The sequence below is a fragment of the Peromyscus leucopus genome, chromosome 13, assembly GCF_004664715.2.
Source record: "Peromyscus leucopus breed LL Stock chromosome 13, UCI_PerLeu_2.1, whole genome shotgun sequence".
NCBI classification, from domain to species: domain Eukaryota; kingdom Metazoa; phylum Chordata; class Mammalia; order Rodentia; family Cricetidae; genus Peromyscus; species Peromyscus leucopus.
Window position 1 is genome coordinate 13444480 of NC_051074.1, and position 144179 is coordinate 13588658.

General features: G+C 37.6%; 1 protein-coding gene, 1 long non-coding RNA gene and 1 pseudogene across 2 annotated transcripts in view; 2 read left to right on the forward strand and 1 right to left on the reverse strand.

Moving 5' to 3' along the window:
- Positions 1 to 11685: 11685 nt before the first annotated feature.
- LOC114699789 (solute carrier organic anion transporter family member 6A1-like) lies at positions 11686 to 107613 on the reverse strand. Its single transcript, XM_028879078.2, has 14 exons — positions 107150 to 107613; positions 105271 to 105531; positions 100337 to 100528; positions 98885 to 98981; positions 82021 to 82133; positions 81125 to 81234; positions 63543 to 63687; positions 54279 to 54474; positions 51279 to 51432; positions 34153 to 34340; positions 25494 to 25558; positions 23108 to 23245; positions 19504 to 19651; positions 11686 to 11846 (listed from the first exon to the last, which is right to left on the reverse strand). The coding sequence occupies exons 1-13, from the start codon at positions 107463 to 107465 to the stop codon at positions 19527 to 19529; spliced, it is 2100 nt and encodes a 699-aa protein (XP_028734911.1). The 5' UTR covers positions 107466 to 107613; the 3' UTR covers positions 11686 to 11846; positions 19504 to 19526.
- LOC114699799 lies at positions 15112 to 15941 on the forward strand (annotated as a pseudogene).
- Positions 107614 to 141608: 33995 nt separating the features above from the next.
- The window catches only part of LOC119088892, a 5872-nt gene continuing 3301 nt past the window's right edge, over positions 141609 to 144179 (forward strand). Inside the window, exon 1 of the long non-coding RNA XR_005092637.1 lies at positions 141609 to 141701. This is a non-coding gene — a long non-coding RNA (uncharacterized LOC119088892). The remainder of the gene's footprint in view (positions 141702 to 144179) is intronic.

Sequence of the window (144179 nt, forward strand, 5' to 3'; positions counted from 1 at the left end):
CTAAAAAACTACAACAATGATTAAGTATTATGAGGACTAGCTGTAACATTTGTAGCCAGTCTCAGAGTAATGGGTAAGACTTATCTGAACTTCTGGCTAGTGATGTGAAAGGGTGGACCATCTCAGCTAGCCAACTTGGAATTGTCCTGAATATTTTGTAGTCCAAACTGATCTTTGAATGGTGTTGGTCAGCTTAATGGCATTATTATGGACCAAGTAGAATAACTGTGGGGCCCCATCATCCTTCTGGAGATTTCAGAGATTGCTGTTAGGAAGATTTATTATTCACCATGGAAAAAATTAAGCATTATTAATATCAAAATGGAAAGTATAAGTTTTAAGATAGTACTATATCTAAATAAAGGTTCCAAAGAGTCAAAAATAAGTATGAGGAGAAAGAGAATTATGACTACAACAGTTTTTTTTTCTGTCTCACGCCAGGTGGCTCTTCTGTTATGAGACAGAGACACTGAATTTTTCTTTTAACAACATGCTTGTATTTAGAGAAGGAGAGAGCCACACTCCAACTCCAAAGCCAGCTCTAATTTTTAATTGAGTCGAGACTTCAACTATTTTGAGAAATAAAGAGATATTGATGTTTAGATAATGAGATTTTACCCTGTAGAGAACATTGATATGATTAGGTCAGATTTTTCTTTGTTGCTAATTTTTTCCAGATAGCTTTCCCTTCTTCTTCAGATGTCTAGATATCCAAGGTCTTTTGAGTTCTTGAAGGTGGGTATTTCTATTTTCTTATAAAGACAAAATCAGTTTTTTTCTATTGTCCAATATCTCTCTACACAGTGGCTGTTACTTTCTCATTAGCATTTAGAAAATTTAAAGTGAATAAGGCATTATGCAATCTTTCTCTCCGGGTATTTATCACCCCCTCTATGTTTATTAAGCATTTCTTTTAAAGTGAAATTAGATCTTTGTAAAACTGTTTGTCCTGTAGGATTGTGTGGTATTCCTAGAACATGCTTCATATTATAATATGCAAAGAATTTAATATCTGGCATAATTTTTTTTTCACCAGAACCATTTCTCTCTCAGCTTCAGCTTTTAATTCTTTTGGACTGTTGAATTTTTTATAAAACTATTTTATAACGTAAGAAGTTATTAGAATCTCCTCTTTGTATTTTTTCAGGAGTAATTTGTAAACCCCAGTGAGGCAAAATTTTCTTTACGTCTTTAAACATTTTTAGAAGTATCTATATTTGAATTGGGTAATAAGATATCATCCATATAATGGTAATTATAGATTGTGGAAACTACACAAATTAGTTCCAATATTTTTTAACAAAATATTGGCACAGGGTAGGGCTATTTAACATTCCCTGTGGGAGAGCCTTCCATTGATATCTCTTAGCTGGTTAAGAATTATTATAAGTAGGCACCATGAAGGCAAAATTTTCCTTGTCCTTTACTTGTAGAGGTATAGTGAAAAAACAGTCTTTCAAGTCAATAACTATAATAGGCTATCTTTTGAGTAACAAAGAAGGCAAAGGTATTCCAGGCTGTAGAGAGCCCATAGGCTGAATTACTTTATTAATGGCTCTCTGATTTGTCAGCATTCTCCATTTTCCAAATTTCTTTTTAATAACAAGTACATGAGAATTCTAAGGACGGGTTGATACTTCAATATGTTGAGCATTTAACTGCTCCTGAACCAGCTGTTCTAAGGCCTGTAGTTTCTCTGATGTCATAGGCCATTGCCCAACCCAGACAGGTTTATCAGTTAACCATTTTAAGGGTAGGGCCATTGGTAACTCTGTGACATCAACAGCATTGTGCCCTGTTTTTGTTAAGCCTGATGGTTGGTGTCTGCTTTTTACAGTGCTCTATAATATTCTTTCCAGAAACATAAGTTGGTTTATGGTCTGTTTCTGAGATTGGAGGAATATGAATCTGGGTATTCCATTGTTGTAACAGTTCATGACCCCGTAGATTCACTGCAACATTAGCCCCATATGGCCTCCATTTTTCTCTCTATCCTTCTGGCCCTATACATTCCACCCACCTCATGTTTTGTTTTACCTGAGATAGGGTTCCAGTCCCTAAGTACTGAGCATCTACCTCCTGAAGAGGCCAATGATTTTGGTGTAATTATATTCACATCTGCCCCTGTCTCCAATAGACCTTTAATTACAATGCCATTTATAGGTACCCTAAGCTTTGGTCTTTGATCATTTATAGAAGTCTCTCAAAACATCTATTTTATGGTTTCTCCTGGAAACCAGAGTAGTATGGTTTTTTACAATAGGCACTGGATCCTCTAGTTGTTCTGGGGAGTTTCCTCCACAGTGCCTAGGAATGAATGGACCATGTTTGACATGGGGGGCTGCAAGAGGCCCTCACCAGGGTGTTTCCCAATGGTAAACATTGACTTGTTTGTCTCTTATTGATCTGCATTCATTGGGCCAATGTTGGCATTTACTACATCTTCTGCATCCCTAGAGGAAGCATTGTTTCTAGGAATACCCTGTCTACAATTTCTTCTTAGATGGCCTGGTCTGCCTCCTGAACAATGAGTTCTTCCAAAACCTTCATTAAATCAGTTTCTTGTTCTCTTCATTTGTATATAATTCTAAATTTGTATATAATTCTAAAGCTTTTATCTCATCTATGAAGGCTGCATTGTCTTCCTTAGTGACTATCTGTATGGCTTGCAAATTGCTTCCAAAAGTTAGTGTTCTTTTGTAAAGTTTAAAGTTATCAAGTCATTTTCCTCAGTTAAAATCCTCAGAATATTGTCATAGGTGTAATAATCTTGATTAATTCACAGATAGATCCAATATACAGATGGTTGGTGCATGCAAAGATTTAGGATGTAATAAGATGTTTGGGCAGTAGGTCAGCTTAGGCTATCTTAGGCTCCTGGAGTTCACTCTCCTGTGAATTAAGGTCCTACCCAGGCTAGCAACTTGGTAGCAGATTATTTTACACTGAACAAATTTGGTTGCAGAGAGCAGAACCTGTATTAGAGGGTAAGAAGGACACACCACATGAAAATGGCTGATGAGGAGCAAACCACTGGACCACTGATGGAGCACTGGCACACTCAATCATACAGGGCTCAGATGCTGCCCGGAATGGGAAGAAGGACACCTGAGGCTGCTAGGAGCCAGGCATGCTTGCATCATTCCAAGTTAGGAGCGAGAATTTTAAAAACCTGAATTTGGACACATTAAACTGCATAGAGTTAGGTGCCCTGATCAGGAAACACAGGCACAGGCCAGGAGGGGCACACAGCTGCATGTCTCTGGTAGAGTAGGAATTTCTAAAGGTGGAGTTTGGGTGTGCTGGCCTCCATGGTCAGGCGAGGGAGGAAGGCCTAAATGCTGCATGGATTAGACCACATGGGCACCAGATTTTTGTTTGTTTATTTATTTCTTATCTAGTTCAGTCAGGAGAGCATGAGCCTCTTAATCTCAGGGTTTTAGGTTCATGCCCCACATTGGGTAACAGATAATGCAAGAAATCCACTGAAGTCTGGGAAGAAGAGTTATTTATTAAGGAATAAAATGGGGATCACACTCACTCATACAGAACAAATAGACATACCGCTCCTGATCCAGCTGCTGTTCTGCCCAAGGGCAATGGGGACTCCATCTCTCCGCCACAAGCCACTCTCCACCATCAGGCTCCGACCACACAAGAGAGCTTGTGACCCCTCTCCCTCAGCTCTTAAGTGGTCACATTCACAGACAACACCATGCCCTAAGACTTGTTAGCCCAAAGCCATTGGCTGAACGGAGAATTCCCACAACAGGTGTGTGTCAGTATTCCCAGCCTAAAGTACATTATATTGGCAACTGCCAGTAATAATAGTGTGTAAGGCCTTATTACTAGATGCTCATTAGCAAATCTTTAAATTAGTTAAACATTTTATTATATTTACTTACTGATTTTGTGTTGAGGGAGGAGTAGCATGCCCCACACATCCTGTGGAGGGTCAGAATTAGTTTTTTCTCCATATTGGGGTGTGGGGAGAGAAGTGAACTCAGAGCCTTAGGCTTGTCAGCAAGCACCTTTACCTGCTGAGCCAGCTCTCCAGCCCTAAACAACTTTATATCTATTATTTCCCAGATAATTTGAAAGTACAAATTTGAGTTTCTTTTGTCATTTTAACAATGATTATCCTAATAGGGTTCTCTGTTTAATGGTCATAAATTTACATTATATGTTTGGGTGATAATAACGTGCAAACTCTAGAAAGGAATGTTTGGTTGATCTAGTACTAAGCACAGTAGGCTTAATTCAGGACAAAGTCACCTTCACTGCTTAACATTCTTATTGGGACCATAAGATAATTATCTTGAGCATCTTTCTTTATTTTTAAAGGCAGAGTTTCTCTCTGCAGTCCTGGCTGTCCTGGAACTTGCTCTGTAGATCAGACTGGCCTTGAAATGAGAGATCCACCTTCCTCTGCTCCCTGAGTGCTGGGACTAAAGGCAGAACAGAGAGTTATGTTCCTGTGCTTTTGATAGTTAACCACACCTCTTTTCCTTTTCTCTCTGTTCATCATACTGTCTTTTTCAGAACCTGATGCCAGGAGAGTTCAGTGATTCTGACATAATTCAAAAAAAGATGCTGCAAATGTAGCATTGTTGTGAGTCCTATGAGACAATGATAGGCTGGCATTTTTTTTTCAATTATTTTTAACAAGACTACATATAGTCTCAGGAGAATGATGGTCCATGATGACATCTCAGTAAAGAGCACAATATGCAGTAGACACTCTCTGTAACCTCATTATCCATCATTCTAGTTTTTTCCCAATTAGCCTATGTTTAAATGTCTACACAGTGATGAGAATTCATCTTTATCACATGAGAAGCTCCCATCATAGATCAGGTGCCTGAATACAATAAATTTAGGATTACGTGTATGTGTGTGTGCATGCATTTTTGTATCTTATTGGTTCCATGCCTTAGAAAATTTTTATTTATTTATTTATTTATTTATTTATTTATTTATTTATTTATTTATTTATTTTACAACACCATTCAGTTCCACATAATAGCCACAGATTCCCCTGCTCTTCCCCCCACCTCTTCCCCCCTCCCCCCAGCCCACCCCCCATTCCCACCTCCTCCAGATCAAGAGGGAAAGAGAGCAGGAGATCCTAGCTGGATCAAGAAAAGAGAGGGAGAACAAGGAATAGGAGACCATGGTAAATGAAGACCACATGAGAAGGGGAAGAAGCAGAGAGCTAGGGAGGCCCACGGAGATACACAAAGATACCCCCGCAAAAGACTGCTGGCAATGGTCGAGAGATGGCTGGGACTGACCTACTCTGGTGATGATATGGCCAAACACCCTGATAGTTGTGCCATAAACCCCATCCAAGGACTGAGGAATCTGGATGCAGACATCCACGGCTAGGCCCCTGGTGGAGCGCTGGGAGTCTAATTAGTGAGAAAGAGGAGGGTTTATATGAGCGAGAATTGTTGAAGCCAAGGTTGGATAAAGCACAGGGACAAGTAACCAAATGAATGGAAGCACATGAACTATGAACCAAAGGCTGAGGGGCCCCCAACTGGATCAGGCCCTCTGAATGGGTGAGACAGTCATTTGGCTTGATCTGTTTGGGAGGCAGCTGGGCGGTGGTGCCGGGTCCTGGGCTCGTTGCATGAGTTGGCTGTTTGAATCCTGGGACTTATTCAGGGATGCTTGGCTCAGTCTGGGAGGGGGGGCCTGGACCTGCCTGGACTGAGTCTATCAGGTCGATCCTGCCCTTAGAAAATTTTGAAGGTAAGTAAGATTGTGAAGGGTAGAATGAATATTTCCCATTACTTGAGTGAGATCCCAGTCATATGTTGTGTATTGGGGTCTAATAATCCTTGACTTTCCACCTATTACCTCAGTAGTCCCAGGCTCTTTGGATAAAACCATGCATGATGGTTTAAGTATTTCTGCTCTGCACAAGTCTGGTCCACCTAAGCTTGCACATAGATTAAGCTAAGACTATGGGTTTTCAATCAGAATTACAGCTTCATGTACTGGTTCAATGGATGGGGAAAGGCAAGATTCTGCTTTCCCTCCCTTATTATACCTTTTGTCATATAATAGTATTTTTCCTCCTTTTTAACAAGATGGACTTAAGTTTCTTCAGCTGATTCTGTGAGAGGGAGAATGTTTATAGGAACACAGAAAAAAAGAACAGAGAGATGCCAATCTGTAGTGGGTAGCCATTCCAACTTGGTTCTGGAAGTTCCAACCCCCATTGAGACTCTGGCAACTGTCACGCCTACGAGGCGGGGCGAGGGGAGGCGCCTGGGGACCCGAGAGCTGGATGGGCCAGCGCTCGCTCTGGGCGCTCTCTCATGCCGGGACGCTGACCAGTGCAGATTGACTGTGTAGAGCTCCGGAGAACACCGTTGGACTGCATTACACCTTCCCCAGACCCTGCGACCTACCCATTACTTAATTTGTGAGTTTCGCCATTAAATAAATATCCTTTTAACTACGTGGAGTGGCCAAAATAATTACTCCAATACCAATCCAGAAGTGCTACAACAGAAAGCATGTTTCTTGTCTCTCACTCATTTTTTCCTTATAACCAAAGTCATGAAAATATGGAATAGAGCCAGCCCCACCTATACCTCTGCCAGTGGGGCTGGCTCTACAAATAGGGGTAGGTGTCTGTCTAAGAAGTTTTTAGACCCAAAATTGAAATTATCAAAAAATATGAGGTTGGAAAAGATGGGTTGTTTTTTGCTTAATGTGGTTTTCTCAGATTTTATTCAGGTATATATAGTAAAAATAGAACGATTTTTAATAGTTAACATTAGGAAAACATCAATTATTCATACCAAATGATATTGTTAACCTTATGCTAGCAAACTCTCAAGAAAGCTGAAGCTGATTATGCACTCCTGAAGTCACAGCAACTTAGGAATATGAGAAAAAAAATGCTCTGTTTTGTTTTGTTTGTTTTTATTAAAAAATTTCATACACTACATTTTGATCATATTTTCCCATCCCCCAATGCCTCCCAGATCCCCCTCACCTCCTTATCCATCCAACTTCATTTTCTCTTTGTTCCCTCCTTATTTATTTATTTATTTATTTATTTATTTATTTATTTATTTATTTATGGCTTTCACATCATGTGTCTCCATCCCATTCATTTCCCTGCCCCTTCCTACCTGCCTTCTGCCCTTGCAACCTCTCTCTCTAACATAAAATAAAATGAAATTTAAGAGAAAAAAGAGAGAGAAGGAAAAAAATCAGTCTCATCATGGAAGTGTAGTGTGACACGCTGAGTCACACAGTAAATCCTTTTATCTATATATTTTTATTTGCAAGTGCTGATTGCAGAGAGGCATTGGTGTGGTTCGAGGCCTCTGGTTTCTACTGTACTATCAATGCTGGGCCCTCATTGGAACTCCTCTGGAGTATCCTGCTGTTACCTTGTGTTGTGGAAATTCTGCAGCTTTTTGTCTGTAGGACCCATCCCTCATGTGTTCCAGCAGATCACTAAACCCTGGTTCTCAGCCTGGGTTGTGGCAAGTTGGTCAGCCTGCCAGCTCTCTCTTGTTGCCATCAATAGGGTGTGCTCTCTCTCCTGCATCGTCCTGGTGAATTCACCCTTTGAACCTACGAGCAAAGGGTGGGGTCGGTTCTCCTGCTTTAATGTCCTCAGGGTCAGATCACCTACCCCTACACCTTCAGGGTCAGCTCTACTGTGTGGCCCTGGCATGGCTTAGAGGCCACTTTCCTGAATGCTATAGCTGATGAGGAGCAGGACCATCTCTCCCTCTCTTATAACCTCAGGGCCAGCTCTCCCACCCACCTCAGGTATTGATGGGAAGAGGGGGAGGCCTCTCTCCCCTGACCATGCTGCTACATGACAGATGAGTATGAGAACAGTTCTCCCATGCTCTCAACTATGGGGCTGGCTCATCCACACCTCCACCAACAGGATTGGCCGTATGGTGCTGTACAGGTGAGGTGCTGGACCTACTTTCTTAAGTGTTGCATCTGGTGGTGGGTAGGGTCAGCTCTCCTGTTCTGATGACCTCAAGGCCAGTGCTCTCACTTGCCACAGGCATTGATGGGTGGGGGAAGGGAGAGCATCTCTCTCTGGTCCATGCTGCCACATGACAGGTGAGTAATGGGGACAGCTCTCCCTAGTTCACAACCTTTACAACATCTGGGCTGGCTTACCCATACCTCTGCCAGTGGGGCTGGCTCTATTTTTCTGCCCAGGCAAGGTGCATGGCCTGCTCTCCCAAGTTTTTCAGCTGATGGCAGACAGGGGCAGCTCCAACTTCCTGTTTCTTTCTCAAAAATTAAAGCAAAACAAAAAACTCAAACAAATAACAAAACAACACAAAGAAAACAAAAATACCAAAATGAAGCAAAAAGTCCACAAAATGAAAAACTACATAAAGTCCATTTTGTGTTGGTCAACTACTCCTGAGCATGGGTCAACCTTGTGGAGTGGTTAATATACCCAGTACTCCCTTGGAGAATACTGTTGTTCCTTTCCCCAACAGGTATTAATTGCAAATAACTTCTTAGAGATGAGATTGTATGTCCACTTTCCCTTTCCTTTGCTGGGATTTTGCCTGGTTCAAACCGTGTAGGTGTTACATGAGCTGTGACGGTCTCTTCACATATGTATCAGTCCAGGTGTGTCTGGAAGACCCGATTTCTTTGGAGTCATTCACTGCTTCGGACCCTCGCAGTCTTTCTTTCTGTCTCCTCTTCTATATACATCCCTGTACCTTAAGGGGAGGGTTCTGATAAAAAATACCCCATTGTGGATTGAGTGCTCTTGTTCTCTGTCCATTGCCTAGGTGTGGGTCTCTGTGTGAGTTGCCATCTACTGCAAGAAGAAGCTTTTCTGATGTATTCTGAGCAATGCACTGATCTATGGGGATAGCAATATGCATGTACCTTGTATCCATCTTACCAAAGGACTTTTCTGTGTATAAAGATACGATATTGTAGTTTTGCATTTCAACTTGTTCATGTGGTTGATTACAATTTCACATATTGAACCATCCCTGCTTCTCTCAGATGAAGTCAAAAAAATGATCATGGTGAGCAATATTTTTGATGTGTTCTTGGATTCATTTAGCCAATATTTTAAAAAAAATTATCTTATCCATGTTTAATTATTTAATTTTTATATTACAATTATATTATTTTTCCCTTCCCTTTACTTCTTTAAACATGCACATACTTGCTCTCTTTCAAAATTATGGCCTCTTTTTAGTTAGTTGTTAAATCCACATATGTATATATTTTATACATATATATATATTCTAAATATATATAGTCTAAAATATAACCTGTTCTATCTGATTAATGCTTCTTATACATGTTTACTTATATATACACATAAATATGTATATGAATATATACTAAACATATATATGGCTAAAATATAACTTATTCAGCCTGTATAATGCTTCTCATACATGTGTTTTCAGGACTGACCGTCTGGTATTGCATAACCCCTTGGTGTACTCGTCTCTGTATAAGACTATTTTTCCCACACTCAACATTCCTTAGTTGCTTGTAGTTCTTTGAGTATTGTTGAGGCATTATAGGCCTTCCCCATCTACTTTAGCATGTCTATTGTTGGTGTCTTTGTTCAGCCCATGTTTAGATAATCATGCTGATAAGACTTTATGGATATAGCTTCAGACATTACTAGAAGACACAGTCATTTTAGATAATTTATTTTTATTTTATTTACATTAGTGTTTTGCCTGCAGGTTTGTCTGTGTGAGAATGTCAGATCTTGGAGTTAAGACAATTATTAAGTATCACTGGGTCCTGGGAATTGAACTCAGGTCCCCTGGAAGATCAGTCAGTGCTCTTAATAGTCTGAGACTTCTCTCCAGCCAAGGAGACACAGTCTTACAACAAAATTTCTGGTTATCAACAATAAAAGTTTATTTCAGATATAATAGATATCATCCTTTTAAAACTCCACATCTAGCTACTCTACATGAAATATAGATGAAAGATTCCAGATAGTATGTTCAAAGGAAATTATTTATAAATACTGAGGCATAACAATAATATTAGAACTATATTTATTATTGACCTCCAAGTACTGATTTACTTTTTTTTTTTTTTTTTTTTTTTTTTTTGGTTTTTCGAGACGGGGTTTCTCTGTGTAGCTTTGCGCCTTTCCTGGGACTCACTTGGTAGCCCAGGCTGGCCTCGAACTCACAGAGATCCGCCTGGCTCTGCCTCCCGAGTGCTGGACTGATTTACTTTTATCTGACATACAAGAAATATGTAACATACATATGCATGTGTATGCTTATGCACATATTATATCTTGGGATGCTCTTCAGTCTAGTAACAATACTTTTTTGTTCTTTAGTATTTAATAATAAAGTAATATTCACCTGAATACAAAAAAAAGAGACAGTATCTATTTATGCTCCACTCAATCTTGGCCAAGAGCAAGGAAGTAAGAAAACTGTCCTATTATAAAATAACAAGATGTGTGGATAGTTGATTTGTACATGTCACCATATTATTTCACAGACTTTGTCTGAGCCATTCTCTGTGAAAACAAATACTATCCCTGGCACATTCATGTAACTGAGCCTCTCACATGTGTATAATTTTATTGGAAAAACTTATTAATCGACATCCTTAAAATATGACAAGACAAAAAGCAAATTTCTGCATATTGGCTTAGTTTAATATTAAAACATTCAATATGGAGCAATCAAAGTCTTTTTAGATGTGTAATTAATTACTTCACAGAAATGGACTGTGTTTGTTTGCTATCTATTGCTAGTATAAAACACCACTCCAAAAAGCAATTTGAGGAAGAACTATATTTGGCTTTTATATTACAGAACCTCTTCAGGGAAGTCAGGAGAGGGACTCAAATTAGGGACCCGAAGGCAGGAACTGAAGCAGAAGCCATGGAGGATTTGTTTGCTGCTCATAGCTTACTCAGTTTGCTTTCTTTAGTACCCAGAACCACCTGTCCAGGGCTGAAACTCTCCCTTCCCACCAAGTGTGGTCCTCCTACATTAATTATTAAGAAAAGGCTCTACTGACTTGCATCTAGGCAATATGAGCATTTTCTCAACTGATGTCTCTTTTCTAAGATAACCCATGCTGGTATAGACTAGCCAGGATGTACAGCTGTTTTCATGCTCTGTTTAGTATGGTCATCCCAAATGGTTGGAAAGCCTCATGTTTTTGTGTCTTAGCAGTACCTGTCCCAAAAGACCAGTACCAGCCAAGATCATGATGTTATTCCCACTGTGGCCATGAGTATTAAAGGGCTAAATTGTTTCTCATCTAGTTTAAATATGTAGTGTTTGAAATATTGGATATAGTGTTTATATTTACTATTATTGGGTTATCTCAAGTATTCATAGCACAATAACAAAATTTTCTTGATTTTTAATTTTTATGTTGCTTCTTTTCTATAGTATGATATTTACATAACAAATAGTTTATAGTATAGCTTGATTAAAGACTTAAATATTTAAAAATAAAAGGATATAACTCTAACCTCTTTAAGAAACACTTCCTGTACTGTACTGATAGAAAAAAACCTCCATATATTCCAAGCATTCTTAGCTATAAATTGCAGGAGATCTTAACCATAACTATGGCAGGAACACATGCTTTTCCCACAATAAAACTAAGAAAAAAATTCCTAATCCATAAAACACAGTCAAAAATGTTTCAAACAGCATTCTTTATTGTGAAAATGAAAATCCACATAGATACTTTTCTGCTATATTTTCTCCTCTGAATTATACCCTGGCCACAAATCTTATGGAATCTTCAGAGGATAGACTGCTGTCCTTAGAACTCAGATCCTCACAGGTTCTCCAGGCCTGTGGGTTAAAACCAAAAAGAGTCAGCAAATTTTCACATAAAACTAGTTTATAGATTTTCATATTGCATCTTCATTTTGAGGAATGTGAGTACAGTGATTTTTTTTTTCCTGCTTCATACTCTCCTCTGCCTGCCATGGTCATGGATGGAGCAATTCTTCCATGCAGGGTCACATTAATGTAGTGCCTTCTCCCATAGAAACAGCAGAGAAAACTGGCTTATGTGTTTTTACTAGAAAAAAAATCATTTTTATCTTGTATTTGGAAAATATAAGGAAATACTGTAATATATGAAAAAAATAAAATTTCTTTAGAACATTTTAACGAGAAAAATTCCATTATGTTGATATCCACATATTCTATATTCAAATGCAAATGTTTCTTCAAAAGAAATAGTTGTAATTAAATATAAACTGAAGAATAAAGCAAAAGCAGGCAATTGATTCAGGTTATCAGGCACTGTTAATAAAATTCAGGTTAAGGTAAAATGTAGAGGTATGTGATGATATTAAGTTTTATGTCTTCTAAAATAAAAAACAGCAGAAAATATACACTGCAAATTTTCTGGAGTTATCTATGTCAAATCATCAATGAATGCAATATTGACTCTTAAAAGGCTAAAATAATCCATTTTGGAAATTTAACCAGATTTGAATTTTTAAAAATTCATGATGTGATCTACAGTGAAAGACCAATTTAATTTATAGGATTATTGGAAGCAATTATTGATACTCCAAATAAAAAGTAGCAAAATATACAGGGATTGGAGAGAAGGTTCAACAGGTAAAGGCTCTAGCTACCAAGATGGGTGAGCATAGTTCAGTTCTACTCCACATACATGCCATGCCACATACATGCAATTTCATACACACACACACACACACACACACACACACACACACACACACACAGAGAGAGAGAGAGAGAGAGAGAGAGAGAGAGAGAGAGAGAGAGAAAATAATAAATAAAAGAAAAAAATAAGAATAGATTAAGTCCCATGCTCAAGTGTATGACCTACTACCCATGTATACATGGGCAGCACTAACTACACTTGTTGGATACACACACACACACACACACACACACATACACTCAAATGAAGTTGAGAATGGTATATGCTGAGGGGACATGACAGGAGTTGGGAGAATGAAGGGTCGATATGATAATATTTTATTTTATACATATGTGTGAAATTCTCAAAAATGAAGTAGAACATTTTAAATAGACTCCTGAATTTCCTATGTCCCATAACTAATAAGGAAATCTTGCAAGGTTAAACTGTGTATATTTTCACATTTTCATCTCAACCTCTTCTTTCAAGTGTATCTTCATATTAAAAGCATTAAGTGTACACTTTGTTCCCCCAGATCCAATCCCCCAGTCTCATCCTCAGCTCTGCAGCAGAACCTGTTTCCCTTCCCGGCTCCCTATGCTTCCATCTACTGTGGATCCCACAGATTTTCCTCTAGTAACCTCTTTCCTCCCGATCCTTGCTTTATACTAGCCTCCAAACTGCCACAGCCATCCCCAACTAATCCAGAGGCCACTTCTTTAATAAAATGAGGTAGGACTTCTCTTCTCTTACCCCAGCCCAAATCCCCAATTCTCATCCCTAGATCTGCAGCAGAACATCTGTGGCAGCTTTCCCTGCCCCCCTCCATTCTCCCATCTCTTGCAGATCCCCCATCTTTCCCGTTCTAACCTCCTTCTCCCACTTGGTGCTCTCACCCAGCTCCCAAGCCAAGAAGGCATCACCTGCAAACCAAAAGGCTGCTTTCTTCAGGGCAGCAAGTAGACAGGAGATGGAGCCTTACTTCTGTCTTCTCCAGAACAAGTCAGTTAGGTTCATCCCAGCTCCTAAACAGAAAACCTGCTGCAGTCTCCCTTTCCTTTCTGACTCCATCCACAACAGATCACCATAATCACCATCACCATCATCACCAATAAGAAAATTAATCACCAATAAGAAAATTAAAATAACTCCTTGCATCTTATTAGATCCAAACAGATTAATGCTGGATATTAACAACAATAGTAGCAACAGAAAACTTAAAAACACATGGAAACTGAACTATTCTCTAAGTAATGAAGAATGGGTAAAGAAAGAAATAAAGATATTAAATACTCTCTAGAATTCAATGAAAATTATTATACACCATGTGAAACTTATGAAACACAATGAAAGTTGTTATAAGAGGCAAGTTCATATAGTATTCAGCACCTACATAAAAATAAAAACTGGAGAATGCTCATACTAGTATCTTAACAGCACATCAGAAAGCTCTAGAACAAAAAGAAGAGATCACAGCTAAGAGGAGTAGATAGCAAGAAATGATCAAGCTCTGGTATGAAACCAATAAAATAGAAACAAAGACAATACAAAGAATCAATGAATCAAAGAGATGGTGTTTGGAACAAATCAACAAAATAGACAAACCCTTATCAAAATGAACAAAATAGAAGAAAGAGAATATCCAAACTAACAAAATCAGAAGCAAAAGAAGAATCCTAACAACAGACACCAAGGAAATCCATTGAATAACTAAGACATACTTTGAAAAACCTATACTCCACCAAACTTAGAAATATAAAAGAAATGGATAATTTTCTAGACAGGTACGACTTACCAAAGTTAAATCAGGAACAAATAATCCATTAGAACAGACTATAACCCCTTGTGAAACAGAAGCAGTCATTAATATCTCCCAATAAAAAACCCAAGTACAACATGGTTTCAGTGCAAAATTTTAAGAGACCCTCAAATGAAAAGTTAATCCTAATACTCCTCAAATTATTCCACAAAGAAGAAACAGAATTAGCACTTGCCCACTTCATTTTATGAAGCCACATCTACCCTGACACCCAAACTACTTAAAGTCCCAACAAAGAAAATTACAAACTTCCCTTATGAGCATAGATGCAAAAGTACCCAATAAAATACTTGCAAATCAAATCCAAGAACATATCAAAAAGATCATCCACAATGATCAAATAGGCTTCCTCCCAGAGATGAAGAATGGTTCAATATATGAAGATGAATACATGCAATCCACCATATAAACAAACTGAAAGGAAAAAAAAATCTATGTTATCATCTCATTAGATACAGAACAGGCCTTTTACAAAATCCAATACCATTCATACACAAGTCCTGGAGAGAGTAGGGATACAATAGACATGGCTAAACACAAGAAAGGTCAATTATAATAAGACTACAGTGGGGGAATTCATGTGGAGGCCCGAGTGGAAGCAGGTGTGAGTGCGTGCAACAGAAGGAATCATGGCTGCCAACGTGTTTGAGTCCATCCGAAAGTTCGGCTTTACGCTAGCAGTCGCAGGAGGCGTGGTGAACTCTGCCTTATATAATGTGGATGCTGGGGACAGAGCTGTCATCTTTGACCGATTCCGTGGAGTGCAGGACGTTGTGGTAGGGGAAGGGACTCACTTTTTCATCCCTTGGGTACAGAAACCTATTATCTTTGACTGCCGCTCGCGACCCCGGAATGAACCAGTCATCACTGGTAGCAAAGATTTGCAGAATGTCAACATCACACTACGCATCCTCTTCCAGCCGGTGGCCAGCCACCTTCCTCGTATCTATACCAGCATCGGTGAGGACTATGATGAGTGGGTGCTGCCATCCGTCATCACAGAGATCCTCAAGTCAGTAGTGGCTCGCTTTGATGCTGGAGAATTGATCACCCAGCGAGAGCTGGTCTCGAGGCAGGTGAGCGATGACCTTACAGAGAGAGCAGCAACGTTTGGGCTCATCCTGATGACGTGTCCCTGACACATCTGACCTTCAGGAAGGAGTTCACAGAGGCAGTGGAAGCCAAACAGGTGGCTGAGCAGGAAGCAGAGAGGGCCAGATTTGTGGTGGAAAAGGCTGAGCAGCAGCAGAAGGCAGCCATCTTCTCTGCTGAGGGTGACTCCAAGGCAGCTGAGCTGATCGGGCAACTCACTGGCCACCGCAGATGGCCTGATTGAGCTCGCAGGCTGGAGGCTGCAGAGGATATTGCTTACCAGCTCTCTGGCTCTCGGAATATCACCTACCTGCCATCCGGGCAGTCGGTGTTCCTCCAGCTTCCCGAGTGAGGCCTCCCCTGCTCGCACTTTCTCGGTCCAACCAGGCCATGGCCTCCATCATTCTGAATACACTTTCCTTCTGCCCCACCCCAGAAATCACTGTGAAATTTCATGATTGGCTTAACATGAAGGAAATAAAAGCAAAATCTCTCAAAAAAAAAAAAAAAAAAAAAAAAAAAAAAAGACTACGGCGAACATCAAGCTAAATGGACTCAAAGCAATTCCACTGAAATCAGCAACAATATAAGTATGTACTTATTCAGTCTTAGCTAGAGCAATAAGACAACTGAAAAAAGATCAAAGGGATATAAATTGAAAAGAAAGAAGTAAAAGAATCTTTATTTGCAGATGATATGATAGTACACATAAGTGAACCTAAAAATTCAACTGGGTAACTCCTGCAGCTGATAAACATTTTCAGAGAAGTAGCTGGATACAAACTTAACTAAAAAAAAAAAATCAGTAGCCCTCCTACATAGAAATGACAAAGAGACTGAGAGAGAAACTAGAAAATAACTCCTTTCACAATAGCCTCAAATAATATAAAATACCTTGGGGTACTCTAACCAAGAAAATGAAAGACATATATGATAAAACTTCAAGTCTCACAAGAAAGAAATTAAAGACGATATCAAAAGACCAAAAGATCTCCCATGACCGTGGATTAGTAGAATTAATATAGCAAAAATGGCCATCCTATCAGAAGCAGTCTACAGATTCAAGTCAATCCCAATCACAATGCCAACACAATTCTTCACACTTATTGAACTACATATAGAAGAACAAAAAAAAAAAAAAAACAAGAATAGCTAAAACAAATCTGAACAATAAAAGATCTGCTGGAGATTTCACCATTTCCAATTTAAACTTGTAGTACAAAGATACAGCAATAAAATCAAAATGTCATTGACATAAAAGCAGACATATTGATCAATGGAATCAAATTGAAGACCCAGTCATAAATCCACACACCTATACACATCTGATTTTTGATAAAGAAACAAGAAACAGTCACTGGAAAAAAAATGACAGCATCTTCAGAACACGGTGGTGCTCAAACTGGATGTCTACATATAGAAGAGTGCAAATAGAACCAAGACAGCAGGATCTCTATGACACAGGACAACAGGATATCCAAGATTGAGCCCTAGCGAAAGCACTTTATTTGTGGTGTATCAGAAACAAGATGCCTCAAGTCAGGCCAATGACTCACAGCAAATGAACACTTGCAAGGAAAGATGAATGGACTAAAGTGTAAACTGTGTGACTCAACAGGTCACACTACAACATCCACAACAAGATCCTTCTGTTTTTCTGCTTTTGATTTTGTTTTGTCATTTTTTCTTTGATTTGTTTGGGTCTTTTGGGGGTCGATTTGGGGGAAGGTTGCAGGGACAGAGGGCAGAAACAAGAAGACAGGGACATAAGTAGGATCGAATGTATGATAGGAAATTCAAAAGAATCAATAAAAGGAGAAAAAAAAGATCCTACTAAAAAATGGGTAAATATATAAATAGAATTCTCTAAAAAAGAAACTCAAATGGATGAGGAACACATAATGAAAACTTCAAAAATCCTTAGGCCTCAGGAAATTCTAAATCAAATCCACTTTGATACTTGATCTTAAACCTGTCAGAATGGTTAAGATCAATAACACTAGTGAAGGCTCATGCAGGCAGGGATGTGGAATAAGGAAAATACTCATCCACTTCTGGTGGGAATGAAAATTTCTTCAGAAACTATGGAAACTAACATGGCAATTCCTTAGAAGTTTGGGAATCAATCTGTCTCAAGATTTGGATATATCTATACCACCTTAGCATATATATCTAAGAGATGCTTCATCCTACCACAAGGACACTTATTCAACCATGTCCATTGTGGCTTTATTCATAATAGCTAGAAACTGGAAATAACCTGGACATCTCTCAACTGAAGAATCAATAAAGAAAATGTGGTATATTTACACAATGGAGTATAAATCAGCTGTTAAAAAATGACAGCATGAAATTTGTGGGCAAATGGATGGAGCTAAAGGAAATCATCCTGAGTGTGATAATCCAGACCTAGAAAGATAAATATGGCATGTTTTCACATATATGTGGATATTAGCCATTGAATAAATGTTAACCACCCTACAATCTGTAGACCCAGAGAGGTTGTCTTTGTTAGGATTTCTATTGTTGTGAAGAGACCATGGCAACTCCCACACAGAAAATCATTTAATTGGGGCTGGCTTACAGTTAAGAGGTCTAGTCCATTATCCCCACGGCAGGAAGCATGATGATATGTAGGCAAACATGGTCCTGGAGAGATAGCTGAGATTTCTACATCCTGATCAGCAGGATCAGTAAGAGAGTGACACTAGACCGGGAATGAGCATCTGAAACCACAAACCCTACCCCCAGTGACACACTTCCTCTAACAACGCCACAATGAATCCAACAATGCCACAGCTCCTAATAGTACCACTTTTCTATGAACCAAATGGGGTGGTTTTCATTCAAACCACCACAGAGGTTATGTATAGAGGAAGGATCTGGGTTCTTGGTACACATGGGTCTCTCTGTGAAGGGGAAATAGAACAGATTTCGTCCGGTGGACTGAGGATATCGTAATTGTAATTATTACTTGATAACTGTTTTTGTTGTATATAACCTTACTATGTTAAAACTAAAATCTTTCTTTTTAATTAGACCAAAAGGGGAAATTCTGTGGAATAACCCTAGTGTATGCTGTAAAGATTTTTCACTTGGATTGGTTTAATAAAACATTGATTGGCCGGTATCCAGGAAGGAAGAATGATGGGAAGGAGGGCAAAGTTAGGAATCGCCAGCCAGATGCAAAGGGATCAGAAGATGAATGTGCCATCTAATAAAGGTACTGCCACATGGCAGAGCATACATAAGGAATATGGGCTAACTTAAAATGTAAGAGCTAGTTAGTAATAATCTGAGTTACTGGCCGAGAATTTAGAAGTAATATTCAGCTTCTGAGTCGGGTATTTGGATCGGTTGGTCAAGACAGGAAACACCTATCTGTATTTCAGCTTAATATATTTATGGGACCTCCGAGTGTCTGAAGGAATGGATCTCTAATTCTTGTGCCTGCTCTTGGGGGTCTTTCCCTACTTTTGGGTTGCCTTGCCCAGCATTGATGTGATGGCTTTTCTTTTAACTTATTACATTTTGTTTTGTCATGTTTGGTTGTTATCTCATAGAAGCCTGCTCTTTTCTAATGAGAGACAAAAATAGAGTTCATGTAGACGGGAGGAGAGGTGGAAGGAACTAGGAAGAATGGAGGGAGGGGAAACTATAGTCAGGATAGATTACATAGAAAATAATCTATTTTCAAGAAAGGGGAGGTAAAGAAGACCTACAACATCTTTTAAGAGTTATAAAAGTGCATGTTTCATAATATCTTCAATAATTTTAACACATTATATTATTATGTTCATAATAAAAATGGTGGGGTTATAGGAAACATTTTTAAATGTAACTATTCACTGTTATTGTTTTAAAAGTTATCAATATCATATTCCATTAAAAATGGGAAAATGTACAATTCTTACCCAATGAAAAAAACAGTTAGAAATTAAACTTTTTCTTCTTCTTTCTTTACAGGCTGGACTAGATTCTCAGTGCTTTTCATTACCACACTATCATATTTGCAAAGTGCAATGAGACCAAAAAAGGCTAAGGCTGCTTGGAAAACAAGACCTGAATGAAAAAGAAATTAATAGTCAGAGTGTAACTGTATCTTTAATAGAAGTTTTTGAAAAAAAACTTCTATTTATCTGAAGAAAAGATATAGTTTATTGGTATAAGCATTAATTTTCCAATTACAAGTTTAAATAATATTATGAACTTTTGCCAAATTAAGTATTTAAAATGCTTACAATTTTTTTCATATTCATCAGATAGCTTCCTAACAAAGAGTAATGTTTAACAAATTTATGAAGTGTGATAATATACAAATACATAAATGAATTACATTTTCAAAATTTAACTCTCTGCAGGAGGTACAACTTGCTTAGACCTTTATGTAGATTTGTTATTAAAATATTAATCATTTTCTACACATAAAAACTAATTTATAGAAAATATAATTACTTTTACAGTTTTTATTTTTGTCTCAAATTTCTGAAAATTATATTACATAAAAGTAATTAAACTCCAAAGCAAATAACCTGTTAATTAGAGTCAAAGTGTTGTAGCAAAACCATACCAGTTATCTAATAGCCATGTTATAAGGCAAGAAACATTAATGACTCATTTCCATTTATGAAATACTTCATCTGTCTTAAGGGATATCGTCTGAAAATTATAGTTACTTGTGAAATAGATGTAATATTATCATGAAAATTATATATAGTGAATGACTGCAATGTTCCTCTGGAAGCACAGAGTATGAGAAAGGAATGAGAAATTATGAAAAATACATCCAGTAGAGCCTCAAAGAAGAGTGTAGTGCTAGTAACAATCTCATCTGACATCAGCACAAACTCTCCAGACAACACATTACACTTTTCTATGTTTACTAGCTAAATAAATAAAAATGAACACCCAGTGTGGAGGAGAACATCAGGGTAGTGGCATGGAGTCTGCTTTGAGTACATTTTTCATAGCAGATGGGATCAAGAGGGGCAGAACCACACGTTTATCACAGAATAATCTGTGACTGAACACTGTAATCTTACAAAGACTGAAATGGAATGATTGTGTTGAACCAAGAGTGCAAAGAAATATGAAGATATGTGCTTAATGCTCAGAGGGCATAAGTTTAAACAATAAAACAGTAAGACTATGCTGTGGGTAGTATTGACTGTTTTTATTCAGAATCACAGTTGAACAAAAGGAACCACAATGGAAAGAGCTGGTGAGTTCATAGCCTGGTCAGGAAAGAGCAAGACCAAATGTTTGGAAGGAGAAACTGTAAGTGTGGCCCAGTAAGCACTTGCTAGTGAGATTAGTGTGAATAAACAAGAGTGGATCATTGTGCATCAGAACAATGAAAAAAAAGCCTTCAGAATATTTCAGAAGGCTCTGGAGAGAAGTCTCCTCCTTCCAGGGAAGGATTCTTCAATGGCTAACCTTCAAAACTCAGAACAGGTTTGCTGCTTAGTGGAACTTTCCTTGCTTCCAAGTGAGTACCACTAAGTAGCCTTGGCTCAGACTTAAGTACCAATGCTCATGTTGAAAGCAGATCTTACTAAGTGGTCCTGGTTGTCCAGGGGAGCAGAGTGCAAGTGTATTAGGATCCTGAGAGTTTCAACAAAATTCTCAAAAGAAATCCAGGGAGACCAGCCCAAAATCTTGGCAAGGTTGTAGCCCACAATGAACGGGCCTAATAAGGCAATTCCAAGTTTAGCTTTGGAGGTGGACCTCTGGAGTCGACAACAGACAGCCAGAACACTTAGATATTTTAAGCAATTTACCCAATTATGGACTATATAAACCTCTATTCTTTATAAAGTAACAGGATTCAACTATTTTATGGAAATGGAAAATGGAATAATAATATATATGATTTCTATCTGGTTTATCCATATAATCAGACAAACAATTTTTTCCTTCTTTTTCAGGGCAGAATAGTGTCTTTGGCATGTAATGTCATATTGTCCTTATCCATTCATCAATTGTTTAGATTGCTGCCTGTTCTCTATGACATTTCTAGACTTACAAGATGGTGATCCAAAATTCTTAAAGCTTTTCTTCACTATTTCATCTTCTCTTTTGCTTTGTGTTTCTTTGACCTGATAATCTGAAATGACTTTTTTTTCAGCTTACTTGTTTCTTTTTGTGTTTGACTAAACCTGCCACTGAAGTTATAAAATTTTCCCTTCTTTACCTGTACTCATTAGCCTCAAATTTCTATTTGGTTATTTGTTTATTGTTTCTTTTTATTTCTGCTGAACTTATATTCTTTTTAATATACTATTTTCTGATTGTATTCTGTTGCTCATGTCTCTAGAACAGTCTTCCTTTATCCCAAGGAAATATATTCCACAATTCTGGAGTGGTTGTGTGAAAGTGTACATAGCACTAAACCTTACACACGCACAAACATGCACCCACAGAGACATAACTTCCTGGTTCAATAGGCTGCTATCAACTAAATTAAACATGTTTCCTACTCATGTATTTTACCTACAAATACTTTTCTAGAATGTAAACATTTGTCTTGTTCTGGGCTCATCATTATTGACCTTTTAGGTAAAATATCTAAATCAGCATAGATTTCTTTTTTCCTTTGTTGTAGTTTCATGGGTAGATATATCCTCATTGTTGATTGTTAGCGCATGATCTGATCATATTTTCTGATAAAGCACTGATGTTTATTCCTATTTCACTGTAAAGAGTCACTCAGTGATTCTTTTCCACTATATCCATGCATCATTTCTCACACTTTCAGGGCAGTTGTCATGTAAATTAAAAGGCTACCTGAACACAAGCCTTGGGGTACCACAGCAGTTGACATTAAAACCAAGATGGTGGCTGACTAGTTAGCAGATAGATGAGATACTGGGATAAAGAGATGATTTGCATTTTGGGAGGAACAAAAGAGGATTGCATTTTTCCTCATGCTATTGAGAACTCATATCTTTGTCCCACATCTGATCACTCCCTCTTCTTTGTATTTATTTGACAGACACCAACTCTGTATACATTGCAATGGCATGTGGAAATACATTTGAAAGAAAGATACTAATTTTGTGAGACTTTTAGTAACTGAAAAAGAAAATAATATATGTCTAGTATCACCATGAAAGGAGAAATTATGAAGTTTAGCCTTCAAAGAGATTTTGATGATGCTATTTACAACTACAATTTTTACTCAAAATTATCTAACATTTAATATTGTTAAATTGAAAATTTCATAAGAGAAATAAATATGGCTGTATAAATGTGTAACCAAAATTTGTTAACAAATTGAAATTATACCATTGTTACCCTTTCTTAAACAATAACACAGAACTTTAGTGTATTTAGCACAAAACTACAAGTATTTACATAAATACTGTAGGACAAGTTTATATAATACTTCCTATACAATTGTATAAGCCTTTAATTAACAAAATATTTATTCATGAATAGTTATTACCCTGTTATAAAGAATTACAAATTCTAACAACAATTTTATTTACTTGACTTTATACACTTCACATCACTTACATAGTCCCATCAATATGTAGACCATTTTTGACTTATTGTAGATCCAACAACGTCCTTTCTTTCCACATTTATTAACGTTCCAGTAAATGCAAGACTCTTGTATTGATATGTGAAAAATTAGTGGTCCAGGGATGGATCCTATGAAATAGTCAGTGATTATAAATTCTTTATAAGAACACTATTGGCTAGGATTAGAATGATTTCTTTTTAAAACAAACACAAACACACACACACACACACACACACACACACACACACACACACTCCTCTAAACACATTATTTAAAATTCTGTAATAGTCTTTTATAGATTGGCTCATTAACCCTGGCAATCTATATCCTGAAGACTGCATGTATACAAAGGTCAGTAGTTTGAAATTATTTTGGAATTCTGTATATGTGGTTGTTTACAAGGTATCTTAAAGCAGTTGTTGAATTTACTTGGAATATTTAGGAGAACATATTTAGAACAAAGGAACTAAACTACATGATGCTGTTGTATCTTTAAAATACACAGCTATGAGATTTTTAACGACTGAAAATGACTTAATGTTTTCTGACTGCATTCTGATGTTTATATCTCTACAGTATTCTTCCCTTATTCCTGGGGAATATATTACAAGATTCTCTAGTAGATGTGTGAAACTCTACATGGCACTAAACTCTGCGCAATCACGCAAACATGCACACACTCACATTGCTTTCTGGTACAGCATGCTGCTGTCAATTAAATTAAAACAAATTATCTATTCCTGTGTTTTATTTCCATTTAGCTTAGTAACTGGTGAGATTTCATAAATCTTCAGTAATTCTTCACTTTGGATCCATCCCATACCTCTCCTCTTTTCCATCTCATCTTCATCCTCACAAAACCTAAGCATCCTCCTCTGTTCTTTCATATCACATGAGTTTTATTCTTCCCTTTTATTATGCTTTTACTTAGATCGAAAGATCGCTGTTGCCCATGTAACTTCTTCACGAAGATTTCATTTTGTCTAAGGCTTCCCCTGGCTTTTCTTTTGGCTGCTCCATTATTTCACTTCCTGTCTGAACCCTTCCATTCCCTATATTCTCACCTTCTACTTTCATCTCAGCTATGTTCTACCATCTCTCCTCCACGAATGCATCCCATCAAGCAATGGACCATTTCTAGTTTCCACATGTACTTTAGGTTAACATCCAAATGATTGGAAGCTAGGATCCACATATGAGAGGGAACATTCAGAATGTGTCTTAGGACCTGGATGAACTCATTCAGTATTATTTCTTTCAGTTATATCCATTTGCCTGAAAGTTTCTCAGTGCCACTTTTTATTTTCATATATATTATATAATACATATATAATGCATATGTATATATATGCATTCTCATTGTTCTTTCATTAGCTGATAACCATCTAAATTGACTTCATTCCAAGCTATAATGTGTATAAAATCAATAAGCATAAGTGTGCAAGTATCTTTGGAATTACATGTAAGTCCCTTTGGTTATATGCCCAGTAGTGGTTTATCTGTCATGTGGTAAATCTATTTCAGAGTGTGAACAGAGTTATGCCACATTAGTAAACAATACTGCTCCATGAAGACATGTATTGTTAAGTGAAAAATCTCAGTGACAAACATAGTTTTCCTCTTCTTTGGTTATTGGTAAGGAGGACTTAGAGACACCTGAAACAATACAGTCTAATGCCAGTGATTATAGCAGCACCATAACTCAATAAGTCCCTATTTCTGAAGACACCACATACTTTGGATACAGGACACAGAGAAAACAACCCTGAGCTCCCAGCTAGCTAGTTTTGTATTGCTAAAAGTCATTGTGCAGTCTGATGGAAAAGAAAAAGTAGATCTTATCTAGCACCAGACCCTGCTACAATACCAACCTACCAATCTGGTAGTGCCTATGGAGCAGAAGTTGCAAGAATTTTTATAGAGACAACAAACCACTCTCTTGATTGAATCTGAGGCTTCTGTGAAGAAGGGAATTCACAACTAGTGCTGTAAACAAGATTAAAAACCATGACTAGAGAAAACATTTTAAAGACCTCATTTCCTTTTGGGACTTCAGAAACATACAAGAAGTGTGAAATTACTGTGAGTATGTGAATGTTGTTTATGATCTTTCAGAGTTACTTGTATGAAATAATGAAGAAACTTGGGGTCCCAATGCATGGCTCAAACTGATGCAATAAAATTGGTGTATAGTTTTACTTTTTTTAAACAGGATGGCTTTTATTTCATATAATTTCTCTCTGTATTTAACTGGATCCTAATTTTTTCAAAGCAATCTCCTATTATTTTACATTATTGTTTACTTTTAGGCTAAAAACAAACATAGGTAAATTTATATATAAAAACTGAACAATTTGTTACATTGAAAATACTTACCACTTATTCTCCAAATTGTATAAACCACACCCAAACTCAGTGAATTTAAATTGGGAGGTGAATTTCTGAAAGCAAATAACAATGGTATTACTTATGGGTGACATAAGCTAGGTTCAATATATATATATATTACAAATTTTCAGCTGGTTGACAAAAGTTCAATTTGACCTAAAAACATGGTATAAATATTTCTGTTTTGCCACTTCTTCATGTTTCCCAGATCTTCATTTTTCCAAAGAGAAAGACTTCCTTTTTTTTTAAATTAAGGAATTTTTTCATTCATTTTACATACCAACTACAGGAGAAAGACTTTCATAGATCAAACTCCCCTGAGCCTCCTGAAATGACTTAGCTCTCTGTCTTTCAATTTATCTTTCCCCACAATGTCAGGGACAGTATTGTTTAGAATCCATTTCACCTTTGTGACATGCACTCCACATTTTTCTAGTTTGCTGTTTGTTATGGATTCTGCACTCTAGAAATTATATCAGTAATGGTACCTTGAATGAAGAAGAAAGGTGAAGTCAAGTCTGTGTCTTCAGACTCCTTCCTACTCTGGGGACTGAGTGCCACAGAAAGGTAGCTTCCTTACAGGTGCTTCTTTCTCAGTCCCTTGAGTATGAGGTGGCTGCATGTCACACTGTGCAATGACATTCCCTACATCCAACCTACATTTAGTTGAAATTTTATTCAACTTTACTTAGACAGTCCTAATTTCTGAGTGTTTGCTCTTTTCTGTGGTACCCTTATTATATTGCTACTCAATATTTAAATAAATGACCAGGAACTTTACATCGTTTTAAATAGGGGGAGTTCATCCACAATGATGCAAACAACTCTGATTAGTTTAGCAAGTCACAAAAAGAAGCTAAAGAAGTGGTTTGTTGGGAAGAAGAAAAGAACAGATTAAATGGTAAAAAACAGCTAAAATTTATTTTATATATTTTAAAATGAAAGTGCTCAATAGTAAACAGGAAGATCTATTCCAATTTTTTCTGTCTGTTGAGATTGGCTTCATGACCTAGTGTGTGGTGATTTTTAGAGACAATTCCTTGAAGTTCAGAGAAAAAAGGATATTCTTTTGTGTTTGGGGGGTATATTCTGTACATGTTGAATGCATTTGAATCATAATACCTGCTAGTTCCCTTATTTCTCTCTTAAATTTCTGCCTAGCAAACCTGCCCATTGGTGAGAATGGGATGTTGAAGTCTCCTACTATTAATGTGTGCCGTTTGATGTGTGATTTAAACTTTAGTAATTTTTTTTAATGGTGGGTGTTCTTGTAATTGGGTCATCGATGCTCAGAGTTGAGACTCAATCCTGATGGATTTCTCTTTTGATAAATATGAAATGTCCTTTTCCATCTCTTTTGATTAATTTTAGTTTGAAATCTATTTTGTTAGATGTTAGGATAACTACACCAGCTTACTTCTCGGCTCTGTTTGATTAGAAAATCTTTTCCGGGCCAGGCGGTGGTGGCAGATGCCTTTAATCCCAGCACTCAGGAGGCAGAGCCAGGTGGATCTCTGTGAGTTTGAGGCCACCTTGGGCTACCAAGTGAGTTCCAGGAAAGGTGCAAAGCTACACAGAGAATCCTTGTCTCAAAAAAAAAAGACAAAGAAAGAAAGAAAGAAAGGAAGGAAGGAAGGAAGGAAGGAAGGAAGGAAGGAAGGAAGGAAGGAAGGAAGAAAGAAAAGAAAATTTTTTCCCAACCCTTCACTCTGAAATAATGTCTGTCTTTGAAACTGTGATGTGTTTCTTGTGTTCATCAGAAGAATGGATCCTCTTTTCATATCCATTCTGTTAGCCTGTGGCTTTTTAAAAGGTAAACCAAGTCCATTGATATTAAGAGATATTAATGACCAGTGATTGTCAATACCTGTTATTTTTTATAGCAGTGGTGGCAGTGTGTGTGTATGTGTGTGTGTGTGTGTGTGTGTGTGTGTGTGTGTGTGTGTGTGTTTCCCTTCTTTGAGTTTTGTTGGTGTGAGATTATCTATTGCCCATGTTTTCCTGGGTGTAGCTAACTTCCTTGGGTTGGAGTTTTCCTTCTAGTACTTTCTGTAGGACTGGATTTGTGGATAGGTATTGTTTAAATCTGGTTTTGTCATGAAATATCTTGTTTTTTTCAATTTATGGTGATTGAAAGTTTTCTGGGTATAATAGTCTGGGCTGGTAGCCATGATCTCTTAGTGTCTGCAAATCATCTGTCTAGGACTTTTGGCTTTTAGAGCCTCTTTGGAGAGGTCCAGCATTATTCTGATATGTCTGCCTTTATATGTCACTTGACCTTTTTCCTTTGCAGCTCTTAATATTCTTTCTTTATTCTGTATGTTTAGTGCTTTGATTATTACATGGTAAGGGGACATGTTGGCCCAGCTTATTTGGTGTTCTGTAATCTTCTTTTACCTTTATAGGCATTTCCTTCTTTAGGTTGGGAAAGTTTTCTTCTATGATTTTGTTAAAATTTTTTTTTATACTTTTGAGCTGGGATTCTTCTTCTTTGTCTCTCCTTATTATTCTTATGTTTGGTCTTTTCATGGCATCCCAGGTTTCCTGGATATTTTGTGTTAAGAATTTTTTGGATTTAACATTTTCTTTGACCAATGAGTCTACTTTCTCTATTGGATCTCCAATGCCTGAGATTCTCTCTTCCATCTATTACATTCTGTTTGTGATGCTTGCATCTGTAGTTCCTGTTTGCTTACCCAGATTTTCCATTTCCAGAATTCCTTCAGATTGTGTTTCCTTTATTGCTTCTATTTTAATTTCCAAGTTTTGAACCATTTCCTTCACCTGTTTGATTGTTGTTTCTTGGTTTTCTTTAAGGGATTTATTGATTTCTTCTAATTTTTTTAATCTATTTCTTTGAAGGAATTTTTCATCTTATTTAAGGGCCTCTATCATCTTCGTCAAGTTATTTTTGAGCTTATTTTCTTGTGCTTCAGCTGCATTGGAATGTTCAGGTCTTCCTATTGTATGATCACTGGGTTCTGGTGGTACCATACTGTCCTTTCTGTCATTTAATATATTCTTATACTGGTGTTACTGCATCTGGGTTTGGGATGATTATAGGTATGGGTGTGGATTCTTATTTTGTCTTATTGGATGAGTGATTTATTCATTTGTTTTCTGTTTCCTTTATTGTCGTTTGGCCAGAATGACCAAGGTTTCTGGTGTTTAGCAATTCTTCTGGTCCTGTAGGGTTGTCTCAGCCAAGGTTCATGGCCATTCAGTTCCCATGATTCAGCATATTCTCCTGTCCTTCTGATTGATGTGGGAATCTACCAGTGCCTGTGGAGTCTGTTCTACCAACTGGTGTGGGTTGTGCCTGTGCCTATGTAATCTGCTGGAGTTGCAGGGAGGGCTGCCCACAAAGAGAGGTTGACAGCAAGGCCCAGCTGTTTTGCTGGGGCTGAGAATGGAAGGGGAGGAGCATGGGCTGTGTCCTGTGGTTTAGAGTCTGGAAGGTGGGGCAGTTTAGCTTGGAAGCCAGTCAATCACCTGTTCTTTTTGTGAGTTGTGCCTGTGCCTATGTAGTCTGCTAAAGTTGTGGGTGAGGGCTGGTTATAGGAAGGATAATGAGGTGGGTGGGGTAGGTTGGTAAAGTGGGTCTTAGGGGAACAGAATACATTGTAAACATTGTTCAGTGAACATGGTATTCAGGTACTGTCACTACTTTGTGTTTTGATTATTTAAATATGTACCCTACAGTGATATAAATGAATAATATAATAATTATATTTTCAATCTTCTTGTAGAACTTCAATACTGATTTTTCATGGTGCGTATATGAAGCTATATTTCCATCAGCTGAAGAGGATGTCTTTCCATCATCCTCACCAGACATTATTTTTGTTTTACTTAAATGTGGCCATTCTACTGGGTAATACAAAATGTGAATGGGTTTCTGATTTTCATTCACCTTATGATTAAAATGCTTGATAACTTTAGTTTTTATTGGATAGCTCTACTTTTTATTTATTGGATATTTGTACTTCTTTTTTTAAACTGTCTGTGCATTATATTTCTCCATTTGTCCCCTGAATTACTTGTGCTTCATTTTTCCGAGTTCTTCATATATTCTGCGTATCAATCTACTGCCAGGTATATAGCTGGAAACAATTTTCTCCTACTCTGTTGACTGCCTCTTTCTCTTTAATTATTTTCTTGACTGACAGGTGTGTTTTTTTTTTTTAATGTGGTCAATACCACTTGCCAAATTCTTCCTGGTTCCTGAACTCTTGGAGGCCTTTTCAGAAAGACATTGCTTATGTTTATATCTTGGGGTGCCTTTAAAAATATTTCAGTTATTTTTTTACCTTATAATGTCATTATTTATTGGCTTGCCATCTCATATAAAGATCTTTGATTCATTTCACATTTATTTTTGTTTTTTTAACCAGTTTCATTCTTCTGCATGTGGACTTCCAGTTTTCCAGCACCATTTGTTGAAGAGGCTGTATTCAACAGAAACATCTATTTCTACAACTTATATTTGGAATGCCTTTGTTAAAATCAGAGGACTGTTGCTAGGCAGGTTTGTTCCTGGTCTTGTATTCTCTTTCATCGTTATCAATATTAATTTTTGTGCTAGTGCCACAGTGTTTGTGTGTCTATGGCTTGGTTATATAGTTTGAAGTTATATATAGTTCAAGCATTTGCTTTTGTGTTTATTCCTGTTTTGGCTATTCAGAATCATTTATATTTACATGTGAACTTTAGGATTTTCACTTGTCTTATGAAGAATGCCAGTAGAACACATTGATAGAGATTGTAAGAATTTGTATTTTGAATTTGGTAGTATGTTCATGTAGCCAATATCGATTCTACTGATCTGTAATCATGAAATATCTTCTAATGTCTTCTTTGGTTTCTTTCTTTTTCTATAATTACCATTGGAAAGACATTTCATCTTTTTGTTTAGGTTTATCCATTGATAGCTCACTAATTTTGAAGCTACTATGAATGAGATACATTCCTAGGTATTTATCTCATTCATTAACAATCTGCCCAAACTCACTGGTTTTGTGTATTTTTGTATATTACTGCTTTTTTATTCAGATGTAATACTGAGGGTCATTTGCTTATTTATTATTTTGTCACTACAATTTTCTTCATCTAATGGATGATCATGATTTTTATCCTTGATTCTGTTTTTATATTATGTTTATGGATTCCCATATACAAAATCTTCCTTGTATCTTATGAATGAAACTGGCCTGAAATGGTCTATTGTATTTTTAAATGGGGAAATCTCATTGCTTATCAATAATCTATCTAGATTCTTTAAAATATTCCTAATCTTTATAAGTAGTATATACCTTGAAATTTATTAATATCATCTGTATTTCCCTCATGTTTTGAGTATTCTGTGTCCCCTAATGATCCTCTGCATTTTGGTGTATGTTTTGCAGTATTTCCTTTTTGTCTCTTACTTAGGCATTTTACCCATCTCAAATGCTGTTATTTTGAATGAGAGCTCATCAATCTTGTCTATGCAGCTTTTTGTTTGTTTGTTAGTTTTTACATCACAACCAAAATTTCCCCTCCTTCTCTTCAGCCCAATTCTTCCTGCTACCTTACCTTCCTCCCCCATCCCATCCACTCCTCCCCCATTGTTTCTCTTCAGAAAAGGGCAGGCCTCCCATGGATATCAGCCAACCACAACATATCAAGTTGCAGTAATACTAGGCATCTCCTCTTCTATTAAGGCTGGATAAGGCAATCTGGTTGTACAACTCTGTTCATAGAAGCTTTATTCATAACAGTCTGTTTTTTAAGCCAACACTGTTTTATTGATCTTTTGAATTATTCTGTCTCTCTTTCATTAATTTCAACTCAGAACTATTTATTTGTTTCTTTCTTTACTATACTTCTCTTTTTCCTTCCATCCTCCCTCTTTCCATTGTTCTTTCTCTTTTTCTCTCCTTCTTGTTTGATTTTGTTTGTTTTAGGCTATCTTCTAACTCTCTTTATGGCTGACCTTGAACTTCTGATCTGCCTGTATCCACCTTGCATATGCTGGTAGTAGAGGCATATAACAACACTCCTGGTTTATGTGGTGCTGGGAATCAAGCCCTAGGTTTTGTGACTACTCATTAAGTACTCTCCAAATGGCACTGTATCCTCATCCTCCATTTCTTTCTACTTGTTTCATATTAGTTTTGTTTTGTTTTCCTAGAACCTTAAAATGCATCATTAATTCATTTATTGAGATTGCTTTGATATTTTAATGCATGTGCTCTTAATTGTAAACCTCCTTTCCTGAACTGGCTTTTGCTATATCTAAAATCTTCTGAGAAGTAGATTCAAAACCAAGATACTCTCTTCCCTATTGATGTAGAAAACTACAGTTAGTTCCCAGTGTATGATGATAAAAACTTCTTCTCCAACTCTGCTACTTTCAATGAACTCCCACAGCCATCTGAAAGTTTCTGAGACTTCATGAAATGTCATGCTTTCAAAGATTAGGCATTCATTTGTTGAACATTTAATTTTCTTTCACATTCAGAAATTTGTTACATCATGGACATCCTGGGCATTTTCTGTTTTCTGACATCATTTTCAAGAGCCTCTGCCTTGTCTAATGCATTCAGCTCTGCTTCCAAAACATTTATCAAGGTAAAGTCCTCACATTCTTAACAGAATTATATGCAGAAAATACATGGCATCTGTGAATTCTTAGTTTTCTTCACAATTCATTTTTTTTAAACTTTTGAACAGGTATCACTGAATAACCACGGATGTTTGCAAACTTGTGATGCTCCAGCTTCAGTACCCAGAAGGCTGAGGTCAGCACAGTCATGCCACGTTTGTAGTTCCTTATGAACATCATTGTGAATGTATTAGCTGAAATTCCAGTATTGCTTCAGTTTTGTATATGCTATTTAATTTATCTGCTTTGTTTATCTCATAATTTATAGAAGTGCATGTGTGGGGGAGTGTGCTGTTTTATTCTTTTTAGTGACAATAAGAATGAGAAGGTTGAAAATCATATTTCAGGAATATTATAATCATGTCTCTCTGAAGAGGACACTTGGATGGGATATTTCATATAAACTTTAAAGAAGTCATATTCATTATTTACTAATCATTGTGTGTGTGTGTGTGTGAGAGAGAGAGAGAGAGAGAGAGAGAGAGAGAGAGAGAGAGAGAGAGAGAGAAGGAGAGAAGGGAGAGAGAGGGGCCGCTGTAGAAGTCAGAGGAAAACTTTTAAGAAGTGATCATTTATTTCTGCCATGTGAGTTCAGAGGATTGAGTACAGGTCCTCAGACCTGGTAAAAGTGTCTTTAATCACTGAGGAATTTCATCCATTCAAATAAGTGTTCTTTTGCATTTTTCCTCTAATTTTATATTTTAGTTTCCAGAATTATCATTCTTTTAGTTGCACAAATGGGAAGTGTGAACATCATCCTATGTTTCTGCATATTCTATCAAAGTTATAACTCTCAACCTTTTCACAAAGCTAGGTACTTTCTAAATATGCTCTACCATATTATCTCTAAATATCACTATTATACTCTCCCTTTCTTTTCTCCAGATTCCTCTTTTAGCTCCATTTTCTTTACTCTCTTCAAACTACCCTATCAAGATGCCCATCTGATTGTAATCCCAGTACTGGAATGGTAGAAGCAAAAGGATCACATATTTGAGGCAAGCTTGGGTTATATAGGAAGACCTTGTCTACCAAAACCAAAACAAAATGCTTGACTACAACAATATAAAAAAAATGCATCTCATCAATTTTGCTTGTCTATTGTAGAGAATTTCATTATAGATACAATGCATTTAACCAAACCCACCTCTATTTTCCCTCCCCTATATTTCCTTCTTATTCTCCATCATGCTTTTTCTCCACATCAGAACCACATACTTGTGATATGCCACCCATTTCTGTCTCTATTTTCACTTCACAGCTAATTGAGATCATGCCAGAAATAAGCTATTGTTTCTTTCATTTTATTGTTCAGATTTTACAGGATAGTTAGGATGCAAATATACTTGTTAACCTCTTGAAAAACAATGTTTAGAATAGTTTTTGTTCTGTTCCTAGAGTAAAAATGAATGTTAGGTAGACTTAAAATATTCTGGAAGGACACAAGAATGACATATGTTGGTTCAGTTTAGAATAATAAATTGAAATTGCAAAGTTACTGCATTCTTTTGTGAATGACACTGTTTTCTCATAGCTGAGTTTTTAATGTAGAACTAGAGTTCAATATCCATACCAGTGAATCAACTTTACAGTCATATCTATGTTACAATTAAAAATCTTCCTGTTTATTGATTTTTGTATGTGTTATACATAATAAATGTAATCTAAGTTTTCTATTAAGTTTATTTTGTTATTAGTGAATAAATATCTACATTTTCTACAAAATTAGAAAATATTATGTGAAAATTCCAAAATTGTGTATACTTATTTTTAAATTAAAGTGAAACGAAATGTAACATCTACACATGTCATGAAAATAATGAACAAGTAAAAGGAAAAAAATTATACTTACACAGGAATTTCATCAATATAAGTAATTTCTCTTTATATTTACAGGTACAAAACATAAGAAATCATTTACTGTAATAATCTGAACTATTTCTAAATGTATCCTTCTTATGTATGTATTAGTAATAATAATTAGGAAAATTATATACTTACTGGAGGATAATCAAGGTGACAGGTATGCTAGACAAATTAGAAAAAATTATTGAACAAAAGAAAAAAGCAAAAAACAAAGGTAACGTGTGACACTTCATGTTGCATTTTCCAGAAATGGCGTCAACAAAATCACCCTCGGTGTCTACAGTTGTCAATCCTTCTTTGATGCAAGAACAGTTGTAGTATGTCTATGAATATTGAACACAAAAACTAGTATTTCATAAACAGACAGGAGAAAATAAGTTCATTATTACAAACATAAAAATTAAATCAATATCCACAGAGAGACTGCACAGTGTTTTCATTGTTTTTGTGTTAAAACATTTTTAATTTGAGATATTAAAATATAATCATGTCATTTTCTTCTTCCTCTCCCCCTTCCAAATCCTTCCATGTGTCCCCCTTTCAAATTCATAGCCCCTTTTCTAGGTAGCTGTGGCTTGTTCTGTATCTCTGATCTTCCAGCTTCACCCCAATACCTGGCTCACAGGTTTGATTTTATTAATAAGAATCTCTAAGATTCCTGCTACATCTGGCACCCAACATTTGTGGTACAAATTCATGAAAAAGCTGCTTGCCTGTGGCCTGAGCTACATTTGGCCGGTTGTGGTGGAGCACACTGGTAGGATTTGCTAAAGGAGGCAGAGGCAGGAGGATCCCGAGTTTGAGGCCGGCCTAGGAGGCTTGCTAAGGAGAAGCTTCGGCTGGGACCTAGCCACAAACAGTGGTGGGACCAAGGAAGGAGCAGCAGCTGCTCCAAGTTGCTGGCTCCTTCTCCTCATGTTGGTGACTGTGGTGATACTGCTACCTGAGACAAAGGGTTTACTACTGTTTGTTCAGAGAATTGCCTGGACCGTCATGTTACAAGAAAGCATCGACAAAGTTCAGTTTGGAAAAGTTTGGCAAGACAAATGGTGGGGAGAAACTGCTGTGAAGATATTCCCTTCTAGGGAAGAATGTTCATGGTGCCGAGAGCCAGACGTTTATCAGACTGTGGTTGCTCCAAACCACAAAAAAAAAAAAAGTCTTCAGGGAACCATGACCATGCCTAACAGCGATTCCACATGGACTATGGTAAAGCCATTAAACTGATTAACACCACGGAAATATCTGCTTTGGATTACAAACTGCTCAGGACAATTTTGAGCTGACTAGCTGAGATGATCCAGCCTGACAGACTACTCGAGCAAGGACTTGAAACAAGCCCTGCACTTTCTCATTATGCAGTGACTGGACAAATGATACAGGACTTGACAATTAACCCAAACATTTTCTTTTCAGGATTCCCTAAAGATATCTTCACCCCTAGAAAGCAGAAAGGAAAAGAGAAAATAGATATGAGATAGATCATCGAATCTACTCTGAGAAAAAAGATAAAGTAATAATAGGATAAATAGGTAGATCACTGAATCTTCGCTGAAAAGAAAAAGGGGAAGATATAAAAATGACAAAAGGTAGACTACTGAATCTATTATGAAAAGAAAAAAGAGAGAATATTGTTATGATAAGATAAAAAGGGAGATTATGGAATCTACTTTTAAAAAGGAATTAATTGTTTTAAATAAGATAAGTAATGAAAATTTTTTGTCTGAATTTGTCAAATGTTACTGGACTGGACATTGTTATATATTAATGGAGTTTTTTATCTGAATCTGTCAAATGTTAATGGACTAGACATCATTAATATAATTTTTGGCTGTATATATTTTATATACTTATTGGATAGTTTTTCTTGTATTAGTTATAAGCTTTTTTAATTTTAAACAAAAAGAGAGGAAATGTGGTGGTACTGTGTTCCCAAAAACATTGTGTACCTTAATAAACTTATCTGGGGTCAGAGAACAGAAAAGCCACTAGATACTTAAGATAGGCAGTGATAGCACACACCTTTAATCCTAGCATTCCAGAGGCAGAAATCCATCTGTTCAAGGATACAGCCAAGCATGGTGACTCAAGCCTTTGATCTCAAAAAGTGAGCCTTTAATCCCAAGGAGTGGTGTTAGAAAGCAGAAAGGTATATAAGGCGTGAGGACCAGAAACTAGAAGCATTTGGCTGGTTAAGCTTTTAGCTGGTTAAGCTTTAGGTTTTTGAGCATCAGTTCAGCTGAGACCCATTCTGGATGAGGACTCAGAGGCCTCCAGTCTGAGGAAACAAGACCAGCTGAGGATCTGGCGAGGTGAGGTAGCTGTGGCTTGTTCTGTCTCTCTGATCTTCCAGCTTCATCGCAATACCTGGCTCACAGGTTTGATTTTATTAATTACTCTCTAAGATTCCTGCTACACTTTTCCTTAATGCAATTTGATCAGTCTGTATAAGATTATTTGTATGTATATTTTGGGGGTTGACGATTGGGTACTGGATAACCAGTTAGTAGGTGTTGCCCTGGAGAAGACTATTTCTCCTGCTCTCAGCATTCCACAGACAAGGGTCTCGCTATGTAGCCCCGGCAGCCTGGAACTCACAGAGATCTAGTTGCCTCTGCTTCAAGAGTAATGAAGTCGCCAGGCAGTGGTGGCGCACGCCTTTAATCCCAGCACTCGGGAGGCAGAAACAGGTGTATCTTTGTGAGTTCGAGGCCAGCCTGGTCTACAGAGCGCGATCCAGGAAAGGCGCAAAGCTACACAGAGAAACCCTGTCTCAAAAAAAAAAAAAAAAAAAAAAAAAAAAAAAAGAGTAATGAGGTCAAAAGCATTTGCAATCACATTCAGCTTAGACTGCCTAGTTTTAATGAATATGCTCATGTTAGACTTGCCATACCTTATTTAGAAATGCAATATTAGTTGAAAAATCTGAAGTATTTGACCTGTCAATGAATTACTATATGTGTAGGTGTTTGTGGGTGTATAATTGTTGTAAAGGAGGAAGAGTTCTACCAATTTAAGAAATAATAGTCATATTATGCTAGTTTTATCATTGGATAGGTTTATAAACTAAGAGCAAATAAAAGTATGTAATGAATAAAATTAAATTTTAACTCAGATTTGAAATATGGACAATACCCCAATGATGAAAGATTGCACAACTATGTTAATACTTTGTTTTGTGTATAATCATGACAGAGTTGATTTTTGTTAAGCACAGTAGATATATTGTTTCTGAGATCAAATGTTTTCAAGAACACACAGAACAACAACTGTAATCCCAGTACTAGGTAGGCAGAAGCAGAGAGAGAGAGAGAGAGAGAGAGAGAGAGAGAGAGAGAGAGAGAGAGAGAGAGAGAGAGTAAAAATACTTACATAGTGTTTGGAGATTGTCTTAGTTAGGATTTTATTACTGTGGAGAGACACGATGACCATTAGTCCATTGTCATCATGGGGAGACATGGCAGCATGCAGCAGACATGGTGCTAAAAAAGGAGCTAAGAGTTCTACATCTTGATCCTCAGGCAATGGAAAGTGAATTGAGTCCCACCCAAGGGCAGCTTGATTATATGAGAGACCAAAGCTCACCCCCACAGTGACATAGTTCCTCCAACAAGGTCATACTTACTCCAGCAAGGCCACATTTCCTAATACTGCAACTCCCTACTAACCTATGGAGGTCAATTACATTCAAACCACCACTGAGATGAAGAGATCATATATGAATTTATTGGGTTATTTAAAATATCCTGAGCTACAAAACAATACTTGTAACAGAAACAACAAAGTAAGTATACTTCTAATAGGAAGTTTAAAGATGGCCTGGGCCTGAGTGGTTAAGAAAATAAAAGTATAAAATCATATCAACCTAGTTGATGAATTAGCAGATAAGTTAAATAACATAAATATACAAATACCCAAGCTTAAAATGTCTTTATACCAAAGTTTTTAAATGTGTGCCAAACAACAGTTTAATTGGAGGAAATATATTGTAAACAATACAACAGATATCTGTTTGCCATTTACAGAACATTCTACTTAAGAAGAAAAGCAATTAGACAACAGAAAAGCAACAGTTTTATATAATGCATATGTGGTTACTATGAAGAAAAAAAGACAAGGCAGAATTGCAAGCAATATCTGTGGAAATGTTCTTATACTTAGCAGGATCAGAGAATGCATAAATGATAGAGTAGTATTTGAGAAAAAAATTGAGAAACATATAGGAGAAAGTTCCACATAAAAACAATATGTTACAAATATGAGAAGAAAAGCAGTCAGTCATAAGCAGCAAGCCAGAACATGCTTAACATGTTCAGTGACCAAGCACAGTGAGGGCTAGAGCAGAACACATATGAAAGAATCAAACAAGACACCAGGATGGAGCCAGGTGGTGGCAGCACACACCTTTGATCCCAGTACTCAGGAAGCAAACTCATGGTTCTACGTGAGTTTGGGGTCAGCCTGGTCTACAGAGTGAGTTTCAGGACAGCCAGGGCTACACAGAGTAATCCTGTACTGAAAAACCAAAAACAGCAACAAAAACCAAGATGCGATAAGAAATTAAGTTGTGCAGAATTTGGTAATTGCAAAAGTAGTTTTAGGAACTTTGATGTTTATTCTTAGAAGGCACTCTTGCTGTGGGATGGTGGTCTTTTTGTTCACTGTTAATACGTGTTGCTACCATTGGTTAGTAAATAAGCTGCTTTGGCCTAAGGCAAATCAGTTTAGAGGCAGGCCAGGAATCCAAGCAGAGATACTAGGAGGAGAAAGGCGGGGTCAGGGGAAATGCTGAGAGCCCTGGGGGAAGCAAGATGTAAAGCAACACACAGGTAAAGCCACAAGACACATGGAGATACATAGATTAATAGAAATAGACTAATTTAAGATGTGGGACGTAGCTAGCAAGAAGCCTGAGTCATAGACCAAACAGCTTGTAATTAATATATAAGCCTCTGATTAAGTATTTTATAAGCAGCTGTGGGACTGCAGGTGGGAGAGATTTGTCTGGACCAGTGGGCCAGGGCTGGGCTGAGAAACTTCCACTACACACTTTGGTTGCTGAGATTACTGAACTACCAAGACAAGGATAAAAGCTGATATACAGCTTAAAAGATAATAAAATAAAGCACAACAAAATTCAGTGCTGATGAAATGAGTTATATAAGGGAAAATAATGAAAATAATCCTATAGGCCATTATATAGAAAGTAGATATAAAAGGTTTTATGTTGTTGTTGATGTTTCAAGACAGGGTTTCTCTGTGTACCTTTGGTAACTGTCCCAGAATTTGCTCTGCAGACCAGGCTGAACTTAAACTCAAAGAGAATTGTGTGCCTCTGCGTCCCGAGTGCTTTGATTAAAGTCATGCACCTCCACCGCCCAGAGAAAGACTTTTCTGGAAGCTCTGTGTAATTAATTGGAAACAAAACAAGAAAATCACAGAGGAAGTTTTTCTAAGAGAAATGAAGATCCAGTCCAGAGCGGCAGCAGAAGAAAATAGCATATTGATTTCATTTCTCTTTTTCTATCATCCTGATATGCTCAAAGGATTGTATTATAGGCCCTTAGTATTATGATTGACTTCTGAAACAGAACACATTAAAGAAGTGTGCTGAGCCAATTGAAGGACCATGATGCAGTGCAGTAATTGTCTATAAAGCACAGAAACTAAGGTGACTAAGAGCAAGACTGAAAATAAAGTTTAATTGTCACTTGCTAAGATTTCAGAATATTACACTCTATAAGATTAAAAAAATAGAGAAGTACATGTTTTAGCAACAGCTGGAAGAAATGGATTTACTTTTGTGTGAGAAAATTCATACTGAAATAATGGACAGAGTAGATTCTGATGAGAAATTACCTAGGGTTTATTAAATAGAAGCACAAAATTATGTCAAATGGAGTGGGATTCGTGCACTATTATTGTGAAAGAAGGAGTAAAGGAAATATAAAAGTAGCAAATTAGGCCCTCAAGAGGAATTTCAAAATTTTCAGACATATTAGACAGAGCATCAGTGACCCAAGCTCTAAACACTCTGCCAGGAATGAGAGGAAATATCTTTAAGCTGAACTGGAATAAAATAAGGAGACACAATAGAAATATATCCTACTGAGAAAAGTCTCAATGGGAGGGACTTGGGAGAAGAAGAGGAGAACGCTCCCTGAATCATCAGAGGAACAAGAAGATATTTACCACTTCTGTGGTCTCTTAATGGGAAGTAAGAGGTGGGTGGTGGGAGTAGGTGCATAGACATTGGTCGGAGGATAAAATCAAAAGGAAGTAGTGCTTGGAAAGATCTCCAGCTCCATTCAGGTTTGGCTGCAACATACTTCTTTCCTTTGGGCTGGATCCACTCCCTGTTAGTAGCTCTCCCCAGCATGCATTCCACAACTCTGGTATCTCTGCCATCTTGGGCTCTCCAAGGCAGTCCAGGCTTCAACTTCACAGATTCACACAAGGGTCCCTCTACCAGGGCTCCATTGAGGGACACCCCTGACACATGCCTAGCCATGGCAGCTGTTCTTATGTAAAGAAGCAAATTCTGTAACCCATTTCTTCCAGTATTGACTCTAAAGCCAAACCACATGGCCAAAGCTGCCAAGTTCTGCTGCATACAGGGACTGGAACATGGCCCCTTGTTTAATGGCATTTTCATGAGTTTTCTGTTTTTCTTTACTGCCTATGCTTGGATGTCCTTGACTTGATCTTTAGACCAAGCTGACCCCAAACTCAGAGATCTGCCAGCCTCTGCCTTCCCAGTGCTGGGATTAAGCACTAACACATCTGACTCTGAACTTTTCTTTAATTCCATCCCACAAGTTGGAAACTTATCTGCTGTGGGGTCTTTCACTGAGGTCATACCTCTCTTTATTGGAAATCTTAATCTATTTATCTCCTTGAACATAGGATTAAGCTCCGTTTCACTTCCTGGTGCTCTTTTTTCCTTCAAATTTTACATTTTGTAATTTATCCTGCTTAACTTGTTATTTTTCATTATAAACTTTCATTCGAATTACCACTAAAAATCACAAGACAGCCAGGTGGTGGTGGTGCATGCCTTTAATCCAGTATTTGGGAGGCAGAAGCAAATGAATCTCTTGTGAGTCTGAGGCCAGACTGGTCCACAAATCTAGTTCCAGGACATCTAGGACTATTACACAGAGGAATATGGTCTTGAAAAATTAAAAAAATAATAATTTTTTAAATCACAAGACAGAGTCTATACCAGGTTATTTTGAAATTTCTTCTGCCATGAGAATTAATCCCAAACTCTTCACTTTAGCCTCAGGCAGACTCTTCAGAAAAGGGCAAAAGGCAGCAATGCTCTTCACCAAAATCTCACAAGGATGATTTCTAGGCAACTTAATAAAATTCTTCTCTGAAACCTCTTGAGCCAACTCCCAACACTTCAAATCATTACCATGACCATTGTCTTCCATGTTCTTCCTAGTATGCTCCATTAAACAGTGCTTAAAACATTCCATTGCTTTCCAAACCCAAAGTACCAAAGCCCAAATCCCTCCAGACAAATGCATGGGCAGGCCTATTATTCTTGGTACTAACTTCTGTCTTAGAGTTTTCATTCCTGTGAAAAGATGCCATGGCAACTATTATAAAGAAATCATTTAACTGAGGGCTTATTTAATTTACAGTTTCAGAGGTTCAGCCCATAATCATAAAGAAGAACATGGCAGCATGCAGGCAAACATGGTACTAGAGCTGGGAGTGCTACTTCTTGCTGGCTACAGGAAGTTGACTATCACACTGAGTGAAGCTTGAGAAAGAGACCTCAAATCCTATCCTCACAGGAACACACTTCCTCCAACAAGACCACACATACTCCAACAAGGCCAAAAGTCCTAATAGTGCCATTCCCTTTGAGGACAATTTTCTTTCAAATTACTACACACAGATTAACAGAATGGATGTTAAAAGCATAATCCATCCTTCTGTTTCATTGAAGAAACTCACCTCAACATGAAGGATAGAGATTATCTTAGGGTAAAGGGTTGGAAAAAGATATTACAAGCAAATGGACCTAAGAAGCATACTGGTATAGCCCTTTTAATATCTGAAAAAAAAAAAGACTTCAAACCAAAATTAATCAAAAACGATGGAAAAATATACTACATGTTCATCAAAGGAAAAAAATGAAAAAATGACATTTTAATTATATATATATATATATATATATATATATATATATATATATATATACACACACACACCTAGGGGAATTCGCTTTTTTAAAAGAAACACTACTACAGCATAAAAAAATAAAAACATAATGATCCTCACACACTGATAGTGAGAGAGAGAGAGACTTCAATACCTCACTGTCACCAATGGACTGTTCATCCAGACAAAAGTTAAACAGAGAAATACTGGAGCTAACATACCTTATAGATCAAATGAACCTAATAGGTAATAACAGAATATTTTATTCAAGCACAATGAATATGTCTTCTTCTCAGTATCTCATGGAACTTTATTCAAAACTGACCACATACTCAGACACAAAGCAAGTCTTAAAAGATACAAAAATCCTATCGGACCACCATGGAATAAAGCTGAGTATTAACAATAGAAAGAAGGAAAAGATTAGAAACTCATGCACACTGAACAACTCTCGACTAAATGAAGAATGAGTCAAAATCGAAATGTAGAATCTAAAGACTTTTAGAATTCAGTGAAAATGACTACACAACATACCCAAACTTACAGGACACAATGATGGTGGTGTTAAGAGGAAAGTTCATACCACTAAGTGCCTACATAAAAAAAAAATTGTAAAGATCTCATACTAACAACTTAAGAGCACACCAGAGAGTTCTAGAATAAAAATTAAACATACCCAAGAAGAGTAGGTGGCAAGAAATTGTCAAACCAGGGATTGGAATCAATGAAATAGAAACAAAGAGAATAATACAAAGAATCAATGAAAAAAATAGTTGGTTCTTTGAGAAAATCAACAAGATAGACAAACTCTTATCCAAACTAAATAAAAGAAGAAGAGAGAATATCCAAATTAATAAAATCAGATATAGCAACAGACACCAAGGAAACCCTGAAAATCATAAGGACAGAGTTTAAAAACCTGTATGCCACCAAACTGGAAAATCTAAAAGAAATGGATGATTTTCATGATAGGCACCACTTATCAAAGTTAAATCAAGATCACATAAAACATTTAAACTTATTTATAACCTCTAGTGAAATAGAAGTAATCATTAAAAGTCTCCCAACCCAAAAAGAAAAAACAGGATCCGGCGGCACAGTCTCTTATTCCTCTCTCCTTTCTGAATGCAGCAAGGGAAATGTTCCATATTAGTGATCCTCCACAGACTCAAAACTAATGCAGCAAGCGACAATGACAATGGACTAACACTTTGAAAGCATGAGGAAAAATAAATTTTTCTTCAAATTATTTCTCTCTGGTATTTGTCACAGTATAGAAAGTTTAAAACTCTGTTGTTTTTGTTGTTTGTTTGTTTGGTTGGTTGGTTGGTTGGTTTTGGTTTTTTTGAGACAAGGTTTCTCTGTGTAGTTTTGGTGCCTGTCCTGGATCTCAATCTGTATACCAGGCTGGCCTCAAACTCACAGAGATCTGCCTGGGTCTGCCTCCACCACCACTGCCCAGCTAAAACTGTGTTCTTCCCCCACCCCTTTGGTTTTTCGAGACATGGTTTCTCTGTATAGCTTTGCTAAAACTGTGTTCTTTAAATGTTTAGGTGAAGAAGATATCCAACCTGACATCCCACGCCCAATGAAAAGTTTTCAGAGATGATGGAGAATTTCTTCAGGTAGAAAGAAATAATACCATCAGAAAACATAAAAATATAAGATAATGTGCAAGCCTTGACTGTAAATAATACACAACTGGTAATAGTGTGTCCCATTAAAAGTATATGAACAGGTAGATGTGCCAACTTGTACAGTCACTGTGGAAATCAGTGTGGCAGATCCTCATGAAGCTGGAATAGATCTACCACAAGATCCAGTTATACCACTCTTGGGCCTATACCCAAAGGTCTCTACATCCTGCCACAAAACATGTGCTCAAACATATTCATTGCTGATCCATTGATAATAGCCAGAGTTAGAAAACAGCCTAGATGTCCATCAACAGATGAAAGGTTAAGAAAAACATGGTACATTTAAACAATGGAATATTACTCAGTGATAAAAAAATTCACAAAATTTGCAACTAAAAGGATAAAAGTATATTTAAAAAAGTCACCCTGAGTGAGTTAATCCTAACCTCAAAAGACAAATATGTTATGTTATATGTGGTTATTGGCTGTTAATACAGTGACAAGCAGGCTACAGTCTATAGATTCACAGAGGTTAGATACAGAGTCAGGGACTACGAGAAGAGATGCATCTCCCTAGGATGGGGAAACATAGTTATGAATGGACAAGGGTAGGAGGGTCAAATGGGGAGGTGGAGTCAAGAGAGAGTAAAGGGAGGGATACTGGGAAGGACAGATAATACTTAGGGAATTTTGAAATGTCATGCAGAAACATAATATACATTTCTTAAAATATAAACATGTATAAAAGAAATCTCAATGTAATCAACAAATCGCAAGGGAGAAAAAGCCCTGCCTATATATTTTTCAGCACCTAATGAAACTTCCAGTTGAGGGAATTGGTTACACAAGGAAATTTTGACCAAAGAGGCCCCATGAAAACTCTCAAACAACTCAGGCTGTTTCCAAGGTGATAACTTGCTCTCCACAAACTACTGACAAGGTTCTCTTGCTGAAGACAACACTTCTGTAATTCACGAAATATAGAGAATTGTGCTGGTGCCTATCTAGGGCCCTCACCCCTACAGACTAGGATTAGTGTTCATGGTACTATATGGTACTCTACCAAAGGAGAAAGGTAAACACAAATCCACCTGTAATTCCTGTGATCTACAATAGTGAATTTCCTGCAAGTTATGTTGATGCAACAGTGGCATAAATTTTGTGGGAGTAACCAACCAATATCTGACTTGATTTAAGGCCCATTCTATGAGATGTAACCCATTCCCCACACTTCCTAGTGGCCAAGAGTATGTGCCCACATAGGTCACAGACCCAGGAGAAAACTGTAGCTAGAGTTTTCCTGCCTTGCCCACAGTCAGGACAAATCTTTGTCATCCGCCAGTCCCACAGCCACTCAGACCCAACCAAGTAAACACAGAGACTTATATTGCTTACAAACTGTATGGCTGTGGCAGGCTTCTTGCTAACTGTGCTTATAGCTTAAGTTAGTCCATTTCCATAAATCTGTACCTTGCCACGTGGCTGGTGGCTTGCTGGCGTCTTCACATGCTGCTGGTCATGGCGGCGGCTGCAGTGTCTCTCTGCGTCAGCCTTCCACTTCCCAGAATTCCCCTCTCTCCTTGTCCCACCTACTTCCTGCCTGGCCACTGGCCAACCAGTGTTTTATTTATTGACCAATCAGAGCAATTTGACATACAGACCGTCCCACAGCACTTCCCCTTTCTTTTTTTTAAAAGGAAGGTTTTAACTTTTACACATCTCCAAAGTAAGCTTGGTATATTTGGGAATTTGGGCGTAGCTTCTCTTACTACTTCCTGCTGGAGGGGGGCGCTGTATCTTATGGGGACGCAAAGAAAATTTTAGGATCATGGAGTAGTCCGTGACTTGAAACGATTCTGGATGTTGGATCATCTGGGCCATGGTGTCATCGGAGACCTTTCAGGTGGTCTTGGCTGGTCAAACCTGATGTATCTTAATCTGGAGCAAATCCATAGCCTCTGGCTTTCTGTAGAAACAAAAGCAGAGCCTCCTTTCCAAAGCAACATATCCTTACATCCACATTTTGAAGTCAAGGTACCTTTAAAATATACATTTTGGCATAACTCAACAGCTTTTGTAATCAAATGTTTTTCTTCAGCTACAAATATCAAAGAGAACATAATCCAGATTCTCTGTGTGATAGCCATCTTTTTGTGGCTTATTTTTTATATTACCTTGAGCCTATTGCTTTAAACAGCAGCCTTCTAAGCCTGAAACGGCGCTGTGGCTGCTGGCTCCGCCCACTTCAGCTTCCCAACATGGCAGTGGTACGTTTTCCGCCAGCTCTGGGAGCCATCGTGGGTCTATGCTTTTATCCAAGCAGCGTGTAGCCCAGAAACCTCTTTTTTTGTTTTGTACTAGCAAAGGCTAAATCCACCACGCAGCTTAATATGCCACTTGCAGAGGCCTCATTCCTGCCATACTGCAGACCGAGCTCTCACGCTAGGAACCCGCCAGTAACTCAAACCGGCAGCTGCTGCTCATTTGAGAGAGACAATTAGGAAGCTGTTTTTCCGCTCCGTTTTAGAATCTTTTCTCAGGTTTTAGGTGGAAATTCTTGCCAACACGTTGGGCGCCATTTGTAGCTAGAGTTTTCCTGCCTTGCCCACAGTCAGGACAAATCTTTGTCATCCGCCAGTCCCACAGCCACTCAGACCCAACCAAGTAAACACAGAGACTTATATTGCTTACAAACTGTATGGCTGTGGCAGGCTTCTTGCTAACTGTGCTTATAGCTTAAATTAGTCCATTTCCATAAATCTGTACCTTGCCACGTGGCTGGTGGCTTGCTGGCGTCTTCACATGCTGCTGGTCATGGCGGCGGCTGCAGTGTCTCTCTGCGTCAGCCTTCCACTTCCCAGAATTCTCCTCTCTCCTTGTCCCACCTACTTCCTGCCTGGCCACTGGCCAACCAGTGTTTTATTTATTGACCAATCAGAGCAATTTGACATACAGACCGTCCCACAGCAGAAAACCTAATATTACTCTTCAGTTAAAGGAACATAGCCACTAAATGACTCCTAATGAAAATCCACTAATCAATATAAGTGTCTTGCACAGGCCTTATCATGGAAGCTTCTTCCTGCAGTAGATAGGGACAAATGCAGAGACCCAAGTGTATGCAGAAAGTGAGAACCCTCAGAATATATACTGCTAACAGGGATGTCTACATCAAGTCCCTCCTCTAAGGATTCAGGGCACTCTGTATAAGAAGAGGAAAATTTTAAGAGCCAGAGAGAATGGAGTACACTCAGAAAACAAGGTCTTTTAGACAAAACAGAACGGGTATACAAATGAACTCATAAAGAGAGTAAAAGCATGCACAGGGCTAGACCAGCCAGTGTGACCAGCTCTAAAATCAGATGTAGACACTCACCCTCATACTCAAAAGTTAAGGCAGAGAGCAACAGAGGAGGACATTCAGTGCTAGCTTCTAGCACACACACACACACACACACACACACACACACACACACACACACACACACACAAACCCTGACTCTATAAATGAATAAATAAGATGTATGTAAAAAATACACATAGAATAGTTGAAGGATATTTCTGATGAAGGAGACCCTAAGGGCTCCCCTCTGCTTCTATAAACACTTACTCACCTGGGGCCACTTAAGAGAAAAATCAGAATTCATTTCAAACTATCTATTACGTTTACATGCCAATAAATGTTTTGGTGAATGAGATACTTACTAAGAGCTTCTTACTTCTATGGTACCTCCCTCATTGGGATTCTTTATCAGATGCTTTATGTTTGTATGACTCAAAATATCACATTCTTACGTAGTTTTATGTTACATATTGAGATGTAAAAGAAAAAGAAGTCCATTTGTTTACTGTTGTATGCTGTCCTATCTGTACTGGCTGGTTTTATGTGTCAACTTGACACAAGCTGGCATTATCAGAGAGGAAGGAGCCTCGGCTAAGAAAATGCCTCTATGAGATCCAGCTGTAAGGCATTCTCAATTAGTGATCAATGGGGAAGGGACCAGGCCAGGGTGGGTGGTGCCATCCCTGGGCTATTCGTCCTGGATTCTATAAGAAGGTGGACTTTGCAAGCTATGGGAAGCAACCCAGTAAGCAGCTCTGCTCTATGGCTTCTGCCTCGGCTCCTGCCTCTGGGATCCTGCCTTGTTTGAGTTCCTGTCCTGACTTCCTTCTGTGATGAACAGTAATGCTGAAGTGAAAGCCAAATAAACCCTTCCTTCCCCAACTTACTTTTTGGTCATGTTTTTTTCATCGTAGCAATTGAAACCCTAACAGAGACACCTATCTGAGACACATTTTTGCTTTGATTTGCCTTGATTTTCCATCAGAGCATGAACTCTGACAGAAAGTCTTTACTGTCCTTTGGCACCAAAGAGATTCCTTAATGCTTTGACTGAGATGTGGACTGGCTCCTCCACTGATAATAAGAATGAGGTCTCTGTTGAACTAAGAAGCTACTGATGGACATTCTCAGCCTGGCTGTCTTATAACAAGAGCTACAGAAGAGAGCAAAAACAACCAGCCAAAGATAAAAGTTCATAAAGAAATGTCCAAGTGGTTTTATGATATGAATAATTAAAAACAAAAAGAGTGAGCATCTTTTAGGAGCATAAGGTGTGGCCTAAAAGAGCCCTCACTGTCTAGATTATTAATATGAAGAAAAAACTTCTGTTTTAATGAAAGCAGTGTTTTCCCTCAGTTTTATCAAAATTAGTCTGGGTGTTATTTCAGTTCTTTCCTACGTGACACTAATGCTGACTCTGCACAGTCTTCACTTCCATTCATATCAAATTTGTCTAACCACACAGTCTTTGTTTTTGTCAGTTTTGCATTCAGAGCAATTATTCCCATCAAAGATTATTGTCTTTCTAAACAACAGTTGGCAGTCATACTCTCCACTGGAAATGCTCTATTGTTCCCATTTCTTTTTTTTTTTTTTCAAAGATTTATTTATTTATTATGTATACAGTGTTCTGCCTGCACATATCCCTGCAGGCCAGAAGAGGGCACTAGATCTCATTACAGATGTTTGTGAGCCACCATGTGGTTGCTGGGAATTGAACTCAGGACCTTTGGAAGAACAAGTACCGCTCTTAACCTCTGAGCCATCTCTCCAGCCCTATTGTTCCCATTTCTAAGTATCAAATGTTTCCGTACACTGTGGGTGGCTATTTTGTGGAATCTGTCTATATTTGCTGTGCATTATGAATTAATTGTGACCTGTAGAAATATAAGAAACTTTTAAAGAATTCCTTGAGATGAATGTTCCGAAGCAGGATTTCCTGCAAAGGAGAGTAGCTCAATAGTGATACTGTGTTTAGCCTCTCAGTGAATTTTCATTTGCTGTGTGGTGGCGTGGTGGGCATTTGCAGCTGCATTTACATATTTTCACACAGTAAGAAGAAGAAATGGATACACATATAAAGCAAGAACTTACAGTAACTTAGTCAGTGTTTGAAGATGGAAAACTTTATATGAGAGTTCTTTATACCTTTCTATTTCTTTTATATTTCCCTTATATTTAAAGACTTAAATACTATTTTAACATAGAGCACTTTAGAAGAATGATTGTTATAAATGGCAAAAATCTTTTTTATAGTCATGTTTGTATACTAATGCTTGTTAAAAAACCTTGTTATGATACTAAATCATAAATGCTACTAAAGATATTGATCTAATATATAGGTGTATATATATGAATCAGTAAATATGCCTATTTACTGCTCTCTTCCCTTCAAAAACTAGGAAACTGAGGAGGGAAAGGCACAGGATTTTTAGTACCTAGATCCATATTTTTTTTACTATTTAAAAGATAGAAACTGAAGAAAACATAATTAGCAACTATAAAATGTTCATGGGCAGATAATTGAGTCATTGAAGTACCAAGAATCAGGACTTAGGTTTGATCACCAGAATCCACATAAAAATCCCAGGTTGGTGGTGTACATGTAACTTCATTGCTGTAAAAGCAGAAAGGTGTGGATCCCTGGGTCCTTCTTTGGAAAGCTCCAATCTGTGAAAGACTGCCTCAAAAACCAAGGTGGACCTCTCTTAAGGAATGACATCAGAATTGTCTTCTGACCATTACTTTATTCACATATTTTGAGACTGAATACTTTTTCCATTTTTAAGTATCAAATGTTATCATAGTTGTTCATATGTGCTTCATGTTCACACACATGCACACATTCATCAAAATGTGCATACACAGAAAGTCAAAAAAGGAGAACCCCACAAACTCAGACAAGTGATAGACTAGTCAATTTCTCTTTATAACAGAACAAAGACTATGAAAAAACTTAACCAGTTGTAGGCTTTATCAGCAAGCAAAGAAATAAGAAATTTCATGGACATGCCATGAGATATGTAACTAGAGGTTTTTTTAATTAAGAAATTTTTTTATTCATTTTACATACCAACCACAGATCCCCCTCTCTTCTCTCCTCCTGACCCCAAGCCTTCCTCCCTCCCAATCCCGGCCCCCATTCAGAACATTCAATTCAGTTAAGCTATACTTCTCTCATTCGTGTGATTTCTGTATGGCTCTCCATTTTCCAGAATGTCTGATATGTTTTCTGAAATAGTGCACAAAGAAGTAGGAACCAGGGATAAAAGCTCAGGGGTAGAGCACTGGATTCAATACCTCTAAAAAAAAATCTCATCCATATCTGAGTTACTGTGGAGCAGAAATAGAGAAACAACAGGAAAATACAGAGTAGGCATTTTGAATCCCAGCAGAAGGCAGATTTGAAGGAGAGCTGACTCACAGGATAGCACCTGGAAACCTTTGGGTGTGTGAAAGATTGTGTTCAAAGTTCAGTGAGCACAGCTGAAAGGGAACTCAGAAAGCATAAACTGGGTTTTCTTTCTGTGAGAAAGAGGAGGGATTATATGAGCAAGAATTGTTGGGACCAAGATTGGAAAAAGCACAGGGACAAATAGCCAAACGAATGGAAACACATGAACTATGAACCAATATCTGAGGAGCCCCCAACTGGATCAGCCCTCTGGATAAGTGAGACCGTTGATTAGCTTGAAGTGTTTGGGAGGCACCCAGGCAGTGGGACCTGGACCTGTCTGTCCTTAGTGCATGAGCTGACTGTTTGGAACCTGGGGCCTATGTAGGGACACTTCACTCAGCCTAGGAGGAGGGGACTGGACCTCCTGGACTGAATCTACCAGGTTGAGCTGAATCGCCAGGGTAGTCTTTGCCCTGGAGGACATGTGAATGGGGAGTGGGCTGGGGGAAAGGCAGGGGGGGTACGGGGGGGGGGAACGGGAGGACAGGAGAAATCCATGGCTGATATGTAAAATTAAATTAAATTATAAAAAAAATACGGAAAATATAAGAGCAAAATTTTAGAGAGCAGTGGGAATAGAATCTAATCACTGCTTACAAATTGAGCGTGTTACTGGAGAGCTAGAAGCATAATAAATAAAATTTACCTTTTCATTATATAAGTTTTTAGAATCCTTGCAGCCTGCAAAGCAGGGAGAGAAATACTCTTTGTCATCTCTTCCACATACAGAAGCGTAAATGGAGCTTGAGCAACCACACTGCACGTTGCATGGAGCTGTGAGGTTTCCAAATATACCTGACCTGCAAAGTTGAGATTAAATACAATCATAGCACCATCATTTACATTATCATTGCTCATATCAAAATATCAATAAGGTCCACACATGTGCTCATTTAATTAATTTTTTCACAAGTTTACTAAGGTCTAAAAACAATGAAATGCACATTTACGTGTGTACCATTTGAAAGTCCTGGAGAGATGGTTTAGCTCTTAAGAGCACTGTCTGCCCTTCCAGAGGACCAAAACTCCATTTCCAACATTCACAATGCAGTTCCCAACCACCTGTAACTCCAGGTCCAGGGAATCTGATGCCCTCTTATGGTCTCTACAGGTACCAGGCATGTAAGTGGTTCATATAAATACATGCAAATGATCTTTATTTGCTATTTTTTTTGTTTTGTTTTGTTTTTTGTTTTTGTTTTTTGAGACAGGGTTTCTCTGTGTAGCTTTGCACCTTTTCCTGGAACTCACTTGGTAGTCCAGGCTGGCCTCGAACTCACAGAGATCCGCCTGCCTCTGCCTCCCGAGTGCTGGGATTAAAGGCGTGCACCACCACCGCCCAGCTTCCTTATTTGCTCTTACATGGACATATGTTTCCATGATTCTTGTGTTAGTGTGAAAAGAATATTTAAATTGTTTGAAAGGTTTCATGTAACTATTTTAGAATTATTTTTACGTATATGTGTGTTTTGCTGAAAAGTATATTTGTGAGTGAAGCAACTATGGAAGCGAAATTGTGTCATTGAATCCCTTGGAACTAGACTTAGAGATAGTTATGGTTCTCAGTGTGGGTGCTGTCAGCCACACCAGTCCTCTGGAAGGAGAACAGGGGTCCTTAAACACTGAAACAGCTCTCTAGCCCTACCTTTTTTTTTTTTAAACTTTTTAGGAAACTATCAGTTTTCCAAAGTAGTTTATTGTTAGGAGCACAAAGTTCCTTGTGCTCAAAGATCACCAGGGAAAACAGAAATGCTAAGAATACAGGATTTTCACCTCAAAGGAAAAAAAAGTGGAAGTGATTAACAGCCTTGTGATCTGCATTATCCATTGAGCAGGCAATAGCAAGCTCTTATAGCCAGGACTGGATGTATCTAAATGATTCTTACATTATCTGTACAGCTAGGGGCTCTCCCTAGCTCCTACAATAAGGACATAGGTAGCTAATAGACTATATGATCTCCACTCTATATGTATGACCATAACCATGCCAAATGCTTCCCTATGTATTAAAGATAAAACAGATAACTCATCTTCTTGGAAGAAATGCCATGGAACTTGAGTTGAGTTTCAATGTAATTATGCTTCCTTGTGCACTGGGGATCTTATTACACCAGAAAATGTTTTTCAAAATTATACTGTGTTTAAATATGCTGACATTATATCTCCTGGCTTTAGACTCCCCAAAATTTGATCCAGGTTGACAAAATCAATCTGAATTGGGTTTTCATTCTCATCTATTTCTGGTTCATTTTGCTACCTGCAGTGACACCTAAGAATGCCAAATTATGGGGCACATGACCCTCTGAGAAGGTAAGGAAAGTTTTCTTTAAATAGATATTAGGGTTTCAGGAAACTCAGACCTCTCACTGAAAAGGGATCTCAACCCTTGAAAGAGTGGTACTAGCATGGACTGTTCTTAGTCTTTGGGACATACCATTTTGTAGAATTATTGAAATGTTTGTTAAGATCCAGAAAAACAAAATATTCAGAGGTATAGCTTTGCAACTTTATATGCCTAGGAACAGATATGAAGAAATCCCATGAGAAAAGAGATAAAATACCTGTCAATTATTTAAGAAAAATTGAATGGGGGGAAGAAGATGGGGAGGGAGAGAGGGAGGAGGGGGGATTTTCTGTCATACACATCTTGTCAGGGCAGGCAGAATGGACTCAGATTCCAGGCCAGCCATACAAGTTTGGGGCTCACCCTCCTGCATGATTTGACCAGAACTCATAGTTCTCTCTCTGCATGCCTCCTGCCAGCCCAGAGCCTACTAGTTCAGAGCAGCAACACCAGAGTTCCAAGGAACAGCAGATGGATCTCCACCACCTGTAGCATAAGCTAGGGCTAGATTGTCACAGGGCATAGTTTGTTTGTTTATTTTTGTTTTGTTTTTCCTTCATAGCAGGAATAACTAAGTTTCAGTGGTTCCTTTATGAGAGAAAAACATTTAAAGACATAAATCCCTTAAGCTTGTGCTGATTAAATTTCCTGAGCTATTGGTCATTCAGTATATGGAGGACATTCTCCTCTCCTGCTCATCAAAGCAATGCCTTGATGAGTGCCTATCTTTCATGTTAGATGAAATTAAAAGAACATAATTAAAATTTTGTGGCTAAGTCAATTGGATACACTCTTAATGTCTATCACTACCAATTGTAGTTAAAAGTGCTATTGTTCTCTTTCAGAATTTCATTTGCTTAATCCTTTGGTTTTCAGTTGCATTTATGTTGTATAATATTTAATATTAACTCATGCCAAACCTTTTGAATTTTTACATATTTAAATTAAAATGTCCATGTCCATGCACATACATACATTAAACCCATCCTTGATGTTCACAAGAATGCAGACAGATCAGTTCAAGAACATGAGACCAAATCACTTTATACATATTCTAACACCATCTTGTACTTGCTACACACCCTAACACAAAATTCTAATTTTTATTCTATCATGAATACATGATAAACATCCCTCTGAGATTGGTACCATTAATATGAAGAGTAAAACTGTCTTTTATACTTCATTTACAGGTTCAATAATTCCAAGACTTATATAAATATATATGGTTACTGGATTAGTTTTCTGGAAAATGTTTCCTCGATTATAATTTAAAAATCTAGTATACAAACTTATATTTACCCATCATAATCTTCATTGATTCCAGCAAATTCCACTGTTTCGCACTCTACGAAAAGGATTAACATAAAAAGCACAAGTGCTACAGTAGATGTCACCACTATGAATCTTATTTTGTTCTTACAAGACATCTCCAATCTGTCGACAATTAAACCTCCCACAAAATGGCCAACTGCACTTCCTGGAAGGATAATCATTCCTGAGGAAAGGAAAAGAAAAAACTGTTAAAAAGCAACCTGTTGGGAATACAAAAAAATTACACATAGATGACAATCCCTCTAATCAATACAGATTTTAAAACAAAACCTAAAACCTAGAAGATGTGGTAACTGAATAAATCTAGATTTCATAATATATAAATTTTGTGCTTGAGATTGGAGCCATTATAGGTCTACTGGATTCTGGTAGGGATGGTGATGTGTTGCTCCTATACACTAGACATCTAGTTCAAGCCAGGAACTTAGTCCATACCACACAGAAGTTATGAGCTGTCTTATTGAGAAATATTATTAATTAAGTAATTGAATGTATGGCTTATTGCAAGAGACTTAATTGGAATAATAGGCTGTCTAAACCATTCTGTGATCAATAAATAGACCAACCAACTCAATGAGATCTCTCATAGAAGGTCAACATGAACAGTCTTATAATGGAAAACTCCAGAATACTCAGTATAAGCTATGGTTTTTCTACTTTAGCATAAATACCTAGAAAGGGAAAACTACAGGAAGAATATGAGCTGGAAAACTAAGAAGAAGAAGAGGAATAGAAAAATAGAAAGCACTCAGAATAGCAAAGTAAACTCACACAATATTGCAATCCAATCAGATCCAAATGTAGTCCACAATGTGCAGAAGAAGTGGGTAGAGAAAAAAAAACAATACAACAAAAACACAAGATTTAATCATTCCATAATAAATATATTCAAATAAAATGTTCCATAAAAATGGAAAAAGTGAAAGGAAAGATGTGGAATATTAAAGATGTGTTACATTTGTTTATGCTGTGCAACATTTTTTTAATGATGCAAAGATGTTTTGCATTCTTTATGCTGCATTTGTTTAACTCTGTGAAGCTGTGACTGTGCCTGTCTAAAAAACCTGATTGGTCTAATAAAGAGCTGATGGCCAATAACAAGGCAGGAGAAAGGATAGGTGGGGCTGGTAGGCAGAAAGAATGAATAGGAGAAATCTGGGGTTATAGGAGATCAAGAAACAAGAAAAGGAGGAGAGGAGGATGCAAGGGGCCAGGCATCCAGCTACACAACCAGCCATGGTGTAGGAAGTAAGGAAATGTATTCAGAAATAGAGAAAGATAAAAGCCCAGAGGCAAAAGAGAGATGGCATAATTTAAGTTAAGAAAAGCTGTCTGAAACATGGTATGTACTCACTCATAGAAGGATACTTGATGTGGAACAAGGATGACTGGACTGCTACTCACATCACCAGGGAGGCTACCTGGAAAACAGGACCCCAAGAAAGACACGGGGATCACCCAATGACAGAGAAATGGATGAGATCTACATGAACAACCTGGATGTGAGTGGGTGTAATGAAGGGTGAAGGTTGAGGGAAAGAGAGCTTAGGGGAGCAGGAGATCCCAGCTGGATCAAGAACAGAGAGGGAGGACAAGGAATAAGAGAACATGATAAATGAAGAACACATGAGAATAGGAAGAAGCAAAGTGCTAGAGAGGTCCGCAGAAATCCACAAAGATACCCCCACAAAAGACTGCTGGCAATGGTCGAGAGACAGCTGGAACTGACCTACTCTGGTGAAAGGACAGCCAAACACCCTAATTGTCATGCTAGAAACCCCATCCAATGACTGAGGGAAACAGATGCAGAGATCCACGGCCAGGCCCCAGGTGGAACTTCAGTAGTCCAATTGGCAGGAAAGAGGAGGGTTTATATGAGCGAGAATTGTTGAGACAAGGTTGGATAAAGCACAGTGACAAATAGCCAAATGAATGGAAACACATGAACTATGAACCAATAGCTGAGAAGCCCCCAACTGGATCAGGCCCTCTGAATAAGTAAGACAGTTGATTAGCTTGATCTGTTAGGGAGGCATTCAGGCAGTGGCACCGGGTCCTGTGCTCAGTGCATGAGTTGGCTGTTTGAAACCTGGGGCTTATATAGGGACTCTTGGCTCAGCCTAGGAGGAGGGGACTGGACCTGCCTGGACTGAATCTACCAGGTTGAACTCAATCCTCAGGGGAGACTTTGTCCTGGAGGAGATGGGAATGGGGGGTGGGCTGGGGGGAAAGTGGGGAGGCGGGAGGGGGAGAACAAGGGAATCCGTGGCTGATATGTAAAATTAAATTAAATTATAAAATACAAAAAAAAAGACTTGGCTTTATGCCATATATATATATGTATATGTATATGCTTAATCATTCTTATTATTTTCATGTCAAATATTTACTATAAAACTATCTTGTTTTTAGGATTCTATTGATATTGTTAAGAACAGTTTTAAAAATTTAATAAATATTCATTCACCCCCCAAAAAAGCTGTCTGGAAACAAGCCATGCTAAGGCCAGGCATTCATAAGTAAGAATGAGCCTCTGTGTGATTTCTTTGGAAGGTCAGTTGTGGGCCCCCAAAGAGCAAAGAGTAAAAAAAAAAAAAAACAAGAAGGGAAAAATAAAGGTAACATTTGAAAAACAAGAAGAGTGGATAGAAAACAATAGAGAAAATAAAAATTCAAGTTCAGGTCTGAGGTGATGGAAGAGGGACACTCAACACTAGTTCTCTCTTTCATGGGATGAAAACAAAACAATAGACTTGGAACCTGTCGTGGAAGTAAGGGCAGTTGAGCACTGGAAGTTTTCTGCACAGTAAATAAAACATGGCACATTCCATAGAGTAAGGAAAATGATAAAGCAATACCCTGGCTCCTGGAATACAAAATTTAGTTGAGAAGTGGACCCTCTGCTCCTAGGTAATAAAGTGATGGTGAGTTGGCACAGACATCCTGCAGACAAGAAGTCTAAGTAAATCCCTGGCGTGGCATCTGAAAACAAGCTTGCTTCACAAAATAAATTAACAAGAAGCTCGGTGAAATCTTAGTGTTAGAAAGGCTGTTGTCAGAGACTCGGCTACACTGAGATACAGTCACAGCTCAGACGTCTCATGGACACCTCAGTGCAGAGCTGGGCAAGCAGCAGTCAGAGGTAAAGTCAAGACAGTTATACCTGAGTGAGTTTCTCTGACACAATATACTGACAAATTAATGCACACACACACACACACACACACACACACACACACACACACACACTGTGAAAGGCATTCCAAGCATGCCCTATGTCTTGTATGCTTCTTGTGCTCCAGCTTGCAAAAAGCCTTGAAAAGCAAAAGTATCCATTCAGCATGACTCATATCTGCCCTAGTTTCCTGTTCAATGAGGAGATCCTGCTGTAACCCCAATACTGTCTACATATCCATTGTACAGAATAAAACATCTTAAGTGAAGATATGCTTAAAGCGGCCTATCCCTCCTAAGCTCCTATGGTAAAACAGTCTCATTGCTCTACCATCAATATCCATGTGCAGAGTAATGTAGACTCCAGAGGGTACACACCACTAGTACACGCAACACGCCCTGACTTTGTCAAATGTTGGGCAAAGCCTGCTTCTGCTCCAACTAGTTTGGTGAAAATTGAGAAGAATGAGAATAATCTGAAAATGCAACCTACTATTATCACATTATTCCTTGAGAATTTCAACTCTAGGAGATCCAGAGAGATCTAGCCAAGAAGATGTTTTTCCTCCATTTATTATCATTTTAATATGGATTTTTATTTCTTGTTATTTGATATTTCTAATTTTTCTTTTTTCTTCTTTTATTTTTTAAATAATGGGGATTTTTCATGTATCATAGGCAAGTGTTCCAGCCCTGAGTGACAGTTCCAACCTTTCAATTTCTTTTTATTTATCTATTTATATTATTTTAAAAAGTTCTCCTTTTCTCTCTTCTCCATCCCACAATAACTGGACATCAACTCAAGGGCCTGGTGTACATTATACCCCGAGTTACATTTTCTGAAGAATTAACTTAGCTCCAGTGATAGCCCAGTCTTCCTTGAACCCTAGTGGACCTTCTACTTAATGAAAGGAGAAAGCATACAACTCCACCTGTTAGCCAGTACAGGTTGCGGGGAGGAGAGTGAGGTTAAATCCAGGGCAAATATCCATACCATAGCAATAGAGATCAAAACATTATGGTAGGAGAGATCACATCTATATCTGATTCTACAGCAGCCAAGGCTGCAGCAAGGCAGACTTCATGTGGCTGGTTGACTCTGGTGATGGAGTGTCACAAAGTATAAGCTATGATTCTAATTGCTAATCTTCACCATGAAATACTTTCAGTCACTCCATAGACTATGCAACATGAATGCAGCAACCAACCTAAGAATCACTTTCAAATAACAGAGATACTGTCAACAGTTTTTTTAGAAGTCTATAACTCCTACCAGTGTTATGACTCCAGGAAGAGTCAAAATTGAGAATATATAACAAAATTTATGCTGTCTACACATCTGCTTGAAATGGCAGTTTTTCCACTCTATAAGAATCACAGAAATGATGGTTTACAACGATCTTGATAGGGTAATCTCTGTTGCAAAACTGTGATCACAATCGATGAAGATATAAACACATTGTGTTATAAACTATTTAGTAAATGAACACAACTTCACATGAGAAATAAACCAATTATTCCAAGTTACACAGGAAGAATTCAACATATTATGAATATCATCCATATAAAAGTAAAGCATTGTATGTGTGAGCTCATGTGGAAACCTCAATATTAAAAAAATATGAAAAGTAGCGATACATAGTAGATGAACAGTATGACTTAATGAAGATAATTAAAAATAAGAGAAAACAACTCAATAGAGAGAGATTCTGAAAAATAATACAAAGCTTAGAAATGAAAAGCTTGATAAGTTGAACCAAAACCAATTAAACTGGGTATGGCAGAACACACCTGAAAGTAGGTGGAAGACTTGAAGCCTCAGCTACAGATCAAGTTCAAGTGCAAGATCAGTCTGGGCTGCATCCCACCCCATCTCATCAAACAAAATTAGTCAAATGCCTTACCAATAGATTAAATCAAGCTAAAGAGAAGAATGTCACTATGTGGCCAGCAAGATGGCTCCATAAGAAAAGATGCATGCCACCATTCCCTGGAACCTAAATAGTATTATGTAAGAACGACTGCCCCAAGTTGTCTAGTGACTTCCACATGTGTGTTATTGCAAGATCATGCAGGTATACACAAAGGAAAAAAATAAGTAGTGAATAAATAATAATGTATAAAAGTTAAAATCATTTCTAGAAACTTATGATGTTGTTGAATTAAGTATGTAAATAATGACACATCCATTATAAACTTGTTAGTAGACTTAAATGCATTACTGCTTTGTGTTTAGAAAAATGTCATGAAAAAGTAAGTATTTGGATATTTTATATAGGCATTTATAGATATATTTATTAGAAAGTGAAATATATATAGTGTGGGCAAAAATTTCCAAGTAAATATTATGGATTAGTATTAATTTGATGGACTTCAGAAGAGTGGAGAATAAGAACTCTAGTGAGAAAAATCATTTTACTTTAGAATTTAAGATGTGAAGAACACTAGCAACTAAAAGAAAAGATGAGGAAGAGAAGAAACAGAAGTTCTTAGAGGGTCTTTTAATTTATTAATTAATTGTTGTTATTATTATTATTACTATTTTTGTATTTTGAGACAGGATTTCTCTGTGTAGTTTTAGTGTCTGTCCTGGATCTTGCTGTGTAGACCAGACTGGCCTCCGAACTCACAGAGATCCACTTGGTTCTGCCTCCCAAGTGGTGGGATTAAAGGCGTGCGCCACCACCGCCCAGGTCTTTTAATTTATTTAATGTGATTTTTGTTTTATATGTTTTAAAACGATGTTATTGAGTAATGTCAACTTACAATTTTATGATATACATCACTTATTGACTCATACCATTAAATCTTGCTTGAAATGTCATTGCATTTAAAATTACTATAGTTACACCAGCGTTTGTTCTGGTTGGGGTTCAAATAGTATACGTTTTTGCATCCTCCTCCTTCCAGCATTTGTATGTCTCCATATTTAGGGAAAGCTTCAGTTAGCAATTTCTTCCCATTATGCCAATGTTTAGTCTCTTCCTACAGCATACAAATACAATAGTTATCAGGTGATTTTTCCCCTAGAAGTTTTAATCTGATGCATATAAATACTGAAGCATGCTGCTCTTTGTTCTAAACTCTTTGCTAACATGTTCCTTTGTAGTGCAAATAGGCATAGATGATAGAGATTATATCTATGCCTAGTGAGAAGAGACAAGTTAGCTTATGATTTTTAGATGACAAGACAATATTTATTCAAAAACTAATAGAAGAAATGTGTTATCTGGGGTAATAATATCTTCCTCTGAAGCAAAAGACAAGGATAACTAGTGACCATTATACAAAATTTGAGTTCTCTAAATTTAGGATTTGGATTTGTTTTTGTTGTTGTTTGCTTTGTTTTTTTTTGTTTTTGTTTTTGTTTTCTATGTTACAATTTACTATGAGTACACATATTAACTGGTCCCTATTTATATCACTTTGTGGGAACTGTGTCTCAGAAAAATGGGCTATTTCTTCTAGAATTGTTGGACAATGAGGCTTCATGAACCCCCCTAACATCATAGATTATTGGCAATGAAGTATGAATCATGGAGAAATCAGGCTGGTACTCACATGGATGCTTCAACCTCACTGGTTAGCTTTCATAATGTGGAAGGATCTATACACACTACTAGAAGAGAACAGCAGTTATCAGTCATACCCATGTGTTATCCCTGAGAACAATGATAATGACTGGCATGGCAAGATGTACCCACTGCTCTAACGGTGAGATGAATGTTACAGGAGGAAACAGCCACTTTCTGAATGTACTGAAGTCTCCATGAACAAGACAAAATTTATATTTTGCACTATTACTAAGCTGAAAACCTGCCCTAGGAAAGAACCTACTACTATTATTCTGCTAGTTGGATATAGTATAAAATTAACTTCTATTGATTTATTATTATTCCATAGATTAATGCATTTCTCAACAATCATCTGATAAGAATCTATCTCCAGTAGATGGTGATTAGCACAGAGGCCCACAATGGCCAAGATCCAGAGACAGAAATTGAGGAATGCTCAGCTCTGCATGGAAGATCACTGGGGAAGAGGAAGAAGCAAGAGTGTAAAAAGTCAGACGACAGTGGATAACTACAAAGAAACAGCGTCGTACACCAAGGCAGAGGCACACATGAAGGCACAGCAGGTACAGTTGTGTCCACACCATATGTGCAAGCCCTAGTGAGACCACATCCCAGCATGACAATATGAGTTGGGCAAAAACGCCAAGCCCGAGCCATGGAGCTATTGGCAGCTTTTAGCTGCTTGGAGTGGGAGAGAGCATTTCTCTTACACATCTACCTTAAGTTATCGGTAGTTTTCTCTTAAGAGTCCGTGGTTGATATGTAAAATTGAATTAATTATAAAATAAAAATATTTTTTTAAAAAAGAGTCTACCTTGAGACATCAGATTACTTCCTTGAGTTCCAGCTCTTTGTGAAAGGTGGTTTTACAGATGAGAATGGAGGGAGGATTTTCTAGGAGACTTTCTCAGAAAACTACAGGCCAATGACTTTCTAAAGTAGGGAGCATCTCAAAACATAATATAACTTACTCTACGACACTTGAAAAATCAAAGCTTTGGCAGAGAAGCTTGAAAACTCTGCAGAATGACAGGATTAGATGAGTCTAAGTCATTACTATTGATACCACAATTGCATGGAAGGTCATCCTTACAAGGCACGGTAGAGTATACAATTGTTAGTACATCTATTATACACAGGCTGGTGCTTCAGGATGTATGAAAAGACCATTAATTAAAGACCAAAGATGTATTAATCTATGGAATAATAATAAATTGCTAGAAATTGATTTCATACTATATCCAACTAGCAGAATAATAGTAGTATGTTCTTACCTAGGGCCTATGACCTGTCCAGACACAGGTTTTCAGCTTAGTAATAGTGAAAAATATACATTTTGTCTTCTTCATTGAGACTTCAGTATGTAAACATATGAGGAAACCTAACACTAGAAAAGAAAATCTCAATAGTCTGCTTATGATCAAGGCTTCTGTACTTGGGAACATTTGTTTTTTCCCCATATGCTTTGTGTTCTTTTCTCTTACCACTTTCTGGCCCCTATATAATTAAAGATTAATGTAAATATTATTTTTACTATTCTATCACAGGTTACACTAAATGCTATAACATGCCTGCTTGACTCATTGTTGTTTGGTTTGGTTATGTTTTATTTTTTATTTGTTTGCTTCTTTGGTTGGTTATATGAGACATGGTTTTTCTGTGTAGCTCTGCCTGTCCTGGAAACCTGCTTGATTTTTTTACAGCCTAAAATGAACTTTTTTGTTCATCACTTTTCAATTAACTCTAGAACCTTTTAATACCTCCTTTTAGAAGTATTGTTGAGAAGTCTCTTAAAGAGTCAAATTTTCAATACACTTTTAAGATTAAACTGTAAACAATAGCAATTCCTGTTTAGTGTCAAAACGTAGAACAACATTTACAAACACAAATGAAGGGATACCAATGGGTTTATGCACTGTGACATTGTTTAGAGAAATTAAGGTTAAATCTAATTTCATGTCTCTTAGTATAATAATGAGTATATAACTGCATGTATTAACAGCTGTATGTCTCTGGCAGTTAAAGAATGAGGAACACCACAGAAGATTTACAATGTATTAAGTTCAAATGATTGTGAATCTGAAAGATATAATTTCTGGTGAAATAAATAGAATAATCAGTAGGAAATGATGTGAATTTTTTAGAAAATCACTGGGTACAGACCCACAAGCAGAAAGGTATAAAAGCACAAAAAGGAAGAACACATTGTGGCTTGAGAAGACTCGTTTCCTGCAGAGAAGAGGAAAAGAAATGGGCAGGTATTTAGAGGGGGAGGCTGAAAGATAGTGAGCTATAAAAACAACATTAAAAATATTGATGTAGTATAGAATGTTCATGTTTTTATAGTTATAGTAAGTGGCATTCAAGTACACTGCAGCCTGTATCTTCGGTTTACATGACATACTTCTTAAATATACATATCACACTTAAATATACATATTGTAGAAATTTTCAAATCTGCACAGTAAAAAGAAAATTCTACCTGTGAGCATAGTGGCAAGTGAGGGCGTTAACAAAAACTGATTTTCTAAATATTTGGGCACAAATTTCGAAGCTCCCTTAAAAGTGAGGGACTCTGTGGATTTGCACAGGGAGAAGCATATCAGCAGCGGGTTCCTCAACAGACACTGAAACAGAACAGGTCATATCACAATCATTTTATCTCTTCATATGCTAACAATCAATCTGCAGAAGTAGCTTCCTATAGTCTAAACACAGTTATGCAAACAAAACTATATAATTCCAGAATAGACACATTCCATAAGAGATCTGTATTTGGTTATTCTACACAGCAAAAAATAGCTTTTATCTCTGGATGTGTTACCTTTTGAAAGTATCTCTTTGTGCATTATTAGATACACTCATATTTTGCATTTACCTGACTCAGCTGGTGAGTGCTCTATAATTTTGCACCATTTGATTCCAAAGTATTTATTGATTCCTATATAATCAAATACTTATGCCACTGTCTACTCCCCACTGTCACACACATGGTTACAGTAGAAAACCCCATACATGCACTCTTGATCTCCTACAACAGAGCATCTTTAGAGTTGTGTGCCCTTGTAAGGGGCTTGGGGATATTTGGGATTTATGAGTAATTTATTTCATTTTTTGGTCCAAATTGTTCTTCAAGTTGTACCTTTTTATAATAACACCTTAGTATCAGAGCGTCTCATTTCCTAACGATGCAGCTTATACTCTAAGATTCATCAGAACAATATCTCACTCAGGTTCATCAGGACCTTGCAGAAATGTACCATTGCATTGGAACATCACTGAGTGTGGGAAGGTCTTCCAATTGTGAGCAAGGCCATGTGTGAGTGTTCGAAAACATAGCCAGTAATAATGCTAATATTACAGCAAAGAAACCTTGAGATAATTCCATCCTTCAGACTGTGAGAACTTTAGTCACCCCACACACAGCGGAGAAAAATAAGCTTCCTACAAATTTTGCACTAATAAGTAAAACAATTTACTGGCATGCTACTAAGTTTTGCCATACAGCAATAGCTAAGGGACATGGAGCACATATTTAGAAATACTTGATAACCTTTACTAACATTCGTAGGCTTCCAAAACTTTGTCATACAGACACACACAAGATAGCATTTCTTTTATGTTTCTATGTTTTCACACATAAATGTGCATTTTGGGGGATGGAGAGAAGTGTCAGTTGGCAAAGTGCTTGCTTTGCTCAAGGACCTGAATTCAGTCCCCATAACCCTTATCAAAATGCCAGGCACAGTGGCACACACTCATAATATCAGTGCTGAGAGATGGCGATGGCAGGGATGATCCCTAGGCCTACTGATAAACTAATCTAGCCTACATAGCAAGTACCAGGCTAGTGTGTATTTCAAAAAAGAAAATAAACATTTATAGTCCCTGAGGAATGACACCTGAGGTCATCTGAACTCCACACGTATACACATATTCTCATTTGCATGTGAACCTGAACGTATGTGAACATCTACATAACATACATGCAAATACATGCAAACCTGTGTGTTTCTTCATATAACTTAGAAGTTCAGTTTGTGTGTGATGTACTATCCCTCTTATGGATTGGATAAATTTCCAAAGAATTCCCTATTCATTCCAAATATTAACTTCTTGAATTTAGGTGGCCATTAGTTATCTACTGTACTGGATACAGATTCATTCATAGAACAAACATTCTTGACTTTATATTATCTGACCTAATACCTTCTACTTTGTGTTTTACATTGGTTAAAACTTACTTAGAGCACATTTTCACTTTTGTTTTATACGTGTATTCTCTTTCAACATTTACTTATTTTACCTAAAGAACTTTATAAACCTGGAAAGTATCTATTTATATAATATGAGATAGGAATTTGGATATTTATCATAGAATACACTGAGCAATATTATCCTCCTTGCTTATGTTATAGAAAATACTTCTTTAATATATATGTATATAGACACACAGAGAAATTACCAATTGTTAAGTTGTCTACTCTATAACTATGATTTATTTAGATGTGCATAAGAAATTTGTTATTCTTTAAAATATAAAATGCATGCCATATGATTGTTTATTATTACATTGAATTTATAGATTATTGGACTAAATATTTTATACAGGAACATAGCCATTTTATGAATTAGCATTATACTTCTGTCAATTTCCCCAAATGTTATTAATACAGATTGGTTGCATTCAATTTTCCTTATGAAAGTTTTAGACATAGCTGTAGAACGAATTTCTGAGTTATTTACAACTTTGTGATAATGTTTCAGTCTACAATCCAATTTTAGATTTAGATAAAAGATATACAAATGGCAAGGCATGGGACAGGGTCAAATTATCACTGTTTAAAGATTATATGCTCTCGTGTACAGAAAAACCTAAAGTCAATATTAAAGCAATATTAAAACTAATACCTTAACTCAGGGAAATTGTAGCATATAAAAACCAAACCATAAATCTTAGTAACATTTCATTAGCCAGATGAACTTACTGTGAAAGAAATTGTGGAAACACTCACAATCAAAACAGCTGTAGAGAAAATGCCTGGAATTAAGTTTGACCTTAGAAATGAAGTACTTCTATAATTAAAGTTGTAAAACACAGATGAGAGAAATTGAAGTAGACACACATACACACACACACACACACACACACACACACACACACACACACAAAAGGAAAAGACATACATGATCATGAAAGAATAAATGCTAGAAAACGAAAAAGTGAACTATACTTTCAATACAACCTCAAACAAAACACCAGTGATGTTATTTCAGAACACTCTTGAAAACAATATTGGAATTTATACGGTAGAGAAAAAAGACACCAATAAGTTGAATTAACATGTAACACAACAAAGCTGGAAGTGTCAGTATATCTGATATCAAGACATACCATAGAGCCACAGTAGACAAAGAAGCATGACATAGACAGAAACAGTTTTACCCAGTGAGCCAAGGGTAAAGCTATGCAATTATCCAAGAAATAATCAGTCATTTATAGCCAGCTGATTTTTGATAAAGAGTCAAAAGTAAACACTAAAGAGACACTTCTTCCATAAATAAATGTCCACATGCAGAAAACTGTACTTTGACCTCTGCTCTCATTCTGCAGGAAAAGCCAACTCAAAGGTGATTAAAATGTAAGCATAAGACCAGAAGCTACAAATCTCCTAAGATGTAACAAAAAGGCTGCACTGTATCAGTATGAGCAAGTTTTTTTTTTTTTTTTTTTTGTCTACGGCTCCAAAGGTACACAAAACAGAAGCAATGTAGATAAATGTGATCATTTAAAGAAAAAACAAAAACAAGAGGCTTCTGTTCAGGAAAAAGAACTCTTGGGCCCTGGCCCCCCTTGTTTTTTGAGTAGCTGTTGCCCTGCTTGATGACTTTGACCAAATGTCCTCCCTAGGCTAATTCCCTGCCAGTTTCCTTCCTCCTAAATGCTTATTGGAGGTTCTTTGTTTATGTATCCTGAATTTGCTGTATGCAAATTTGTAAAACATCTGTAGGGAACTTCTGCCCTCTGGGGTTCTCCCATTGTGCTGTAAACCTGTATTAAAGGTTTCCTCCCTCCTTCAATAAATGGCATTCAGCATTCTGCTGAGACACATGACCTGCCTTTCTTGTCTCTTTGATCCTCAGCCCCTCACTTGGACATGGTAAACAGGTGATGGTAGCTCAGGCATTACTGCTACCAGTGGAGGTCCCACTGAGATCCGAGAAAGAAGGGACGCTGCTGATGGACACCTGGAAGTAAGGCTGGCCAGCATTTTAAAGAAAAGAGAAGGTAAGGGTGGGTGAATTGTTATAAATTGTCATGGGTGCAGGTTGTTCACAGTCGTTCCTGGAGGAACAGTTCTTTGGACTGCTGAAGATTTCATTCAGATCCTCCAAAATGTTAGTCCTTGGTTTCTGGTCTCTGGGGGATTTAATATACCAGATTAAAGGGAAAGAAAAAAAAATTAAAAAAGAAAATCTTCCCAATAGAGAAGAGGGAAGGAAAGGAAATTTCCCAATAGAAAAGGGAGAAAATTTAAAAAAGAAAAAAAAAAAAGATTTTCCCAGTAAAAAGGGGAAAAATATTGAAACTAGGCCTAAAGATTTTAAGGCCCTGTAAAAGAAAAATAAAGGAAAGAAAAAAGCCTCTTCCCAGTCTTAATAGAAAAAGAAAAGGCTCTTTCCAATATAAAAATCTCAGGATAGCTAAAACTCTGAGCTCTTTCTGCCTTCCAGTACAGAGTGGCAGCATTTGAATTACAAAGAATCAACGGGTGGGCCTCACTGCTGCTGGCTGAACAAGCAAGCAAGCACAGAGGTTAAAAATATTGTTGTCTTGGTAGCCCAGGCTGGCCTCGAACTCACAGAGATCCGCCTGCCTCTGCCTCCCAAGTGCTGGGATTAAAGGCGTGCGCCACCACCACTTGGCTTTTTTTTTTTACTGCCTACTCTGGTGATGGGATGGCCAAACACCCTAATAGTTGTGCCAGAAACCCCATCCAAGTACTGAGGAATCTGGATGCAGACATCCATGGCTAGGCCCCGGGTGGAGCGCTGGGAGTCTAGTTAGCAAGAAAGAGGAGGGTTTATATGAGCGAGAATTGTTGAAACCAAGGTTGGATAAAGCACAGGGACAAATAACCAAACGAATGGACACACATGAACTATGAACCAAAGGCTGAGGGGCCCCCAACTGGATCAGGCCCTCTGAATAGGTGAGACAGTTGATTGGCTTGATCTGTTTGGGAGGCATCTAGGCAGTGGTACCAGGTCCTGGGCTCATTGCATGAGTTAGCTGTTTGAAACCTGGGACTTATGCAGGGACGCTTGGCTCAATCTGGGAGGAGGGGACTGGACCTGCCTGGACTGAGTCTATCAGGTTGATCTCAGTCCTCGGAGGTGGCCTTGATCTGGAGGTGGTGGAAAAGGATGGTGGGCTGGGGGGAAGGGGAGGGAGGCGGGAGGGGGGAGAACAGGGAAATCTGTGGCTGTTATGTGGAACTGAATAGTATTGCAAAATAAAATAAATTAAAAAAATATTGTCTGTTTGCTTAACTTTGGTTTAAATGTTTTTTTTTTTTGTTTGTTTGTTTTTCCTATTGGAATGGGAATAATTCAACATTAAAGATCCCTTCATGGGAAATGTTTTCTGTTTTTTCCTTATGGTGGGAATAATTCATTATTAGTAGTCCCTTCATGGGAGAAAGAGGAAGTTAAACCAGAGTGCTCAGCGGGAGTGCGCACCCGGTGTGGTGGACAAAGGCGTGTATGGCAGCATGGGAGATGGCCCAGAGAGGTGGACAGACAGGTACAAGCTGGTGGGAAGCATAGCTGTGAGGCTGATGAGGGGAACAGACTCAGGGGCGGGCAAGGGAGCAGAGGCCCAGGGAGAGACCAGAGCTAAAAGTTTAAACGGCCCAACTTCTGGTAAAAAACGGTTTCAGTCAGGACATGGAATGCTAAGTCAATGCTATTTAAATTTCCAGGGATATTAATCATTCATTGTATAAAGGATGTTCTCTTCTTTTGATTGTCTTAATAAATGTTTGGATGAATGTTTGATTTTCATGGTAGATAAACTAAAGGAACAGAACTCATAATTCTGAACTATATATTAGGTATGCTGTTGTCTGTTGATCACTACTAAAAATTTGGCTCTGCTCTTTAAGTTGCTTTCTAGAAATTCTTGGTTTAATTCTATAGAAATATAACACCTGAAATGGATTGGGTTGTTAGCTTATTAAATAATGTTGTTGCTTAGATTAAAAACCCATAAAAAAATAATCTCTTACTGATGAAAAGGTTACACAATTATTTTTCCAGTAAATAAAATACAGATAAATTGTTTGATCCACATTGTTAATAATTGGTGATTTACATAAATGTGTTACTTGGGATCTATAAAAAGGATCTTCTTTTTAAGATTTTATAAAAATACTCTAGAAGAGTATTACCTAAAGTTACCTCTTCAAATCCTATAGAGATTGTATTTAATGCTTTTATAATTGACAGCTCCTTACTAAAGAAAAATTGGAGACTGCAAACACATTAGTTAAGGAACAGTTAGATGCTGGACATATCATTTCTTCCACTTCACCCTGGAACACACCTGTATTTGTTATTTTAAAAAAGTCAAAAAATGGAGGCTATTACAGGATCTTAGAGCTATAAATAAAACCACGCTTCTCATGGGAGCAACATGGCCTGGTTTGCCTGCCCATGTGGCAATTCCTAAACATTGGCATTTAATTGTGATTGATTTCACCATTCCTTTACATACCAAGGACAGTCCTCACTTTGCTTTTAGTGTTCCATCAGAAAATCTCAAAGAACCTCATCAGAGATATCAGTGGGCGGTCTTGCCCCAAGGAATGGCCAATAGCCCTACTATATGTCAAATTTATGTGTCTTTGGCCATAGCTCCAGTTTGAAAAGCTATTCCAGATATTTATATGATTCACTGTATGGATGATATTTTATTGGCTGCTGAAGTCAAAAAGCTTGTTTTTGATGCCTTTTCTAAATTACAAGAGGTTCTGAGCCTGGATAATTTACAAATAGGCCCAGAAAAGGTACAAGTATCCTTTCCCTATCATTGTTTAGGTCATGAATTGTTACACACAGGCATACATCTACAAAAGATTACTCTGTGTACGGATCGGCTACGCACGCTTAATGATTTCCAAAACTTTCTGGGAGATATTCAATGGCTTCTGCCCACTATAAAGGTTCAAACAGGTCAACTTCGTCCTTTGTATGATATCTTAAAGGGCGACCCTGATCCTTTATCTCCCTGTGAATTAACAGCTGAAGGGCGTACAGCCCTACAACGTGTGCAAGAGGCCCTGGAGCAAGCTCATGTGCATTATATAGATCTTTCTTCTCCCTTATTGTAGTTGATATTTTGTTTTTCTCATTCACCTACTGGAGTGTTTTGGCAAACAGGTCCTATTCTATGGGTACATTCCCCAGCTTTTCCAATGAAAACCATTACTCCTTATCCTCAGGCTGTTGCTCAGATTATATTTAAAGGAATCAAGATCAGTGTTCAAACTTTTGGTAAGGAGCCAAATATTGTGGTGACCCCATAAACTCAGTCTCAAATAGCATGGTTGCAAGCTAATGATAATGACTGGGCTATATTGACATGTTCCATGCAAGGTCAGTTTGATACTCACTACCCCTCCAATGATGTGTGTCAATTTTTTTTAATTGCATCCTGTTATATTTCTCAAGATAGTACAGATGACTCCTATTCCTCAGGCCCATGTGGTATTTACTGATGGCACTTCATGTAGGTTTGCTATGGTAGTTTCTGATAACATAGTAAAGAGAATGAATGAAAGTCCAGGGCACTTCTGCCCAGATGGTGGAGGTACAGGCACTATTGCTTGCTTTACAGATGTTTTCTGATGAACATGTAAACATTTATACTGATAGCCAATATGTGGCACATGCCATTGTGCCTTCGGAAACAACAGCCTACATACCATCCATCTCTCCCATTCATGAATATTTATTGCAAGTGCAAGGAATAATGTGGGACATTTTAGAGCTCATAATCAATTACCTAGACCTCTAAGTGAAGGTAATTAGAAGGTTGATGCCATTACTCATATGGCTGTCACATTAATTTGTTCTGCTTTTGAAAAGGCTACTCAATTGCATCAAAGTTATCATCTTAATGCTAGATCTCTTCATCATCATATGGGTATAACCCGGGAACAAGCCATCCAGATAGTTAAATCATGTCCTATTTGTGTTGAATTTTTACCTGTTCCTTATTTGGGAGTTAATCCCTGAGGACTTTTACCTAATCACATGTGGCAAATGGATGTCACACACATGCCTTCCTTTGGAAAAATACAATATGTCCATGTATCTATCGATACTTATTTCTCTTTAAATTTTGCCTCTGCCCATTCAGGTAAAAAGGTTAAGGATGTAAAGAACCATTGTCTTCATGCTTTTGCTTATATGGGAGTGCCAAAATGCATAAAGACTGATAATGGTCCTGCCTACAGCAGTATGGGATTTTCAAAATTCTGCCAAGATTTTTCTATTGTTAATAAGACTGGTAATCCCTATAATTCTCAAGGACAGGTTATAGTAGAATGCTGTCATAGTACCTTAAGAACATATTTTGCTCAAGTAAAAAGGGGAGAGCTAGGGGCTCATCTTTCCTCTCCACATTTTATTCTTTCCCTTGTTTTATATATTTTAAATTTTTTGTCAGTGGATTCTGCTGGAATATCCTCTGCAGATAAGCCCTAGAGGGCTCCTGTTGCAAATCATCCTCTGGTGTGATCTTTCTATTGGCACTTGGAGGGGACCCAATCCAGTGTTGGTGTGGGCTGGGGGTTCCGTTTATGTCTTTCCACAGGATAATGAGGTTCTTTTTTGGGTTCCTGAGTGCTGTGTATACCCTGTGGCTGCTGCAAAATCCAAACATGGCAGAGACCTATTGGGCCTTTGTGAGGAAGTCTCCCCTTCAGATGCCAGTGGAGACTGAGGGCCCAATATGACTGGCCTTGACAAGCATCAACTTAAGCCTAGGAACTGTAGCCATGTGGTTGGATTCTTCAAAAGGTAATGTATGTTAACTGCTTTTCCAAGAATGTTTGAGAATGTGTCACCCAGGTACTTTGGAGATTAAAGGGTAACCGACATTTGGTAGCATGGTCACTGACCTCCATTTGTTAACAGTACCATGCTAGCTAAGCCTTTTCATTTTCACAATCTTCTTCAAGCTGGTGTAGTACCTACTTTTCAGGAATGGCTCTGTGCAACATTTATTGGCCTCCTGAAATTCATCTAGCCCCCCCTTGAAGATACCTTAAAATTTGTGAGCCTGAATATAGTGATTATGAGACCATTAGTTCTGCTCCTTGTGTGCTATCACTGTTTTTCTTTATGGTTCTTAGTTGTTCTTTTGCAGAGCTGCCAGCTTAAGTCGTGCTGGGATCGAGAAAAACAGGCCTTGGTAGTTCTGATCCAGGAGTTGTATCCGTGCCAGTGGATCATGGCAGTAAGACACAGATGGTGCTCACACGCTCCAGAAGAGAATTTGACATTGCTGCTGCCGTTGTTGCTATTATAGCAGTGGCAGCCACCACTGCTACTGTTCCTGGGATTACTTTTTCACAGTTGGTTACTACAGCCAGCAGAGTAGAGACCCTGACAGCAAAAGTAACTACTACAGTTAATTAATCCTTCATTCTATTAGACATGATACATTTAATTCAACAGTTATATACATTTCAATTGGCTTTGAAAGTTATAAAATTTATAAAACTCAAGTTCTACTTGGCTTTTAAGATACCATCTTATGAGGGCTCTAATTTGCAGCAAGGCTTGTTAAGGAAGGCTCAGTTGCCTTTAGCCTACTGGCTATGGGTGGGTTAGGACTTCTGTTGGTCTTTTCTGTGTCAAATACACAGATTGCAAGCCCAGCGCCACTTTGAGATCTTTGGCAGTAGTTGACTCTACAACTCACACATGGTTGAGCCTATATGACAATGAGTATTCATTGAAGGGTAATGTCTGGGGGGCATGCACCAACCTAAGGCAGAGGACATGAAGGGCCTGGGCAGGTACTCCCTATGACAGGTAAGGTGACATGCTGATGTCCCAAGCATCCTAAGACAGAAGCTCATTTTTTTAGTAAAAAGGGGGGACCTGTTGGGCCCTGGTCCCCCTGTTTTTTGAGTAGCTGTTGCCCTGCTTGATGACTTTGACCAGATGTCCTCCCTAGGCTAATTCCCTGCCAGTTTCCTCCTCCTAAATGCTTACTGGAGGTTCTTTGTTTATGTATCTTGAATTTGCTGTATGCAAATTTGTAAAACATTTGTAGTGAACTTCTGCCCTCTGGGGTTCTCCCATTGTGCTGTAAGCCTGTATTTAAGGTTTCCTCCCTCCTTCAATAAATGGCATTCAGCACTCTGCTGAGACAAATGACCCACTGTTCTTGTCTCTGTTCTTTGATCCTCAGCCCCTCGCTCGGACATGGTGAACGGGTGGTGGTGGCTACATGGTGCTACAGAGAACAATCACTGGAGCAGAAAGATAACCCATAGAATGGGAGAAAATGCTTGCCACATATTGTTCTGTTCAAGGATTAATACACAAAACAAGTGTGGTTCTGAAGAAATTAAACAACACAAAGGTAATCCAATGTAAAAATGGATGTATGATCCAAATATGTATCAAAAGAAGAAATATAAACAGCTGAGAAATAATATAAAAATGTGTAAAAACAATCAACCATTATGGAAATGCAAGTTAATGCTACAATGAAATACCTCTTATCAAGTTAGAGTGATGTTATGGTCTAGATATAAACTTCTCCCCACAAGTTCAGTTAGTTGGTAGCTGCTTGGTCCTGTTTGTGGGGATTTGGAACCTTTGTCGGGAGAAGCAGAAACCTGAAAAGAGCATGCCTCCGCTAGGGCAGCTGTGAGCATCATGCCCTGGCTCTATTTTCTCCCCCTTGCTTTCTACTCTAACAAGACAGGAGGTGATGAAAGAGTTGCAGCCACCTCTTGCCCCCGCCCCCCATACCTGCCAATAGCCATGCCTTCTGTGCCATAACTGATTGCACTACCCAAAATGCTGAGTCCAATTAAACTTTCCCTCTCTTAAGCTGCTTCAGCTCAGCATTCTGCCTCAGGGATAACGATTGGCTATTATCAGAAACAACAACCAAAACTTCTGCCAAAGGTGGAGGAATAGAAACTGCTATACATTGTCAATGGGGATGTGGCTAGTATGAAAAAAGAAATTAATTTTACTCAAAAATTAGGAGCAGATTGGGCTACTTCATATATAAAAATATAAGCATTTATATTCCTCATAGTTTTAAGAATCAGACCATGGTTGATTGTCTCAGTTACTTTGGCTCAGGCAGTACATATTCATACAATCCTTTCCTGCATGGTAAAGACAGAAATAAAGAGAAAATAATGGATCAGATTGCCACAGTCCTATTCAGGATACACGCTAAATGACTTAAGGACTTCTGGTTAGGCCTCATCTCTTAGATTTCCCAAAGCATCCTAATATTTTTTTTCTGGGAAATAAACCCTTCTTACCATACTAAACTTTAGGGCACACCAAAGAACTGTTGAAAGTACAGTGATCTCAATGAAAAATGATCAGCATACCAAAGAAATACCTGTACAACAAATTAACTACTATAATAGTCACAAAAGCTATGATTCATATTTGAACTAGGTACCTACTAATCAATAAACTGTAAGTGTGGCATCTGCTTTATACATAAAAGCATGTATATGTAATAGAATATAATTCAGCAGTAAAGAAGAATGAAATCTCATCATTTGTAACTTAATACATGAAGTGATGAGAAATAGATTAAGTAAGTTAGACATAGAAAGACAAACACAAAATGCTCTGTCCTGTATCTAGGTGCTAAGAAACAGTTTATCTGCAGTAGAACACTGGTTATAATTGGGCATAGAAATAAGATTGGGGAAGGATAAAAAGTGGTACAAAACCATGCAAGGAATGAATGAGCTTTTGTGTTTTGGGCAGTGGGATGACCATGGTCTCTAATAATCTGTTGTGTAATTTTATAAGGATTTTCAAAAGAGTGCCTTAAATACTACAATACAAAATAGTTATAAGGGTGGGATGAAGAAACACTAATAATCATGAATCAGTCAGTGTCTGCCATCTTCAGTGTGTGAGAAACCATGATGATCCCCATTAATATAGATAGTTAATTCATTTTGTTCAAAGAATTTTAAATGATAACAAACTTTAAAGCACTGATTCTTAAATTTTACAAAATATTGTTAAAAATTTCAGCTTAACATTTAACATTGTAAAGCAGTTATAATTGTTTAGATTCTGCATTATTTAATAATACCCACATGTCATCTTTGTATAGAATGAAAATTAAATGGGCCAGCTGTGGTACTGCATTCCTGAAACCCTGGAATTCCAGAGGCCAAAAAAAGAATAAATACTCAAGAGTAGCCTGAGCAATATAATACAACTTTAAAAATTAAATTTTGATGACCTACAATCAAGTATTACAAAAGATTCGTAATTTAATACAAAGAAGTACTTGGAGAATAGGAATATGTGAAAATAAATCTTATGTAGTATATCTACTTAGTACATTTAGCTTTGAAAGATAGCAAAAATCATATCATGAATGAGGTTCCATGCTCAAGCACTAGCTCCTGCTCACATCTACTCTTACAAAGTTACTTTAATCCACACAAAACTGTCAACTCAGTTCTTCACAGAAAAAAATTAAAAAATTCTTAAAATTCACATGGAAATGCAAAAAAACAAATATAGCCAAACCATCCTAGACAATAAGAACAAGTATCAGAGTACCTGGTTTCAAGTTACACTACAGACCACAATAATAATAATAATAATAATAATAATAATAATAATAAACATGTACTGGCACTAAATTAGATTAATTAATCAATGGAAGAGAATATCCAGACATAGCTCCATGCACCCACTCCACCTGAGTTTTGACAAAGAAGTCCAAAAATACAGATTGGAGAAGACAGCCTCTTCAACATATGATGCTAGAAAAATTGAACATCTATAGATATTGATTCAAGCTTGATCCTTGTCTCTCACTCTGCACAAAATTAGTTACAATTGGATCAAAGACCCCAGTATTACACACAAAACTCTGAAACTACTGGAGGATAAAGCAGGAAGTACATTTAAAGATAAATAAAGGGCTTTATAAATATGGTTCTAGTGACTGGAGAAAAATGTAAAGAATGGACATGTGGAATCTCATGAAATTAAAATACTTCTTTTCTATAATGAAAACCATTAATAGAATGAATAGATGGCCTAGTAAATGGAAAAAAAAACTTCCCAATATAAATGTGACAGATAGTTAGAATATACAAAGAACAAAATAAACCTAAAGAAAACAAGCAACCCAATTAACAAAAGTTCTAATCTACTGTACTGAAAATTCTCTAAAGAAGAAACAGATCTATTCCCCCATTCTCATCCCCAGCACTTTAGAAGACTTTCTGCGGTGACCTCTCTTCACCATCTACCCTTATTCTAAGTAGACTAAATAAGCAGATCCTGATTGAACACTAGGCCTCCTCCCTCCTGTGAACAACTTCTGTACCCTAGCCATTCACAAGAGTCAGCTCCCAATATCCAGAAACTTATTTTAACTGGAACCCTGAGTGGCCACACCTATGAGGTGCACAGAAAATTTCCTGCCATACAACATAGCCATCATACTTTCCTGAAATTTGCAGAGGAAACAAAGACCAAGGAAACAGGACACCCATGCAGAAAAAAAAAATGAGAAATTTTATCTAGATCTATAATCATCCCAATCCCAGATGCCTAGATATCAGCATAAGAACATAATATATAACAGCCAGGGCAATATATCTCCACTAAAGCCCAGCAACCCTACCACTGTAGGAACTGAGTATTCCAAGATAGCTGAAGCACAAGCAAAAGACCTTAAAGAACCCCATGTATATAAAGATGATAGAGATTATTAAAGGGAAAATAGTTAAATCCCTTAAAGAAGTCCAAGAAAGCAAAAACAAACAAGGGAAAGAAGTGAATACAACTGTTCAAGACCTAAAGTGGATAAGAACAATAAAGAAAACCCAAACTGAGGAAAATTTGGCTATGAAAAAATTAGAAATTAAAATAGAATCTACAAAGCCAATTTCACAAAATGAATACAAGAGATAGAAGAAAGAATCTCAGACATTGAAGATATGATAGATTAATGGATACACTGGTCAATGAAAATGTTAAATCTCCTGACATAAAACATCCAGGAAATCTGACATATTATGAAATGACAAAAATCTAAGAATAATAGCAATAGAGGAAGAAGAAATCCAGCTTAAAGCCCAAGAAAATATGTTCAACAAAATCATTGAAGAAAAATTTCCTAACCTAAACATTGAGATGCCTGCAAAGGTATAAGAAGCATGCAGAACATCAAATAGATTGGACCAGAACAGAAAGTCCCCTAGGAATTTAATAGTCAAAACACTAAACATACAAAACAAAGAAAGAATATTAAAAGCTGCAAGAGGAAAAGACCAAGTACATATAAAGGCAGACCTATTAGAATTATACCTGACTTTTCAAGAAGTTTATAAAAAATAGAAGGGCCTGGGCTACAAACTCTAAAAGACCACAGATTCCAGCTCAGGCTACTATACCCACCAAACATTTCAATCACCATAGATGTCGAAAATAAGGTATTCTTTGATAGACCAAATTAAAAAATATCTACAAATGCATCCCTAAATAAGGGGCTAGAAGGAAAACTCCAACCTAAAGAGGTTAACTACACCCATAAAAACATAGGGAATAACTAATCTCACACCAGCAAACCAAAAGAAGGGCAGCAGACACACACACACACACACACACACACATACACACAACCACCACCACCAACAGCAGCAGCAGCAGCAACAACAATTACTACTACTACTACTACTACTACTACTACTACTACTACTACTACTACTTCTACAAAGTAATAGGAATGGTCTCCATTTGCCAATAAAAAGACATGGGCTAAAAGAATGGATATGAAAACAGGATCTAATTTGCCACATCCAAGTGTCATGTCTGGGTTCATAGCCCTGCAGCAGGAGCAGTCTGGGTCCATGTCTGTGGCCTATGTTACCACCAAAAGCCGTGGGAATGTCCCTAGTCTGGGCTATCACCTAGAGCCACATTGAAATCCCAGTGCTGCTTAGAGTCTGCCCTGCCCTCACCAGCTGCAGCACTCCAGTCAGCTGGCCCTGGCCCTCACCAGCTGCAGCTTGCACATCACCTGGGCACTTGGAAGAACTGGCCCTGGTGAAGTGGGTGTGGGAGAGCTGGTCCGGATGATAGGAGCTCAGGAGAGCTAGTCCTGCCCCTTGCCAGCTACCACAGGCAGGGGAACTGGCCACTCCACCCACCTGGGCAAACCAAGAGAACTGGCCCTAATGTTGAGCTCATGGAAGAGCAGGTAGGCTGACCAACTCAGTAACCACCCAATGCCCAGTTCCAGGGCTTTGAGTTGGCCCACTTCAACGTCTACCCCATCTAAGAACTGCCGGAGCATGTGAAGAATCTGGTCCTGCAGAACAAAATCTGAAGATCTCCATGACACAGGGAAACAAGTTATCTATGAGGAGTCCTGTTGAGGATCCAGTATTGATAGTGTAGCAGAAACCAGAGGCCGAAAACCTGGCCAATGACTCGTTACAAAGACCATTTGCAAATCAAGCGGTTTGGGCAAAAGGGTAGACTGGGTGATACACTATAACACACCACAGAGAGATGTTTCTGTTTTGATTAATTTTTATTTATTTTTTTAACTTTTTATTTTTTATCATTTTTTTGAGGGGAGGTTTTTACGGGGAGAGGAAGATATTGAAAGATGAGTGGGGTTGGGGTGCATGATATGAAATTCACAAAAAATCAATAAAACCTTTAAAATGACAGGAAAAAAATAAATAGAAATGGGGACATAACAAGAGACAATGAAGACATCCAGAGAATCATAAAGATATACCTAAAAAAACTGTACTCCACCAAATCAGGAAACATAAAAGAAATGAATAATTTTCTCAAAAGGTACCACATACCAAAGTTAAACCAAGATAGATAAGCAATTTAAAGAGACCTATAACCTCTAGTGAAATAGAAGCACTCATTAAGAGTCTCCCAACCAAAAATAAAATAAAACAAAACCTAGGGCCAGAATTCTACCAGACTTTCAAAGAACAGTTGATACCAATATTCCTCAAACTATTCCACAAAATAGAAACAGAAGGAACATTGCTCAACTCATTTTTGAGGGCAAAAATACCCTGATACCCAAATCACATAAATATCCAAAAGAAGAAAGAGTTACAGACCAATTTCCCTTATATACATAGATGCAAAAATACTCAACAAAGTACTTGCAAACCAAATACAAGAACAGAAAAAAATATATCCACTAAGATTAAGTAAGCTTCATCACTGAGATGCAAGTATGGTTCAAATTATGAAAATCAATAAGTGTAACCCACCATATAAACAATCTGAAAGACAAAAGCTCATGATCATCTCATTTAGATGCAAGAAAGGGCCTTTGACAACACCCTTCATGATAAAGGATGCATTTTCCTACCATTAGACACTTGCTCAACCATATTCAATGATGCTACATTCATAACAGCCAGAAACTGGAAATAACTTAGATGTCCCTCAACAGAGAATGGATGAAGAACTTGTGGTACACTTATACAAGGGATTATTGCTTGGTTGTTAACATAAAATGATGTAATGATATTTGCAGGAGAGTGGATGGAACTAGAAAAAAAAATCATCCTGAGTGAGGTAGCCCAGACCCAAAAGATAAAATGACCTAATGATATTTGCAGGAGAGTGGATGGAACTAGAAAAAAAATCATCCTGAGTGAGGTAGCCCAGACCCAAAAGATAAATATGATAAGTATCTGCTTATATGTAGATAAATATGATAAGTATCTGCTTATATGTAGATGCTAGGAATTAAATAAATGACAACCAATCTACAACTCATAGACCCAGAGGGATTCTGTATAGAGGAAGGGAGCTGGGGGTGGAGGACACAAATAGCTAATAAATAATTTAAAAGGAACAGGAGCCTCTTCCCTAGTGAAGGTTATTTCTTGCTCTCAATAGTATTTCTTCACTGACTCTAGTGTTTTCTCTACAGTTTTGAGAGATTCAAGTGGTGTGGGGGAACATGGAATGAGAAGGAGGGGAGAAAGCCCATAGTCTATTTTAATATTGAGATAAAAATATGTTTTAAAAGGAACAGAATGTTTTGAGTTGAACAATGAGAAATGAAACAACAACTATTTCCAGGAAAGAGAAAATAACGGGAAATCGGGAATACGGAGATATAATTCTAATGTGAGTTAGGAAAATTCAATTGATGTTATTTCAAAGACTTTTGGAAGTTTTATTGAGAGTGTAAAATTCACTAAAAATGAATGAAATATGTATGTGAAAATTACAACCAAGCAATATATATGCCAAGAATAATGTTATAAATAGAAAAAAAAGCATTCACAAGAAGACTAGAGTGTTGGAAGGAGATTCCCCTGCATCCTGGTATCTGTTACTATGATAGTCCTTTAACATCTATAGAAACACAAAATTTTGTATTCAAGATTGTGACTCTTTTTGTGTGTGGGGAATATGTGTTGACAAACAGAATTCTTCCAATTTATGAACTTTTTAAATGTCTTGTTTATTTCTTCATAGGGAATAAACACAAAACAATGTAAAAGCAATGAAAAATAAAAATTACATTTGTGCAGCATCAGTCTCTGACACTAGACAGGTCCCTAGCAATGCCAAATAATAAAAGGGATCTTCCTTTCCATTACAAGGAAAATGAGTACTTTAATTAAGAGACTCTAAAAGTTTCACCAAAATTTAAATTAAAGACTGTCATTTTTCTTAATTCTATAAGAAAATTAAACAGGTCAACTTAACAAGCTTATTAACAAAATTATTTTATTTTACCTTAAGAGCATGAAGCAAATCCTTCAAACTAGGTCCAAATTCCATATTTTTAAGTCTCTTGTCAAAGGAGCGAGGTTCCTTTTCTTTTTCAAGAGTTATTTTGTGTGCACCTACAGATCACAAGCAAAATAATCTTTTGATATGTCCAAGTGAGTAAGAAAATATACATCATGCAATTGTATATGTTACAATAATCCCAATTTGTCATAGAAAGACAAGTGTTATTTTAAACAAACTAAAACCAATGTATATTTCAGAATGCAAATTCTTCTATAGGAGTGCTTCACAAAAGACAATTACTTGATAATGAAAATTTCCTACAGCTGCACTGCCCAATCCTGTAGTTGGCCACTATGTATGTCTTTTAACTGCTGGAAGTGTGCTTAATATGGCTGAATGAATTAATTCTTAATTTTATGTAGAAATAAATAGCCACATTTAGTAATTAATATTTGATGACACAGTCCTAAAATACATACATATGACATAGACACACATTATACATACAGAGAGAGAGAGATAGAGAGAGAGAGAGAATGAAAGATTCATTCTATACTTTCTGTTATTCTAGAGAATCCCCGAATAACCCACTAGGTAAATAGATTTGCAAATACTTCACTTTTAAAAGACAACTATATACTTTAAATATAAAGTGTATTAAAAAAGAAATAATGGGGTATACAAATATATACTAATGAAAATGTAGTACACAAATATAATATTTGGATGTGATGTTGATTGATTTGGATTAAAAAAACTATGATATTATTTCTTTATTTCAGAACAATACAAGTAGGAGAAACATATTTATAAGGAAATGTAGTTTGTCTGTGCTTTGAGAATGGAAGGTGGGGGTAAGAATTATTCTAATTAATTAAGTATTTTTTTATACTCACCGGGTAACCTAGGTGGAAAACATAAGAATGGTAATAGTGTACAAAATGAGAGTACAGCAATTGAGAAAAAACCACTCCACCAATTTTTCTGCCAACGTTGAAATTCATTTCCACTTGAAGAGAGAAAAATAGGAAATTTCAATTTGGGGCATATAAAAAACAAACCATAATAAGCAAGGATAGAAAGAAAATTTCCTGTTAATTTGCATTCATTAGTAACTTGTCACTATTAATTTTGGGGTTTTGCTGACATGGGTCAGTTGCTCATATTCAGTTGCATGGTGTGTCTTTGCTCCTGTCAGAGCCTAACTTTCCTACTTCCCTTTTCAGTGACACTACTCAGGTAGCAGAAGCTCCTGTTTGTTTCTAGTGAAAATCATCTCCATTAGGAGTTGTACCCCTGGAAAACCAAGTCTCCTTCTTTATCCTGGTCCTCTGAATCTTGCACCTGGACATCTGGGGCAAGAAGCCTTGCCCTGGAAGTTGTACAGCTTCTCCTGCATATGGCATCTGACCCTTAGAGTGACAGATCATCTGAAATCCCTTCCTTCAGGTCCCTTGTGTAAGTGCATTTGATTCCTCTGTGGTCTTTCCATTTTCCACATTGGGTCCATTTGCATTCTTTGTAAGGTTTCCTTCGCTTATCACGGAGCTTAGCACCTGGCAAGGCGGAGACTGGATATGAAAGACCCTGTGCTGGGATTGGCTGAGTTTCTCTTCCACAGAGTGACTATGAGCTATCAGGGTCTCTAGTTTTTACTTAAGGCTGAGGACACCTAGAATAACTTTCAAAGTTACCAAGGGTTTTTTGTTTGTTTGTTTTTATTATTTAGGGATAAGATCTACAGAATTAAGTGAATACACTGCTAATAATCTTTTCAGCTCCGCACCCATGGAAAATCTTAGCCAGGAGCTAGAACAATAATTTAGCCAGAAATTGTGAGCACTGGAAGCCTTTGTAAAAAAATAAAATAAAAAAAATTTAGTTTCCAGTATCCACATGATGGCTAACCATCATCTCTAAGTTGATTTTCAAAGGATTCAACACCCTCTTCTTGACTCTGGTCACTTCACATACATGCTAAAAAACATCCACACATATAAAATACAAATAAACAAATCTTAAAAAAATAACTAAATAAATTCTTCCCTAACCAGCTATATATACCAGGAAAATGCTTATCTCCATATAAACTTGTTTTAGAGGACCTGTGTTCCCACAAGACTTAGTGAGTTCATTAGATTTTCTCCTTCATAATTGTGGAAATGCCGGGTGGTGGTGGCGCTCACCTTTAATCCCAGCACTCGGGAGACAGAGGCAGACAGACCTCTGAGTTCAAGGCTAGCTGGACTACAGAGTGAGATCCAGGACATGCACCAAAACTACACAGAGAAACCCTGTCTCAAAAAAACTTTAAAAAGTGGAAATTTTCACAATGTTATTCACTGGGGAGGCAACTATGTACATTAGTTAGAAGAATTAATATTATGAAATGGATATATTACAAAAAGTGTTCTTAGATACAACACAATACTCATCAAATTCTAGTGGCATTCTTCACAGAATTAGAAGTTATGGTATGCATTCTTAACTTTAAGACTTCTTTCAAAACCCTTATTTTCAGGAACTTTTTTTAGAAACCTCTGCAGTAACTGTACAAGGTTATATTCCCACCAGCAGTGAATAAAAGTTTTTTCCCCCACATTCTCATGAGCACTTATGCTCTTGTTAACAGCTGTTCTGACCAAGTTGAGACAAAATTTCAATGAAGGTTTAATTTGTATTTCCCTAATGAGAATGCATGTCAAATATTTTTCAAATATTCATTGTTCATTTGTATTTCTTTAAGAACTGACTAATTGGGTTTTTAACATATGTTCTAATAGTGAGTGCTCAATCTTCCCATTAGGCCACTTTTGCTCTTTGCCTGCTTGCTCTGGCCTTCACTAGCAATCCACGCCTTCACTGGCATTAGAGACCAATTCTTCCAGATTCCAGGATATACTGAAGACCAGTGGAGACACCCAGCCTAACATACTGAAAAGCTCCTGATATCCCATTCATAGGCAGCCACTGTAGGACTAGCTTGACCACAGCCTGTAAGTCACTGTAACAAATTCCAAAGCATATGTCATTTGTAAAAGACAACTATGCACTGTAAACATGTGCCATGACACATGTGTGGTGTCCAGAGGACAGATAACAAGAGTAAATTGATGAGTTCTACCACGAGGGGCCTGGGAATTGAACTCAGGTTGTAAAACTTGACAAGAGTTTTTCCAAATTGAATCATTTCTTCAGCCCTCTCTGTATCTTCTTAAAAATTATTGGGGCTTCTATAAAACAGACATTTTAAATTCTTTATCTAAGAATTCATTCATTTTGCTTTTTATGTGGGTAGAATGTAAATCACTTTGTCCATGTATCATTACTTGCAAGTGTTCATTGCAAAGAGTCATTTGGTCTGGTATGAGGCCTCTGATTTCTATTACACTGTTGATCCGGGTCCTCACTGGGACTCTTTTTGGATATCCTGTTGTTTCCCTGTGTCATGGAGATCCTGTAGCTTTGGGTCTGTGGATCATGTTCCTTCACAAGTTCTAGCAGACCATTGATGGGGTGGATGTTGAGGTGGGCCAAAACATAACCCTGGTTCTGGGCCTGGGCAGCTACAGTGTTGGTCCACCCACCAGTTCTCTCCTGTCCTTAACACAAGTATGAGCTCTCCAGCATTGCCTTGGATAATTCATCTCTTGCAGCAATGAGCAAGGGGTGGGGGCAATTCTAATCTTCTTAATATCACTGTCTTTGTAGTTTGCTTTTCATAAATTCTAACCAAGATGTTTATTTTCTCTGAGCCTATAGTCATTTTTACTATATAAAGGTTATACAGCATCCTAGAATCAGGTTGCATAGATGCTACTGTTAATGCCCTGTAGGTTTTCAGTGTTACAAGGAATACATTAATATAAAAATTTTCAATAGAATACTTGAAACCTGAATACAAGTGCACTACAAAAAGATCATTCACCATACTCAAGTAACCTTAGTCCTGGAGATGCAGAGATGGTTCCACATACTTCAATCAATAAATATAGTTAGACATATAAACAGACTAAAAGACAAAAACCACATGATCATCTCATTAGATACAGAAGGTGCCTTTGACAAAATGCAACAACACTTTATGGTAAAAGCCCTGGAGAGCCTAGAGCTATAAGGGACACACCTCAACATAACAAAGATGATTTACATCAAGCTCACAGCTAATATAAACCTAAATGGAGAGAAACTCAAAGCATTTCCACTAAGATTAAGTGCATGAACAAAGAATTCTCTCCATACCTATTCATTGTAGTACTTGAAGTCCAACATAGTGCAATAAGACAACTGATGGAGATGAAAGAGACACAAACAAAAAAGGAAGAATTAAATTTATCTTTATTTGGAGAATACATGATTTTATGAATAAAAGACCTTAAAGACTCCACCAGAAAACTTCTACAGCCAATAAGCACTTTCAGCAATGTAGCAGGATACAAAATTAACGCACAAATTTCAGCAGCCTTTCTAATTGAAAATGACAAACAGACTGAGAAAGAAATCAGGGAAACAACACCTTTCCCAATAGCCTCACAAAATATCTTGAGCTCTCTCAAACCTAGTGAGTTAACAACTTGTGTAATAAAAATCTTAATACACTGAACCTATGGATTGCCCTGGGAAGAGTAAATAGATGAGACCTCCCAAGTAAATGGGAATGAGTGGGGCAATAATGGGTAGGGGATAGGTGATGAGATCATAAGGGAACAGGATAGTTGAGCTAGGGGAGGGATGGAGTAGGGGAGCAATGAAAGAGAAATCTTGATAGAGGGAGAAATCATGTAGATAGAGAGAAATATGGTGCAAGGGAAGTTCCCAGGAATCCACAAGGATGACCCCAGCTTAGACTACTAGCAATAGTGGAGAGGGTACCAAAGCTGGCCTACCCCAGTAATCAGATTGGTGAATGTCCTAACTATCATCATAGAACCTTCATCCATTAACTGATGGAAGAAAATGCAGATATCCACAGCCAGGGACCAGGCTGAGCTCCAGGAGTCCAGTCAAAAGGAGTGAAAGAGGATTTAGTGAGAAAGAGGCATCAAGATCATGATGGGGAATCCTACAGAGACAACTGAACCAAGCTAATGGGAACTCACAAACTTTAAACCAACAGGTGGAACCTAAAATGGAACTAGATTAGGTCCTCTGCACAAGTGAGACAGTTGTGTAGTTTTGTCTGTTTAAGGGGCCTCTAAGATGAATTCCTAAACGGTCTTATTAATAAAGAAAAAACATGGAGCCAGATATCGGGGTAAAAACTGAGAGATCAGAAAAGCAGAAAGAAGCCAACCACGTCCTTACCACTTGGAAATCCTCAGCCAAAGAAATCTACTTCATGTATACCCATGCCTATATGCTTTTCTGTTCTGCATCTCACTTCTTCTCTCCACCCAGCTACATCACTTCCTGTCCGTCTCTATAGACCTCCAGACCTCTATGGTTAGTCCTGGGATTAAAGACATGTGCCACCATGCCTGGCTCTGTTCCCCAGTATGGCCTTGAACTCACAAAGATCCAAATGGATCTCTGCCTCCCGAATGCTAGGATTAAATCCATGTGCTACCATTGCCTGATTTCTATGTTTAATGAAGTGGCTGACTTTTTCCCCTGCTCCTCAGATAAGCTTTATTATAGTGCACAATATTTTGGGGAAGACAATATATCACCACATTTCCCCCTTTTTGTCTAAAAAATTATAACTAAGAAAAACTATATACAGTAAGTACAATAACTATATACAATATATACAAGCAATAAATACATCAACAATGGCTAGTCCATTTGTATTTGACAAATTCAGAGAAAATGTTCCATTATCTATCCTATTTTTTGTGAATCCAAAGGATTGTATCTAATTTACCTTCTATCCTAATTTACATAACCAAAACTATCTTTTGATGTCTTTCAAACTTATACCTCCTTAGTGAGTTCCTTTTCTGAATTTCTTAACAAGGAAAATATAACTATTTAATCTTCAACTCCCTCAGAAACCTGAGAAGGAAATAATATTATCTGAGTAAGAAGGAAATGCAAACAAGCGACTTCCAAAAAAGTGTGAGTTATAATGGAAACAGCCAGCTGCCTTGACAGTCACCCAAGGTTTGTCTGCAATGTTAGGCCACCATCTTCAGCCTACAGGCTTAGTGTAACACAAATTTCTAAATGGTCTTAATTATAATATAAAAAAAAACTTGGAGCCGGGTATTGGGGTGAACACTGAAAGACGAGAGAAACAGAACAAGCTACATCTAATATCACCTTGCCAACTTCTCAGCTGATCCTTTTTCCTCAAATTGGAAGCGTCTGGGTCATTACTTGAATGGATCTCAGCTGAACTGCTGCTCAAATGCCAAAAAGCTTAAAAAGCCTCTAGTTCCTGGTCCTCACACCTTATATACCTTTCTGCTTCCTGCCATCACTTCCTGGGATTAAAGGCATGTATCTTTCCTAAGCAAAGACATGAGATCTCAAGTGCTGGGATAAAGGTGTGTGCCACCACACCTTTATCCTTGTTCATAGTGTGGCCTTGAACTCACAGAGATCCACACAGATCTGTTTCCCAAGTGATAGAATTAAAGGCGTGTGTGCCACCATTTTCTGGCTATGTCTATCTAGTGGCTATTCTGTTTTCTGAACCCAGATAAGTTTATTAGGGTGCACAATATATTGGTGGACACATTATCATCACAGCTTAGCATATCTGACAGACTCATCTGTGAAGCAGGATTTTCTAAAGAGCCTTCCTACCTTGTCTTGGCAAGGATTGGCAGTCATTTGTTTTGTGTCTTGCTTGTCCATTTTGGACAGCATACTGTCAGCAGCCCATGTGAGGGCACTTTCTTGCCAAGTAGCTAACTTTTGCCACAGTGAAAATAGACACCATATGGAGATTACTCAGTACCCAGTATCTTCTCTGAAGTAGATTGTTGCTACCAGGAGTAGACATGTCTCATTGTCATAAAAAAAGAAAAAAAGCCGGGCGGTGGTGGCGCACGCCTTTAATCCCAGCACTCGGGAGGCAGAGCCAGGCGGATCTCTGTGAGTTCGAGGCCAGCCTGGGCTACCAAGTGAGTGAGTTCCAGGAAAGGCGCAAAGCTACACAGAGAAACCCTGTCTCGAAAAAAAAAAAAAAAAAAAAAAAAAGAAAAAAAAAACTGTGTTATTAAAACATCTTAAATGCCATATTCTGAAGATCTCTGAAGTGTTTGAAGATGACCTGTCTATCTAAAATATATCCCTGCTTGACCTTGAAAACATACCTAATGACTACAAGTTTGATTGTAATGAAGACTACTACCATTCATTTCTTTATATTCTAATTAGTAGGTAATAATAACTTTCAAGGATTAACAAATTGCATAACATTGTTAAATGAACTGTATAGGTACAATACCTTGAACAAGATTAGAAATATATGTAAAATATATTCTAACAAAATCAATATCAAATTTGTATCAATATACAAAATTTGTATACAATATAAAAAATTCAATCCAGTGTAAAATATTTAAGACTAGTAGTTGCATTCTAAAAGTAGATTCAATAATCGACCTTCTTATCTTATCATATATATATCCTCTCCCTTTTCTTTTCAGAGTAGATTCAATAATCTACCCTTTATTCTATCATTTCTATATTTTTTCCAGAGTAGATTCAAAAATCTACTTCTATCTTCTTTTTTTTTCAAACAATAACTTAAATCTAATCTCCTTTGTTTAGACATTTTTCTGACCATTAACAATATCAACTTGTAAATAGCCTTCCTAAACAATGACAAATAGTCAAAACCCACTGAAAATCCAAAAAGCACCCACCCCTGCCTCTTGGAAATGTTCTTAAATTACTTCCTGTTGTCTGGGGGTGAAGGAATCTTTAGGGGATCCTAAAAAGAAAAATTTTGAGTTAATGGTCAAGTTCTGGGAAAGTTAATGGTATCATTTGTTGTTCAGTCTCTGCATAATCTGAAAGTGGAAGACTTCTCTCAAGTCCTTGCTTGAGTATTCTGTGAGCCTGGATCATCTCAGCTAGCCATCTCAAAATTTTCCTGAGCAGTTTGTAGTCCAAAACTGATCTTTGGGTGGTATTTGCCAGCTTAGTGGTATTATCATCATCCTTACGGAATTATCTTGGGGCAACATCATCTTTTGGGAGACTTCAAATTTAGTGTTAGGCATGGTCATGATTCCCTGCATATAACTGATAGAGACTCAAAAACAAAATGATGGAGCTGTTTAGTTAGTATTCTATATGACAATTAATATAACACAAGTTTGAAATATATATATATATATAAATCTTATACATTTTGATATAAAATTCATACCTTAGGAAAAGTTTTAAAGAGTCAAAATATAACCAAAAAACTGTGAGATTATTGGCAATAGAATAGTCCCCCCCCTTTTTTTGTTGTTTTCTTCTGTCTAATATCAGATGGCTCTTCTGACATGATACAGAGATTTTGCATTTTCCTTTTCACAAACATGCTTCGGTTTAGAGAAGGAGGGAGCAATTCTCCAACTCCTAAGTCAACTTTAATTTTTAATTGAACTGGGACTGCATAAAGATCATTTGTGTTAAATGTCTATAAAGAAGATCAGAAACAAACATTTAGGAAGACTTATAAAATTTGTATGTGATATACCACTAGACCAATTTATTATTTTTCTCTAGTCATTTTTTTCTGGATGATTTGTCCTTTTTCTTCAGATGTCTCATTCGTCCAGTGTTCTTCAGATTCCATTGCCTTCATTCTCCTGAAAGACAAAAACAAAAACCCTTCCCAAACCCTAACTTTGGGAAGTTTCCCTTTTGGCAAGTTATACCTGACTAAAGGAAAAGCATTTGTTAGTGTTATGTTACTTCAAATAGAATGGTCATGCTGGTTGATTAACTATCACCTCTTCTAATTAAGATGTCTCTCTTGTTCAAATTGAACCTTTATCAATTTTGATGGTATCTATGGCTTTTCTTCTCTTGTAGAAAAAAAAAAACTCATCCCTAACATAATACATATCCTGGTTTCCATTCTGAGGTCAGCACATCCTTAAAGTATATAGGCTGATTTAATTCTGTAGTTTTTTTCTATTATCCAATGTCTCTCTGCAGCTGTTGTTCCTTTCTCACCAGCACTAAGAAAATTCAAAGTTAATACAGCATTATGTAATCTATTTCTAGAGGGTTGTTACTTCTTTCTGTTTATTTAGCATATCCTTTTGAGTTCTGTTGGATCTTTCTATAACTGCTTGGCCTGTAGGTTTACATAATATCTGTAATATGCTTTATTTTGTAATAAGCAAAAAGCTGTTTCATTTTAACAGAGACATATGCTGGAATATTGTCAGATTTTAATTTCTGCAGGTATACCCATGATGGCCATAACTTCTAGCAAATGCGTGATTACAGTATCAGCCTTTTCAGAACTCAAAGCAGTTGCCCATTGAAATTCTGAATAGGCATCAATGGTATGGTGGTCATATTTCAGTTTTCCAAATTCTGCAAAGTGAAACACGTCCATCGGCCAGATTTCATTCCTCTGTGTACCCTTTGGGTTACATCCTGCTGGTAGTGGAGTCTGATGGTAAAAAGAACAAGTAGAACATTTCCTTATAATATCCTTGGCTTCTTTCCAGGTTATGGAAAAATCTTTTTTAAACCTTACTATTAACATGATGATTTTTATGAAATTCTGAGGCCTTCAGCACATTTTCTATCAATAGTTTATTGATCTCATCATTACCTCATGCTAGAGGAACTGGCAGACCCATATGGGATCAGATGTAAGTTATATATAAGGGATGCTTACTAAACCTGATTATATCTTGTAACTGAATAAAGAGTAAAGTAATTCTGACTCATCAGGGATAAATTATGCAATCTCAATATGTAATACTATTCTTTCAGCATAATGAGACTCAGTAACAATGTTGAAAGTTTCTGAAAAATCCATTAATACCAACAGAATAGCATACAATTCTAAATCTTGCAAGGAATTATAAGGACTTTGAATCACTTTACTTAAATTTTCTGATTTGTAACCTGCCTTTCCTTGTTTGTTTACATCTGTATAAAATGTACAAGCTCCAGATATGGGTGTTTCCCATACAATGTGAGGCAAATTCCCATCAGGTCTCTTTATAAATTCAATTCTATTGCTTTTTGGATATTTGCTATTAATCTCTCCCAAAATTATGCAAGCTCTTTGCCAAAGTTCACTTTCTGACCATAATTTTTCAATGTCCTCCTTAGTTAAAGGTACAAAACTTTCTGCTGGGCCTATTCCTGCTAGATGAAGAAGTTTCCATTTTCCTTTTAAAATTAAGTCAGAGACCTTTTCCACATAAGTTTTTAATTTTTTATTTGGTTAAATTGGTAGAAATACCCAGTATCTTTACTCTGCATTAAAATTTCTGTAGGAGAATGCTTAGAGGATAAAATATCCAAAATGCAACCAAGCTTTGGATGCACACAATCCACAGGTCCTTCTTGTACTTTCTTTTCACCAAGGCCAATTCTCTCTCAGCTTCATCTGATAATTCTCTTGGACTATTTCAGTCCTTGTCACCTTCTAAGATTTTGAACAAATTACTCAGTTCCTCATTTTTTAACCTGACAACAGTTCATAGATGGGAAATATTTTCAAATAATCTTTGAAAGTCACTAAGAGTTCATAATCATTCTCTCCTAATTTGCACCTTTTGGGGGCTAATTTCTTGTAGATCTATTTCATATCCTAAACAATTAATAGAATCTCTTCTTTGTATCTTTTCAGGATCCCAACAAGGCAAAATTTTCTTTACATCTTCAAACACTCTTCCTAAAGTATCTGCACTTGAATCAGCTAGTAAAATATCATCCATGTTATGATAAATTGTAGATTTAGGAAATTGTTTACATATTACTTCTAATGGCTGTTATACAAAATATTGGCACAGGGTTGGGCTATTCAACATTCCCTGTGGGAGAATCCTCCATTGATACCTCTTAACCAGCTGAGAATTATTATAAGTAGGCACCGTGAAGGCAAATCCTTTTCTTGTAAAAGTTCTGAGAATAAACAGTCTTTTTAAAATGATAACTGTAAGAGGCCATTCTTTAGGTAACAGAGTAGGCAAAGGAATTACCGGATTGTAGGAAGCCCATTGGCTAAATTACCTTGTTAATTGTTCTTATGCCTTTTACCATTGTCCACTTACCAGATTTCCTTTTAATAACAAATATAGGAAAATTCTAAGAGCTGGTTGGTTCTTCAATATGCTGAGCGTTTAACTTCTCTTGTACCAGCTCTTCCAAGGCCTTTAGTTTCTTTGTTGTTAAAGGCCATTGCTGAACCTATACAGGCTTGTCTATTAACCATTTTAAAGGTAGAGCTGTTGTTGTCTTCAAAAGATCAGCAGCTACTGGGCCATGGTTTTGTACAATCTGAATGGCTGGTGACTATTCTTTATAATATCTTCTAATATTTTTCTCAGAAACACTTGATACTTTATGGATTGTTTCTGAGTTTGGAGGAATGTTAATCTGGGTATTCCATTGTTGTAATAGATCATGGCACCATAAATTCATAGTAATAGTATGAATTAATAATAATTAGACACATAAGGCTTTAATTTTCCTCTCTGTCCTTCTGGCCTTATACATTTGATCCATCTTGTCCTCTGTTTCACTTGAGATAATGTTCTAATCCCTAACAGCTAAATATTTACCTTCTGAAGAGGCCAATTTAGATGCCAAGATTCTGGCGCAATTATTGTGACACCACACCTGTGTCTACAAGTCTCTCCATGAGAACAATATTTATTTGTATTTTTAATTTTGGTCTTTGCTCATTTATAGAAGTTTGCCAAGAGTCACTTTATGATTTCTCCTGAATTTTCTGTCCTCTCTGCTATAACTGCTCTATCAACCTGAGCAGTATGTTGTTGTTTGTTTGTTTTTGTTTTTGTTTTGTTTGTTTGTTTCAATAGCCATTTGGTGATTTAATTGCTCTGGGAATGGGTTTTTTCTATAATGGCAGGAAAGGACAGAACTATTAGCCATGGGGATGTGTAAGAGGCCCCTCTGGGAGTTTACCAATGGCAAAGGCAAAGGATTACCTTGTCTGTCCCTTGTTGATCTACATTCATTAGTCCAATGTTTGCCATTACCATACCTTCTGCATAATCCAGAAGGTAGGGCTGTTCTGTTGCCATTGTTCCTTTAAGAAACATTTTTTTTCTAGGAATTCCCTGTTTACAGTGCCTTTTTAGGTGGCCTTGTTTACCCCAATTAAAGCATCTGACATTGTTATTTTTCTTCAAACCTCTGGAAATCACCTCTCCTATCCACATATCATCATGGTAATGAGATTTAATATTAATTGTATATGTGATTCAATCCTCCAAGGATGCTGATCTTACCTTTAACGGCCTAATTACCTCTTCGGATTATGCATTAGCATTTTCAAAAGCCAGAGATTCAATGATTATTTTTCCAGCTTCTGAATTTGGTATCATTCTATTTATTGCTGAAGACAACATTGTAAGAAATCTGTGAAGGTTTTTTTGGGGCACTATATAACTTTTGTAAATGATCAATTTTCTTCCCTGCTTCTTCAATTCTGTTCCACACATTCATGTCTGCCATGCAGCATAGAATTAGGGTGTGGACATCATCTAAAGAATGTCTTTGTAAATCAGTGTAATCGCCTTCTCCAAGAAGTTCATCTTGGGAAATTTCCATACCTCTAGTTCTACATTGTTGTTCTATAGTCTTTGCCTCCTCTTTCCACCAGGTCATTCATTGTAACTCTGGCTCAGCCTCTATGATTGCTCATGTATGCTCTATGATTGTAAACAAATCTTTCCAGTCCTGAGAGATAATTCTATTACAAGTTGACCACAAGTTTAACATCTGCTTTGCAAATGGAGAATGCATACAATATGATACTATAGCTTCTTTAATTCTCCTTAAATCTAACATTTCCACTGGAGTGCAGTTAGCTTGTACATAGCTTTGAGCATTTGGCTGTTCCTGATTAATGTTTGCTGTCTGGTAACCTTAAGATGTTTTTCTATAACCATATAATTCAAAGCTGAGATAGGTTCACCTTTAAATTCTTCTTTCTGGGTCTGAATTTCTCTATAATTTGTTTTAACAAGTTTTTCTAAAATTTTTATTTTAGAAAATTGACTATCCTTTTCAATGTTAAAATAAAAATGTTCAAACAAAGAATATTCACAATTGATGTTATTTTAATTCCATCAACATTAATTTTCCTCTCATAATTGTTCCATTTTTAGACTGCCTAATGTATTATAAAACAGAGGCAAAATTCCTCCATTGTAAAAATGTTTCCCATTTTTTAATGTGGGAAAAAATTCTCTTTTAACTAATTTCTCCCTTTAAGATATCTTAATTGATTCAACAACTCTGCTGACTGAGTAGAATAGTAGAAGTCCAAGAGAGTTTCAAAACAGCTACCTAGTATGGTGGCAGTCTGGGGTGGAAATCCAGAGAGAGCCCACTACCCACCAGGAGAAATTAAGGCAAAGAGACTCAAACCCAAATGGGGTAGAGATTCTGGCCTTGTGTAGCTTGGGCCTGAGTCATGCAGCTCAGGTTTAAGCCAAGGGTCTGTAAGGCCACAAGTGGCTTTTTTGTAAATTCTTGCTATAAAGGTAGAGGTACCAGATGTAAGTGGTGATATATTGTGTCCCCCAAAATACTGTGCACCATAATAAAGCTTATCTGAGGATCAGAGGAAAAAGCCAGCCACTATATTAAACATATAAGTCAGGCAATAGTAGCCCATGCCTTTAATCTTAGCATTTAGGAGGCAGGGATCCATTTGGATCTCTGTGAGTTCAAGGCCATACTGGGGAACAGAGCCAGGCATGGTGACACATGCCTTTAATCCCAGGACTAACCATAGAGGTCTGGAGGTCTGTAGAGACAGACAGGAAGTGATGTAGCTGGGTGGAGAGAAGAAGTGAGATGCAGAACAGAAAGACATATAGGCATGGGTATACGGGTATACATGAAGAAGGTTTCTTTGGCTGAGGATTCCCAAGTGGTAAGAACATGACTGGCTTCTTTCTGCTTTTCTGATCTCTGTTCTTACCCCAATATCTGGCTCTGTGTTTTTTATTAAAAAGACCATTTGGCAATTCATCTTATAGGGGCCCCTGGCAGTGGGATCAGGATCTATCCCTGGTACATGTTGTGCTGGCTTTTTAGAGCCCATTACCTACGGGTTTGATATAAGTGGAGGGGCTTGGACCTGCCTCAATTGAATGTACCAGGCTTTGTTGACTCTCCATGGAAGACCTTTCCTTTTTGTAGGGGATGGAGCATGGAATGGCGGGAAGGCTTGGGGACAGAGTCATGAGAAGGGATGAGAGGGGGATCTGTAGTTGGTATGTAAAATGAATAAAAAAATTCTTAATAAAAATAAATAAAGAAAAATGACAGAAGACAGAAGATGTGATCTTCCATGCTCCCATGCTCCTGGATCAGGATTAATGACCATCCTACCAAAATGGCCATCCTACCAAAAGCAAACAGCAGGTTCAACAAAAACCCCATTAAAATTCCAGCACAATTCTTTGCAATTAAAAAATAACCTCAATTTTATATGCACACACATACACACACACACACACACACACACACACACACACACACACATAAAATAATCCTGAATACTGAAAGAATTGCTGAAGATATCACCATCTCTAATTTTTAGTTGTACTACAGATCTAGAGTAATAAAAACATCATGGTATTGGCATAAACATAGACATACTGATCAATGAAATCAAATTGAAGACCCAGACATTATTCCACACATGTACCCACACTGGAATTTTTGCTAAGAAACAAAAATTATACACTGCAGAAAAGATAGTGTCTTCAAAAATGCTGGTGGTAATACTTGATAGTTGCATATACAAGAATGCAAATACATTCATATCTGTCACTCTACATAAAAGTCAACATCAAGTGGAAAAAGGACCTCAACATAAGACCAGATATACTGACCCTCACAGAAGAAAGGTGGGAAATAGGCTTGTACTCATTGACACAGGAAAGAACTTCATGAAAAGTACTCCAGTAGCAAAGTCACTAAAACAAACTTTAATAAAAATGGGACCACATGAAGCTGAAAAGCTTCTGTTTGGCAAAGGACACACAATCATTCAAGCAAAGCAATAGTCAACGGATTAAGTAAAAATATTTACCAATTATGTCTAATAGAATGTTAGTATCTACAAATATATAAGAACTAAAATACTGATCATCAAAAACCTAACTCATTTTAAAAATGGAGTACAGATCTAATCAGAGAGTCTTAAAAGATGAAACACACAAATGGTTGGAAAAAACTCTTAAAGAATTCTCAACAACTGTATTTATGAAGGAAATGCAAATAAGAACTGCTTTGAGATTTCATCTCACACCATTCAGGCTGTCATGATCAATAAAACAAATGACAGCACATGCTGGAGTGTATACCAATACAGCCATTATGGAAATTGGGGTGGTGTTTCTCTTAGGAAGCTGGTGGTCAATCTATGTGAATCCAATTATATCACTCTTGGGCATATACTCAAAGGTCTCTATAGTAATGTGCTCTTATCTATGTGCATTGTTACTGTATTCATCACAGTCAGAAGGTGGAAACAGATTAAATGTCTATCAATTGATGCACAGACAAAAAATTGGTACATTTACAAAATGGAATATTATTCATCCATTAGGAATGAAATTATGAAAGTTTCAGATAAATAGATGGAACCAGAAAAAAATATCTTTAGTGAGATAACCTAGATCCCAAAACACATGTACTATATATTTTCTCTTATAAGTAGACATTAGCCCTCAAGCATTTGAAATGTGTGCTTCAATAACAATAACTCAGAGGTTAGGTACCTACTAAAGGAAGGTACCTAACCAGGAAGGAGGAGCAGATCTCCCAAGACAGGTGAACTACAACAAAATGTAATGGATAGGTAAGAAAGAAACTAGAATGGGGGGGTTAAATAGGGAAGGGGATGGTAGAGATGGATAAAGGAGGAAATACGGGAAGAAACATCTAATGCTAGTGGCCATTCAAATCACATATAGAAACCTACTACTCTAGAAGCTTCCTAAAATATATACATATATGAAAGGAATCCAAAAGGAGTCATCAAATAATTGAGGAAACAATGACCATCAAGTCCTAGGAATAAGTTAAATCTTGTCAAGCCATTTACAAAAAGCATGCCATGAAACCCCCATACATCATAAGTTATTACCAAAGCTACTAGTTGCTCTCCACAACTAGATAGGCCCAATTGCAAAAGGCAGCACTTAACTTATGTCATCAATAATGGAAAAGTTGAGCTTGCACCTAACTAGAGGTTTTATCCCTACTGACTTGCATTCATGGTGCTGGAAAGTACTCTGCATGCTGTCAAAGGAGAAACATAATCATCAATGTCCACAACCTATAAACCTTGTCACCTACAACACTGCCCTTCCTTCAAGTTGTATTAGTACAATAGTGTCACAAACGTTTGGGGAGTAGGCACAATTTTTTTGATTGGATTTAAAGTCTACTCCAGAAGATTGAACCCATATCTGACACTGCTAAAGTGGCCAAGAACCTGAGACAAGATCAGTCATAGACCTAGGGGAAAACCTAATAGTATCATTATGCTAAAGGACTATAGCAATTAATGGCTCCTAATAACATCATCATGTACCTGTAGATCAGTACCTTGTTCAACACACATCAAAGAAGCTTCTTGCAGTAGAGGGTAATTAACACAGAAATCCACAACAGGATAATGTGAAAAGAGAGAGAGACTTTGGAGCACTCAGTCCTGAATGGGATGCCTTCATCAAACCCCTCCCCTTAGGTTGCAAGACTCTGGATGGAAGAGGAGGTGAAAAGATTCTAAGAGCCAGAAGGGATGAATAACTGCAGGGAAATAGCATCTTCCAGACACAATAGGACGGATGCACAGATAAAAATCACAGAGACTGTAGTGACACACAGAAGAGCTGCACCGGCCCAAGATGGGGTCCCAGCACTGAGATGGGGAAAGAGACATGAGGTCCCAGTCCTAACCATGAGATTGTTTCCAATGGATGCCCATTTGCAAAGGCACAATAAGTTTTCTACATTAGAGTGTCACTGTGTATAACAGCAGCATTCCAGAGCCGGGTTCATGAACTCGAGGGATTTTTGTTTTGTTTTTAACGTTTTTTTTATTTTGTTTTGTGTTATCATTTACTTTTTGTCTTAATGGTCTTTTGCCTATTTATTTTGATTTTCATTTTTGTGTGTTTATGTGAGGATTGTTTCATCTTTGTTTTGTTTTTTCAATGAATGAAATAGAAATAATATAAGCAACTCATGTGCCTAGGGGTGGTATCTGGGAGGAGTTTGGTGTAAGGGAAGAATATGATCAGAATATATGATATGAAAAAACTTTTAATTAAATAATAAAATGAATAAGATTAAAACTACTATATATCCTGCATATAATTGTTACTATTGTATTGAATGGATAATGCATGTTTTAACAACACATGAAAAGTTAGTGAACTTTTATGTAATGATTTTAGTTACATTTAAAACAGTAAAAAATACAAATGTACACCACCCATAGTTACATACATTTTCTGAAACTTTACTTACTAAATTGGTGTTATTTATGAAATATGGTATCTATTCAACAAATATTCTATACAACCTAAACTAAATAGAAAAGCAAATAGTACAACTTACAGTCCACTCAAAGTTTCATTCTGAGAACGTTTAACACCACGTGCTCCTATTGCAAAACCCAGCGTGTATCCCAGTACTTGTGCAGCATCACTGATAGCTTGAAAATGAACACAGCACCAAACAGCTTCATAACTTGGTCATACAAAATACTACTGAATAATCGGTGATATCTGAATGTTTTTCATGCTATTCTCTATTACTTAAGAAAGGGAAGGTGGATAGGAAAAGAGGGGAAGAAATAGGGGAGAGAGTAGTGGAAAGAGAAATGTTGGAAGTATTTTCTGGAATTGATTCTAACAAACCCCAAATTAGTAGGGAAGGAGGCTGGTGGGAATTTCATGTAAGAGTGGATCCTTGCCGGGCGTTGGTGGCGCACGCCTTTAATCCCAGCACTCGGGAGGCAGGGGCAGGCGGATCTCTGTGAGTTCGAGGCCAGCCTGGGCTACCAAGTGAGCTCCAGGAAAGGCACAAAGCTACACAGAGAAACCCTGTCTCGAAAAACCAAAAAAAAAAAAAAAAAAGAGTGGATCCTAGTCTTATAGTTGATGCTAGTCCTGAGCCACAGTCACCGCTTCTTTGGGAACAGTCTGCAGGGTTAGGACTTTACATTGCTTGCATGAAACACTTGCTCTTAAAGGCCATCTGCTTTATTCAGTATCTGATTGTGAATGTTAATCATACCTAGGTCAACGTCAGAGAGCCATATAGACTACTACTTGACAGTACAACTGGGTGGAATATCCTCATATGTAATCAAGTACTAGATACTCAGAAAATTTAATTATGAACTTAATAGTATCTTATTTTATGTATTAAATACATTTATATTCAGTATGAACATAAATAAACTATATTTCTTCTAATAGCTCACTAGAGACATTTTCAAAGTAAGTACAAACTAAGTTTATATTTTAAAAATGATAACTAGATATATCTATGAAAGTACCTCTTTATTCTGGCCTACCAGGACCAGAGTCCATTACTAGCTATTAAGTAAATTATTTGGGGATGAATCAATGTTTACTTAAGAACACAGTTTGCATAAGACATTGTAAGTGGAAACGATGACACTATATTCAACTATCTAGCCCTCTCCTTCCCCAGCCCCCATTACACCCTCCCCTCCCAGATAATCCCTTGCCCCACTCTCCTCCCTCTCTCCCAGAGGGTAAAGAGGAACAGAGAAAAAAGAGAAAATTTTGTCACTTAAAATATATGAATTTTCTATTCCTCTATGTCTTCTCAGAGACATTTAGATGATTTGTCTAGTGCTGCAAATCTCAAAATTAGGTAGATTAATGTAATTTTTGAAGTGATTCACACAAGTCTTCACTACTCGGTACAGTGGTGTCATCACAGGGCCAGTAGTACTTCTGTATCAGTTGAAACATACAGAAACCTGATGAATATTCAAATTGGTCCATGTATATTAGAAAAAAAAAACAAACTTGCCTAGATAGAGGCCAGCAGAGAATGTGGGAACATGATCATAAATGAAGGTCACGCCAAGGATATAAAGAGGCATCCCTGACACTCCATGGAGACACTGCGCAAAGACGAAGAGATAGATAAAATTTGATCTGTATGGTATCCATACTCCGCCACAGTCTGTAATTGTCCTGTCTTCTTCTTCTATGCACAACTCTTTTGAAAGATAAGAAATACATTTTACTGAATTGAATTTGAAATTAAATGTACAAATAACTTGCAGTTGCTACCACCACACTTTTTTCTTTTACTTAATATCTTTGCTTTGAGTGTAGTCATATAATCAACTATCATATTCTAAATGGAAGTAGCACAATAAAAGAAGATGTGAGGGAACACTGGAAGAGACACACACAGTATAATGAAACAATGTGATTGTTTATATGCATGGGATTTCAATTACCTGTACACAGATATGCTTATATACATATACATCTACGCACATATATGCACTTATTTTTTCTATACTTTGCATCCTGTTCTTCTGACTTTTGTCTCCAGAATAAAAGTACTTGCAGTGCCCTGGATGATCTGAATTGCTAAAATTCACCACCTGAGTTTAGTTTCATGGTCCTTTATTTAGCAATCTTTAAATTATACGTGTGCTACTGTGGTTAAATAATTTCTTATTTTAGACCCACAAGCTTCTATGATATATGCTCTTATGATTTATATATGAAATACCTCCCTAACGTCTCAAACACCAAATGCATAATTCCCTGTGGATATTATTTGGAGAGGTTCCTAGAACTGTAAGAAAAAGACACCACTTGGACTCTGACAGGAATATCTTGTCCTAGCCCCTTCCTGTCTTCACTCTGCTTGTCTTCTACCATGAGGTAAACAGCCTTCTTTGCACACTCCCAGTTTTCTGCCTGGTATGGGCTCAGAGTCACTGGAGTCTAGCAACCACGAAGGGAGCACTCTGAAACCATGAGCTAAAGCAGGGCTTTCCTACATTTAAGTTGTTTATGTCCAGCATTTGTTCACAGCAACAGAGCATCTAAGTACATATGGGACCATAAATAAGACATTAAGTCAAAAAGATTTCCTTTGTTACTATGTGGTCATCTATCCATTTTAAAAATCTTTGGATGATATGTTATTTCTCATTTTTCTTACTCACATGATTATAAGGATTTTGCATTTATACTGGCTAGTAGATTGGTAGAGCTAAGTAGCTGATACTAAACCATATCCACCATTACCATCTTGGGTGAAATTTAATACATGTTATTGAAATATTATTGTAGAAAAACTTTTTTTTGTTTTTTGTTTTGTTTGTTTGTTTGAGACAGGGTTACTCTGGGTAGTTTTGTGTCTTTCCTGGAACTCACTTTGTAGACCAGGCTAGCCTCGAACTCACAGAGATCCTCCTAGTTCTGCCTCCTGAGTGCTGGGATTAAAGGTGTGTGCCACCAATAACTTTTAAAGTGAGGTTTACAACCTATGACATTAATTAAAATATATTTTACCTAGTTTCTATGGAATAATACATAACTCTATAGCAAATGGGAAGATGTCCCTAAAACTGTGATTTAACTCATCATGTTCATCATTTTCTTTTTAAATAACACATACTGTGTTCAATTAGTTTCTTTATAAAATTTTCATACATGTATATGATGTGTCCTGATCCATTTCATCTCTTTATCTCTTTCTGTCTGCCTCACTCTCCCTCTGATTGACTTCCTCTTCCTAACAAGAACCGTCTTCTACAATCATGTTCTTCTTTTTTAATGACTCAATGAGTTATGTTGGAATTGGTTACAGGATAGTGGGAGAAGGGTTGATTGTAGAAGCACTGGCACTTTGGCAGGGACTCCACTGCTGAATGCTGAATTCTCCCTCTGTCTCTGTCTCTGTCTCTGTCTCTCTCTCTCTCTCTCTCTCTCTCTCTCTCTCTCTCTCTCTCTCTCTCCAACATCTAGCTATATATAAATCTCCAGGATTACAAGGGGACTTGTGATCTCCTTTTTCCTCTACGATAAGGTGTTTGTAGACACTATATTGTATAATCTGTGTGAAGATACTTACAGCTTCCACGAGTTCAAGATTACAATGGCCATTTTGTGCCTAAGTGTAGCATTTCACACTACTTCCCACACCCTCCATTTCATCTGGTTCTTTCATTGTTCTAGTGGGCTTTAGAGGAACTATTTATGGCTAAGCATGCAACAGTCACAATTCTTATTTTGTATTCCTCTAATCTTTCCAAGTAAGGTCTTTCAGTATTGATCCAAATAATACACAAAAATCTTATTAGAATGTTCCTATTACTATCACAGTTGTTCCTTATGTTTCTTCTGTAAGTATCATTGACACTTGTGTATCATTTTATTTTAATAAAAAAACAAATAAGGCAGCATTTGAAATTTTAAAATGGAATGAGAAGTTTTTGTTTGCATTTAAGTGTTAGTGAGAACTGATAAAGAAGAGTAACTTGTAGATAGCGGTAGAAGAGGATCAGTAATGGGACAATGTATGAGACAGGAGCACACAGAATGATCACTCTAGGACACCTCATTCATTTTAACCAGAGTGAATAAATGAGGAATACTAATATGAAAGTGTAAGCTGAATTAAAATTTCAATGTCAAGAAAATAAGGGAATTTTCCTCTAGAACATCATTTTCCATCCAAGACAGGACATATTAGAAGTTCAGTAAGAAAACTTAAATTCCCTTTAAAGGTTAGAATAGAGTGTGCACTAAGACAGTTTTCAGGTAAATAGGTCCATTTGTGAAGAAGCTAGCACTTCCATTTGGCAGCAGCAGATGCATCACAGAACTCAGCAGCAGCCTGGCATTAAGTAAAGGGAAGGTGCATGATTCACTCTCAAGGTTAACAAGCAGGAGATTAGGGACAATGAGAGAAGAGAGCTGAAGGCAGCACTCACTGGAGGAGGCTTGAATGGTTTTGTCTTTTTGGCAGAGAAAACAAGCTACAAAGGAAGGGAAATAGCAACTAGGAGAATCAGAGAGAGCAGGTGCCACTAGCCTCAAGCGCCAGTGAAAAAAGTCTGCCATTATTCTAAGTAAGCTGTAAGCACTCATAGCCATCACCATAAAGCTTAGCTCAGTATGCCTGCTGAGACAGATGTGTGGATGGTCACTTTATATAAGTTCTAGAAAACAAAGATGACAATGTAGTATGAGTATTTTCATGAATTTGTGGAAAAATGTTGTGTTGGCTATTTCAAGGTGTGGTGAAGTATGATGTCTACATGTGTGTTGAGGCACAAGGTTGAGTTGAACCAGTTATTTTTGAAGATAACAGATGGAATCATGGAGCAGATAACAAACAGAAAATGGGAAGGGGTGGAGGATACCAAAGAGATTCATAGAACTTCTAATGGAAGATGAGCCCAGTATCTATCTAATAAAGAATGTACAAAAAAGGAAGAGCATAAAAGAAAATCAGGAAACATGTCAATAAGAGAAGAGGGGCAGATAAAATAAACAAATGCAGAAGCTCTCTGGTTTATGCCTGTAATCCCAAATAAAACAAAATGTAAATGACATGGAAAAGATTCAAGTGGAAGAAAAAAATAGTTACTGCTGTGACTCCTTTTCAGCACCAATTTTTGCACCTTTTAAAGATTTATATTTAATTTTTAAATTGTGTGTGTGTGTGTGTGTGTGTGTGTGTGTGTGTGTGTAAGCCAATGCTAGCAGAGGCCAGAAGAGGGTCCCAGGTGCCCTAGAGCTGTAGTTATGGGTGGTTCCTAGCTTCCTGATATGTATGTCTGGAACCAAATTAAAGTCCTCTAAAAGGGTAGTACCTGCTCTTAAGCACTGATAGGAATTTTAATATTAATCAAGACAGCTGTGTCCCTGAGGATCCCATCATTTCTGACCAGAATATGGTTAAAAGAACAAAGGAATGAAATGTTTTTCAAAGCCGGGTGGTGGTGGTACACACCTTTAATTCCAACACTTGGGAGGCAGAGCCAGGTGGATCTCTGTGAGTTCAAGGCCAGCCTGGGCTACAGAGTCAGTTCCAGGAAAGGCGCAAAGCTACACAGAGACACCCTGTCTCAGAAAAAAAAAAAATGAAATGATTTTCAATCCCTTTTTTTCATGTCATCTTCTCATTCAAACTAATGTCAGTTCTATAAATATAAGAGACATATTACAAGCATATGTGTAATATATAACTCTTACATCTGTATGCATTATATACAATATAACTATATTAATATTAAAATAGTTGCATTTCATATTAACCACTTTTTAAATTTAATATTTTATAAATGCCATAAATATATCATACACTGTAAACTTCAAAAACATTTATATACATACACACATAGATACATCTCTCTTATTCATCATGTCTTGCTAAAACCCAGCCTTACATGTACATAAAAGACTGTATATGATAAGGAAGGATCTGGGACAATAGTGTTAGAAGTATACGCCAAGAACATTTCAAGTATATCTTATTTACTAGGAAAAGTGAAATGATTGCAGAGCAAACAATAACAGATTCAAATAGTAATCAGAGTAGCGTCCAACTTTTGCAATGGTAAGAGTAACTGGAAAAGTTAATCTTTCTGTATGTGTAGGCTTATTCGTGTATTTGAACTTATGTGGGTCTGTGCTATAAAGGGAATAAAGGGAGTAATTAAAGCAGGTTGTGGAAGATAAAATGAACCATCAGACTTCTCAAGAGATTTTCAACACACATCAAATTGTATAAAAGGAATAATTTTACAAATTACCCTATAGTATTCCTACCCTAGGAATCTTTTCTGTGAGGTAAATCAGAGATCTACAGAAGTTGGTCAATAAACATGGTTACATATGCAAGGAAGGAAACACAGACATACATCATGACTTATTTTAAATTCCTTGAACCAATTATTTAAATATTGATTTAATGTATGATATCACCTTCACTTTCTTCTGCTGGTCTTATAATTTCATACTTGTAGAAAATGACAGCAAAAACAATTGAAGCAATTATTAACATGAAGGCAGCACCTGCCAACCATTTTGACCTGTTTCCTATGCCCCCATAGTATGCCACGATTATTGCTACCAGGAAGGATGCAATATAATCACTGAAATCCATTATGTATTTCTCTCCCTCTGACAGAGAAAATTTCTTCTCCAAATGTTTAAAACTCAGATCAACCATAGCAAATGCAATACCTAAAAATTCAAAATAATGACAAAAGTCAATATAATGTATTTTAATAGACAAAACATATCATCATTATAATCATTCAAAGAAAACTTTACACTGATATAATTTTTATAATACTATAAATGAGTAAAATCTGTAGACAAGAATTAATTCATTAATCCCCATGAAATATTTTTACTTCAATATTAGAAGCTATTTTAACTACCTCTATTAGTAGCTTATTAAAGATCAATTATGGTTTTATCATCTCATCTCTCTTTTTAAATGCATTATATATCAATTACAAAAAAATTAATAAATAATACAGTGGATGTTTACATATTTTTAATTGAAACTAGAAAGACATTTGGAACCCAGCTTGGATTTCTAAATATAACCTTGTTCTATAGCTAGGATTCTGTGCTTGAACTTTAGTATTTCTGAGCATCTTAAATCTTTACAAAAAAGTATACATTCCATGTAAATTATTCCATTTTCTTGAGTGTTAAATAAATGGTAGTATTACTTGTGTAAAATCACCATAGTATGTAAAGAAGAAAATAATCATACTGAGGGAAACAAAAATAACTTGATACAAGGAATTGCTACAATTTTTTTTTTCATTTCTTGGAGTGAAAACAGAAATAGTTACAAATTAAAGCTCGTGCTATGTCTGCAAAGGGGCTGGACCACAAGTCAGTGCTGCAGTATCCACAGCTGGTGTTGTCCAACTACTTTAAACCCTCCTTGGTTTGCAGGAATCCGGGAGTCCAGACTCTTCCTAAAGCTCCTAAAGCTCTGAGAACCCATGCATCACGTGCTGGTCTGCTGCCCCAGCAGTTTTCACGGCTAGACCCAAAGAGCACGGTGCTGCTGAAACATTCGTGATTGCTGCTGATGGAATGTCTATTCCCTACTTTACCTCCAAGATCTCCAATCACCCAGTGTTTCTCCTACTGCCCAAATCACCACCCAAACCAGAAAACCATAGAAGATTGTGGTGACACTTTGGATCTGGAGTCCTCAAGCCTCTCACTGGCAACAGATAAGTGAGAGAGCCAGGTGGAAGCTGGTGGACAAATGCAGCTTCCATGTTGACCAGAACATTTTGCAAATAAAAATAAAGTCAAAAGTGGATTGATGGAGCTTGGGGAATACAGGTATAAATAATTTGATTTTTATAGTAATAAAAATTATTAGAAATTTATAACTAAAATAATACAAGGAGCAGAAGGAAGACAACATGTGGATTAAAAGACCCTTTGTGTTTCTTCCTCCGAAATTTAAAGATAAAGGCACAAAATCCAGACAGAAAGCTGTCTTGTCAGAGTTTCAAAATTGTGAGCAGAAACCACCTCATGATGGCAACGCTGTTTTCAGCTTTAATCTCCAAGAAATTGAACCCACAACTCAAGTTGGTCATCCAATAACATGAACTACCAATACCACCTTCTCAGCTCTGTATCTGGAGACCAGAAGCGTGGTGTGCACCCTGCCAAAGCATGTAGCCAAGGACTGGAGACAAGGGCACAGGATGATTGCCTTAACTGATTCTGATTCCATTCATGCTCTGCCATGGACCCTTCCCTTCCCACAGTATGCCAGCCTAGTCTACTAAAGAGCAATTCTGCTCCACCAACTTACCATGAGCTGCGACCAACACAAAGTACAAAAACAGGAAGAAGTCAATGTTGTTGAAACGTTGAAGAGAAGGAAAAACTAGAGGTCCCAAGCCAAATGGCCCCTCCAGGGAAACACTGTGTTTTGGATCTGATAATGTGGGGGAACTTGGCTTTTTCTCTAGTTGGAGATTTTTGAACTTCGTCATGGCACTTGGAATTGTTTTCAGATAGGGGGTTATTTTACTGGTTCTCTCTGCCTCCAATTTGTCTGTGCCAAGGTCTTCTTCCAACTGATCCTTATTCTTGGCACCTTGGTTTTTTCCCGGGTCCTGCGTCATGACTTATCTGACGCAGCTCCGTGGAGACCGCAGGTGTGTTTCCAGGCACCTGTGCACACCGTGGGCTCAAGTGACTAACCCTGTTGCTGACACTCTAACCTCTGCAGGGAACGTTACTTCCGGTGCAGGAAGTTAACGTCCCTACGGCAGGGTTGACTGACGTGGCCAAAGTTCCAAGATTGTATTCTGTCTTCTCTGTATCACAGAAAAGGAAAGAAAACAAAAAAGGAAAGGAGAGGGGGAGAAAAGAGAGAGGAGGTGAGTGTAATCAAACCATGTTGGACAAAATGCTCAAGTAACTAATAAAATGTTTTTTTTAAATTTATCTTTTGTGTCCTTCACATCATGTATCCTGATCCCATTCATCCCGTCTCTTCGCGTCTGCCCTCTGCCCCTGCACCCTCCCCCAAATAAAACAAAATTTAAGAGAGAAAAAGGAAGAAAATAAAATGAAAAAAATTAAAAGGGAAATAATTAAAAATCTCATTATTGAAGCCGCCGTGCGACCCAAGAAGTCATGCTTTGTACCCCTTTGTACCTACATCTCTACTTGCAAGTGTTCGTTGCAAAGAATCACTGTTCCCCATTTCTCATCTGGCAGACAAAAAATTCAGCTGCTCTGGCCCCAACCCAGGGTTGTGACTTGGCCTGCCCCAACATCAATCCCATCTATGATCTGCTGGAGCACGTGAAGGGACCTGACCTGCAGACCCAAAACTGTAAGATCTCCACTACACAGGATAGCAGCAGGATGTGCAGGAAGCCCTAGTGGGGGCCCAGCATCAATTATTTAGTGGAGACCAGGGGCCTCAAAACAGATCAATGACTCTTTGAAATAAAAATATTTTTAAAAGAAACAAGGAAAAATAAATGTTTAAGCATAGGAGAGGGGAAACTCCAGTATCTCCAGACTTGCTTCTTTGTGCTGTCTCTACAAATGGATAAGCTCATTTGATACAAATTTTTGAAATATTAAATAAATAATAAAACCAGGACACATGGGAAGACATACTACATCTCCTGTGCTGGAAGAGCTGGAATAACAACCGAGAATCATAATACAAGGAATCAAACAATGGCCTGAAAGGAAAAGTATAACAGTGAGAAAGAACTGTCCTGAAAAATTCGTCCCCATCCAAGAACAGGAAGGAAGTACTATATTCCACTTTAAATGAAGGAAGTGTGCACAGATCAGAATTTACATTCCTGGGGGTAAAAATGTTATTTGAGAGAAGGTTTATGTAACTTGTTTGTATAAAAACACAATTTCAGATCAGCTTCCTTCCTAGGATGAACCTGTGTCATGTATATGAAGAGGGTGACTTTCCAGCACAGATGATCTTTGTTCTTAAGACATAGACATGTTGTCAAAACTCATGAAGTTTTGAACAATTTTGCCAGTCAAAGAAAATGTTAAATCTACAAAAGTCCAAACACAAAATAACTAGAAAATCTGGGGCACCATGAAAAGACTAAATCTACAAATAATAGGAATGCAGGAAAGGGAAGAAATACAGGTCAGGCACAGAAAATATTTTCCAAAAAAAAAAAAAAAAAAAAAAATGAAAGAATGGATGCCTACCAAACTAAAAGAAGTATATAGAACACCAAATAGAAAGACTAGGAAGGAAATTCTCCATGAAAAATAATAATCAAAACACTAAATGTGCAGAACAAAGAATGTGAAAATTTGCAAGGGAAAAGGACCAAGTAACACAGAAAAGCAAACGCATTAGAATAACATATGTATAATCAATAGAGACTCTAACAGCAAGAAGTTCATGGCTGATTGTTCTGCAGGCACCACAAATGCTGGCCCAAACTATTATGCCCAGTAAAAATGTCAATCAAAGTAGATGAAGAAAGAAAAACATTCTACAATAGAACCAAATTGAGCAGAATCTATTTACTAATCCTGCCCTATAAGTGAAAGTTCAGTTTTAAGTGGGTAACTACACCCAAGAAAACAAAACTAAACAAAATAATGTAAAATGAGCAGTCTCACACCATTACACCAGAAGAGGGAGAATAACCAACATAATAGCGCAAAGTAACAGAAATCAATGGAGACTACTCACTCACTGATGACTCTAACTTTAATGATCTCAATTCCCCAATCAAAAGACACAGACTAATAAAATGATGCGAAATCAAAATCCATCTTGTTACTATCTCCAAGAAACACATCTTAACCATTAAAGTTAGACATCACCTCATGGTAAAATGTTGGGAAATGATATTAAAATCAAATGGGCTCAAGAATCAAGTCAGTGTAGCCATTTAAATATAACTCAAAATAATCTGCAAATTGAAATTGTTCAGAAGACAGGGAAGGATACTACATACTCATCAAAGGAAAGCTCAACCAAGAAGATATTGCAAATCTTAACATCTGTGCACTAAACTCAAGGGCACCAAACTTCCTAAAAGAAACACTAATACAGCTAAAATCACATATTGCCCCTCACACAATGGTAGTGGGTGACTTCAACATCAATCTCATGCTAATACACAGGTCATCAAAACAATAAACATAGAAATGCAAGAGCTAACTGACATCATACAGCAAATGAACCTAAAAGATATTTACATTACATTTGAAACAACCTAAAAAAAATAATTCTTTTCTCATCCGTTCATGAAACATTCTCCAAAACTGACCACATACTTAGACACAAAGCATAAGAAGATACACAGAAATTGAAATAGCACCCTGAATCTTGTCTAACCACCACAAGTTAAACCTGGATATCATCAACAAAAACAACCAACAAAAAAATTGAAGAAGGCTTTAGAAGTTGGAAAGCTCTCCCATGCTCATGGATAGATAGGATTAATACAGTGAATATGGACATTCTACCAAAAGCAATCTATTTATTCAATGCAATCCCCATCAACAATTCTAACCTAATGCATCACAGAATTTAAAAAGACAATTTTTCAGCTTCACAAAGAAACAAAATCCCAGGATACTTAAAAAATCCTGAATAACAGAAGGACTTCTCAAGGTATCATCATCCCCACTCTCAAGATGTAGTATAGAGGTATCATGATAAAAAAAAAAAAAAACAGTATGGTATTGGCATAAAACACATGTTGATCAATGGAATTGAATTGAAGAGCAAGACATAAATTCACACAATTATGGAAATCTGATTTTGAAAAGGAAACGAAAAGTACATACTAGAAAAAATACTATGTCTTCAATAAACAGTGCTGACCACATTGGGTGGCTGCATATAGAACAATCCAAATAGATCTGCATGAATAACCCTGAGCAAAACTCAGATTCAAGTGGATCAAGACCCTTGACATAAGTCTAGATACCTTAAATCTAATTAAAGAGAAAGTAGAGGATAGTTTTGAACTCATTGACACAGGAACACTTTATGAACTGAATAGCATGATAGTATAGGCACTAAAAACATCAACTAATAAATAGAAACTTATGAAACTGAAAAGCATCTGTATGGCAAAATAACTCATATTTTGAACACAGGTGATATATCTCTTGCTTTGTTCTTTTTGTTCAAGGTGGTTAGGGCTATGTAGGTTTATGGGATAGTCTCTGTAGATTTTTAATACTGCTTTTATAGCTCTATGCAGATTTTTCTTGGTTTTCTGTAGTGATTGCACTGACTCTTAAGATTCCTTTGAATAGGATAGATAATATGGTCCTGTTAAATCCTCAGATTAAATGTAATATTTTCCTTCAATGATATGGTAATGTGAATTAGGGCATGATATTGGTGTAGACATAAAGAAAAACAATATTTGTATTCATTAAGGAACTGCCAACAAAAACTACATTGAGATTTCATCTCAGTCTAGTCAAAATAATTAACACCAATATAACAGAAACAAGTGCTAGTGATAATATGGGGGATAATATATTTTAATTCATTTATTAGTTATTGGTTCTGAGTATCTTGAGAAATGCCTGCTCAACTCATTCACCCATTTGCTTATTGGATTATATATTCCTTTAGTTTTCAAGTGTTTTAATTTTTTATATATTCTGGATATTAATATCTTTTGAACACCTGGCAAAATTTCTTTCCGAGTCCGGAGGATGCATTTTTTCATGTAAATCTCCCTCCTCACTCCTCACCTTTGTCCCCTTTATATCACCTGCGTCATATCATCCCCCTCACTTGAAGTCTTTCTTTCTCCTGCCTCCCACCAACAATCCCTTTCTAGTTTCCTGGATTCTACAGGAACTCCAAATCAAACACCATGTCAAGATTTGATATTAAGACCCATATACGAGTGAGAACATGTGACAATTATCTTTCTGGGTTTGGATTATTTCATTCAGTATTCTGGCTCCATCTATTTACTTGAGAATTTTATTTTTCTATGTAGCTGAATGAAATCCCATTGTATATAAGTACCACATTTTCATTATCTTAATCAGTTGATGGACATCTAGGCTGTTTCCATGCATTAGCTTTGGGAATAGAGCAGCTATAAACATGGATGAGCATGTCTCTGTTGTAGAAAATTTAATCCTTTGGGTGTAATCCTAGGAGTCATATGATGTGGGGACCTGCCCCATGGGGAACTTAGGTCACCTGTGAAGAGGTGGCCTGGAACCAAGGAAAGGCAAGTGCGCACCGCTTGCCATTCCCCAGCCTCCCTCTTACCAGGAGACAATCAGAGGCAACAGGGAGTCAAGTCAAGCAAGAACTTTTATTGATAGGCAGTAAGCTTCTTTTATACCAGAAAACCTCCAAACCCTAGGAGGGGGTGAAGAAACCAACCAATCATTTTAAAGGTCACCCTGTTTACAAGTTGTTTATGTCCTGACACCATCTCTTGTTTTTTAGTATCTTATCTTAGCATAAATAACTTGAGCTAACTTTTTTTTATCATTTGTCTTTAATCTCCATACAAACAACCCAAGCTAACTTTCTTTTAGTCATCCTTTGAATCTATTCTCTGCATGAACAGTTTAAACTAACTTCCTCTCAACATCATCCTTTGTATCTACTCTGTTTGTAAACAGCTTAAAGCTTAAGCTTTATTTGTCCGCATTTCTCTTAGCACCCTCTTTGCAGCCCATGTATGCCCCACAATATGATACATCTATTAATATTTTTCTCAGTAACAGAAAAACTGATTTCCATAGGGACTGCTCCAATTTGAACTGCTACTAAAAGTTTGTGAGAGTTCTCTACTTTTCATATCCTTATCAGCATTTGTTATCTACTATTCTGAGTGTACTGAGCTAAGATGAAATCACAAAGTAACAGAAACAAAGAAACAGAAGGAGCATTACCAAAGTCAATTTATGGGGCCATTGACCCTGATATCCAAACCACACAAAAACTCAATAAAGAAATTTTCAGACCAGTTTCTTTCATGAACATTTTTGCAAAAATACTCAATAAAATACTCAGAAACAGAATCCAAGAACAAATTAAAAAAATCATTCATCCATGATTTGGCTTCATTGCAGAGATGCAGAGATGGTTCAACCTATAAAATATCTGTCAATGTAATCCACCATATAAATAAACTGAAAGAAAAAATACATGATAATTTCATTAGATACTTAAAAAGCTTTTGACAAAATCCACCATCCTTTCATGTTAAAACTCTTGAAGAGATTAAGGATACAAGGAACATACCTAAACATAATAAAGGCAATATACAGTTAGCCAATAGTCAGCATCAAACTGAGTTTCTGTAAGTTAAAATGGAGAGAAACTCAAAGCAATTCCACTAAAATTAGGAACAAGACAACTCTGTCCACTCTCTATGTACTGATTTAATGTAGTACTTAAGTTCTATCTAGAGCAATAAGACAACTAAAGGAGATCAAGGGAATACAAAATAGAAAGGAAAAATTATAGTATCTTTATTTGCAGATGATATGATAGTATACACAAGCAACCCAAAAATTCTACCAGGGAACTCCTATAGCTAGTAAACACCTTTAGTCAAGTGGCTGGATATTGTATGATAAAAATTCTAGTCCTCCTCTGATAAGATAAAAAGGTAGATTATTGAATCGATTACAAAAAAAAAACTACTTGTTTTAAATAAAATAAGTAATGACAAAAAAATTCTAGTCTTTAAAGAAAGAAATTGAAGAAGATAGATGGAAAAAATATCCCATGTTCATGGATTGGTAGGACTAATATAACAAAATGGCCATCATACCAAAAGCAATCTACATATTCAACACAAGACCCATCAAAATTTCAGCACAATTATTTACAGACCTTAAAAAAACAATATTCAACTTCATATGGAAAAACAAAAAACCCAGGATAGGTAAAACAATCCTGTATAATAAGAGAACTCCCAGAGGTATCACCCACCCCCTTGATTTCAAGCTGTACTACATAGTAATAGTAATAAAAAAACACATGGTATTGGCATAAAAACAGACAGGCTGATCTGTAGAAATGAATCAAAGCCCAGAAGTAAATCCACAATATTATAGACACCTGGTTCTTGACAAATAAACCAAAATTATACAATGGAAAAAAAGAAAGCATCTTCAACAAATGGTGCTAGTCCAACTAGATGGCAATATGTAGAAAAATGCTAATGGATCCATGTCTATCACCTGGCACAAAACTGAAGTCCAAGTGGCTCAAAGACCTCAACATAAAACCAGATATATTGAACCTGATAGAAAAGAAAATAGTGAACAGCCTTGAACACATTGGCACAAGAGACAACTTCCTAAACAGAACACCAATTGCACAGGCATTAAGATTGACAATTAATAAATGGGACTTCATGAATCTGAAAAACTTCTATAAGACAGAGGACAATGTCAAAAGGACAGAACAGCAGCCTACAGAATGAGAAAAGATCTTCACCAATCCCACATCTGACAGAGGGGTGATATCCGAAAATATGTAAACTCAAAAAACTAGACATCAACAAACCAAATAATCTAAATAAAACATGGGGTACAGATTTAAACAGAGAATTCTCAACAGAGAAATCTCAAATGGCCAAGAAGCACTTAAACAAATGTTCAGTATCCTTAGCTATCAAATAAATGGAAATTAAAACAACTCTGAGATGCCCTCTTATATCTGTCAGAGTGGCTAAGATCAAAAATCACAAGTGACATATAATGCTGGACAGGATGTGGAGGAGGGGGAACATTTTTCCATTGCTGCTGGGAGTGAAAACTTGTGCAGCCACTTTGGAAATCTCAGAAAATTGGGAATCAATCTGCCTCAAGATCCAGCTATACCACTCTTCGGCATATACCCAAAGGATGCTCGATCCTACCTGATCAGCTATGTTCATAGCAGCTTTATTTGTAATAGCTAGATTCTTTTTGCCTCAACTAAAGAATGGATAAAGAAAATGTGGTACATTTACACAATTGACTGTTACTTAGATGTTAAAAAAAATAACATCATGAAATTTGCAGGGAAATGGATGGAACTAGAAAAGAAAAATCATCCTGACTGAGGTAACCCTCACCCAAAAAAGACAAACATGGTATATACTAACCTATAATTGGCTCTTACTTGTAAAGTAAAGGATACTACAATCATACTACAATCCACAGACCCAGAGAGGCTAAGTAACAAAGAGGGTCCAAGGGGGGATGTGTGGATCTCTGTAGGAAGGGGAAATAGAACAGATTTTTTGGGAAGACTGGGACAGGTGGTGATACAGACAGGATTAATTAGGTAGTGGGGTTAAGGGAGAAACTACTGAGAGAGACAACTGGAATTGGGGGACATTTTAAATGTGTAGTTGAAACCTAGTGTAATACAAACACCCAGGAATCCACTAGGGTGACCCTAGTGAAGACTCCTAGTAATGTGTGATATAGAACCTGAATTGATCATCTTCTGTAACCAGGCAAGACTTTCAGTGGAGGAAGTAGGATGTCAACCCAGCCGCAAAACCTTCAACCTATAATTGGTCCTGTCTATAAGATGTGCTAGTGTAAAGGTAGTGCAGAACTTGTGGGAACAGTCAACCAATGACTAGTCCAAATTGAGATTCATGCTGAGAAACAGTCCATGCCAGACATGGTTCCTGGAGGGCCAAGAACCAGAGTCTGGTTAGCCCAGAGACCAAGGATAGAACCAAACACAATTGACAAAAAAAAAAAAAAAAAAAAAAAAAAAAAAAGTCAGTGAAATGATCATTAATGAAAATATGCTATACTTGTAGACCCAAGTCTAGCATAATCATTTTCAGAGAGGCTTCATTCAAGATCTGATGGTACTAGATTCAACCACCCACAGACAAACATTAGGCAGAGATTGAGGAATCCTGCAGAAGAGGATAAGGAAGGATTATAAGAGCCAGAGGGGTCAAGACATCATAACAAATCTGCCCACAGGGTCAACTAGTCAGGGCTCATTGGAGCTCAGAGAGACTCAACCAACAATCGGGAGCCTATATAGGTCTGACCTATATTCTCTGCATATATGATCTGGTTGTATAGCTTGGTGTTCCTGTGGGACTCCTAACAGTGGGAGCAGGGGCTGTATCTGACTCTTTTGTCTTTTCTTGGGACCCTTTTCCTCATACTGTGTTGCCTCATCAGCATTGATATGAGGGGATTTCTGTGGAATAATCATCTTGTACACTGTAAAGATTTGTCACTTGAATTGGTTTAATAAAACAATGATTTGCCAGTAGCCAGGCAGGAAGTACATGTGGGGCAACCAAACTAGGAATGCTAAAAAGAGGAAGGGTGGAGTCAGGAGCTGCCAGCCAGATGCAGAGGAAGCAAGATGAGAATGCCTTACCGAGAAAAGGTGCCAAGCCACATGGCTAAACATAGACAAGGTTATGAGTTAATTTAAGTATAAAAGCTAGTTAGGATCCCTGGGCACCAGCCACTCCAGGGAAACCTGCCCAACTTGGTCCCAGGTTTTGGCCACTAGACAGATTCCCTTCTAGCCCTACCAGGAAGACTCCCCTTCACCAAGATCCCCCACAGACCCTGCAATCTCCACGCCCTGCCCCCACGCCCATCCGCCTGAGACCCCAGCCATTTCCTGAGACTTAGAGACCAGCCCCCAGCTCCCATCCTGCCATGGACTTCCCTTCTGGACCAGAGGTGAGTGTCTGGGCTCAGCCTAGACCCCATCCCTGGGCACCAGCCACTCCAGGGAAACCTGCCCAACTTGGTCCCAGGTTCTGGCCACTAGACAGGTTCCTTTCTAGCCCTACTGGAAAGACTCCCCTTCACCGAGATCCCCCGCAGACCCTGCAATCTCCACGCCCATCCACCCAAGACCCCAACCACTTCTGGAGAATTAGAGACTGGCCCCCAGCTCCCATCCTGCCCCAGACTTCCCTTCTGCACCAGAGCTCCCATCCTGCCCTGGACTTCGCTTCTGGACAAGAGCTCCTATCCTGCCCCGGACTTCCCTTCTGGATAAGAGTGCCCATGCTGCCCTGGACTTCCCGTCTGGACAAGAGCTCCCATTATAGCTAGAGTTTTCCTGCCTTGCCCACAGTCAGGACTAATCTTTGTCACCCGCCATTCCCACAGCCTCTCAGACCCAACCAAGTAAACACAGAGACTTATATTGCTTACAAACTGTATGGCCATGGCATGCTTCTTGCTAACTGTTCTTATAGCTTAAATTAATCCATTTCCATAAATCTATACCTTGCCACGTGGCTCGTGGCTTACCGGCATCTTCACATGCTGCTTGTCCTGGTGGTGACTGGCAGTGACTTTCATTCAGCCTTCTACTTCCCAGAATTCTTTTCCTCCTTGTCCCACCTATACTTCCTCCTGCCTGACTACTGGCCAATCAGTGTTTTATTTACTAACCAATCAGAGCAACACCTTTGCCATACAGAACATCCCACAGCATCCCATCCTGCCCCAGAGTTCCCATTTGGACAAGAGAGCTCCCATCTGGACAAGAGAGAGACTTCCTGAATCTGTCAGCTCTGTCTGAACCAAGTGCACTGATAAGACCAAGAACTACCACAAGGAGATGGGCAGATGTCAAGGCAGAAGTACATACAACAAAATGAAGAACAATACAGCATCACCAGAACCTAGCCCTCCCCCAACATCTAGACCTGAACATCAAAAATTGGAAGAAGCAGAAGAAACAGCCTTATGAATAACATCATAAAGAATGTAGAGACTTTTATAGAGGAAAAGACAAAAACATGGGAAGAATGCTATAAAAAACTAGAGGAAAGGACAAATAAAGTCCTGGAAGAAAACAATAAAGCACTGAAAGAAAATCATGAAAAAGCAATGAAAAAATTGAAGGAAACAGTCCAAGACCTGAAAAGGGAAATAGAAAAAATGAAGAAGACACAAACAGAGAGAATGCTGGAAATAGAAAATCTGAGTAAATGATCAGGAACTTCAGATGCAAGTATAACCAACAGAATGCAAGAGATGGAAGAGAGGATATCTGGCACTGAAGATACAGTAGAAGAAATAGATTCATCAGTCAAAGAAAACACTAAAGCCAACAAAGACACGAACCAAAATGTCCAAGAAATTTGGGACACCATTAAAAGACCAATCCTATGAATAATAGGGATAGAAGAAGGAGAAGAATACCAACTCAAAGGCACAGAAAATATATTCAATAAGATCATAGAAAAAAACTTGCCCAACTTTAAGAAGGAAATGCCTATGAAGATACAAGAAGCCTATAGAAACACCAAACAGACTAGACCCCCCCCAAAAAAAGCCCCCTCACCACATAATAATTATACAGCTAAACATACAGAATAAAGAAATAATATTAAGAGCAGCAAAGGAAAAAGGCCAAGTGACCTATAAAGGCAAACCCATCAGAATAACACCCGATTTCTCAATGGAGACTTTGAAAGCCAGAAGGACCTGGAAAATGTAATGCTGACACTAAGAAACCATGGATGTCAGCCCAGACTAATATACCCAGCAAAGTTTTCAATCATCATAGATGGAATGAACAAGACATTCCAAGACAAAGCCAGATTTAAACAATACTTATCCACAAACCCAGCCCTACAAAGAGCACTAGAAGGAAAATTCCAACATAAGGAAGTCAGATACACCCTTGAAAACACAGGCAATAGAGAAAGTCACAGCAGTAAACCCCAAAGAAGAGAAGTACACACACACTACCACCAAAAAATAATAGGAATGAACAATCACTGGTCATTAATATCCCTTAATATCAATGGATTTAATTCACCTATAAAAAGACATAGGCTTACAGAATGGATAGGAAAGCAGGACTATCTTTCTGCTGCATACAAGAAACAATCTCAAATTCAAAGATAGACACTACCTAAGAATAAAAGCATGGGAAAATACTTTCCAATCAAATGGTCTTAAGAAACAAGCGGGTGTAGCCATCCTGATATCCAGCAAAATAGACCTCAAACTAAAATCAATCAAAAGAGATCAAAAAGGGCATTACATACTCATCACAGGAAAGATCCACCAAGATGAAGTTTCAATTCTGAACATTTATGCCCCAAATACAAGGGCACCCACATATGTAAAAGAAACATTACTAAAGCTTAAACCACATATAAAATCCCATACATTAATAGTGGGAGACCTCAAAACCCCACTTTCACCACTGGACAGATCTCCTAAATCAAAACTTAACAGAGAAATAAAGGACTTAACTGATGTCATGACTCAAATGGACTTAATAGATATCTACAGAATATTCCATCCTAACAAAAAAGAATACACCTTCTTCTCAGCACCCCATGTAACCCCTTCTCTAAAATCGACCACATACTTGGCCACAAAGCAAATCTCAACAGATACAAAACAATTGGAATAACCTCCTATGTTCTATCAGACCACCATGGTTTAAAGTTAGATTTCAACAACAAAAACTACAGAAAACCTATAATCCCATGGAAACTGAATAATGCTCAACAGAATCACCAATGGGTTAAGGAAGAAATGAAGAAAGAAATTAAAGACTTCCTAGAAATCCAGAGAATCATCAGGTCATACTTCAAAAACCTCTACTCCACAAAACTGGAAAATCAAAAAGAAATGGTAATTTTCTGGATAGGTACCACATACCTAAATTAAATCAAGACCAGATAAACTATTTAAACAGTCCAATAACCCCTAAGGAAATAGAAACAGTCATTAAAGGTCTCCCAGGCAAAAAAAGTCCAGGCCCAGATGGTTTCAGCACAGAATTGTACCAGATCTTCAAAGAAGAGTTAATACCAATACTCTCTAAATTGTTCCACACAATAGAAACAGAAGGAACATTACCAAACTCCTTCTATGAGGCTACAATTACCTTCATTCCTAAACCAAACAAGGATACAACAAAGAAAGAGAACTACAGACCAATCTCACTTACGAACATTGATGCAAAAATACTCAATAAAATACTGGCAAATAGACTCCAAGAACACACCAAAACAATTATCCACCATGATCAAGTAGGCTTTATCCCAGGGATGCAAGGGTGGTTCAACATACGAAAGTCCATCAATGTAATACACCATATAAACAAACTCAAAGAAAAAAACCACATGATCATCTCACTAGATGCAGAAAAGGCATTTGACAAAATCCAACACCCCTTCATGATAAAGGTCTTGATGTGATCAGGAATACAGGGAACATACCTAAACATAATAAAAGCAATTTACCGCAAGCCAACAGCCAAAATCAAATTAAATGGAGAGAAACTCAAAGCAATTCCACTAAAATCAGGAATGAGGCCAGGCTGTTTGCTTTCCCCATACTTATTCAATATAGTACTTGAAGTTCTAGCCAGAGCAATAAGACAACATAAGGAGATTAAGGAGATACAAATCAGAAAGGAAGAAGTCAAGCTTTCCCTATTTGCAGATGACATGATAGTATACTTGAGTGACCCCAAAGATTCCACCAAGGAACTGATACAGCTTATAAACACCTTCAGCAACATAGCAGGATACAAGATCAATTCAAAAAAATCAGTAGCCCTCCTATATACCATGAACAAGGAAGCTGAGAAGGAAATCAGAGGTACATCACCCTTTACAATAGCCACAAATGACATAAAATACCTTGGGGTAACACTAACCAAGCAAGTGAAGGACCTATATGACAAGAACTTTAAGTCCCTGAAAAAAGAAATTGAAGAAGATGTCAGAAAATGGAAAGATCTCCCATGCTCATGGATAGGCAGGGTTAACATAGTAAAAATGGCAATCTTACCAAAAGCAATCTACAGATTCAATGCAATCCCCATCAAAATACCAACACAATTCTTCACAGACCTGGAAAGAATAATACTCAACTTCATATGGAAAAACAAAAAACCCAGGATAGCTAAAAGAAACCTGTACAATAAAACAACTTCTGGAGGCATCACAATCCCTGACTTCAAGCTCTACTATAGAGCTACAGTAATAAAAACAGCTTGGTATTGGCATAAAAACCGACATGTGGACCAATGGAATCGAATTGAGGACCCTGACATTAACCCACACACCTATGGACATATAATTTTTGACAAAGAAGCCAAAAGTGTACAATGGAAAAAAGAAAGCATCTTCAACAAATGGTACTGGCATAACTGGATATCAACATGTAGAAGGCTGCAAATAGATCCATATCTGTCACCGTGCACAAAACTTAAGTCCAAGTGGATCAAAGACCTCAACATAAATCCAGCTACTCTGAACCTGCTAGAAGAGAAAGTAGGAAATAGTCTTGAACGCATTGGCATAGGAGATCACTTCCTAAATATAACACCAGTAGCGCAGACACTGAGACAAACAATCAATCAATGGGACCTCTTGAAACTGAGAAGCTTTTGTAGAGCAAAGGATACGGTCAACAAGGCCAAGCGACAGCCTACAGAATGGGAAAAGATCTTCACCAACCCACAGGTGACAGAGGACTGATATCCAGAATATATAAGGAACTCAAGAAATTAGACATCAAAACAACCAACAGTCCAATTGAGAAATGGGCTTTAGAACTAAACAGAGAATTCTCAACAGAGGAAACCCAAATGGCTGAAAGACATTTAAGGAATTGCTCAACATCCCTAATCATCAGGGAAATGCAAATCAAAACAACTCTGAGATACCACCTTATGCCTGTCAGAATGGCTAAGATAAAAAACACTGAAGACACCTTATGCTGGAGAGGATGTGGAGCTAGGGGAACTCTCCTCCACTGCTGGTGGGAATGCAAGCTTGTACAACCACTTTGGAAATCAATACGGTGCTTTCTTGGAAAATTGGGAATCAATCTCCCCCAAGATCCAGCTATACCACTCTTGGGCATATACCCAAGGAATGCTCAATCATACCACAAGAGCACTTGCTCAGCTATGTTCATATCAGCATTGTTTGTAATAGCCAAAACCTGGAAACAACCTAGATGCCCTTCAACTGAAGAATGGATAAATAAAATGTGGTACATATACACAATGGAATACTACTTGGCAGAGAAAAACAATGACATCATGAGGTTTGCAGGCAAATGCATGGATCTAGAAAAAATCATCCTGAGTGAGGTAACCCAGACTCAGAAAGACAAACATGGTATGTACTCACTTATAGGAGGATACTAGATGTGGAACAAGGATGACTGGACTGCTACTCACATCACCAGGGAGGCTACCTGGAAAACAGGACCCCAAGAAAGACATGGGGATCGCCCAAAGATGGAGAAATGGATGAGATCTACATGAACAGCCTGGACATGAGTGGGGGTAATGTAGGGCGAGGGTCAAGGGAAAGAGAGCTTGGGGGAGTGGGAGATCCCAGCTGGATCAAGAACAGAGAGGGAGAACAAGGAATAGGAGACAATGGTAAATGAAGACCACGTGAGAATAGGAAGAAGCAAAGTGCTAGAGAGGCCCACAGAAATCCACAAAGATACCTCCACAAAAGACTGCTGGCAATGGTAAAGAGACAGCCGGGACTGACCTACTCTGGTGATGGGATGGCCAAACATTCTAACTGTCGTGCTAGAAACCCTATCCAACGACTGAGGAATGTGGATGCAGAGATCCACGGCTAGGCCCCAGGTGGAGCTCCGGGAGTCCAATTATCGAGAAAGAGGAGGGTTTATATGAACGAGAATTGTTGAAACCATGGTTGAATAAAGCACAGGGACAAATAGCCAAATGAATGGAAACACATGAACTATGAACCAATGGCTGAGGGGCCCCCAACTGGATCAGGCCCTCTGAATGGGTGAGACAGTTGATTGGCTTGATCTGTTTGGGAGGCATCCAGGCAGTGGGATTAGGTCCTGTGCTCATTGCATGAGTTGGCTGTTTGAAACCTGGAGCTTATGCAGGGTCACTTGGAGGAGGGGACTGGACCTGCCTGGACTGAGTCTACCAGGTTGATCTCAGTCCTCGGGGGAGGCTTTGCCCTGGAGGAGGTGGGAATGGGAGGTGGGCTGGGGGGAAGGGGAGGGGGCAGGAGGGGGAGAACAAGGGAATCTGTCGCTGATATGTTGAACTGCATTGTATTGTAAAATTAAATTAAATTAAATTTTTAAAAAAGAGCTAGTTAGTAATAAGACTGAGCTACCTATAATTAATATAAGCCTCTGTGTGGTAATCTGGGAAGCAGCTGCTAGGTATTTTGGAATTGCTGGCTGGACAGAAACTTCCATTTACAGGGGATGTGCCTAGTTTTATTATAACTTGACATGCCGTGTTTGGTTGATATCCCTGGGAATCCTGTTCTTTTCTGAGAGGAAAGGAAGAGGAGTGGATCTGAGGGAGAGGCTTTATAGGGGAGAGGTGGGGCTGGGAGAAGAGGAGGTATATGAGAGAATAAATTAAAAATTAATTAATTAATAATTAAAAATAATTGAGAAAAACATCCTATCCTGACTTAAAGAATAGTTGAATGAGAATGCTAATCTAAACCCCAAATGCATTAATACCCTCACAGAACAATACAATAACATTTTGATTTTTAGGGGTTATGTTTAGTCATGTAGCTTTGAATTGCACCTAAATTCTGGTAACATTTAAAGGTTTTGGAGCATATCTCCCTTTCTTTAAATAATATAACACTTTATCAGCCCTGCCCTATTTAACTTTGTCTACGTGACATATCCTAGAGTCATCCAAGAAGGAAGCCTCACTTGATAAACTGAATAGATCAACCTGATCTGTAAACATATCTTAGGGGCCTGTTTTGATTAATAATTGATGAAGAGGTCCCAATCAGCTTCAGGAAGGTAGTCCTAGGTTGGGTTTTTCTTCTGTGAAATGGAAATAATAATTGTTCCCATCTCCTTAAGATAGTATGAGTATTAAATGGGTTAGTAACAGTTGAGAACACCGTTGAAGACATGAACATTACAGAAGAGAATATATGATTGATGTGCTTTAGTATATGGGTTAGAACTTCAATGTACTTTTCATTCAATAAACAAATGATGCGAATAGTCTTTGTCAAATTATTGTAGTCACTGATATTTCTGTTATAAACGGTTGTTTCACAAAGTTCATGGAACTGGCTATTTGAAATATTCATTATTCTGTGTACTTTTCTTGGTTTTGAAAACAGTGCATATTCAAATGTGCATGATTTATCTGCTTGATTTGATAAATTAGTTGCTGTCTATGAACTTGAAAGAAGACTACATAAGTCACTAACTAAATTCAAATTAGAAGTTAGTGGAGATAATTATGTTGGCCCTTCTACAATGCACTGCCACAGAGGACAATTGACTATACCCAGTTTTCAACAGCAAAATCAATAACAAGGATTCAGCTACTAGATTAGCACTGTAAGTAGGCAAGTAGTAGTCTACTGTAATTTAGCCAGGGATTCATAAATTGTTTTGGTAGGTTAATTGTCATTTAAAAACTGAAAAGCAACTTGTCAATTTCAACATTTTTAAAGTACATAATCTCTCTATGTTAAAGTCTTTACTTATGAAATAATGTAATTCTTCTCCCATTAAACTCAAAGATTTCTATATGGCTTAGCATAAATATTTGGTGTCAAGTCCTGTTAGAGTAATGTGATGAGGCTGGGGGATATAAGTCAGTGGCAGAGTGCTTGCCCAGCATTGATGCAATATGTTGTTTCTACATCTCTGAATATAAATAAATAAAAAAAACAGCCTCTTTTGAGTTTCCACATTTGTGATTTATTTTGTTTTAGTTACATTTCTATAGTAATGTAAAGCAAAGTACTCTTTTTATAGTCCTCTCCTCAAATAAAAATATTATTGAAAATTTCAAATAGTGTTATAATTGATAAAGAATTTACAAATAGTTGTTCATTTTTGACATTATAATTTAATTTCAACATTTCTCCCTTCTTTTTTCTCCTTCCAAACCCTCCCCTATATCGTTCTCTGTTCTTCAAATTCATGGATTCTTTGTAATTAATTCTTATTGCATGCATACATGTATATGTTATATACATTACTAAATATAACCTGTTTAGTCCCTATAATGCTACTTGTGTGTATGTTTTCAGAGCTGAATGTTTGGAACTGAGTAACCAATTGGTTGTGCTTCTCCCTAGGGTGACAGCTTCTCCTGCTCCCAGATTTCTCCAGTTGCCTATAGTTCTTTGTATAGGGTTGATGTCTCGTTGGCTTTTCCCCATCAAGCTTAGCATGGTCATTAGTGTCGTCTTTGTTTGCCTCACATTTGGGTGGTCCTGTTGGTGAGGATTGACAGGTGTAGCTTCTGACATTACAGGGAGACACAATCTCAAAGCAAACTCCTGATGTGCTGGCTGCTGCAATCTCTCGACCCCCTCTTATGCAATGTTCCCCGAGCCTTAAGTATGGAATCGTTTTGTAGATGTATCTATCGCACCCCTCCAGTACTTCCCCTGTCACATACTCATCCCCCAAGTACTATTCATAAAAATGAGCTTGTCCTCATGGATCTTCTCCTTTAAAGTCAGTGGATGGTAAAGGAGAAGGCAGAGTACAAGACAATGAGATTTTTCTTTATTTACTTGATACCTGGATAAAGCAATAAGGAACTGCCTAGATATCAGTTGACTTTTCAGGTGACCTTAAGGGGAAAAACACAGCTTCCAAAGATTAGAAATCAAACAACATTTTTCTGACTACATTAGTCTGACCACGTAGACTTATTGTAATCCATTAAGCATTTATTGCTGTTCTACAAAAGATAAAGTTCTGGATGGCTAAGATTTGCTCTCAAAAGCATACTTGGGGATTATTATGCTTGGAATATCAAATGCTCACCAAAGGCCCATGTGCCAAATTCTTGGTTCCCGGGTGGAGTTACTGTGAGAAATTGTGGGAAATGTAACAGGCATGGCCCAATAAGAGGAAGTAGGCCTCAAGTGGTGTGCTTGTGGAGGTTTTATCTGTTCCTTGGTTCCTAGTCTCTTTCTTTCTTCCTTCCTTCCTTCCTTCCTTCCTTCCTTCCTTCCTTCCTTCCTTCCTTTCTTTCTTTCTTTCTTTCTTTCTTTCTCTTTCTTTCTTTCTTTCTTTCTTTCTTTCTTTCTTTCTTTCTTTCTTTCTTTCTTTCTTTCTTTCTTCCTTGCTTCCTTGCTTCCTTCCTTCCTTCCTTCCTTCCTTCCTTCCTTTCTTTCTGTCTGTCTTCCTTCCTTCCTTCCTTTCTTTCTCTGCATGCAGTATGGTTTCTAAATTCAATACTAACTTACACAAACTCTTCCGTAATTCACTAATTCTGTGTGGCTTTCAACTGTAAATTCCATATTTTGATTCTATTTAGCATTCATGTGATATTATGGGATAATCTTTTCATACATTCTTAAGGTGTGCCTCTGCCAAAGCACCTTCTGATTGGTTTAGTAAGGATCTGAACCACCAATAGTTAGGCAGGAGAGGACAGGCAGGACTTCCAGGGAGAGAAAGGAACTCAGGGGAAGAATCTGAACGGCAGGGAATTCGCCATCTGGACAGGGAGAAAGTGAGACACAAGGTACTGAGCAGCAGAAACAAGCTAAGTGGCAGGCCGGTTTGACTACTTTCTTGAAAATAGCCTAACAATTCAGTCAGACAATGTGATAACATGGGGAAGATCAGGAGAGTCTGTGAGGAGAGGGGAAGAGAGAGGAGGGGAGGGGTGGTAAAAGGCAAGAGGTCCTGAGTTGAGATTGCACTAATTTGTTTGACTAACTGGCCATTTTGTTGAAAATTCATCAGATTAGAACTGCGTGTATCTTGATAAAGTTATTCTATGTTTTTACTACTTTACGGTCTTACTTTCCTAGACAGGGTCTTATTACATATATAGCTTTGGTTGGTCTTGAACTCACTATGTAGATCAAGTTGATCTCCAACCCATTCACCTGCCTTGACTCCTGCACATGGCTATTAAAGGTGTTCTCCATAACCCAAGTATACCAGGCTTTCCTTTTTTGGGCCACCAACCAGCTCCCAAATCAAGACATGGAGACTTATTATTAGTTACGAATGCTTGGCCTTAGTTAATGCTTGTCCCACTTACTCTTATAACTTATTTTAACCTGTTTCTCTTCATTTACATTTTGCCTCAGGGCTTTTTAACCTTTCTTTCTTTCTACATGTTCTATTCCATGTCTGGCTGGCATCTCTGGCTTCTGGACCTGGGCTTGTCCCTCTCTTTCTCCCTCATTCTCTCTTCCTTCTCTTCCTTGCCTAAATTTCTCCTTCTACCTATTCTCTCTGCCCACCAGCCCCACCCATCCTTTCTCTGCCTCGCTGTTGGCCATTCAGGTCTGTATTAGACCAATCAGGTGCTTTAGGCAGGCAAGGTGAAATGAATGCAACACATCTTTACATAATTAAACCACTGCAGCATATACAAATGTAGCATACCTTACATCATTAAATAAATGCAGCATAAATAAATATAACACATCTTTATGCAGGTAAAACAATATTCCACAGCATACACAAATGAAACACATATTTACATAGTTAAAATAATATTCCACAACAACCCAAGTTCTCAGGATAATGGATTACATTTGCCATTACCCCATAAACACTTGTAGAACATTATTAAAGATCCATGTTCATCAGATGATACCTGGTCAGTATACAAACCCTTTTCAAGGGACAGTGAGAAAAAAAGCTGAAAGTTATTTTAGGTTCTCTAATATACTAGATGGAATTTAGCTACATAATACATACTCTCTGGTTTTTTTAAGTACTTATTCAGTTATTCTTATAAAACCTTTTAATTCAGTATTTGTATCTCTTTATTGAATTCAGCTTGCAAATCCTGTATTGTCTATATAATTTCATTTCCCCTGGGGGATGCAATGCCTGCTTGGGTCTGAGCCTGGAGATCCATATAGGAGGGTTGGTGGCAGCAGCTTGGGGTCACAGGGCTGTGAGATTAGCCAAGAGGGTGTTCATATGGGGCTTTTAGATAGGGCTGGTCCTATGGGGTAACCACATGGGTGTAGGAAACTGAGTTAGACTCACTAACATGTTTCACAGATGGGCTCCTGCCTGGGCCTTGTCTTGGAGAGACACTGTGGATGAGTAGCAAAGACAAGGGTCCCGAGTCAGACTGTGCATGAGAGTTTACACCTATAAAATGTTTGTTAAAGAGGGATAAACATGTAAAGGCTGCACTTCATGATTAAAGTGTGTGTGTGTGTGTGTGTGTGTGTGTGTGTGTGTGTGCGCGCGCGCGCGCGCGCGTATGCACACATGCATGTGTATACTTTTAAATGTGGGGCTTTTAGAACAATACTGAACAGTGGAAATTCTCATTACCTTGAATTTCATAATGTATCTATTTTGAGAAACATGAAGAAAATTACTGCTGTTTAATCTATAATTTTCCATTAATTTGCAGTCTTCCCTTCTTCAATGAAAATGTCAATCATGCAAGAAATATCTCCTTTCCAGATCCCTGCAGGCTTCAGCTTTTCTTCTCTTCTTTTTAACTGTGAACCATGGTGCCCTCTGCTGGATAATCAGAATAGGGATGAGGAGTCTTGATAAATCCAATCTTCTGTGGTCAAAAAGAATTAGTAGGACTTCTGGTTACCAATAAGACAAAGGGTATGTAGGGAGGTGGGGAGGATCTGAAGGAGTTGAGGGAAGGGAAAATATGATTAAAATGTATTTGTCTGAAAACAGATTTTTAAGAGTTTGGGTTATCAACTGTGTGAACATCTTTTTTGAGGGCTATATCACTATCAGAAAACTGTGGAAGTAAATTCCTAGAAAATTCTTACAAAAGAGTTATCCCCGTTGATCCTCCTCATATGTCTTTCCTTGATCCCTGGTTTAAAAGGAGCTGCCAATAATTTGATGGCGCAAACAGATACAGTTTTAAGAATCCTGCTCCACAAGAGGCGTCTAAGCAGAGAGCTGTAGAGAAACGCTGGTTTGCTCCAGAGCGCTGTAAACTCAGGTGCCTGACACAGCCCCTGCATCAGTGCTGGTCCCGCGCCGCGACCTGCACAAGTGGAAGCTGTGGCTGTGGTCGCACAACTGTTTGCCCTCTGGTTCCTGTTAAGCAATGGAGGCAGAGAGTCAGATCTGCACCACTGAAGTGTAGACGAATTTCTAAATGATCTTTTTAAATAAAAAAAAAAAACACGGAGCCAGAAACATGGGTTAAAGCCTTAGAGAGATCAGGGAAATACAGAAAGCCACAGCTAACCTTACCTCACCAACTTAGCAGCTTCCAAATGCGAGCTACTTCCTGTCTACCCATGCCTTTATATGCCTTGCTTTTCTGCCCTCTCATTGGCTCTTAGTCCAGCTACCTCACTTCCTTGTCACTGCCTGTTTGTGCAGATCCCGGGGTCTCAATGGTTGGTACTGGGATTAAAGGCGTGTGTCACTACACTTGGCTCTATTCCCTAGTATGACCTTGAATATACAGAGACCCTGCCTGATAAGTGGTCAGATTAAGGGCATGTGCTGCCTGACTTTGTTTACTTAAAATGGCTGGCCTTTTCTCCCTGATCTCCAAACTTTATTTAGCAAAGCACAAATAAAATATTACCACATTTCAGCACAAATCAAATATCACCACACTAAAGAACTTCTATTCAGCCACTTAACTTCACCAGGCATCACTTTCCCCATCATTAACTTCGGGAAAGCAACTTTTGCTTCTTAGATTATGAGGATGTGGCAAGGGTGTTCTCATGTAATGTTCTTTGACTTCCTTTCTGGGAGGAAATATGTAACACATGAATTCATTTCAAACAAAGCCTTCTAAAAGACTTGAAGCAGGATAGAACCTTGACTACACCACGGAGAGAAGAGACTATGGATGCAGTCACACAGGGAACTGCTGCCCATTAGAAGCTATTCAGTGTTTTTGCACAGTGTTGTACCGAAAATGTACATGTGCTAATATTTACAATAGGGTAAAGGCTTATGGTTAAAATATCCTGTAATTTATGGCTAAGCATGATTGGAATACATGGAGGTTTTCTTCTATTAATAGAGCACATAAACTACTTCTTACAGAGGTTAGAGTTGCATATTTTTGTCGTTAACTATTTTAATACTTTAGTCAAAATTACACTGAATGTTTTGTTATGCAAATTGGCATACTACAGAAAAAAGCAATCTATAAATTAGCAAGCAATGTATGTTAATATGCTACGAATACTTGGGGTATCCCTATAATATTAAACATAAGCAGTATATCCAACATTTCAAACCCTACATATTTAAACTATATGAGGAACAATTTAGCCCTTGAATACTCATGGCCACAGTGGGACTAACATCATGATCTTGGCCGGTACTGGTCTTTAGGGACAGATGCTGCTAAGAAACAGACATGTGAGGCTTTCCTACCATTTGGGATGACCATACTAAACAGAGCATGAAAACAATTCCCAAGTCACAATGTCTTTTAAAAAACAGTAAAACAGCTGCCCAGTGGTAAATGCACATCCAGAACAAAGAATGGATTTCTGAAACCTGCTGTGAGGACTTTCCCCTCCCAAGTCCAACATTTACATGGGAGATGATTGTGTCCTGATCATCTCAATAAGTTATTTAGTCTCATTTACAAAATACAAACACACTGTGTATTTTAAAACTCTGTGTAGTAGAGACTATAGAAATGCTTATTTTTCTAATGTAGATCCCTTCAAAAATTTACTTCTCAGAGTATGTACAGGAGAAAATGATGCCATGATCTCAGGGGAACTAATTCTAGGATACTCTACATCCTTCAACATTTTGGCTCTTGGGGTATTGTTCACTGTATGCATCCATTTAAGAATATATTCTCTATCCATTAAGTAGAAACTTTCCTTAAAGTCCTTCCACCTAATTTTAGAGTTTCTTTTCGAATTACAGACTACTGAGGATCAAATTCCACTTTGTTTCCGCCAGTCGGCACTCCTGTACTCAGTTCTTCACATGGTGTGAAAGTGTGTGAGAACTGCTGGTACTAAGGTACCTGAAAATAGTGACTTCTTAAGGTAATTTAAGAATAATTGTATAAAGAAAACTTCACCCTTTTCTTAATTAATGAAGGTCTTCCTGTCTTTGCTCACTTGGGATAGGACATGGATTTCATATAAGATCAATGAGACTTTATCAATAATTAACTTTGGAGGCCTTGGGAGATGGCATGGTGGATGAAGTGCATGCCACACCAAGAGACCCTGCCATGGTAAGGAAAATGCAGAGTGATCATGAAAGACACTTTGACCCTCATATTCATACAAACACACATTTACATGTACCTCTGCAGGCACACACACATACCTGTGCCCACACTTATTGCAGCTTGAATACACACACACACACACACACACACACACACACACACACACACCAAAATATAAGTGAACTTCTATAACATAGGCTCTGTGCTTTAACAACCTTTATGTGCTGGGCCTGGTTTTGTATCTGGCATATGCTAAATGCTAAACTAAACTTCAAGGAATAAATGAGCAGTTGAAAAAAGGATCTGGAGTCAAAGAGCTACAAATCTATTGATTTCTTTAAGGGAATTTTTTATTTCTTCTTTAAGGGCCTCTATCATGAAAGGGTACCTGAACGGGCCTTCCCCTATCATCAGATTGGTGATTACCCTAATTGTCATCATAGAGCCTTCATCCAGTGACTGATGGAAGCAGATGGAGAGATCCACAGCTAGGCCTGCCCAGGGCTCAGCACCTGAAGTCCAATTGAAGAGAGGGAGGAGGGATTGTACAAGCAGGGGTGGGGTTGTCAAGATCATGATGGGGAAACAGAGACAGCTGACCCAAGCTAATGAGAGCTCACGGACTCTGGATAGATGGCTGGGGAACCTGCAGGGGACTGAACTTAATGTGGGTGACAATTGTGTGGCTTAGTCTGCTTGTGGGGTTTCTGACCTTGGGACTTGGATTTATCCCTGGTACATGAACTGGCTTTTTGCTGCCCATTCCCTATGGTGGGACACCTTGCTCAGCCTTGATGCAGTGGGGAGGGGCTTAGTCCTGCCTCAACTTGATGTGCCAGACTTTGTTGACTCCCTATGGGAGGCTTTACACTCTCTGAGGAGTGGATGGAGGATGAAGGGGGTGGGGATGGGAGCAGGAGGAGGGGAGAGAAGGGAAACTGTGGTTAGTATGTAAAATAAAAAAAAATAAAATAAAGTAACATATTTTTAACAAGAGCTACAAATCATCCTCCTCCCCATTCATTTTTATATTGTTCTACTCAATTTTCCATTCCAGTAACAAAATACCTGAGAGAGAACACAAGTTAAGAGGAGGGAAAGTTTATTTTGTCTCCTAGATTCAAACGTTTCTATCCACATTCAGGTGGCTCAATTGCTTTTAGGCCTGGGGCAAGACAGAACATCATTCAGCCAGAACAGTGGCAGCATAATGTGGCTGACTTCATGTTGAGAAAGAAGCCAAGGAGATGGAAGAAGGGTAGAGCACAAGAAATGTCCTTATAGACCATGTCTCCACTGACCTGTGTTACCTACCAAGGTAGGTACCAAGGTAGGTACCAAGGTAGGTAAACTTCTAGAGTTTCTACCAGTGCCTAGTAAGGGCATCAGCTGGAGCCCAAGCCTTTGATATATATCTCATAGAGCACATTCAAAATCCAAACCATAACATTTACTACTATTACTAACATAAAAAAAGGAAAATAAGGCCTTGTGAATTCAGAAGCAGTGAGGTCCCTTGCTTTCATGGAACTCTCTTTCAACTTTCCACTTTACTTTAGAGAAAACAAGTGTTTTCAGTGGTCAGCCGATGGGACTTACCCCACATTATAGAGTACTTCCTTCCTATTCTATCATTGATCAAAATAACAGTATTTAGTAAGATGCTTATTTCATTTCACTTAAATATTCTTTGTCTTTTTCTACCACAAAATCGTAAACTGCTATTTAGAAAGATTCAAAATAAAGTGAAAATGCTTTAATAACTGCAAGACAAAAACATTTCTATTTTGATTTTTTTTTCCCTCCCAAGTATACACTAGATGGAGCCATTTGCTTAAAGTGGCTTTAGGAAAACTGAGAAGCTGTGGAACTATTTTTTTTAAATAACCATAATATTTTTGACTCCACCAAATTTCATGGGCTCCACCCCTGAAAATTCAGCAGGCTTCATTCACCGCCTGGTTGGAGCTTTGCTACTTTTTTACTTTGCTCGTCCTAATAGCCATACAGTTGCACATTGTAGTAGATTTTACTTATTTTGTGTGTGTATGTTTTGAAGGAGACGTACTGTTTGTGTGGGCGGATGCCGTTGTGCATGCAGGTACATGTTCACTCACATGTGGAGGTCAAGGGTCAAGGATTTCTTCCCTCAATCACTCTTCACCTTTGTTCTTTGAGATGGGGTCTCTCACCAAACCTAAAGCTCATAATTCAGCTTGGCTGGCCAATGAACTTTAGGAATATGAACTTTAGGAATATGCCTATCCCTGTCTCACTCCTCTCCACCCTACCCCACCCCACCCCGACTCCACCATTACTGATGCTTAAGTGTGTTACAGACTCAAGCCTTAACTGCCCCCCCCTTGGGTGCTGAGGATAACAACTCAGGTCCTCATACTTGCATAACAGGCAATTTTCCAAATGTGACATCTCCCTAGACCATCAATCATTATAGTTTTTGCCTTCCCTTAATGACTAATAATGGTAAACCTCTTTTAAACATGCTTCTTAGCTCACTTTATATCATCTTTGCCAAACTACCTGTCCAAATATTTTGCTTATTATTTACTAATTTGTTTCTTAATGTCGAGTCGTGCAAGTTCTTTTACTACTATAATACATGGAAATTCCAGTCTGTTGTGGGTATCCAAGATAAATAAAGCCATACGTCTACACAAAGATCAATGTGCACATGTTTTTAGCAGCGTTATTTATAGGCACCCAAACTAAAAATTGCACATCAGCTGGAGAGCAAACTGTGCTTCACACACAGCATGGAACAGTAACAGCAGTGGAAAGAAAGGAATTGCATAAAACAGGATGAATCTTCAAAGTGCAGTGCTGAGAGAAAGAAATCAGACACACAAGACAGCACGCTGTGAGATGTCCATGACATTCTTAAAAAATACACAGAGACTTCAGAAGTTTGACGGCGGTTAGGGAGAAGAGACTGAATAAAAGAGGGCACAGATAGATTTGGGGGAAGGCTTAAGTATCCAATAGCAGGTTTATAATAGTTATGCAACTGCACACATCCTGGCTAGTTTACACCAGCCTGGGTTATCTGGGAAAAGAGACATCATTTGAGAAAATGCTCCACCAAATTGTCTGTAAGCAAGTCTGAAGAGCCTTTTCTTAATGATTAATGCAGGAGGACCACACTTGTTGGAAAGGGAGAGTTTCAGCCCAGGACAGGTGGTTCTGAATGTTAAAGAAAGCAAACTGATCAAGGTATGAGCAGCAAACCAATCCTCCATGTCTTCTGCTTCAGTTCCTGCCTCTAGGTTCCTGCCTCCACTGCCTGTCTTGACTTCCCTAATGAGGAACTGTAACCTATAAGTCAAATAGAGTTCTTCCTCAAGTTGCTTTTGGTTATGGTGTTTTATCACAGCATCAGGTAGCAAACTAATACAGTACATTTCTGAGAAGTAATTAACTATACGTTTAAAAATGAATGACTTCATCCATAATGAGATCTGGTGCCTCTGTATACACAATCAATAAATCTTTTTTTAAAAGGATGAATTTAGTCAAATTCATTGTTGAATTATTATAGGACCTTTGATTCTTCATATTGAATGTTTTAATACTAAATTAATCCTATATACAGAAACTTGGTTTCTTGTCCTATTTTTAAGGATGCATATTGATAAGATTTTCCAATAAAATTATATGCATGTGAGAGGTTCAATTATATGAATATGCCAAGGATAATGTTTGTTTTCATGATGAATAGCTCTAGCAAAGGCTGTGAAATAACATGGTGACCTTCACAAATCAAATATCCACATATCTTATTATTTCATAATGGTACACTTTTCTTACTTTTGGTCAGGATCAAGTGGAGTATAGATATAGACATTGTCTCTTTTTTTGTACACAGGTAAATAGTATTTTATTATTAAATATTAAAGAAAAAATATTGTTATTAGAAGAACATTCAGAGCTATAATTTGTGTATAAGCATACACATGCATATGTATAAGTTACATATTTCTTGTAAGTCAGATGAAAGTAAATCTATACTTGGAAGTTACATAATAAATATAATTCTAATGTTACTGTTATGCCTCGGTATTTATAAATAATTTTCCTTTGAATATACTAGTTAGAAGCTTTCACCTATATTTCATGTAGAATAAAGAGATGAAGAGTTTTTAAAAGGATAATATCCAGTATGTCTTAAATAAATTTTTTATTGTTGGCACTATAAACATATTCACAGAATAATCTCATATTTAATTCATGTAATGAAAAACCTAGAGTTTGACACTCTAATGTAGCGAAGAAAGAAGACTGGTAGAAGAGCTTCAACAATATGACAAAATATAAAAACATCTTTGATGGAAACTTGGTCTTTTGGTTTGCAATAAAATTATAATCTTCAGCATTGTACAAGGATATAAAGTAACTGGATTACAAAGGAGGATAATAGTAATAAAGCCATAGTATCTTGGACTATCTAGCAGTTCCTGTATGAATCAGCAGCTTCACATTTAGATTTATTCTAATAGATTTGTTCATATTTTGATTTTGTTTTTATTTTAGACAGCTTTACTTAAATGAAACCCAATTTATTAGCTTTGGTTTATTCAGAGATACACAATAATCAAGGTAAAATTTAGAATACCCCATCACTTAAAAATGCTTTATACTACAGTCATCATTCTTCATATCCTTGAGTCCACCTCTCAGGCCTACACAAATACTAAGCTATTCTTGACTTGCATATGATGGAATCTTTTTTTAAGTGGTCTTTTATAAATAGCTCCTTTCCCTTAAAGGCTTACTTCTTTTGGCATGCAACTGCCTCAAGAAGACATGCTCCGAAACTCCAGCACTCCCATGGCTTCACCTCTGAAGAGACTCGTAAGTCCATGAATAGAATGGAAGAGGTGTTTGGAGAAGACACCAAATCAGCAGCAACAAGTGGCTGAGGAAGAATGTGAAGTGTTGAAGAGCAAAAAGCCTTTGATATGACTGATACAAAGGACCTCTCTGCTCTTTACTAGATTTACAAAAAAAGAACAGCATCTTTTTAATATGAGAAGAGTGAAATGAAACAATCTCATTTCTTACCCTTCTCACCAGACTTTCATGGATTTCCTTACAAAAAATCATTTTTCATTGTGTGTGTGCATATGTATGCACATATATACGTATATATGTGTGTGTGTGCATGCACATGTACATGCTTGTATACTCACATGTGCATGCATATCTAGAGGTCACAGAACAATGTGAGGTATAGTATATACATGTGTGGTATGTGTGCATTTGTGTATGCATTTTCTCATATATGTGGATGTACATGTGTATAAGTACATAGACACTTGTGTATCCATGCATGAAGAGGCTAGAGTTTGACCTTAGGTGAATTCCTCATAATTTTCCATTTTATTTACTCAGACAGGGTCTCTTGCTGAGCCCATAACTCACTGATTATCTAGCCTGTCTAGCAAGCAAGCCTGTTCCCAGGGATTCCCTCTTTTGGCACTGGTACTGAACAGTTGGTCCCCATGCCTGCCTGTCTTTTGTATATGGGTGCAAGGGATCCGCATTTGAGTCCCTTCATTTCAGCAGTTAATATTTTCCCCACTGAACCATCTCCTCAGCTCTTGAAAAAGTATTTCATAATTTTAAGTTTGGGCATGAGTTATTTTAAAAACAATTTTTAAAAGTTCCCTTGGAAAAAAAGGTAGTTCTTCTGAGCAGGACCGAGTATTTGGGATCATGTTAGACTTCAATACTGCACCTTCAATGCCATATCCAGACTGTGTTATTTGTCTGCACATTATTCATCCAGTGTTAATGTCAATAATATTGTCTTCTAAGACCATATCCAGTGCTATGTATACAAACTGAATAGAACACCATGCATACTGCTGAAGGCCGAGTGATATAGTGAAAAGCATGAATAAATAATTATCTCTCTAAGTGGTAAGGATTATAACAGAAGAAGTTCAGTAGAAGCACACAAGAGCAAATGGATGCAATGGTCTTGAGATAGGAACAAACTAGAAGATTCTGTGACTTGTGTGAGATCAAAGGGGTAACTTGGGGAATCTTTTGCTCTGCTAGATCTATTATCTCTGAATTTTTTATTCATTTATTTTTTTTAATTGATTTTTAAGTTCTTTCAGTGGTTTGTTATCATGTGTTTCATCAGGTTTACTCCCTGTCTCTCAACCATTCCCAGATCCAACCCCCTTCCCTATCCACCCAATTTTAAGTCTTTTTTCACTTTTTATGTCTATCAAGACTAGTTTCCTCCACACAAATATTCTTGGATATATGCTCATCCATTGGAGCATAGTCAACTTACTAGTGTCTACACTCAGAGAAAGTTGTCTCTCCCTCTCTCAGAAGCTGTTTCCAATAGCTCAATGGCTAGGAGTAGTATTTTTGTGCTCCAGTCCCATCCCAATGCTTGGACCTCACTTGGGTTTGACTGGCCTGGCTTGGGCCTCACACAGCTTTTGTGATTGCTATTGCACCTTCTATGAATTCATATGTGCATTGCTGTGTCCAGAGGAAACTATTTCCTAGTTAGTCATCAACCATTTCTAGCTCTTACTCTCATTCTACTTTGCAAATGGACAGTTCTATGCTGCCCACCAATTCCCAAATAACCACTCAGAGGCTTATATTAATTATAAATGTTTGGCTGATGGTTCAGGCTCATTACTAGCTAGCTCTTACATTTAAATTAATCCATTTTTAATAATCTATTTATTGCCATGTGCTCCGTGGCTTACCACTTCTCTGGCATCTTGTTCCTTGGGTTGCTGGTTGGCGTCTACCCTGACCCCATCCTCCTTCATCTCTGTCTTCAGTTTGAATGCTCCACCTAACCTTATTTTGCCTGGCTATTGGCCAAGACATCTTTATTTATCAACCAGTGAGAGCAACACTTATTTACATCATACAGAAAGACCATCCCACAGCATTTCCCCCTTTCTGTCTAATCAAGAAGAAAGATTTTTAACTTTAACATAGTAAAATTATATACAACAAAAACAGTTATCAAGTAAGAATCATAGTTGTAATATCTAGTCTATTTGTATTTGGCAAAATTAAAGAAAATGCTCTCTCATCTATCCTATCTTTGTGAGTCTAAAGTTTCATATCTAATTTACCTTTTATTATAACTAAGGAAAACAAATTATAACTATCTAGTCTTTGACTCTATCAAAAGATATAAAATTACCTGAGTAAATAGGAAGTGCATTGTAAGCAACTTCCAAAATTCTAGAAATGGCAAGGACATCTGGCTATAGGAACAGCTACGCAAAGTTCTTTTGTATTGTTGGGGCATCCATCTTCAGCCTATGGGCCTGGAGTCTCTGGCACACTTTTTAGTGAAGCAGGAAATTTGAAGGACTCTCCTGCCTATATTGGAGAAGTTCATCAGTTGCTTTTCTCTGTGTCCTGCAGAATGTCTAGTAGTTTTTTCTGTGAAGCAGGAACCTGAAAGACCATCCTGTCTTGTTTTGTCAAAGTTTAGCAGTCACTTTCCTGTAGGTCCTACATGTCTAGTCTATACAGCATATTGTTAAACAGTCCATTTTCTTGCCCAAATGACTAACCTTGCCACATTGAAAGCAAACTCCATAAGGAGTGAGGGATACATGCTCCCTCTTACTCCCACAGGGTACTGTTGAGCAGGGAGAAATGAGAAATAGGTAGATAGAAGGGGAGAAAGGGAGAGAGAGAAAGAGAGAGAGAGAGAGAATGAACACAGGATAGCCTCAGGAGAGCCTGGGTCAAAACCTACCAGCCCCTTCTGTCTCTACTAAAGGGCTTTTTAAAAGAATGCCAAGAGGTAGAGTAAAAGACCTTCTCTCAGAACAGCCAAGTGTAGACCATCCCAAACACCTGGTGACCTTGCATGTGGATAAGCCCCCCCTAATGCAGCCCTGCTGTTTAAAGCAAGCTCAGATCTCACTAGGAAACCTTTGTGGGCTCCCACAGGTCGCTCCTCTTAATCTTTTAAAGAGCTTCTCAGGCTCCATCAATAGACTGAGGTCTGTTTTAGGTTGTTCTCTATGATTATGTCTTCCATTATCTGTCATGGAGATATGCTTTCCATCAAATATACTCTATCTTAGGGTGGAAGCTATCAAGAGGAAGTTGCCCATCATTAACTCTCAGTCTCTGATAGGAGGGAATACCAAGTTAAACTCAGCTCTAGCCCAGGTTTCTATTGAGCTTTCATCCTCCACAGCAATCTCCATAGCTGCCTCATCTCCCAGTACAGGAATAGAGGATGATAGAGATGGCATTTCTTTTTGTTGAATGGGTCTTAAGGTATCTATATCAATTTTAACTGTTCCAAGCCCCCTTTCAACTAAAATTCTTGATGCAAGTGCATCTGATAAACTACATCCAACTTAAAGAGTCCCTTGGCTTTTTATGAAACTCTGGTTCATTAACCTCAACATAATTCTGGTATAAACATCACCATACATATTACAACTCTCTTAATTGACCTATCATCAATATACATATTTACTATTATCACTATCCATATTTGTACCTTTTTAGCTAGCTTACATAAGCATTTAGATTCACACTCAACATTTACACTTCAAAAACTTACATTCAACATATTCTTATTTATATTTCTTACAAGTCTATATTCATAAGAAAACTCTATAGGACTACCTTAGAAAATATCTAGGAGAGATTTAACTATAAAGACTCTTAGAAGTAATTTACACTAGAAAGAACCTTTTTAGCAGAACTTAGTAGATATACTTCTTAAGGAAACACTATAGGACTATCTTAGTAAATATACTTCTTAGAACTATTAGAAAGACTCTCTTAACAGAACTTTAGCAGACCATAGCAAATACCTATAAGATATTTCTTAACACCAATAAGAGATTTCTTAGCTAAACTATTAACAAGACAAGAAATGTGCAAATCATTTCTAAAATTCGCAGTTTATAGTAAATTTCAGAGTTTATGGTCAGCCTTGATATCAATCTGAAAGTTCTTGAGAGTTTGAAACAAGAGTCTAATTCTTTAATGGCTCTCTCTCAACACTGGGATTTAGTGAGTGTTGTACTTTATGCATTCCAGATCTTTTATAAAAACTCTATTAAGAGCTATGTCAGTTTACAGCAAACTCAAAAAGGAAGGAATGTAATGAGAAGAAAAACCTTCTAAGGAGCATTCTGTTTCTGAGTTGCTCAGTTGGCAACTCAACAGTCAATTTCCCAACAGAAGAAGATAGTCATCTAAGTTAGAGTGGGTTTCCAGACCTGCAGCTTTCAGCAGGTTTCCCTGTGTACCAAAAACATCACTGAAACTTCATTTCAAACTCCTCAGCAGTCTGGAGGACTCCTTATTCTCCTACTATTCCCAGACTGCAAGATGGAACCTCAATATCAGGAAATTTGTTTTAGTTGCTTATCCCTCCATTTCCTCTAGAAGAGTGTCATTGGAGCTGACATTCCTCTGTTCCACATTCATCAAACTCTGAGACAATTTTTCCCCTTCTTAATTTTTTAAGGTGTATTTGCCATGAGTTCTTTTAACAATGCTGATGTTTTTGATAGATTCTTTTTTCTTCCAGACAGGGTTTCTCCGTGTAGTTTTTGTAGCCTGTCCTGGAACTTGCTCTGTAGACCTGGTTGGTCTTGAACTCACAGAGATCCGCCTGGCTCTGGCTCCCAAGTGCTAGGATTAAAGGCATGTGCGACTGCCGCCCGGCGTCTTATAGATATTTTTATTAGCCCAATATTTCTTAGCAAGTCTATTTGTTCACCAAACTGTTACATTCAAAGGAATCAAGAACATAGATGTTATTTCATGAAACACATCCTTCATTAGCTTAATCTGAGGAAGAACATTTTCATGATTTAGAATTTTCACTGCATTAACTTCTCAACCCCTGACATTATTATTAGCAGCTGTGGTATACTCTAACCATGAGTTGTTTAACTCAGACTGTTCTCACAAACATCAATGCATTCACTAAGCAAACATTCTGATTTACAGGGGACTTTCAAATGATGCAACTCTATTTTGTAAGACAGCCAGGTTCATTGAAGCTTGATCCCCATTTGTAAAGCAAGCATTACTTTTTGAGTGCCTGCTTCCTTGTCCTCATATGAGATTTGCAAAGGAATCATTCATTGCAGGCTGTTTGTTCAAGAGGCAAAGAACTTCTTTTATTTGCCCATAAGTTTTTTTTTTTTTCATATCTAAAACAATGTTCAAGTGGAACTGCTTTCCCTTGCCTTTTTAAAGGATTTTAAAGTGGCTTGTTGACAAACAGTGTTAGCGTTTTAAATCATCTCCTGAGAGGCAAGCTGTTTGTGTAATCTTAGTTCTCAAGAGGTAAGGCTAAGCTTTCTAGCATTGCTTTGAAAAGAAACTTCATTCTATGCTGAAAAAAAAAAAAAAAAAAAAAAGTTTTTGGACAGTATCGCCATCTTGAGCTGAAAAGCTACCTTTCCCTAAATGCATTTCAGTATATCGGCCACTGAATGCATTTCAGTGTATCAGTATTACGAACTACCTCTTGGACTCCATTTCCCATAGTTCTTTTTGGGTCAGGGAGTCAACTTCCGGTTCCCTTTACCAGTCTTGCTTTTGCAATGGGAGATTAGAACCAAGCGTTTTGTTTTTCACCACTGAAGATCGAGAGATTTCTGCTCTCCCTGAATTGGCACTGGTAGGTGTTTTCCCTTGATGACACTGTTCCTGGAGCTGAGTATATTCAGGCAGGCCCCTCCATGCCTGAAGCAAAATTCCCTCAGGGCTTCCTTTTTTTTTTTTCCCCCCAGCCCTTTCTGAGAGACTTTATTCCTGGATAATTGTCATGGCTTATCTCCTCCCCCAGCTACAAAGCCCCTGATGCCACAGACACCCTCAGCCAAGAGGCTTGGCTCCACTGCATTCTCCTTGCCAATAGCCCTTCCCCAGGTCCCACACTACCTCAGTTGTGGCTTCACCTTGGGGGAAGCTGTCCCTGCTTTGGCTTTCTTCCTGTACTCTCTTGCTAGGCACTAACCACAGGGGGCTTCTGGCTGTTGTTTTTACTAGCAGAGAGGATCTCCCATGCTCCAAGAGTCCTGCTGCCTCAAAAGCCATCACAGGTGATCCTCCCAAGTATCCATGGCTAAGTTCTATCTAACCTCAGGGGATTCTGACTGCTGCTTCTCCTGGCTTGAAAGAAAGACAGAGCTTAGCAGAGAGGTTTTGCCCTGTTCCAAAAAGTTTGTTGTTTCTCCTTAAAGTAAAGCACAGGTGATTTTCCCATAGATGTCATTGTCAGGGACAAGGACAGAATCTCTTCGAGGGTCTGTATTTTTCCACTAACTAGAGATTCTGTCCCTGGATAAGACAGGGAACTAGATCACCTTAGAGTCAGGTTGCCTAGCAACAGGACATTGAGTCAGAGCCCTTGACCCTTTTACCCTGTAAACATCCTATACAAACATCCTGTTAGCTTGCCCCACCTTATGCAGATGACAGCTTCTTGCTCCCCTCCCCTTACAGGAACTATATAAACCCTCCTGGAGAAAAATAAAGTTACACCTTGATCAGAGTCTAAGACTTGGTGCATTTCCTTTGTATCTCCTGTCCCTACATTCCCTCCTTAGGGTGGTTGAGTAACCATTGTAGCCCTGCAGGCTGGGGCATGTCATTAACAGGTGAATCTAATTTTGCCTTTACAGAAAGAGAAATCTCTGAGATGCAAAGCTCTAAAAAGCTTTTAGTTTTTTGTTTTTGTTTTTTGAGAAAGAGAGAGAGAGAGAGAGAGATTGCTAAATTTTTCCCAAAATTTCTGTTCTCTAAACTTTGACTTTCATGGCCAAGAGGAAACTTACTTTTTGTATCTGCCTCAGGGGAAATCTTTTTCCTCTGCTGCTTGGATTTAGCATTTTAGCTGTCCCCAGACTAAAAGCTTCCACAGAAATCTTTTTTCTGCTCATTGAGCTCAAAAAAAAAAAAAAAAAAAAAAAAAGCTTTTTTTTTCCTGCCTGTTAAATTCTAAGAAGATCATTTTTTTTCAAGTTTGCATTCACAGCCTCACAGTTAGAAAATTTAGGACCTAGTTTCTCTGTCTTGTATCTTATCTTATTTCTAAATCTTTTTCTTATGCCGTATTTCTGAATTTTTCCACAGTACCTTACATTTTTTTCTTAAGATAAAAAGAGTAGAAAGAAACCTAGATAGCAAGAAATCTATGCTGCAGCCTTATATTTGGACATCCTTCTAGTCTTTTTTCTTTTTCTCCCAAGAATAAAACCCCCACCTTTACTTCTACTACAAAACTGGACCAGCCCAATGGCTTCCCATGGGACTTTCTCCCCAAGCTTTTGCCAAGTACTTTGGGTCCCTGTTTCTGGTACCATTTGAGGGGGACCTACTCCCTCTTATTCATCCAGGGTATTCTTGAGCAGGGAGAAATGAGAAATATAAAGATAGGATAGAGACAGACAGACAGATAGAAAACACAGGATAGCCTTAGGAGGGCCTGGGTTCAAACTCACTATCCCCTTCTGTCTCTACTAAAGAGCGTTTTAAAGGTATGCAAGAGGTGGAACAAAAGACATCCCTCCAGCACACCCAATTATAGAACATCCCAAATACCTGGTGACCTTGCACATGGTCAAGCCATCCCCTAATGCAGCCCTGCTCTATAAAGCAAGCTCAGATCTCACCAGGAAACATTTGTGGGCTTCCACAAAGGAGTTTCTTTGATGCTTATGATCTTCTTCAAAGTAATTGGTGCTGCCAGGAGCAGATGCGTGTCATTGTCATGAAAAGCCCTAAGTTTACAAAACATTTTATATGCCATTATCTGTAGGTCTTTGAAAGGTTTGAAGACTGTCTATCTATCTATAATACATCTCTATATGATCTGGAAAGCATACCTAACATATCTACAAATTTGATTGTTACAAATGACTAACCACTAACCTATGTTTCTTGATTATCCTAAATAGTGTATAATAACAGCTTTTAAAAAACAGAAATTTATCTTATATTTTAAATTAACTGCATAGCTATAGTACCTTAATCAACAGTAGAAACATATATACAATATTTTGTAACAAAAATAACTTTAAATTTGTATCAATATATAAAAATTCTTTAAACAAGAATAGAAACATATATACAGTATAACAAAAAAAACAAAATT

What these genes read in the sequence shown, in the direction of transcription:
- LOC114699789 (XM_028879078.2), bottom strand. Translation starts at nt 107,465, where the DNA reads ATGACGCAGGACCCGGGAAAAAACCAAGGTGCCAAGAATAAGGATCAG. An exon ending in TACAATTTGGAGAATAAGTG is followed by an intron (nt 23,246 to 25,493) that starts GTAAGTATTTTC and finishes ACTATTTCATAG; the next exon opens with GATCCATCCCTGGACCACTA. An exon ending in CTACATATTGATGGGACTAT is followed by an intron (nt 19,652 to 23,107) that starts GTAAGTGATGTG and finishes TTTTTCATTCAG; the next exon opens with GTCTTGTTTTCCAAGCAGCC.